Source organism: Coturnix japonica, chromosome 3, assembly GCF_054131305.1.
Source record: "Coturnix japonica strain WE chromosome 3, WE-NBRP24, whole genome shotgun sequence".
Classification (NCBI taxonomy): Eukaryota; Metazoa; Chordata; class Aves; order Galliformes; family Phasianidae; genus Coturnix; species Coturnix japonica.
Genome location: NC_140665.1, coordinates 56679406 through 56823584, shown reverse-complemented (window position 1 = coordinate 56823584; position 144179 = coordinate 56679406). Strand labels below are relative to the sequence as shown.

Genomic DNA, 144179 nt, shown 5'->3' with positions numbered 1-144179 from the left:
ACAGTCACAAGCAATGAGTTATATTTGTCTATTTATTGTCATAAGTTTCCTCTCCATGACAAGATACTCAGTAAGTTACATCAGAACACTGTAATTTGAAGGCGAGGTGCCACCATCACTATCAATTTCTCTTTGCTTAGCTAGGTGGTGAAAAGTGGTGGTTGTAAACAGGGAGAGAAAATGAGGCTTGTCCATGTGGTGGCAGGACTGCTTTTCAGTGCTATACAGCTTATGGGAAATTCTCTGCGGAGCCCCTATTGACCTGAAGCTGAAGAAGGCACTGAGGCAGGAGAAGCTCCCTTTACTCAGCATTAGGTGCTCAGAAAGTACCTGAGGGTACATGAGCTTGAAAGCCACCACATGGAGGTGGACTGAGCAGCACTTATCCCACTGAATGTGGCCCTCACTCCACTTGTCAGTGCAATTGAAACAGGAGGGGAAGTGAGGGGGCAGTAACAACATCTGGGATGGGCTGAACACTCAAGCCAGGGCCCAGGTTAAGAATACATCTAAGGTGGTATGGCTGTTTTATTTACTAGAGGTGATAGAAAATATTTATTCATATGCTGTGCTTTTCCAGCATGATGCAATGGTTTTTTCCCCATCCCATTTTTGTGGGCCTTTTTATATACAGATTCGGAGCTTGTAGATGAAGAAGCAGTTAGTTGCAAAAGAGGGTGCACAGGCAGGTACCTGTTTTTCCTATTATCCAGGTTCCTCTGACTTAGAGACTGATTTTAGGAAACTGATTATTATTTATGAAGTATTTGAAAGTCTGAACCTGACATTTTATTTTATTTTTTCTTAAAAAGGGGGAAGCAATTGTAAGAGCTGTGGTTTGTAAATCAGAATTTGAGTGATGAGATTTTAATCTGACCTCAGTTCTACTTGTTTCTGTTGTACGAAGTTAAACAGCCTGGTTTGTACTGCGTATCAAAATGTAGTGGTTGCTTTCTAATTTGGCTATGTACCCATATCTGCAAAAATGTTACATACGTCTGAAGTATCATAAAGCAGTTACCTACATATATTTTGGTTTACAAAAATCCAGCCTTAGGAACTATCTGGAAATAATGGTATTACATACTCTGATGGCAAACGATTAACTACATTTAAACAAAGAAAAACAAAATACCCAGAAAATACATAGTTTTGGGCAGTTGTCAAATTCTTAAAGAAATTCATTTTTGTTGTGGAGAGCATTTTCAGGAACAGAGATTTGGCGCTGGAGTAACAGTGAAGTAAACTGAAAGTAAATTTTGAATTTGCCTTCTGTGAAATTTGCTTCATAAAAATATTAACAAGCCAATCATACAGAGGAAGAAAGCACGTTGTGAGAGAATTGTACCTTTCAGCTTCAATTAAGGTGAAATGAATGGTAAAATCATTCTTTGGTATGATCAACATATTATATAAACTAAGAACCTTCAGATTATGAACAGAATAAAAGAGGGCTATCAGATGACACAAGCAAGGAAATCCAGACTGTTTGGAAATGAAGTTTGTGTGAAGAATGAAGAATCTGGCCATTTCTCTGGAAGGCTGAACATGCAGAAGGCAGCAGGCAGAACCAATCCATGCATGTGAACTAGTCTAACCAGACTGAAATACACCTCATTGGACTTGCATGCGCTTATTAAAGTCAGTCCTTCCCAGATCAGCTGTGATGCATGACCTTAAACAGAATGCATGCCACATGTGGTTGTACTTCCATATGAGACTCTTGAGCCTGAGAACCTCAAGAATGCAAAGCCAGAAAATTTTTACACCACTGTTTTTTTTGTTTTTGTTTTTTTTTTCCCCGTAATGAAAACACATAAACAAGATGCTATCTCTTTCTTTAGGGACTTCTGTGGAACTGATCATTGTAACTTGATGCGCACCAATCCACTTTTTTGCAGGTGAGCTCACATTAGTCTTTTAGGATTTCCTTCTGGGTAACTAAACCAAGCAAGGCTTTTATATTAGGCTGTCAAGTTGCAGAAACCTGTATACCCATCATCAGTTAATTTTTTCATCATTAATTCTCTTGACGAGCATGAGATGTGCTGAAGCTGCTTTTCAGTTTTTTGTTTGGTTTAGCTTGTGCTTTACACAACTGGGAGCACTGCAGCTACTTTTTCTAGTTAAATATTGATACTGAATCATCAAACATGCTTTGCAGTAAAGAAACAAATGATTTCCATATGAATACAAAATCCCTAAACAAATTCATCAAATATGTTGTTTCAACCATTTTTCCTCCAGCACTGAGAGAGTACTGGCACAGAATTAGTATACAGCATCTGGTTAGCTGAAAATACATCAATATCTCAGAAGTTTTAAAACTTTTTATTTGAAAAGCAAGTCTTTCCCACAAATTACAAAACAATCCATCTACAGTGTTTGACTGTGATTCTGATTCCCTTGGCTTCTAATATATTTGACTGAGCTTAGGTAAATTTGCACACAGAAAGTAGAAAACATTATCAGTGTTTTCAAAAATAGATATTTTTGGACTTTATTCTTTGGAAATTATAATTGCTCTATTAAATATTGGTCAGGGCTAGAGAAAATAGTATACTTCTTCACAAATAACGTACTATTTTATTTTTACTTTATAAGCGTTACTATTCTAAAAAGGAGTCTTTGGCTCGTTTGCTGAAGAAATTCAGCAAATAAAAAGAAATTGGCTTTGGTGAAATTCCCACAGACTTCAGTTGGCCTTTATTTCACCCTAGGAAGTTAAGACTGAATCCCCAAAGGGAATCTGGCTCTAGGTCCAAAATTTAGATCCTCAGAATCTCTGCTCAGCTGGTGACTAAACTCTCCAGGCACCTACATTTCAGTTGTTAAAATTCTCCATCTGACTATAAAATTCTCCAGCTGGATATTACCTACGCCATGAGAGCACTAAGCTATTTGGTACTTACTTTAGTCCTGCTCCTCAAAAGAACTGCACATGAGCATCATCCATACTGTCTTACCCAATGTGCTCAGTCTGGTAGCAGCTACAGGGAACAGCTGAAATTTGATAGACTGGACTACACACATGAGGTTACCCTTCCCTCATATGCAGCTCCAGTTCCCTGTTGCCATCTCTCTTACATTCTAGCACAAGCTTAGGTGTCGTAAGAGCATGATTTTGTGTGGGCTGAGTGGAGAGAGGATGGAGAAACAGAGTAAGAGTAATTCTACGTGTGGCACTGGAAGGACAGCCTTAACTCTGCTGTATGTGCTTTATTCAGGGAGGTTTTTTGTAAGATAATGTATACTGTCCTTGGAGAAGGGACAGAAAGCTTGGTTTGATTCTCTGATGAGTGCTTGCTAGGCTCCAGAATTACACTAACACCAACTCTGTATCTCTTGCCAAATTTATATTTAATTATTCCCTCTAAAGTAAAACAGCTTCCTGTCTCCAAGAACCCAGAAGCTTGGCAATTAATAATTCAAGCATTTTTGCAAACAAAGTGTGGGTTCAAAGTGCTTAAGGGTTGGAAGAGGAGTAAACTTTTGCCTCCCCATCTAACTCTGGCGGTGATGCTGGGGAGAGCAGCTCCCTCCATGCTCTGGGGTGCCTGGAGGGCCCACTGTGCTGCTGCTGGGCTCCAGGCACTTCTCCATATCCCCTCACTGCCTGCAGTAGTGGGCACAACCTGAAGAACAGCAGCGATGTAGTAAGAAGTTGGGAATTATGAAGGGAATGGGGTTGCAGAGAAACAGAGCTGTGTGCTGGGAGGTGTGAGGGAAAATCCTGCTGGAAGAGACAGTCCGGATGCCAGCTAATGCTTACCAGACTTTCAATTCTTTCAGTTTCCAACCTTGTTGAGATCTTAAGGCACCTCAAAGACTACATTTGGAAACTACCCTGTAAGCTGGTACCTTTAAAGTGCAAACAAACAATGAATCCGTGGTCTAATTATCACCAGGAATTTTCCAGACTTTTCAGCTGTTGTGCAAAACATTTTTCCGCCCTAATAATAATTATAAACTTCTTAACTTGACTGATTTACTCAGGAACAATAAAGTTGAGCTGAAATTTATATGTTATTCAAAGGAAAGCTTCTCAGGAACTTGCTGTTCAAAGGGAAATTTGTAGTGCTGTTTTGTGCAGAGCTAAAATTAAAAAGAAAGAAGTCTGTGTTTTACATTAAACCAAACCTTTTTGATAAGAATGCTGGCCTGGAGCAATTTAAGCCATGAAAAATGAACTCCCTGAGCACTCCTGTCAGAGTCCAGTGATGGAAGGATCCCTGTAAATTCTTAATCTGCCTTTCTTCGTAGCAGGACAATGTAGTCCTATAGAAAGGAAGGTCAAGGAACTGAACTCCCACAGTAGGTATCCAAAAAAGCAATCAAGCTAAACTAGCAGGGAGTGGATTCCAGCTGAACTCTGTGGTGAGGAGCTTTTCTCTTCCACCACAGGTACCTTATAGAAGGGAAGATTCCTGGGACTAGTGGTTTAATTTCTCTGGCTACCATTCTAATCACATACGTTCCATAATTACTGTCTTTCTTTCTTTTCCCCAGACTGTCATTCTTCTGTCTCTTAGCTCTGTCCAACAGGCAGACAATGTGGACACAAAGGCTGTGCAAGCTGGCGAGGCACCTGATGGAACTTCGAAGCTCCGTGACACACCACCCTGTGCCCCACTCTCTCTTTCAGATCTTTAATTTGCATTCTTTCCCAGCAATAGCCAAATGCTCAAGGGCTGCTTTCCATTTTCACCTCATTAGATTATATGTCTGAACATAAAAACGACTGAGAGCTGTGAACCAAATCAAGCTCCTGCAATGTGTGCTGCAAACATGCCAATCATAGTGATGACACAAGGAGAGGATTTGGCAAAAGTCATGCATGGCATTAATGTTAATCATGTTTCTGCAGGTTAGACCAGTGTGAGCTTTATAGCAAACTCATTATTTTATTTACTGAGTAATGATGATTTCCCAGAAGACGGAGTAAATAACCCCACAGAGGTCTGCAGAGAGAAAGGGTCTCTGACCAGAGATGCAACACAGCACTGGTCAAAGGCAATGGCAAAGGAACAGAGGTTTGCTTTCATCTCAACAAAATGTGTGAGTCTGGCTATGTAGGGCAGAGGAAAAGGAAAAAAAAAAATAAAATTAAACCTGACCCTAAAAGCTGGTAAAGCTGTCTGTGAAGTCTTCAGGTAGGTTCAGAGAGCTGCAGCCTCATGGAAGCTCTTTGTAGACAGTGTAAGGGCTATGGCCGTGAGTCAGAATGCTGTCATCATTCTGTATCCTTGCCCTAAGACCTCTGGCACTGGGTGCACCCTGCATATCTGGGCTGTGCACCGTCTTGGGCAGTTTGCTCTGCACCAGCTGCAAAGGGTATATGGCCACTTCCAGGCAGACCAGAGCTCGTAGATAAATACATCAGAGAGAGCTACGTGTCTGGGATGAGGCATTTGTGAAGTCTGCAGGGACTACTTGTGAATGTGAAGAAATGTGTCTCAGAGATGGTTCTTCACAGGGTCCTCATGGTGAGGAGTCAGGTATGCCTGAGTTTTAAACTTAAAGAGGATATTTTAATAAGTTGAAATATGAATTACTTATACAGTGAGTCTTTCTGTGGCCTGCTGTCTCCATAAGATCAATTAGGAGCTGCACACAATAGTATAATTGCATTAAAAATGTGTCAGAGAGCTTTTTTCATCTTTCTTGTCCCCTTGTCCAATTGGACACTTGCTATAGATGATGTCTGAAAATATTAACACTGTCTCCTGTGTGGCACAGTATTTGAAGAAGTCATTTTTTTTATTTGAAGAAGTCAATTTGAAGAAGTCAAATGAGAGAAAGAAAGAAAGAAAAAAAAAAAGCTGTGGTAAAAAGAGACATGTTGTATATAGCATACCACAGGAGAAAGGAGGCAGCCTGGAATGCAGAAGCAAGTATTTGGGGAGAAACTCACTCTGCATCTTACCAGCCCTGTGCTCTGGGATTTCATAAAGTCTGTAGTCAGAGTAGCAGGAAAACCTTTCTCTTCATCTTCGAAAAATGTGCCTGCAGCTTTCCAGGGAACCATGATTAAGCAGCTGATTTGAAACTAATCTGCTGTGTGTGTTAACTGTGAAAATATACCTTCAAGCATTCGGCAGTTTTCTGCCTGTCTTATGGGAGATGTGGCCCTCAATTTGCACATTTTGGATTGCAATTTTCCTGTAGCTCTAGGATATGTGTATTTAAGGCTCTGATAAAAAGTAGCTTCTGTGCACTGGGTCAGAGTACCTTGCTGGAGAAAGTGTGAGAAGACAGGCAGGAGGTGGGGGGGGGAGGGGGGAGGGTGTTCAGAAGAAGCAGCCCCTGCAAGTTCTCTGCTGGTTTTTGCAAACCATTTCTGTATTATTTGCATCCATAGAAATATCCATCAGAACACTTCTATTTAAGAGCCTGAGCAGAATTTCAAGGCATGTGTTTATTGAAGTTGTGATCACAGGGAGTTTTTTATGCATTACATTCCTGAAAATAGGGCTGCTTCCAGCTCTTGCAGGCACAACAGCAGTTCAATGAAGCTGCTTGGAGACTGACACATGTTCAAGTTAGCTCTCCTTGTGGGTGAGCTAGGCCAGAGGCTGTGATTCACTGAACTCCCCACCAGTGTTAGAGAAAGGTTCATGTTTTTTTCTGCACTATGTAGAGCAACTGTTTGCAGAGTTCTCCCCCTTGGCTCCTTCCAGTGTGAATTTGGACAACATTGAAGTGGGCATAAGCTATGACCTTTGCATAAGAGTGTTGATAGCAGAACTTATGATTAGACTTTTAAATTTTACTGCTTTCATATCAGAATTTTCCATGGATGTTAGTTAAATTCCTTAGCTTGCAAGCCTAAAGAGCTTTCTCGTTAGGAAAAGTGCCTGCTTGCCTAGGGAGCATTCTCCAACTTTGTCTGTACCAGCTCTACTATAAATCTAAACTCATGCTTTTTCTTCTATATTCTTTGGCGAGGACCCACCCGTGTTCCTTGATTCTTAAAGCCAGCTTGATGGAAAGAGCTGAATATGTAAATGGCTCACTGGCTCAGAATCTAGGCCAGAAATTTCAAAGACAGCATTGTCGAAATCTTTTAACTATAAAATCATAAGTCAGCTACTAACAAAAAAACAAGACTATCTATCTTCTAGCATTTTAGCTTATCACTGAGCATTATCGTCTTTAAAGTGACTACTGAGACTGACCAGCTTTATTAATGACCTCATGGACGATAAATTTTACAGCTAAGTGTCTTACTGTCTGTGAGGTAACGTTGAAGAAACAGATAAGTGTGTCTGTCTGAGCGGCTGCAAGAACTGCACTTTTGTGTGCTTCCTCCTTAATTCTTTCATTTAAATAATGAGAGCTTTTATTTTTTTCTTTTTTTTTTTTCTTTATCTACACTATTAAATACAGTTCTCCACGGTGTGTAATAAACAGAGCATATAATATATTCAGTGTTCTGGTTGAACTGTAGATGGGTTTCCTCATAAATGTAAGAAGGCACTCAGCAAGTTTTAAACAAGGGGAGGAAATGTTGCTGAAAGGAATGAGCAGACTTGCAAGCCACGACATAAAAGTCGTCTGAATAAGTAAACACCATAAAGAAACTACAAAGAAATGGCTAGACCTGTGTTAGCAGAGGAAACTGGGGACCTCTGGAAGCAGTTTAGTGAAAAATCTTTCCAAAAGAGGTCTTTCCAGGCAGCATGATTATGGACGAATATGTTGTTGGACTGTGAGCAAAATTTCAAATGATCCTGGAACAGCAGATGCAAGAGTTTGGGGATAAACAATGTGGGGAGAAGGGGTCTTCTAGCAGTGAAACCAACCTAGTATCCTCCACATTTATTTTAGCATGCACGGTATCAGAGATATCAGAGATAGGGTCAAACAGCAGCAGGCCAGCATCTATTCATGCACTTCTTGTCTCTGTGTGGCACAGGAAACTTCACAGAAAGTGCATAGAATATCATAGCAGACAGTCATAAATAGCTTTTTCTTTTCTTATTTTTCTTTTTATTTTTGTATAGAAAGTTTCCCCTTAATCAGTTAATACTTATGTGCTAGATGGTATCTCTCCTGTTGTAAATGTTTTGTGGAGCAGCTTTGCCTATGCTCGCTGTCTATTTTAAATATCTCATCTGGATTTGATTCACATGAAGATTCTGGATTCAGTTGCATCTTATGGCTGTACTTGCTTTTATTGGTGCTAAATATTTTGTCTGATAATTTTGTTGGATATCCTTCTTTTCTTTTCTTTTCTTTTCTTTTCTTTTCTTTTCTTTTCTTTTCTTTTCTTTTCTTTTCTCTTCTCTTCTTTTCTTTTCTTTTCTTTTCTTTTCTTTTCTTTTCTTTTCTTTTCTTTTCTTTTCTTTTCTTTTCTTTTCTTTTCTTTTCTTTTCTTTTCTTCTCTTTTCTTTTCTTCTCTTTTCTTTTCTTTTTTTTCCCCAATTGAATGAGTAGTAGGAATATAGTTGGCCAGAGCTCTATTAATAAAATCAACTTCAAGTAGAGAATGTATTTTTGCTGGAATGAATATTGCTTTATGAAACTGTCAAATTCACTATAATTTTATTACAAAAGAAAATTGGAAAAAAACATTCCAGAAGCACAAAAAAATCCCTTCTTGCATTTCACTTTGAAATCATGTTTCATTTCAACATTATTTGATTTTGTATTATTATGTTTCTAGATTCTCATCTGAAATATGATGTGCCTGGATCAAACTGTATTTTCAGAATGTCCTTTTATAAGCAACTCAGAAATGTTCAGTTCATACTGTTACTCAGAACAACAATTTTACAGTACTAAACAAGGCAGCCTGAAATGAAGATCTTACCTTCAGCTACAAATCTGCTTAGATGTAAAGCAAAATGCCAGTATGTGTCATTCACATTGTTTTATTCTCTTCATCCTTGCTCTCGGTCTCTCCTTTTCTTTTTAATGCTTATTCTATGTATTTAATAATAGCTAGCAGCCTTCTCTGGATTTCTGTTTTTACTCTGCTATTCTGGTATTAATTGGCCAGAACCGAAGAAAGTTATTCTGGATCTTAATGTTATAGGCAGTTATTCATATCTTTGTACATTTCTGTCATAATTTCTATACTATCTTTCATTGGTATGATTACATAAGCAAATGTATTCTTATAGAGCTTCATTAAATAAGCTTTGTAGCATGCACACATAGCTCTATGATTTTACTGTCCCAGAGAGAGGCTAAGATATTTCCATTGGCTGCCTATTCATGGATAACATACTTTTTATCTTCTTTGGATATTACTTGACATTTATAATTTCTGACTTCTATGTATTTTTTGTTGTCAGGATGGAAAAAACCCTACATTAGAAAAATGAGTTGCGTAGTATAGCAACTGTGTGCGACTAATGAGGGCATCTAAAGGAAGATGACAGAATATAGGTACTGATTTTAAAACATCTCTTTAAAAAGAAGTAAAAATATAAAAGTTAAGAATTGATATTTGAAGATGCCTTAGCTCCACCTGGGAAATCCCTCCCAAGAGCTAGTGCATTCCCTCAGGACCCCAAACATGAGCTCACTCACTTCTATGCAGATATGCAGATGTGAAGATGTGCCCAGGCCACTGACTACAATGCTGATCAAAATTGTTTCTGGCCTCCCTGCCCTCCTTTGTCTGCTTTAATTAGTCTGTAATCTTTCGGGTAGGTTGTAGCACAGTGCTGGGTGCAATATGATTCCTGTCTCCAAGCAAGGATCTGGTGTGAAGCACTGCCACAGCAGTATTTTTCTTACAGGAAAGCCTATAAGCCATTTCATCTCTCTCCTTTACAAATCCTTAAAGTTGATGGCAGCAGCGTCCTGTGAATGAGCACAATCCTGCTTTTCTGCAGGGTTTCTCCCATGCAATGTTTGCACTCTCTCTCCTTGGGAGCAGAACAGGGACAAGAGCTAAAGGTGGGCATTTCTGGGCAAGCCTGCAGAGTTGCAGAAGTCTGCTTTCTTCTGTCAGCCAAGTTAGTTTGGTTTACTTAACCTGAGGTTGATTCAGCACTGCTGTAGATGTGTGTGTCTTTTTCAGGTCAAGTGATGTTTTTTGCACATATGGTCTGGAGATGGTGAAAATGCCATTAGGAAAGCACCGAGCCTGAACTAATAAGCTCTGTCTGGCAGTACAATGCAAACTGTATAGAAACAGAGTGGCCCAAACCCAGAGCTTTATGGGGAAGGGAGGATCAGGATCCTGAAGAGCTGCTGTTTTTCTGTTTTCTTTCAGAAAGGACTCCATGCCATGGTAAACATAGCCACAGGTTTGCCTCCTGGTTCAGAGTGCTGAGGATGTGAGCTCACATCTGCTGCTGTGGGCACATTCTACATTGCTCCTGTACCAGGTTTGACTCCTCTCTACTTAGTATTGGACATGGGCAGAGCTCACCTGTGTCCCTTCACACCCGCTCTTATAGGCACACCAGGACTGAGGGGATGCAGGTTCTGTGAGCATTGGCCTGTAAGCAAGGTGTGAAATGCCTTTCTGGGTCCGGCAGCCATATGAATTCAGTGAATTGGGTTGTAATTAGGCATGTCCTGGCTTGTTTGCACTCTTAATACAACACAGAGTTCATAATTTGACACAGATATATCCCATTTTGTCAAAATGGTAGTTTGCCAAGATTTATTCTTTTAACAAGGAACATAGATTCTTTTAATGCCTGAAAGCTAATGAGGAAGTTTTTTCCAAGTGCAATGTGTTTACTAAGCAATGCCAATTTGTTTTTCTTTTTTCCTTTTCCTTTTCCTTTTCTTTTCTTTTCTTTTCTTTTCTTTTCTTTTCTTTTCTTTTCTTTTCTTTTCTTTTCTTTTCTTTTCTTTTCTTTTCTTTTCTTTTCTTTTCTTTTCTTTTCTTTTCTTTTCTTTTCTTTTCTTTTCTTTTCTTTTTTCCTTCCCTTCCCTTCCCTTCCCTTCCCTTCCCTTCCCTTCCCTTCCCTTCCCTTCCCTTCCCTTCCCTTCCCTTCCCTTCCCTTCCCTTCCCTTCCCTTCCCTTCCCTTCCCTTCCCTTCCCTTCCCTTCCCTTCCCTTCCCTTCCCTTCCCTTCCCTTCCCTTCCCTTCCCTTCCCTTCCCTTCCCTTTCCTTTCCCCCTCCCCTTCCCCTTTCCCTTCCCCTTTCCCTTCCTCTTTCTTTTTCTCCTCTCCTCTCCTCTCCTCTCCTCTCCTCTCCTCTCCTCTCCTCTCCTCTCCTCTCCTCTCCTCTCCTCTCCTCTCCTCTCCTCTCCTCTCCTCTCCTCTCCTCTCCTCTCCTCTCCTCTCCTCTCCTCTCCTCTCCTCTCCTCTCCTCTCCTCTCCTCTCCTCTCCTCTCCTCTCCTCTCCTCTCCTCTCCCTTCCCCTCTTTCTTTTCCTTTATTCTTTTCCTTTTCCCCTTCCCCTCCCCCTCCCCCTCGTTTTTGTTTCTGTTTGTTTTTTTATTATTATTATTTTTTACCCTCTGTTTTTTTTTTGTTTTTTTTTGTTTTTTTGTTGTTTTTTTTTCCTCCCCTTTTCTCCCCTCACTCTCTCTCTCTTGCCCCAGTCTCCCTTATGTTCTCTCCAGACAACACAACTATTGCAGAAAGGTCTGGGGACATACTTCTCTCCCACCCCCACACTTGATGTAAGCAATAAAATCTCCCACTTCCTGTACTCTCTGTGAACTTCTTCACAAATAAATGAAGCCATATTTGATAGGAACTCATAAATGTTCCTTATATTGCTCTTTGGAAAAGCTGGTAAATCAGCATACAGTAGAGACCTTCATAATTTCTCAATTTATGTTTCCAAAAATAGTCTTTCTTCCAATACTCCAGAATTGGACATTATAGTCTGAAACAATGCCCTATGTTAGAAATAGTGATTTTGCAACCTTTTGTTACTGCAAATTTCAATAGAGGGACAATTGGCACATGAATTTGTTCTAATATTTAAAGCCCTTAAATATGTTTATAATGTTAGCGTGGATTTCTATACTCTTTTGGAGATTCTCCCATTCTTTCTCAGAACCTCTCTTTTTAGGCCTGCCATTGTTCTTAGTCTTTCAGGCTGGCCTCTCTTGAGTCCTCAGTTCCTTCCAACCACCACTAGTCTAAGAATAACCTCCTCTTAAGCTTCTGCCATCCAAAATAGCCTTGTTGTGTCTCTGCTTCTCTGCCTCAGCTGTTGTTCCAAACATCAGCTGTATGTAGTTTACCTTTTTGGCTGTATTAGTATCAATTCCCCCAGACCTGTAATAAAGTTCTTTAATATACACCATACAGTCATACTTATTGCAAACCACCATCTTGCAAACCTAAACGAAGTTTTTTTTCTACAACTGAAATGCTGTTTGAAAATGCTTATTTTCGTCTTATTTTTTTTTAAACGTGATTTACTTATTTATTTTTAATTGTGTATTTGTTAGATACGTTGTGCTAAAACAAAAAAATTGGCAAGCCCTGGGCCTGCAACTGCCTTTCTTTCAGAGGGAGAAAGGGGGTTATCTGATTCCTTGCTTTTTCTCTCTGTCAGCAAGTCTCAAGGTTGCAGATAGAGCTGCAGCATATCTTGTGCAGGAGAAAAGGCAACAGTATTTCTGACTATTGTAGAGCCAGAAGCACAGCCTTCTGGTGCCATAGTGAAATTATCCAGCTATAGGATATGGGTAGTAGTAGGATGAGGAAGGATATGATAAAGAGCATGTATCTAGGCTTATATCCTTAATGCTTTAATGCTAAATGCTACTATACAAAACTCCTTCTTTGGGAATTATGTATGTATTTTGTTTAAATAAAAATTCTACGGAGATCTGAATAATAAATTACATGAAGGAACACAGTGTTGCACACACACAAAAAAAGTGGAAACTTCTTCAGAATACAAAGTTTTGACAGTTTTATGTAGTGACAATGGTGATAATCTATTTAGGTAAAAGACAACCCAGGACAGCATCAAGTGGTGTCACTTAATATACTAAAATTAGGAAAAATAACTTTTCTAACTAGGAACAAAATTTGATTTAGAAATACTTTATTGTTATTATTCTTATTCTTAATTTATTAAATAATAATAATAATAATAATAATAATAATAATAATAATAATAATAATAATAATAATAATTTTATTAGGGCACCTAGGAACCTAATATGATTGGGAATTGTTAAGTTCAATGTTTAGAGTAGATTTCGGGAAGGCATTCTTTACTGTGAGGGTAGGGAGACACTGGAACAGGTTGCCCAGTGAGGTTGTGGGTGCCTTCTCACTGGATGCATTCAAGGCCAGGGTGGATGGGGCTTGAGCAACCTGGTCATGTGGGAAATATCCCTGTACATAGCAGGGGGATTGGAACTAGATGATCTTAAAGGTTCCTTCCAACCCAGGCCATTCTATGATTCTATGATTTTATGATTTGTGGAAACGTGCAATTTCCAAATTTCTGTCCCATCAATATTGAAATGAATTGCAACAGAACTGAAGTCGGGGGAACTTCAATAACTTAGATGATGCATCTAAGGATGTTTCGTGGTGGTCTGATTAAAAGAAGCTCAAAAAACAACCAAAGGCTAAATGAACTACTTATGAATCATAGAAATTTCACAGCCTGGTATTCATCATTTTACAAGAAAATGAAAACTGTTTGCATCGTTTCTGCTTCTTAAGGCTGAAATGTTGTATTTGAAAGAGAGAAATTTATGTGAGGTGATGAAAGACAAAAACTGCTGTGCAAGGAATGTCCTTTAGGATGAATCTGAGGTGATGAACAAATTTTGGAGGTGACTTTGGAGGAATGTATGTGTTCCAGTCTGCATCACTGTTTTGGAAAGACTTTCCCATTGACTTTAACAGCAGGATCCTTTGTGATGCTGATGTTGACCCTTATCACACTGCCCTTTCTCCTGTGGTTTGGAGCAGGTCCAGGTGGCACCATGGTGGTTAAGTCTATACTCTCTTTCTGCATGTGAACAGGAGCATTTCCGTAGTCACTTGTTTGTGTTGAGATAGTACAGAAAAATGACAATGTGAATTATTTGAAAAGAATACTTATTTTAAAAAAAGAAAAATATAGCAATGTTTACAAGGTATAATTCAGGCTTTTGTATTTTTCACTGACAAATGCAGTTTCATCTGCAGGGTGCTGGGCCAGGGAGGGCCATGGTCCCATGGGTAGAGCAGGCTTGCTGGGCCACAGTTCAGTACCCTCCTCATCTAGTGCCCATTGGCCTTGCCAAGCCAGAGCTATTTCTTCATCCTCATGTTGTGTGTCTACTTTAAGGGCTAAAATAATTCTGAGTTTCTGAGACCCATCCCTGGCATTTTATTTTTTCATCATAAATGCTATATAGCATTTTTCAAGCTCTTAGTGTGACTGTCTGTTGTACATATTGAATCTGTTTCTGGAGCACCATGTCCAAGCAGATTCAGGCTGAGATCTTTAATCTCCTGAAAGGAGAGCAAACCTCCCACCCGCCCCAAATTCCTATCTGAGTTAGATGAAAGATAAGCTCAGTATTACTCGACAAGGTGGGACCCTCTTTCCTTACCCTGCAAAGCAATGAGCCATGGTACAATTTAGATTTCAAAGCACTACCACCACTATGCAGAGGAGGTGCAGGCCAGGGCTTTCCACAGGTTTGTGGTTGCATGGAGTGTATGTGTGGTGGGGATGCCTTTATATTACCAAATACTTTTCTGTCTAGAAAGCATTCAAGCAAAACCTTATATATTTTTTTTTCAGACAAATTTTTCCAAAAGAAATTATGTGTGGGCATTTACCCAGAATATCATTAACACAGAAAGGGAAGCTGAGTTTACTGTGCCCACATGTTATGGTGGTGTTTACCGGAATTCTGATCTTTAAATTTCTTGATAAACATAGTCTATTTTGCGTGTGTTTAAGTAACCCTGTCTGGGATTTTTAATAATAATGGAAGACTAAGACTATAAAAAATGGGGGAAAAAAATCTTTTTTAAACTCATTAGATCCATTTATAGATTTTTAATATTCTGTATACTCAATTTTCTATTTCAATATACAAAAAATTTAAGCCTTGGAATTTAACTGGAAACATAGAGCTACACAATGTTTTGTTTATGGCCTGTGTTCTATTAACATAGTTGTTTTCATTATAGGGTGATGCTGGAGAAGTGATGAATTTTGTTGACAAAGATATCAAATATGTACTTTCAAAGTAAAGATTTGTGTCTTATTAATAATGGGGGAAAACTGGGACAAATTTGAGTTGTGTAGTGCAACTGAACCACTTAAGTCATCAGATTTATGTCAAGGTTGAGTTGGGCTGAATCTGCCCTCACTGAGCGGAAAGCTCTAAACTTTTGGCAGCTAATTAGGAGCAGCACACAAAGATTTAAATGCTGCTCTTAAGTAGGATTAGGCAGTGAGTACAGAGTTCAGCCTGTGTACTAGACAAACACTGACTGTGAGGCTCCTCTTACAAGGCTTACCAGTTGACCAAGCCTTGGAGATCTGCCCGATGGGAGGATTTCCTCAGTAACCCCACACACCCTCCCCATCTCACAAGGTCATGGATCACCATAGTGGCTGCGTGCTGGGCGTCATCCCAGATGTGCTTTGAGAATGCAGAGTGCTCAAGCACAGGCAGGGCAACCTGAATCTCTATCCCCTTTGCAAGACGGAGATGAAGCAGGATGTCTGCCAAAGGTTGTGTTGTTGTCAGAAGACTTTCACTTCAGAGGACTTTTTCTGCAGAGGTCCAAGGGTTTTGCACAATCATTTAGTCCTGTATCTAGATGTCCATGGATGTTTCACCACTTCCACGTGGGGAAGCTCTAAATTATGAGCAACACATGAAGAATGTCTTCATGGTGCCTTTCAATGCTTTATTTCCAAAGGAAGAAAATGTGAGTACATGGGTTAGAAATGTGCTACTAGTTCATGACTTGCACGATCAGGTGCAGGCTGGTAAGAACAGAGGACTGCACCTACACATAGCTTGCTCCTAACATGTTACACCATCATATAATATTATTCATAATCCACCATAAATACGTGGCATATTCTGTCTCACTACTCCTAAAGGAAGGTAGCTCCATGAATTCACCTTTCTGAGAGCTGGAAAGCTACACCTAATTTACAGCCTGAATTTCTTAATGGTTGGCTTATATCTGTTTGTTCTTGTGCCAGCTCATTGTCTTTAAGCTTAAAAAGCTCTTTTCTTTTTCTGATGTTTATCCTCCAGCTGTATTTGCAAAGAGTGATCATATCCCTTCTCAGACTTCAATCTGCTTGACTAAACAAGCTGTTCTCTTTTGATTTTCTCTTGTAAAATAAACTCTTCAATACTTGGATCATCCTAGCAGCCATTTTTGCATCTGTTCTGATAAGAATCCATTTCAGTGTGGGTGACCCAAGAGGCAAACAGTACTTGAGATATCACAGGGTTCTTGTATTGGGTATCATTAATACCTTGCTGGATTCATTCTTAAATCACACAGCCTTTTTCTTAAGTGCACCCTGTGGTTCATAGTCACCTTTTGGCTGACTGGTGTATCTAGATCTTCTACTGCAGAAGTAGCCATTTCCATGTTCGGAGGTGTAATTTTTTTTGTCTAACATGTTAGACAAACCCTGAAATAATGGTATTCATTTAGAAATGAAGCAATGTCGAACCTGTGTGAGATGTAGGTAAAAAGCTACAGGTAAAGCTTCTGGTACACCACTGAACCCCTCCCACCTACTGAATTATTTCTTGGCTGCACTTGCCTGCATCAGGCAAGGTAAGCCAGCAGCAGACTCACTTCCCATTACTTTGTGCTTTCTCATCACTGTAATCCAAAGTTCAAGGATATCTGTCTTGTGCAGTTTATAAGTGTTATGTATTGTTTAGGATTTATTTTATAGGATTTGTGTGTGTGTGTGTGAGTGTGTGTGTGTGCGTGTGTTTAAACTGAGTACATTTCAGGTCAGCCAGTGGTCTCCCTAACAACTTCAATCTGTATCTCAGTGGTAATATTGCTAGTATAAAATTGTTTGTTTTTGTTCAGAATTTCAATATCTTCCATGTGATGATGGATTTAAAAGCAAAATATTACTGTTCAATTAGAGAAAATGTGATTAATATTTTTTCAGGGTGTTACATCTGTTATAGAGTTGACTCACAAATATCCATGGTATAAACAATTCTGAAATGACTTTTTTTAATTTATGGATCTTTATGGGCTTGTGATAATTTCTTTATAATCCATTAGAAATCCAAATTAATGTTTTGTACCATATGTACCATAGAGGAATTTTAGTTGGAATTTACTTCCCATCCAGTATCACAATACATATGTTATACAACATAGAAAAAAAATGTGCAGTATTTCTTTTTCCCCTCACTGTGGCCCCACACTTTCTCTGCCTTTTTCCTCCTTCCAAAAAGTAACTCTATATAGCAAATATTTAAAAAGTACTTGCTGCTTGATAAAGAAAGGCAAGATAAATGAAAATTCCAGAATTTGATCAATTATAGACCTGCTAACATATTTGTATATTAGAAAGGAGTCTTAGTATCTGTCATTACAGTGATGACCCAGGTGGGAGGGAGGAGTGTGTGTGTATCTGTCTCTGTGTACATGTGCGTGTATATATATGTGGTTGGAATGGAAGACCTTGCCATTTCCCTGCTGGCTCCTTATTTAGCTGCGGTCATCACAGACAGGATGAAGTTTCTGCTGCAAAAAATATAATTCAGATCTTATTACCAACCGTAATAATACTTGGTGGTATTAAAAACTCCTAAAATCTGGTCTGGAAAGAGTAAAAATAAACAACAGAGCATATAATAAGGGTGCTAGCTGCCCATGCCAGGAGGAAATTACTTGGCAAAGAAAATATATGAAATCCTTTAAAAGATGTTTTGTGTACCAGTTTCAGAGTGACACTGGACTGACTTCCAACTGACTAATGGCAGCTTCATGCAGAGTAACATCAGTGCCCATTCCTTAGTTATTACCAATAATATATCACTTAGAAAATAAACAGAAAGATAAATGACAGGACAGATGTCTAATGAGGCAGAGGTTAAGGAGTGTTAAACTGCACTGGACACCATCCGACATGCCGGTATTAAATTATGCTGAATGCCCTGGGCTCCCTCCCCATAAAAGGTCAATGCTCTGGGTATGTTCCCTGGATGATTTATGAAATCAAAGAATGGCCCACATGCCTATCTCTATGGGAGGTGAGCAGCTTGCAACACTGTCAACCACAGCTCCATAATGAACCAAACTTAAACATCACTCAAATCAATCAATCTTAGTCACTTGCTCCATTGCAAGACCTCTTCTGCCTTGTTCTCACCAGCCAGCCATGACACAGTGTATTGTTCATCATATATGTCCCTGTAGCTATTTTAGAAACCTGTTTTGTTCTCTGCAGAAGTTAGAAACCTCCTGAAAATGGCTGTTTGTTTTGGACTGGGTCCAACTTGCACAGATTCTTTTATCTGTTTCCTTGTTTTAGATGGTTAGGTAGCTGGCATTTGTCATTTTTCCAAATCACATGCCTTGTATTTGTAGGTCAGATACAAATGTAGCATTTATAAACCAACAAAACCAAACAAATTTCTTTGAATTTAATTGAATTAAATCTAGTATTTAACTCCACCAGAATAAGATAGTTATATCCTTCTTGTATGGAAAGTTAGATTCCCTAGATGTAAAATCTTTCTGAATTGAGTCTCACACTTTGCCATCGCAGGAATCTATTTGTATTTCCTGCAGTGACATCTCTATTGACTGGCAATTAGATATTAGCTATTTATAGTTAATGTGAACAATACTGTCTTCTGCAATTCCTTCCTCCATCTAGTGCCCACTCTTTGGAGTACGATGTATATGTATTTTTGTTTGTTTACTTATTGAGTGGGGGGACTTGTAGTTAGCTAGAGTGTATCTTCTGTATTTTTCAGGCTCTGTAGCACCATACTTCTTTTCCCATTCCTGTTTCCTAAGATACACTACAAGACCAGCCAACATGTATTAATTAGAGGAACCTTCTCGAGGAAGAGAAACAGGTGTTTGTAAGGTCATCATGGCTTTACTTTTCCACCTGCAGAGCAGTTGTGCAAGATGTCAGCAGTTTCACCTTCTCCCTGTATCCCAGTACCACCAGGGGGTAAGGAAGGATCCCAGTGAAGGAACAGGGTATCAGAAACTAGTTTTTATCACCATTCAAAAAAATTCATTTGAGAATCTGAAGGTCTGATGTGGCACAGTCTTTTAAAGGTGCTGCTATCACTGAATCACAGAATCACAGAATTGTAGGGGCTAGAAGGGAAATCTAAAGATCATCAACTCCAGCCCCGCTGCAAAACAGGTGCCCTACAGCAGTCTGTGCAGATAGGTGTCCAGGCAGGTCTTGAATATCTCCAGAGAAAGAGAATCCACAACCTCCCTGAGCAGCCTGTTCCAGTGCTCTATCACCCTTACCTTGAAGAAGCTCCTTTGCATACTGGTATGGAACTTCTTATGCTCCAGTTTATAGCTGTTTCCCCTTGTCCTGTCCCCACAGACTGCTGGAAAGAGGTTGGCCATGTCTCCTTGACTCTCACACTTAAGATACTTAAGAACATTGATAAGATCCCCTCTGAATCTTCTTTTCTCAACAGAACAGACCCAGTTTCCTCCCCTTTCCTCACAGGGGAGATGCTCCAGGCCCTTTATTATCTTTGTGGCTCTCCACTGAACTCTATCCAGGAGATCCTTGTCTTTTTCTTTTTCTTTTCTTTTTTTTTTTTTTTTTTTAACCAGGAAACACTATCTTGAATAGTCTGATGAATATTGAGCATAAGTATGGTGGCTGAGGTTGAGTGGCTTTCCCTTTCAAAGAAATCCTAGGTACCACCTGGTTGCAGATGCTTAGGATGGTTCAGCAGAAGGACAGCAGAAAGATGAGCATTCTGCCTTTTTCCTGGCTTTTCCTGCAGGCTTTTTGCATAACTTGTCAGTAAAAATTGTGCAAATTCAGTAAAGGAGGAGTCAGAAATGGGGGCTTGATGCTCTGTGTGTGTTTTCTGCTGTCCAGAGGGACTTTCTCATAAACAGGGTGCGGGCTCCTGACAGCCACTGGAAGTACTTCCCAGAACGTAGTGGGGACATTCCAGATGGACAAAATGATTTATTACCAGAATAACTCAGAGGGGTGTGACTTAATAACTGCTATAATTGAAAAATGGGAACCAAAGGCATAGAATTTTCTAGAACTGCTTGGACTCAAGTTGTGATAACATTTCATTGCCAGTAATGCTGTATCTTTTGTTATTTTCAACCTTATTGGTCACAGGATCACAGGACATCCGTGGGAAGGTAGAGGGGAATAAAGGATGTCTTATATGTGATCACGTCTAAATGTGGAAAGTATCAGAGGACCAGTAATTCAGTGGAAGGATAGGAGATGGACTGAAAAAATTCCAGAAGACTGAATTTTATTCTCTGTTAAGTAAGTCATTACTCATAGGAAAAACTCTTGAAAAATACACAAGTGAACTGGTAAAAAGATCTTTTAATCTACTCAGTTAGTTAAATGACACTAGAAGCTAACCTGACCTGAATTGAGATAGAGTATTTGTAAAAGGTTAAGAAAGAGACCAAATCAATAAAGGCTTCCTCTAGGATAAAAGGGACCTTAGTTTTCCTATTTATCAGTCAACTGAATTTTAATGTGAACACTGAAATCTACTTCAAAAATAAGAACAAGTTGATACTTTCTTCAAAATGGACATCTAGTTGTGTTTAGTTGTATACAAGCAGAAAGGTATTTGCTTGGGTTGGTCATCTGTGACTAAGAACATTATCCTTTTAGATGCCTTACTATAGAAACTGGCATTAGTCAGCTATGCTAACTAAACATCTATAAGCAGACAGTGAGCAATCCCCCTCTGCTTTTTCTGTTTTCTCCCTTTTGCTCACCTCATTTGCTTACTTGTGAGGCAGTTTACTCTGTGGAATCACCACAACACACTTTGGCCCATCTCCAGGCAATAAGACATCCCATTACTCTTGTTTCTCTGATTTTATTCCCACTAAAAAAAAACAACAACAAACTCCTGCAGATAGAGCATCGTGTAAAGTCAGAAGACATGAAATAGGATTTATATTCTAATGGCCACCAAGAGGGAATCTCGCTAGTGTCAGAGGTCAAATACTTATGTCAAGAACACTTTATTCAGTAGCAATAAAAAATTCATCCATGCACCAATAAAAAAGCCCTCTGGGCCTTCATACAGCTGCGGGTATTATATGTGTTCCTCTATATGAGAACAATAAGTATTTTCCTGTGTTTTGTTCCACATGGGCTTTATGATTCTCTAACCTTTTTGTGTTTCCAATGAAAAAAAGATTAGATGAAGCCAGTTGAGCAATAGCAATTCTAGCTGCAATCTCATTGCTTTAAGTCTTTTCCAAAAAAAAGTGATTTAGAGGCAGTCAACAGATTTGAGTGTCTTCCAGTTTGGGGATACAGGTCATAAACATTGACACATCATAATGGTATGGTGAACTATTATAATGGCGCCCGGTAGCATGGCTGTAGCTAAAGAGCTGTCAGCAATTTAAAGCTTTATGAAGAAATTTTGAACATGAAGTATAGTGGGTGAATGTTGGCTTTATGCCTGTGTCATCAAAGAACAACAAAAAAAAAAGAAACACTTTTTAAGAATTCATTTTCTCTGGATGTATTTTTTCTCTCCTTTGTTTGTTGCCAAAAGGGGAGCTATTATTTTAGTGAAAATACTTTCCTGTCTTTTTCTTTCTTTTTGAGAAGGAGAGCCAATATCCTATAGCACTGGAGCTCAGGACAGGAGGATAGAAAAGCATCAAATTGTAGGGCAAATGGATAGGCAAAACTTTAGTAATGTAATCAGTAATGCTCTTAGTACTTGTAAATAAGAAAAAGGATGTCCTGTATTAAGAAGGTCAAAAGGAAAAGATGCTGGGATAACTTACAGTGTAAAAGATAATTGTTAATGGTCCCCCATGAAAGGAGAAGCAGAAATTGTTTGCCTGTGGTGGTCTTTCTCTTTTATAAGTATAAATGATATTGGCTGTCACTAGTAATGAAGCACTCAGCAGCCTTTTCAGATGTTCTTGCATGGAGAAGTTATTTGAAGAAAAAGATGCACATTGTGCAGTTGTGCTGATGCCTCACAAAGGTATTGCATCTCCCTTCATCAAGGCAAATAAACTGCTATAACCTGGGGTTGTACCTCCCTTCTTATTAGAGGCAGTAAGATAGTCACATCTCTTTGTTTTTCCTCTTTCCAAAGTCGATCATTTTCTTCTCATAGAAGCAGTTGGAAAAAAATCTTGTTGATGGTAATATTAGAGTTTTGGGGTGGGTTTTTTTTGGTGTGTTTTTGTTGTTGTTGTTGTTTTCCCCAATGAGAAAGATTGACGTCTTGCTTAATTCTTAACTAGTTTTGTACTCAAAACTATAAATCCTTCAGTCCTGGTTTCCTGACGCACTCAAGTGGAAACAGAAAAATATCCTTATTTTAACTTTTATTGCAGATCAGATTTTGTAGACTTTTCTCTGCCAACACAAATGACTACAGGTTGGGAAGCAAGACTGCGAAATGGTTGAAAGCTGGTGATATTCACTTAAGGAGCAGTACAGTGCTGCTCTGAAAAGCTTTTCTGATGGCAGATTTCAAATCACATATTTGTAAGCCTGTTCAGAAAAAGAGAAAAGAGAAAAGAAATAGAAAAAAAGAAGAAAAAAAGAAGGAAGGGTGCAAGTGAGAATTTTCACAGCTCAAATTAGCACTTTCTGGCCAGATCTACATATCTGTGATTATTGAAAATTGTTTGGGAGAAAAGCTGAATTATGAGCTGTTTCTTCAGATTCAGGGTGGGATTGTGTCTATCTGTTATTCCACAAAGTTAAAATAGTCTGCTTCCCTTTCTGTTGCCCTCAACTATCACTCTGTAGAGTAAAGAAACAGCAATATAAGCAATGTGAAACAAAATAATGGGGAAGGACATGATGACAGTCTATTGGGCACATTCTGTGCTCAGCAATAGCTCATGTCTCACTCTGATTTCATGATGAGACCAGTTTCAAGATGATCCAGCTGTAAATGATTACCTGATCATGCAGGCTAGAGAGTCAAAGGTGCTTGTCCATGGTGTTAAACAAATAAATCACTTGGCTTGTTGAAATATGTGGAAATAAGTGGAATTTTTTTTCCTATTTTTTTTTTTTTCTGAAGAAGCAGATGATTAAAACTTCCCACCTGACAGGCAGCTGCTTGGGCCATTTACCAGAACAGTAAGTAGTTATAGTAGCAGGGACACAATATCGCAATGGATTTTTTAGTTACTATTTTTTTTTTTTTTTTTCTTTCTGGTTGCTCTGGGAGGAAAGGAAAACAATCTAGAATAATTAAATTTAATAACAGTTTTATTGGTGTTGTTGTTTTGTTCTCAGTTTCTCTGCTGAACCAATGGATAAGTTATCTTCACAGAACCTGCATGCTACTAGGCAAGGGGACTTGCACTTCATTTCTGATGTAACATGTTTTCATGTGTTTTTCTGTAAATGTCCAGGGAAGCTGCTGAGGCTTCACTTACTTAAGACTTTAAATATTATTTTGGGAGTCTACTGTGTGCTTAAAATCAAACCACTGTCTCACTGCATTACTGAATTGGGGCTGTAGTCTCTAGAAGAAGGGTATCTGTGTATCTATAAAATGAGGTAAATGTCAGTAAATTACACACACTCTGCAGTTCAGATTCAGACCCTAAAAACAGTTGATATCTGGGAGAAGCACTGACAGGATGGAATGCTATTAAAAACATCCTTTTGTGATGACTTTAGGCAGCAGATTCTTTGCTTCATTACCTGTTTTTACAGCGCATAGATTTTATTTGTCCAAGTCCCATAATAAGGAACAAGATGCTTGCATCATTAAATCTGACAGCCCTTTGCATAATTTGCCAAGGATTTGGAGTGGTTGTGTGAATCAAGAACAAATGTTTTTACACCCTGGAGTGAGAAAAGGCTCAGGGCATTGAATGGAAAGATATTGAATGTTTTTCTTTGGCACTATGTGTTTCCAAATGAGTTGCTCTGCCAATTATTGCATATTAGACCTATAAAAAAGAAATTAAATATTTAAAAGGTGTTAACTTTAATGGCATTGTGCTTCTCTTGCAATTGCATTCTGAATAGACAGAGCTGGAAATGGTAAATTTAAGGGCTCATTTTAGCTGAATGTTATTTCTGTGAAACTGATGAGCTAAATGGAAAGTACAAGAATATATCTTGAGATGGCAGGAGCCAAGCTGTCAATTTTTCCCACCCTCCTCCTTGAAAAATGTCTGCAATAAAATTTCTGGGGATGCTCTTAGGATATTCCTTCTCTGGATTGTAAACTCCATTTGCTCTCGATTCACACATCCATTTCAAACTTGGAACAAATGCTCCATCTCCTCTCCAAACCACCACAAATGTGACAAGTTATTCCACGAATAGCTGAAAAAGTAAAGCTTATTTTGCTCTGTGTGTGCATCTGCCTCCATTTGTACCACAGCAATCTTTATTCTCCTTTGAGCTCTCAGTCTTTTCCACTTGCAATGCCTCACGTTCTTCCACTCACCTGTACTGCATTAGTTATTATTCTTAGATCTTTCCTACAGTCCCCATCACTTCCACCCTGCAAAACTTCCACTCATCCTTCTCCCACATCATTCAATCTGGCTTCCTTTACATCTTATGTGTTTCCAAACTGACTGAATGAACTTACACAGAAGCCGCTCCCAGCTGGACACAAATGTTAATATTTTTCATTGGTGCAGTTACTGACTTAAGTGCACTTTGTGGATTAAGGATTTCTGTCCCCTCACAGTGTCTGTTTGAAATGAACTATCACATTCCAGTTTATTTGGGTGGTATGTTTGACCACATAAGCCTCTTTCTCAAATTTGCTAGGATAATAGGAAATTAAAGTGTTTCAATGTCCTTTCTGCTTCACAGTGACCTTTGACTCCAGAGTAGATTTGGTTTGAATTACTTTTTCCAACCATACGCTTTTGTATTCAGAGGTTATATACCTTGGCCAGAGAGAGGCAGGGAGAACAGATGCAGACCAAATGCTGTGCCAAATTCTTTCAAAGGTGTTAAACAATAGATCATTGGGTATTCTCGCTTCTTGAGTCTGTCTCATTTGCCCACCAGTCCTCCAAAGACTTTTGGCAATAGCACATCTCCTTATACCCAGTTTTCTCAAATCAGTGGTGATTTTTAAAGCTTTCTGTTTGAGACTAAATAGTATTGGCAGTAGGACTTTGTTCAGGTCCTGTTTAAAAATATCTATGCAAACAACTACTTACCTTGTAAGATAAAGACTAGTGTGTTGAAGCTTGCCAGTATTTCCATGTAAAGACTTCAATAATGCAATCATATTACCGCACTAGTTTGGGAGGCAAACAGCTGCATCACAGCCTAGTTCCCTGAATTATTTGTCCCTTCAGCTAGAGAAACCTTACCTGCAGATTGCAAAGGCTCAACAGTACTTTTGATAATAATTGATTACATCTTATAATTATTCTCAACATTGATCTCTCAGCTTCTGGGACACCAATTCCCATCATAGAATTACCTCAACATTGTTTCACTTCTTGTTATGACAATTTCCCTGGGGGAATTGGCAGCATGTTTAATTTTTATGTTCTGTAGTGCTGTAAGAAAATTGGGCCTGTTATAGTAGGATATAATCTGACAAGTATTAATTCTGTGGAAAAAAATAGCAAAATAAAACTGGAGAAAATTTAGTTACAGTCATGCCTGACTGCATATAAAAAGCTTACATTCTCTAAAAAGTTAAAACAAAAAGCAACCAAACAAAATCTATCCAGATTGGGAGCTAAAATAGATTTATTTATTTATCTAGAGAGAGAGAGAGAGAGAGAGAGAGAGAATATCTAAAGTATCCCTCACACTTCTTTCTTTCCTCTCTAGAACAATGAAAACATTATGAGTGGACATTTTCTACTTTTCTGAAGCCATACAGGGGTCCATGCGGTCAGTCAAATTTTCTTCCTTTTCTCTCTGAACAAAATCTGAGATCATTCTCTTTTTTTCGGTCCTTTTTTTCTTTCTTATGTAGGTGTGTTTGGATTGAGCAAGACTGTATTGGAATAATCATAATAATGTCTGGAGCCTATCAAGATTTTAGGCTAAGCCAAAGTGAATATATTTGAAGTCCATTACCTATAAAATTGTAAAGATCCAGTGATCCAATGACTGCTTCCACATGGTGAGATGTGAAATACAACTGAAATCAGGACTTCACTTTCCTGTTCTTCTGGTTTTCATTAAAAGTAACCTTACATTAGATGTTTTCAACAAAGCCATTTGGGCCCACAACTGAAAACAACTCCAAATAAAATCCTAGTTCAAATATTCATTCTAGTAAGCTCTTAAAGAGCAAAAAAATCAACCCCCAAATCTAAGACTCCCTCCTCCTCAGCTGAAGCATTTTGGGTAGAGATTAAATGAATCTATAGCAGGGATGAAATAATCAGTCCAATTCATTAAAATGGATTATCAAATATTTGCATTCATCCACAGTATAAATGAGTTCAAAACCAATGCATATGTTTAGGATCAGTAGATCTATCTGTGACTATTACAACCAGTGGTCAGGCTTCACCCTCTGGTTCAGTATGTCTGTAAGTTTTATTATTGAGTGTTATGGCTGTTTTAAAAAAGCTATCTTCACATCTCCCTCCATACATCCATTACTGATCAATGTTATATACAAGATAGCTGGACTGAAGAGATTTTTGTTCTGGCATGATACTATCACTCTTATTGATAAGGGGCAATACAATATAACTTGTACCAAAATAGGTTTTTGAGCTAGCTTTCTAATAATTTTCTTAAATCATATGTGGTTATAAATATTTAAACATCTGTCATCTCTTTGGATATTAAAATGATTATCATTTCTGGGTAGATGTGAATAGTGTTGTAGTGGATGTTTCTTTGAGTTTTTTAACTATCCTACAGTCTTCCTAAGATGAGTTTTGCTGTTATTTTCTGATTGGGAAATTTTCATAAGCTAAACTTGCTTCACCTGCTATAACCATTATACAGGAGTGCAGGCTGAAAGTATGGAGAGCAGAAGATTTGTTTTATAGAGAACTTAGCTCTAAATTCTAGTGCCAGAGTGTCAATAAGAAAGCTGAAAGATTCTTTTCATGTTTGTATTTTTTTTTAGATTGACTTTTAGAAATGTGTACATTAACATAAAAAGTTATTTGCAAAAGAAATATTAATATCTGCTTCCCTAAATAGCAAAAGCACCTTTTTGGGAAATTTTTAGAAGCTTTTCCTCCTTCAAGACAGTTTCAGTAAATAAGGTGTGTTGTTTTTTGTCTGTTTGTTTGTTTGTTTGTTTTTCAGATATAATATCATTTTCTGACATAAAATCTGTTCTATCAAAAAGCAACTATAAGCAGAATCATAAAGAAACCTAAATCCAAATTCATTGTCATTTCAGATTTTTCCATTCAACCTCAATTACCTGTGCCATTCCAACACTGAAATTCTACTAATCTGTTATTAATAACCGCTCAAAACTGATTGAGTCTCATGGCTAAAACCATGATCACCCATACTTTGCTACAAAAACATATTAAAAATGTTAATTCTATGATAGTTAGCAGTGCAGTCTGGTTTCTGAATCTGTTTTTTTTTTTGTTTTGTTTTTTTTTAAGTTCCCAGAAAATAAATCCCTCTCCACTTTGCTAGGAAGGTAGACCAGAATGTTTCCTGAATTATTTGTTCTAAGTGAAGCTTTTAGAGAGTTGACAGTTTTGATGTCAGTTTGAATCTCCTTTCCTGACCATGACTGTATTGTGCGGTATAACTGACACAACTGGATTAGCAAACTGTCTGCTTTTCCTGTTTCTATGCTTCTTAGTTTTGGCTAAAAGAAGTTATTTAGACAAAGTTTAAAGAGCTGACAAGAAGTCTTTCTTTCCAAATGAATGCTCAAGATGAATGGAAGTTACTATGTTATTGACAGTCTGAGCTGAATTGATCCTACACACTAAGCTATCTATGGTTCCCCTTTCACAATCTTTCAGAGAAGGAGACACTCATATATCAAAAATATATACTTATTAGGAATACAGGTTTGAATCTATCTGTAGTGTAGTATTGCTTTGACTTCCATAATGACCAGAGGTTCAGAAATCGGAGCACTTGCTTTAACTTTCCTCTAGAACAAGTGAGCTGGACAATAGATTGTCATTCAGACCTCTCTCCATTCTAAAATATGACATTATGAAAGAAGAAAAACAGATTTTATGTAGTACTTCCACTGTCCGCTTCATAACACTGTCATGCTTATTTGCTCCAGGAATACACTCTGATTTATACTTGTCTGCCCCAGCGAGGCCACATCTTGAATACTGTATTCATTTGTGGGTTCCTCAGTTCAAGAAAGACAGGGAACTACTGGAGAAGATGGAACTACATGCACAGTACTATAACCTAAAGTTTTAAAGCCTGCTCAGAGAGTTGATGCAATTTCCATTTTGTTTGGGAAAGTTTCTTTTTCAGTGTTCAAGAAACTAAGGGTGTATAAACATCCCTTATAAATCCTGTTGTATGTAGGATACTCAGAAGCAAATGTATAAGGCTATTTTCCTGTCATCTAGATACACCTACAGTTGTAAAATCTTGAATTAACTTGACATCTGTTCTACTTGGACTTACGATAAGGAGAATTGGTCCAAAGCTGCTGAAATTAGGAAAAATATCTCAGTTTAGTTTTGTTAGGTTTTTTTGTTTGTTTGTTTTGTTTACTTCAGCTATATTTCTTCTAGTTCATTCTTCTTTTAAACAAAAGGTGCATAGGGCTCCATTTGTAGAGGTAGGCCACTTTTGTGGACAAGGTATTTAATATCTATTAATGATAATCATGTTTTCAGTCATTGTCGTGAAGGATGCTCCTGCTTTAAATCCCCTGGCCTTATTTAGTAGTATTACTTCTAAGAATCACAGAGTCCTTAGAGTTGAAAGGGACACCTGAAGGTTATTTGGTCCGACTCCCCTGCAATGAACAGAGACACAAGGGATAGATTATGCTGCCCAGGCCTGATCCAGCCTGGCCTTGAAAGTCTCCATGGATGGCGCATCAGCCACATCAGTAGGCAACCTGTTCCATTGCCTCACCACCACCACTGAATAAGATTTTTTCCATATATCTAACCTAAATCTACCCTCTTTGAGCTTGAAAAAAACCCCAAAGGAATGTATTCACAGATACTGAAGAATACTGATGATGTAATTCATCTTTTGTGGTACCAATACCAAGGAACTCTCACTTTATTGCCAGATACTGAAATACAACTAAAACTCAGATAAGACATTAGTAGAGAGTGGGGAACTGTGGAAATGTGATAGTTGTTTTTTCATCAGCTCCACTGCTGCTGTGATCTTGTGGTAAACTCAAGATCAGCACATCATACCAATATTTTATAAGCTAATGAGTGCCTACATCTTAATAGCCGTATAAATTTATAACAATTCCAGCCATCTTTGCAAGGTTCAGTTATGAGAATCTGTCAGCATACAGTCCTCTCAGTTTTTAAAAGAAAATATCATACACAGTCATCTTTCAAAAGGGGACTGGAATTTCATTTTGAATAATGTTCCATGCATCAGGAAAGAAATACTGCTTACACAGTGCTTTCCCAAGCAGAAAGTCATCTGCAAAGTGGTGCAAAAAAAGGCAGTTAATCAAGTTTTCTATTGTGTGTTAACAGCATGTCATCAGGAATGTTTGTTTCCTGGTGGTAGTACAGATTCTTGGACTAGGGAGATATTTTCAAAGGACCGTCAATCTGATCATTTGCATCACAATGATATTTTGACACCCTAGTGGTCTAAATCATGGTACCTACTTCCTTAGGGGGACAGTTGCCCACTATGGCCAATTCAGTTAGCCAAGTCAGCTCCTCGCACAGTGGACAGGGAGAGAGACCCAATCATTGTGCCATTACTCTGTTTTCAAAGTAGAATATCTAGTTCCTCACAGCATCCTAGTAGTACCTGATAATATGTTATTCATAGGTCTCTTCAGAACTCATGTTTCCTAATTATTTCCATGGGAAATACAACAGATACAAAGAGCACAACAACACTATTTGATAGAACCAATTCTCAGCTACAAAACAGTATATTTCAGCATTGTCACCACCTTTAGCCAATTTGTGAGAATGAACTGATTGAGACATTCTTCATTTTGTGTTGTGACAGCTGCACATGATCACCCTCAATGTGGTTTTTCTTTCAGATTGCTGTCACCACTGCTTAAACACACTACCCACCACCTCAGTGCACTCACACACATTGTTTGTCTTCCATAAAAGTTCAGCAAGCATTGATGAATGTCAGTGGGTTCTATTTTTTCCTCATGGAGGAATTCATTTCCACACCTTGCTTCATATGCATTTCCATGCCAGACTGCTCCTCTGCTGCCATCTTTCATCTGGCAAAAAAATGCAATGGAATATTGAGCTGGAGTGGAGGATGAAAAAGGTTCTAAAGGAGAAAAATAAAGTATTTGTTCACATTGAAAAAATACTCTTAAAATGTTGGAATTTGAACAAACAGATGATGGGATCAAAACTTGAAAGAAGCAAACTTTGATCTAAGAGATGATTAAATATTTAGGAAAATCTTCAGAGTAATTTTGTTGAGCACTGCTCATGAGTGTGAATGAGCCAAATTATCCACATATTATCTCGATATATAATGAAGCAGATATGAGTACTTTGTACTTTTCTGGTTGCCTGGATATGAATAAATATTAACACAAGAAGAAATCCCTTTGGGACTGGAAGTAACAAGATTGGTAGGTCACACCTTCTTTTTCATTAGATGTCATTAATACCAAAATATGATTCTGAATTTGAAACTCTTCAGGTATTTACTGGAATTGTTGACAGACTGATAAACCTCACATGTAGAACCAGTTATGAGTACGTCATACCTCACACCTATGTGTTGTACCTCGATCTAAAGGTACAGTGCTCTAACAGGACAAGGGCATCCTTGTGCTAGACTGCATCTCCAGTGGAGAAAATGTATGCTGCATCTAGTCATTCTGTTGTCCATTCGTTTAGCGCTTGTGACCTAAACTTTTCTCCAGTTTTCCCTCTTGTTTCCAAAAAGAATTAATTCCCTCTCTTCCCCATTTCATTTGGCAAACCTTGGGGAGATAGAATTTCTCCCTTTACATTTCAGCCCAGGGAGTCTGGGCTTTCTGTGTTCAGAAATTCTGTGCTTTCCATGCTTTGGATTTGGAAACTCATTTCAGACTTCCTTAATAAAAGAACCATGAACTACTGCAGTGGGTAACTCTGCTTGGGTTATGTCAGGAGATTTCAGCAGTGGCAATCCTGTCAAAATATGTTCAAGAACCAATAGCACTTTTGAAAATGAAAGGCTTTTTTGAAAGAATCTCTTTTCTGCAGAAAATGTGGGACCTTTTACACTCTCTCTCACACACACAAAATATCACTGGGGAGATGTACATTGTTAAAGAATTACTGAATATGAGCACCTGCTGCCCCTCTCCTCAGTGATGCCTTGGTTCTTCTGTATATGTTACACTTTTAACATTCAAAGATTATGTCTATAACAGAGTTTTCCTCTAAAGGCATTGGCGTTTTTCAGTGCAGTTCCAGAAGACGCAAGGGCAAAGAGCAGAAGCGTGTACAGTGTAAAGCAGAATTTTCTTTTGAGTTCATTGCCTAGTGGTGGATATTTTTAATGTCACTTTTCTTTGTCCTCTTGTCACTTGAAACTGTTCTTTCCTGTAGTTTCCGGTACATGAGTACACAATCCTAGAAAGAAGTCTAAGGAAGCATAAAGAGCTACATGCTTCACTCAAGTGCGGACTTTTGCATGGATATCTGGCTATGGTCTTCCTATTCAGCCCTAGAAGGACCTGATTTGGCACCTTGTGTAGATTATGACAAATCTGCAATAGACCTCTGTGACTGAGAAAAGGTGCTTTGTTCCTATTTTGTCTGGGAGTCCTTCAGTCATTCATTGCTACAGAAAACCAAATTCACCAAGTTATTAGCTTAGAGTAATGCAGAAAAAGGCATTTCATTTGGAAATGATTTTTCTCATATTTTGAGCAACATGTAGTTTGATGTTATGAAATACGTAGAATCATAGAATCATTTCAGTTGGAAAAGACCACTGAAGGTCATCTACTAGTACAAATTTCCTGCAATGAATGTGACACCTACAGGCAGATCAGGCTACTCCGAGCCTCATCCAGCCTGACCTTGAAGATCTGCAAGGATGGGGCTTTCACCACCTTCCAGGGCAACCCTCTTCCAGTGCCTCACCACCTTTGTTTTAAAAAACTTTTTTTCTTACAACCAATATAAATCTCCCCTCTTTCAGTCTGAAACAATTTCCCATTGACCTATCACAACAGACCCTTCTAAAGAGTCTGTCCCCTTTCTTATAGCCCCCCTTTAAATACTGAAAGGCCACTATCAGATCACCCTGGAGCCTTTCCTTCCCCACGCTGAAAAGCCCCTGCTCTCAGCCTGTCCTAATAGGTCAAGTGTTCCATTCCTTGGATCATTTCTGTGGTGTGTGTATGAGAATCCTAAGTATATGAAATAAGGTATAGATGAATATACATGGCATAAATCAAGATCATATCATTTCTATACACACACACATATATATCTACTTGCATATATATTACACATTTGTAAATGTGTTTTATACGTGTATGATACTGACTACATGCTGTTCCGTTATTACTGTCCAAGTACAATCTGCAAACATGATCCTTATAGACCTAAAGTCTTTGCGAGCATAAAGCTGTTAGCTACAGTATATATAGCTAAGTTCTAATTTGGCAGTGGTGTTCTTTTCTACTTCAAAACTCCCTCCCACACATGCATATTTCCACTCTGTTTCTTTTTCTGTGCTTGTTTCACTTCAGTTCCTTCTCTAGCTATTTTGTAATATTACAGTGTTGAACACAGCAGCTGTTTCATGAATCTTAAAGAGAGCAATCTCACAAATAGAGGAACAAAGAAGGGAAGCAGACTCTATGTGGATTGCTTATTTTGAAGAAAACAAGAAGGAAACTAAATAAAAACACTCATGATGAGCATAGATGTAGAAACTCATCTGGCATTGTACCACTCACTTGTGTCAAGCAGTAGAAAGGCACCTGCCTAGAGGTGAATTCAAGTTCTTCTAAGTTCAAGACCTTTAATGTTAAGTTTTTCAAATGTGCATTTAGATCACAACACAGTATTTCTGACTGTGAGACATGTTCCAAGATGACTTTGGACAAGTATGCAAAAAAACCCAAGGTGTTGGATTCTATGGCCAGTGTACTTGTTATTTTTTTGCAACATTCCTTTTTGACCCTGTTTCTTCTCTTCTGTCCCTGCCTCTGGATTTATTTAATACTCCAGTTTTCTCTTTCTACTGTATATTTGAGTCACTTATGGATCTGATCCAAATGCTGTTGAAGTCTGCAGCACTGGCTTCAAGAGACTCCTAGGATCAGTTCCTTAATAGGCATTTAATAAAGGTGTTGAAGATATTGCTCTGGGGCTTGAAGTCTATTAAACATTCATAAAACAGGTATGATGATGTTTTGTCTGCTCTGCTAGGATTAATATACACTTTGCTTCCTAGTCTGCTTTTTTTTTTTTTTCATCAGAGGTTAATTCTGTAGGACATTGTAAGTCTGTAACAGCATTCCTTCTTAATTATTTTGCATTATCAATGATGTGCGAACAGTCATGAATCATGTGGGTTTTGGAGATTAATAGCTTCTTCCCCTTTTCCATCTTCTGTTTCAAAATGGGCAGTAGGAAAGCATGAGATTTTAAGGCCCCTGTCAGAAAGTGCTTAAAGAAAGAGAGGCAGCACTGCTGGTTTCTCAGGCATTCACATCAGTAAGTTCCACCTTGACAGGCTTAGGCAATGTGGCAATTGCTGAAAACGCTGCTCTCATGATTCAATTGATCTACCCCTAAGGGACCCACAGTGCCTATAGCAGTTAGTAAGGTCCAAATGGAAAACCCTACGAACAAAGAAAAAGCAAGAGGCAGCAGACATTTTCAGGACTGTATGTGAGCTGTGCTGTAAGCTTTCCTCCACCTGCAATTTCAACCAAGAGGGCTTGATGCTGAGTCTGCAATTGCACCAAGTGCTCCCTTTACATATTGTGTGGGATCTGATAAATTTTTGCAGGATTTTTTCCAGCTGTGCTCTCATCACATTGATTTAATGGCCCTTAAGAGAAACCATAAAAGTGCTTTCTGGTTAGTGGGCCCCAGCTGTTCCTCATAGTATTGCATAATACAGCAGGCTGAGTTAACTATAGATTAATGATTATGAAATGTCTTGCTTAACCATATAATTTTTCAAACATACAAGGGATTGGACAAAATGTGGTTCACTGAGGTAACAAGATGACAACTTTCAGGAGTGGAAAAGGCTTAAGAGGTGAGGTATATCTTAATCTAAACAAGATAAGATTTTTTCATAGACTAGTCATGGCTCTGGACAGTCATTTTGGTATATATGTGAGCCATATGTGTTTGTGCCTGCACATGGATGCATACTTGTGTGCTTCTCTTCACGTGTGTGTTTTCCCTTAAGGACTGAAGGGTGATGGCTCACTGCTGGAAGCATTTCTCTGTTTTCATTACCAAGCAACGGCGCAAGAAGCCAACAGTATCATTTGAGGATTATCATGCTCTCTTCTGAAGCCGAGAGTATTGCAAGGCTGTATAAAACTGAGGACTCCTACGTCATCTGAACTCCTGCTGCTGCTCTACAAACTCGACAGCAGTTGAGCAACAAGGTAAATGGTAAAGAAATAGGGCCTCATCCTACTTCCACTGACCTCAGTGGCTAAGCCTCTGGTGACTTGAGTGGGTAGACAAGGTTATGCTCTGTGTGGAGGAAACATGCCCTGTTGGCTGCTGCTGTTCAAAGAGGCTTATCTATGAAGTTTCTTAAAAGCTCAAGGTCCTTGGCAGTCCCTAATCATCATAAAGGGATAACACTGAGAAAAGGAAATTATAAAAGCAAGCAAGGATCCAGTGTTTTGCTTTTGGGTAGGTAAGTCAAAAACAATACATCCAGGAAAGATAAAATACCTTTCAGAGATTACTAAGGAAAAATCTGTAGGGTACTAAGGGTACAGAGACATAACGCTGGAAGCAGACCTGGTGAGACCCCAGATTGCTTCAATTGCTCTGCTTCATCTACTGTTCTAGCAATTTGGTGTCTGTAAAAGTTGCATTTGTTTTTCTCAAACTACATGCAGACTAGAATAATGTATAAACTCATATAAATTAGGTCAGGAAATACCAATAGAAATTCCAGTTTCTGGTTATAGAATCACAGAAACCCAAAGATGCTTCTGTTGCCCTAAAATGCAAGAAAGCCTAAATTTGACCTGTAACATAATGAAATCAGGTGCAGATTCATTTTTTCCCCTTTTCTCTAGAAGCGATGCAGTCTGCATGAGTTTTCATGAGGTACAGTCCAAACGCTGTTGTTTTCTTTTCATGTGATCCTAAATATTCGAGGATTCATAAACAATGTAAAATGAGAAACAGTCAACAATATTAAGCAACCTACATTAAAGAGGGATATTTAAAGCTGGCAGCATAGATTGGTGGTTCATTTTCTCCAAAGTTACTAAAATACCAATGACAAAACTACCCTTCAAGTACTTGCTTTTCAACAGACGAGTATCCAAAGTTGGGACATGACAGCATAGATTGTTACTCATCTCTTATGATAGTATGAGCTATCTAAGGAAACTAAACCATGAATTTTCTTCTTGGATGTGTCTGTGGCTGGAATTTTAATCTTAAGCTGAAGACAATTTCATTTTTCTGGAGATGCAACATAACATAAAAATATTTGCTTATTTTTATAGAGAGATTTTAATGCTAAGAACTAAGCTAAATCATGTTCAGAACTGGTGAGTGCTTTCTCCACAGGCCTGTTATTGTTTCTGCTGCATTGCTAGCTGAATACTACTGTGTAGATCCCAGAAGCAGTGTGCTCAGAAGATCATTAACATGCTCAGACAGTAGTATTACCTGTTAAGAACTAAATTGCTTAACTAGCAGATTACAAGAGCTGATTCTGTTGTCTGTAATTATAGATTTGTACATGTGTATTAAATGGACAAATGTACTGGTAGTCTGAGAAAGAATTTTTAAGTTTTTCTGCAGATTTTTCTACAGATTTTGCCCAGAGAGGTTGTGGATGCTCCCACCTTGGAGGTGTTCAAGGTCAGGCTGGATGGGGCTTTAAGCAATCTGGTCTGGTGCGAGTATCCCTGCCTATGGTAGAGGGTTTGGAACTAGATGATCATGAAGGTCACTTCCAACTCAAACCATTCTATGATATAGAAGAATTAAGTACTGTAAACTCAACTTGTTAGTGTCATCAAAATTTGTACTATGTACAACAGAATTTTGCATTGCTTAAAATAGAGGAATGGTGTGTGTTTCAAGAACTATAGTTTGTTAGCTGTTGAGTATAAATTTCATGTTGGGTTACTTGAGCATGAACTCATTTCAGATACATGCAGAGTAATCTCAGTTTTTTAGGATTGAACTGGCTGCAAATGGACATACATGGCTTAGACACTTTTGCTTATGTTTACCTACAAAGCAGCAGCTTCTTTTATGCACTTGTGGGAAAAACTAATTGTTTCCTTCCTCTGGAACAGGAAACCACAGTCTGTTGATTCTGGCAAGGTGCTGTGACTGGGCATATTCCATCCACAGCTTCTGCTGATGACAACAGGGAAGCGTTTACTTTGGACTTCTTCCTAATGTGATTAAGTTTCAGGAGGTGCAGTAATTAGCACAGAGCCATTTGAAGTAAATTCAGAGATTGAGTTTCAATCCCACCTGAATGCTCCAGAGGTGCATACAGCCCAGTGACACCCTGAGATAGACTTCTTTACCAGATGCAAATATAAATATTTAGGGAATCTATTTGTAGTCCACCTTTGTGCAGGTATTATGTGAACATAAAGACAGGTAGCATAAAGGAAAGGAAAGGAAGTTTAAAATGTAATCCATTCTGAATGATGGGATTGGAAGAAGTCGTTTCATTTGCATCTTCTCACTCAGAAGTCCAAACAGACAGTACCACATGCAGAAGCATTTTTCTTTCTTTAATCTTAAGCCAGTCTTCCAAAGTGTTTCCCTTGAGGGTTAGTATAAGGAGGCACTGCAGCTGAAAACAATTGCAGAATGGTTTAATCTTCCACAGTCACAGCAAACAGTGGTTATGTATGAGAATTCAGCAGAGACTGGTTTTCAGACTTTACCTGTTATATTCTACATGTGATTCTCAACTTCTTTTCTGTGCTCTCTTTGATCTTTTTCAGTCTAACCTTTCTACTGTATATCTGGAACAGTTATTAAAGTATCCTAATGATGGCATGAATTCGAGGAAAAGCTGCCCTGAGTGCACTCCTTTGTGGAATACTGACAATGAATGCTTAGAGCTCTGACCAAGTGAGTGAATGGTTCTTAGTTACTGTGAGCAGATTGTAAGGCAAATTCCTCTGTAAAAAAAACCTCACAGATCAGTCTTCTGAGCTGAAGAATATGAAACAAGAATGAATAATCAGAAGAAAGTTTGTCTCATATGATGTTTGCTATATGACTTTGCTTTGGTTTGATCTTTGTATTTGGTTAGTAGATCACGTGCAATGTGATGTATATGGTCAAGCTCCTGAGTTTTTATAACAAACAGAATAAAATAAACAGGGCCATTACATTTCTGTCTAGAGGAACCTGCAGGAGATATTGAAATCTGTTGTCTAGCTTGGGTAGAGCAGTAAAGCCACTAAGAAATTCAGTTTTAGGTTATATATATATAGTACAGTGAGTGGAATCACACAAGACAAGCAATATAACAGTAAATAATATTTCAGAAATGTTAATCAGACAATTTATGAACATCCCCACAGACAAAGAGCATCCTAAGAATGCTAATCAAGACTAATTCTACTGAGCTGTGTGACAAACTTGCCACCAAGTCAAGAGGAAATAACACTTTATAAAGATGAGTCATTCTCAGGAAAAATTTTACTGATAGTCTAGATCTTCATTACCTGATGATCAATTAGTTAAGTCTTATGATAGAAAGAAATATTTTCTATCAACGTGCCCAAGCTGTGTGTCAAAAGATGAAATACATGTGAGAATGAGACCAGTGCTATAAATGTTGATATCAGACTGAGATGAGTTCTAAGGTAATGATTTTGAATGTGAATTTTAATGGACATTTCAGCTCAATGTTTGTCCATATATTTACAACACTTTTGCTCTATTAAATTTCCACTTTCAGACAGATGAGAATGAATGAGGATCTTGAACACAGCTGTGCTATCTCCTATCAAAATTAAGCAGTCTAATACTAGGTAGATGCCAAAAGGTTATATATACGAAAGTGCCCAATTATTGTCCTAAAACTTTTAACTGGCTTCCAAAATCAAAAAAGTCACATTGGGTAGGGCCTTCTCAGCACAGAACTGAAATGCCAGCATCTGTTTTCTTTCAAAGACAGCCAACACTAGTGAAACTCATTGGGATTTGTAGATTTACCCTTGTGCCAGCCTTCAAAACAGCAGAGGCTTGGAAAATTAATTTCCACATTGAAGAGCAGCTGGATTCCATTTTTATCAACAAAACATATTACATTTTTAGCAAAGAAAACACCATTAAGTGAATGGTTGGACAAAAATCTTTTCAGTAATGGAGAGAATGATATAATCGTGAGAGAAGGCAACTTCATTACATTGTCAGTATTTAATGACTGCAAAATTTGATATACTGTCAAAGCTCCTCAGAAAGAATTAAAACCTGCTGAATAGGTGAATTTTTTAATTAAAAACTGATTTCCCTAGCATTTTAAGAAATACTTTTCCTATTTGACCAGCCACAATGTTTTCTTAGATCAAAACCACTAGACTTCAGAGTATTTAAACTGTTCCATCCTTCTCAGAGTTATGCTAACCAGTGAAAAGATGAAGCACAAATATAAGCAAGATGCACATGTAATGGCACACCTGATTTTCATGTGCTGTGGAGAAATTATATGCTGAATGGCTGGAATTAAAATGGTTAAAAATCCTGAGGAATTCTGACTACAAGAACAAATTTCACTTTTAATTGTTTAGTCTTTTTGAATATGCAACTCAGGAAAGCAAGAGTCTTGTATTACAGAATGTCCCAAGTCAAAATCATTATTTAAAATGTAATTTGTTTGGGACAATTGATTTTATACTGTTACATGCATACCATAATAAATAATATAATGGAAACCATATAAGATGTGTGGATTTCCAGAGCTGTTAAGAAAAATAATAATAAATTATTACAACTGCAACTTTATCCAAATTAATAATTTGGGTGAAGGTTGATCATATTTCATTAAAATCCTTAACCACAAAAGCTTTGTCTCATTCTAGGTACAAATGCTTGTAATAATCTTAGATTTTTTAAATGTAGCTTTGTACGTACCACTTACTTATCCTATAAAAACGATAGGCAACACGAACACAGTTTAGTATAAATTTTACCCTGATCTAGAAACACTGTGTGAATTCAGAAGCTTCATGAATGTGTGAGCTAAAGCAGTCAAATGAATTTGCTGAATATGCATTTTAATAACATTAACTAAATAACTTGTACTTAAATTTTGTCTAAATATACTTCAAATTATTTGTGTGTGTATGTGTGAAAAAAAAGCAGTATGAATAATCCAGAAAGCAAATATACAATTTGATTTTTGGGTCCTGCTGATAGCAGGCATGTTCATAATGAGGTTTTAGTGATGATTTTTATTAAAAATTTCACATTAAAATACTTTGCATAATGTAAAACAGATTGGCTTGGGTGATGCCCAATTTTCAAGCAATTTAGAGAGCTATTGTTAACAGAAATGATCATTTCGGTAAGTTAATGGCAATTGTATGCAAATTCTGGAGCATGCCACAGACTTACTATTTGTGGTAAAACTGTGGCAACTTTCTTAACAAGACTGACGGAAAATTGCCAGTAGCAGGAACTGCTGGCAACCTCAAAACTGCATCTGTGGTTATACTCTCAGATTACTGAGAAATTATAGCAGAATTTGTAACAAAACTTGAAAATATTACATTGAGAGAGAAAGTGAGAGGAGAAACTGAAGAAATGATAAACACAAAAGCAGTGCAGCCCTGTTTCAGTTTAGTAAAGACAAAATGGATACTTTCTCAAAAGCTTTCAAACTTGATAATTTTAAACAATTTTAAATAACTTATTTGTAATCACATGACAAGAATCTTGGCTTCTTTACAAAGGAGCTGGGATGAATTTTTGCACTTTGTGAGGATGCACTGAGCATTCAATGATCTTCAAAGGTCAGGAGGATTTTGCAGTCACTAGTCCTCCATTAAGGTATGTTCTGTGATGTATCCTTGTGAAACATCTGAGCAGACTGATGATAAACAAGAATCAGAACTTAAAAGGGTAAGAAGTAGATCTAAGGATCTTGGTCTTGTCCTACATGTTTGAATACTGACACTGCAGTCACTGCAAATTATGCTCAGAGTGCCTCTGAAGAATTTCCTTGTATTCTTGCAGGGAAGGATTGTAGCAGGAGTTCCTGTCAAACCTGGCCAATCCCCTGGATTTCAGTTTCCTTTGGCCTTTCTCTTGTGCATCTTGAATAAGATTTCATGGAAATGAAAGTAGAGTGAGAGCCGTGAATGTAAATCCAATATAGTGCTGAAGTAATTGGTTTACTGAGGAATGAACACCGAGTCGCTTGTAGAGAGAATGTGCATGAGAGAACCTAGAAAAACAAAAAATTAACAAAGTTTATATAAGATTACACACATTAGCTTTTTTTTTTTCCGTCAAAAAATAAGTACAATAAGTTCAACTTTTAATCTCAGCATTTCTTTGTAGTACTGTTATTTTTATGGGTAGCATTCATGAAAATCCTTAGATAAAAATAACAATTTTCTTTCTTCATTCAGTTCTTTGAAATGATATGTTTGATTCAATTTTATCTATGGCTGAAACTAATTCTGCTTGTAATTCTAAACAATAGAGGTGGTGCTTTTTTTTTTTTTTAATTGTTTGTATGTCTTCTGCGGGAAAAATTTACAACTTTACCCTATATGATTCTTAATTAATAGAGATTATCTATCAAATTTGAAATTCTTTAGTACAGCAACGCAATAATATTGAAAGCTCATTGTTTGATATATGAAATAACACTTTCAGTATGTGTAGGAGAATGAAGAGGTTAATCTAAGCCAATTCTAATGACAGGATTCTCTGCCTGGGAGCTGGCTGGAAGAGTTGTGTGTTGATAAGAAAACATCTCTGAGACCTCTTGCACTAAAAGACGTTAAGATTTGGCAGTTCCTATTACCAGTGATAATGGATATCTGATGGAGTCAAAAGATATATTACACACAATGGCCTAGCCAAATGCTGTCAAAAACTCCATGTAAAAATGCACATGAGCCAAGAACTGGGTGTAAATTAGAAATGGTTGAATTCGTAGCACCAGCCCTTCATTTACCTACCTTTGTAAAATCAGTCATTGACTCTGCCTTTATATGCTGTTTCTAAATATACTTAATTTCATGACAGCAAAGCTAGATGCCCAGTAAAATACAAAAGGCCTTATTAAACTGATCATTACTGGAGATGTGAATTAAAGTATGTGTTTCAAAGAAGTAATCTGTCTTTTGCATAAATATTTCAAAGGAATAAACCTTTCACCTCATTCTGTTGTTAGACACACAGGAATTACAAAATGAGAATCAAAGATATTCTCAGTGCTTAATTCAAGTTCAAATTCCAAACTGAATGTTCAGGTTCATCATTATCTTGTAGTTTTTACCTTCTAATATCTTTACATATGTCTTTTTTTTTTTTTTTTTTTTTTTTTCCTAGAGCCTGGAAACAATTCTAAAACAACATCACTGTCACTAAAACTTCTGTGGAAGTTATTGTTTAAGCTTGTTTCTCATTAAGACTTAGCATAGTTGTATTTCATTGGAAAATGTTGATGAACTAAGGACAGATATATATTTTTTGTGGAAGTGTACAGGATTCATTAAAATCTTCATTTGGTCTATACAAATTTATTCAGTCCATGACTTGATTTTTCAGGTCAATGGCCTCCAAGTATGTGTGTTAAACCAAGGTTGTGCACCTCCTAACCACCCAGATATTGAAAATTCCAGGGTAGTTTGAAATAAATAAGCTTTCATAGGGACAGAATTGACAAAACAGAATGACTTTCTTGTTCAAAGGCGAGTGAGTGCCCTCTCCAGGAAAACAGGATGTTCAAAAAGCTCTTTGTACTCAATTAGACCGCACAAACCACAGGCTATATGCCATCATTTTCTTCTCTAGTTGTTTTGCTTTGTTTGTTTTTATGAAATAATCTTTAATGTGCCTTTTGAATCAAATCCAGATAAGCAAAACATTTAATTTTGGAAATGTTGAAATGAACTGTTTTGAAATTTCTACATTTCTTTCTTATTAATCAGAAATGTCTTTTCCTTTAAATCTAGCTCTAATTAATAATAATAATAATAATAATAATAACAATAATAATAATAATAATAATGCAAAACAATACAACAAAATAACATCATCAACATAAAACAAACAAACAAAAGGTTTAGACCAAACAGAGTTATCTTTTTCATTATTAAACCAGTAGCGGTGCACATAGGAACCTTTGTCTTTAATACAGGTGGTCCATCTATACCATACAGCTACACCATACAGCATGGTTGCTGGAATACAAGTAAGTAATATGTAGTTCTGCCCAGGCAAAGAGGAGATATTCTGGCAGATATTCAGGCAAGATTAGTAGTTTTTTGCTTTGCAGTCTCTCTGAGATAGTCTTTGGGGCTTGTTCCATCCTTTTTCTTTTTAAAAGTAGATTCTCTATTTGTGAAAAATAATGTCTTAACAAGTATCTGACCTGGTTTGACAGTTCTGCAAGAAGAACACTACAGAAGAGGAAGATGTTTCCTCGACAGTTTCTACTCATTCCATGAACAAAGAAAGGATGTGAGTACTACAGAGGTATATGCATAAGTCCTCTAAATGAAAAACAATCAAACCTTTCCCACTGAAGGGTTGAGCTGCAACCCTGTCACAGACTCTCATGAGCAGAGGCAGGGCAGTAATTCTGAGCTCTTATCCATGTGCCTGCTGCCATTCTTGCAGCTCTGTTTCCTCCTGTAATCACAGTAGCTGCTCCCAGATGTCCTTATTTCATTGAGCTGAGCTCGTGGGAGAGACCTATCTTTTCTAGGGTGAAGGTGGAAATTGCATGGGTTTTCTATGCTGGAATGATGTCGTGCTGGCCCAGAGTAAGCCCCCAGGACAAGCACCAAGGATGTACAGGGTGTGTTGTAGCTTATTACCAGGTCAGATCAGTTTGACCATGCATTGCTCAAAGCTTCACTGTAGGCAGATCTTTTCTCTCTCTCTCTCTCTTTTTCTTTTCTTTTTTTTTTTTTTTTTTTTGTGGAAATGTGCTTTAAAATGCATTTGCTCTCAAGTTAAGGATTTCCCTGCCAAGTTTTACCCAGAAAACATTTTTGCAGCCAAGTTATAAACCCCTCCAAGTATGAGTATGCAATGTAGCAAAGGAAAGAGCCTAAAGCATAATGGCACCAGTTAGCTCCCTGAGAATGCCACCTTTGTGATCTGTTATCTTCCTTTGCCAGCTTCAGTTTGACATTTCATGAGAGCTGGGTTGGGCAATTCATTTTAAGCTTAGTTTTGGACTTAGTTATCAAAATAGGACAGCAAAGCTCTCAAACATGCTGTATGTTCTTGGAAAACACTGCAGAAAGACAAATATTTCACTTGGACTGAAAGGAGATATAAATCTCACATAGAATGCCTGTCAGCAAATTTCACTAATATGCTAATTGTCTGAGGAGCAGACTGATGGGATACCCTATCTTAAGACCTTAATGTGGAAAAGTACATTTCTGTTTTATACTGTGAATGTCATGCTAAGAAGATTCATACATCCTCTGAAATCACAGAGACAGTTTTAGCATTTATTTATTTATTTTTAAGGAGCTAAATTATTGCCTGTATCTGTTAGTTTGGCCAGAGGGTGTTCTTAAACTGAATTCTGACTGAGATTAACACAGGAATCATCAAGTCATTTTGAGCATATTGTTATTGATGAGAGCTTGCCAGCAGAGGCAGAATTTATCTAGAGATTATAGGGCCGGTGCTAGAACACAGATAATTCAGCAGTCCCATTTCCATGGATTATACAAATGCATCCCAAAGGACATAATTACTGGTGCTTAGTTAGTCCTTATTCTTGTAGCTGAAATATAGACTCCACCAAACGCCATTCCATAGGCAGCACGTGCAGGCTAGCTTGAGGTGATGCTTGGACTCCTTTCCTGGACACACCCAGCTGAGCTGCCTGTTTGCAGCCAGACAGCTGCTAATCTCCCAACACTGCAGAGATGGTTGCCTCCTCACCACTGGGAGCCTATCTGACAAATGGATGAGCTTATGTGACAGCCTTTCACATCCCATGGAAGGGCATGCCAAGGTCTGTGACATACAGACCTTGGTCTGGTTGCCGAGCCGCTCTCCATCATATTTCAGAAGTCGTGGCTGTCAGGTGAGGTCCCAGATGATTGGAGGAAGGCTCACGTCACTCCCGTTTACAAGAAGGGGAGTGGGGAGGACCCAGGGAACTACAGGCCGGTGAGTCTCACCTCCGTGCCTGGGAAGATTATGGAACAGATCCTCCTGGACAGCATGCTTGATCACATAATGAATGAGCATGTGATCTGAGACAGCCAGCACAGCTTCACCAGGGGAAGGTCATGCTTAACTAATCTTGTGGCCTTCTATGATGGAGTGACGGCGTTGGAGGACGAAGGGAAGGCGACCAATGTCATTTACCTGGACCTGAGCAAGGCCTTTGACATGGTCCCCCATCCCATCCTCATCTCCAAATTGGAGGGAAGTGGATTTGATGGGTGGACAACTAGATGGATAAGCAATTGGTTGAAAGGCCGCAGACAGAGGGTGGTGGTCAATGGCTCTATGTCCAGGTGGAGGCCGGTAACGAGCGGTGTCCCTCAAGGGTCTGTCTTGGGACTGGTGCTCTTTAACATCTTTATTAATGACATTGATGAGGGAATGGAGTGCACCCTCAGCAAGTTTGCTGACGACACCAAGCTGAGTGGTGCAGTCGATATGGCGGAGGGAATGGATGCCATTCAGAGGGACCTCGACAGGCTGGAAAGCTGGGCTTGGGTGAACCTAATGAGGTTCAACATGGCAAAGTGCAAGGTTTTGCATTTGGGTCAGAAGAACCCCAGGCACCTGTACAGGCTGGGAGGAGTGGTCCTTGAGAGCAGCTCGGCAGAGAAGGACCTGGGGGTCCTGATGGACATGAGCCAGCAGTGCGCTCTGGCAGCTCGGAAAGCAAATGGGATCCTGGGTTCCATCAGGAGAGGGGTGGACAGAAGGGATAGGGAGGTGATTGTCCCTCTCTACTCGGCTCTTGTGAGGCCCCATCTGGAGTACTGTGTCCAGGTGTGGAGCCCTCAGTACAAGAAAGACATGGAGATTTTGGAAAGGGTCCAGAGGAGGGCCACGAAGATGCTGGAGCACCTCCCCTATGAGGACAGGCTGAGGGAGTTGGGTATGTTCAGCCTAGAGAAGAGAAGGTTGCGGGGTGACCTCATTGCAGCCTTTCAATACCTGAAGGGAACTTACTCCCAGGAGGGGAGTAAACTCTTTGAAAGGGGTGATAGTAGCAGGACTAGGGGAAATGGTTTTAAGTTAAAAGAGGGAAGATTTAGGTTGGATGTTAGGGGGAAATTCTTCACTAGGAGAGTGGTTAGGCCCTGGAACAGGCTGCCCAGGGAGGTTGTGGATGCCCCGTCCTTGGAGGTGTTCAAGACCAGGTTGGACAGGGCCCTGGGCAACCTGATCTAGTAAAGGCATATGTTTGGTGGCCCTGTTAGGCAGGGGGGTTGGAACTACATGATCCTTGAGGTCCCTTCCAACCCGGGTCATTCTGTGATTCTGTGATATCTGGTTGACAGTATGTCCCCAAAGAGGACACAAGGAAGGACTTTACAGTGATAATTTTCCAAACTGAGATGCTTCAAGGTAACCATTCCTCTGGTGGCTTCAGCACCTCTGTGTTGACTTCATTTATGCTCAACTTTTCACTAGAAAACTACACACCAGGTAGAACCTTTCAGGCATCCCCTCTGCTATTTGAGAATTGCTACGCTGGCTGCAGACGTTTTGCATAGTTTGGCTTAACGGCTGGATGATTTATCTTAGTATTTACTTTAATAACAGGATAAAAATATTTATCTGCAGCACAATGGAATTGCAGAGTTACTTTCTTTTCTTTGTGGGCATTAAAATGAATTACAACAATGTGATCATGATGATTTTTCTTTCACAGCTGCAGGAAGTATAGTGTATTTTTACATGTCTGAAAAAGAAGGGCCTTATTCAGTCAGGCATATTTCTGTCCCTTATCTTAGTTAACCTGAGAAATATTCTTGAAGTCGGGAGGATTCCATTTGAGGATGTACAGCACGTATTTTCAACTGCTTTTACTTTTATCTTTTAAAATATCTTTCTATCTGACAGTGGCTGTAACTCAGTGAGGAAAAGATAAATAACATCTGAAAAGCATACACATTTTCTGAGTCACTGCCGTGATTATTTTAATGTTAGGTTAACAGAGAAACAGAAGGAGGCATTTTCTTTAGCTGTGAGGGTAAGCACTTTGGTTGAATCAGGTATGAAGAATTTCCATATAAGAAAGCAAATCCACTCTGAAAGAGATTCTGTGTGTGTGTATTGGATTTTATTTTATTTTTTAAGTGAAGAAAGTAATACAGGGCTGTAAACGAGACTTTCAGTCTTACTAGAATTTGTTTTAAAAAAACGTTTGTATGTTCTCATGGACTGCCATATGCGTTACACATTTTTCTTCCAAGTAGCCACCACAACTACCAGAGCAGACAGTAGATGTCAAATCATCTTTGCTGCTTTTCTTTCCAGAACAATAATAACGATGCGGAAGCAGCACATGGTTTTTCTAAACTTATATTAGACATATCTGATCTTCATGTTTGCAGTAATCTGACTTTGGCAGGCTTTTTAAAGACGGGTTAGGGAGTATTACATTAGACAGTGGTGCTAGGCAGCCAAACTTATGATATTTTGCAGTTCCAGAAAAGAAAGTTCAACACAGCCAAGATTTGAACAGAACAGATATTATATACTAAAGCGGGCTGGAAAATCTAAGAGAGAAACATCCAAATGTTGCCCAGCTGAGTGCATTGGCAACTTGCACAGAACTGAAGGTCTAAATCAGATATGCATAAAATAGGGAGATTGTAATCCTTTTAATATGGGAAGTATTCCACATGGGGGACTACTTCTCCCAGCATGCAACTGCAAAATATCACAGATCTCAGCCACCCTTAAGCAAGATGGATGAATAGCATGCCAAATTGCTTTGACACAAATAATGGTATACACAAAGTGAAGGCCACTGCTTCAGATGCTGCTGGAAAATAAATCTCCTGTCTGTGTCCAGAGGAGATGACAGAGATGTGAAATTATGCTGATGAATACTTTTGTCTAGTTGTACATAATTTATAAAGCTGTTTTGAACTCATCGCAGTCATCTGAGTTATGATGTTCTGAAGGAGAAATTTATTGCAAAGGTGCTGAGATTAGTCATCTGAGAAAGTCATTTTTATTTTTGGCAGGGTGATCATTGTAGAAAATCGTATATTCTAAAAACAGAAACAAATAAAGAAAATGGGCAACGGCTTTGCTTTAACATGGAAAATCGGCAACATTTCTTAATAACAAATTAGAAATTAAGGGATGATGCAACAAGTACAAAATGCTTATGGGTATCGCTCTACCAATTACATAGAAATCAATTAAAAATAGAAGAAAACTCTGAGATATTTTTCTTCCTTCAGCTGAGTTATGCTGTTTGAGCATGCATTTCACCTGCCAAGATAACTTCAGGGGCAGACATTGACTTAATGCAGGTACCAATGCTTTTTGCTGTGACAAGGTTCTCCAGTTGCCTGTCTTTGGTTGCATCTATTTAGGAAACAAGATCATAACTTTCTTTAATACTGAAAATAAGTTCCTTGATTGTTTTTTTAGCTGTTCTGCATAAAGATATACATGCATATTTCTAGATAAAAGTTGAAGTTGAGAGTACATACACAGTAGAGATGGTAGGCATAAAATCTTTTCATGAGGTTGCTACGGTATTCCTAAAACAAATTCTGTAAGACCAGAAAGTGTTATGAATATAAAATTGAAACAAAACCAAATATAGCAACATACTTATATTCACAATAAAATCTACCAACAAATCTTACCTATTACTGACATGTAAGATGGTATATTTAGGTAACTATCTAACACCTTATTGATTACCATCTGAGGTTAGATTAAAACAACTTCAGTACATACTATATTTCCATCCTGCTGTTATTTATGGAGGATAGAGTTTACATTGCTACATGTCCTCACATAAAATAGGTCCTGGAATGTTAATTTTACCCATTTCTGTGAGCTGCCTGAATTTCTAATGTGGTTTTTTTTTTCTTAGCTTATTCATGCAGTAGTCCTGAAGCTTAGAAAATTAAAAAAGAAAAGTTAGTAAATAAAAGCTTTAGCTGCACTCCAGAGTTTCTTTTTGCTGAAGAGCAGAAACGTGTTTAAAAACATGTGTTTGTCACCTTTTTGAACAAGAACTCTAAGGAAGGAGTTCTAGAAGTTCACCATGTCTAATTATTAAAGACAGCATTTCCCTTTCAACTCTGTTACCAGAGTTTACTCTTATTTACTCTTTCAAGGTGACTTTGTACAGAGCCTGGCTTCTGGCTGGTGTACTGCTGCCCCTTCTGTTGGCAGTCCTCTCCTATTCACAAGGGATTGTCATTGACTGCACCCCACACTGCCTCCTCCACCACATTTTCCGAAATGTATGCATGCAACTTCTTCCTGCCCTTCCAGAGCAGAGTTGCTTTCTTTTCTCATTGTTCCATTAACACAACTTAGATCAGGAACATTTTCTATCTGAAAAATTCCTCAGAAGGCCAAAGCTGCCTTGCTCTGAGAAGCACAGCGCACTTTCAGCCTCATGACAAAGGCTGCCTGCTGACTACAAGGCCACCTGCCCTTGGTTTCCCCTGTTTTGGAAGGCTTCAAGTGGCAAATGAGGATGGTGTGCTTTTCCACTGGAAAAAAAAAATGAACACTGAGCTACAGGCCAGTACACAGCTGGGCCTGGAAATGGAGTGCCCTCAGCCTGCCTCAGTTTCACTGGTGATTGCATATAGTAAGAAGCATCACTCTCAAGAGGAATAATACTTTGAATTATTAAAAATGGAAAACTGATTTCCAAGCTAAAATTTTAAGCTTTCTGATCAATAATTGAGCCCTTCTTTTCAAATCTAGGAACAGATATGACTGTGTGGTTATCAGGTGATCAAACTACATTGAGTGGCCATGTCAGTCAGAGGTGATTTACTCCAGACAACAGTCACAAGGTTACGTATTTAACATTATAGACGGACATTACTGCAGGGGTTCCTAAATGTAGTGTAGACTTGCAGCTAGCTTTGTGCTACAAATCACCCTCTCGAGAAGCCTGACTCTCCACATAGTAATGAGAATTACTCTTGGCATGGCTTACTTTCTGAGACTTACTCTGACTTCTGTATACTCTATGTCATCCAGAGCCTTTAAATCAGGACTGGATGCTTTTATAAAATACATACTATAGTTTGAGGAAGTTTTATTAGCTTAATGAAAATTAACCAGTCTGTTTCTTTAACGATGTCATCTGATAAGTAAGATTTTACAATCATGATAACCGCTTTAGACCTCACAGTTTCTGAAACATGATGTTGTCAACATAGCTAATAAAATGTATGTGCCTAGTATTGTTTTGCTGACTTTCCACACTTCTCAGGAAAGATGCCACCTACCTTCTTGGCATCTAAAATCAGACCTTTATAAGTCATCTGAAAATCCTGTAACTGTATGAAAGTCTCAACCCAGATGCCATCAAGACTTGGCTGTGTGTCCCTGCTAGCTTGCATGTTCCCTCTGTGCTGTAAGCTTGGTACATCTGAAGGAAGAGAAATTCCCATCTATGAGGGACTTCTCTGAACTGGATCTAGAGGTGCATCACAAGATGAGCCTAGCTTTCATTTGACTGCCTAGAGAGGTATGATGTATTTGGCATGCCTACTATACCTGGGATGGTGCTAAGTCCAACTTCAAAAACAGATATGGCTATTTTTATTAAAAAATAAAATAATAATTTTTAAAAAAGAATGAAAGAAAGTGATGGTGGTAGTTGTATCTCAGGATGCTGAATCATTGTAGCACCTAAGTTGGATTTATGCAGCTTAGTCATGGTTAAGCCCCTTACTGTAATTGCGCACTTAATTCTGGTTTAATCCACCGCAGTCTGGTTTCCCAGATAAGGGGTAAGTACCAGCCAGTTGTTGAAGTACTCAGAAACGGTAGAGTATGCAGCAGATGGTGGCTGTGGTTTATATATTGTTTTGAAAAAGGGTGCTTTCTTGAATGAGAACCATAATAAAACTACATGAAAGAAATTTCAGTGTAAGTAAGAAATATGTAGGTCATGAAAGAAAACATCAATGAAATATTTTACCATGGTTCAGTGAAAGGAATGATGCTGTGGGAATAGGCAAGCCTATTCCTCCTTCAGAAATACTGACTGACTGAAACAGACATTTTAGACTGTCTTTGTGCTTCAAAAACACAAGATGAAATCACAGCTGTATCAAATACAATGACTACATTTCCACTGACTTTAGTGGATCAAATATTAGCTCAAGGAAACTTGTCAAATTTCCAGCAACTTACCTGACTTAAGCTATAAGACAAACAAAAATTGTTTCTCTAAATATTGCTGCTTTTTTTTCCAATAAAGTATACCATATTTACAAGAAAGTTCTGAAGTGGGTTATTCTCTTCATAGCAAAGAAGGCAAATTTCCCTTTCCATAGAAACCCAACAGAAACATTGCAAATACAGCCTTTCCTACTTATGGAGATAACAGCAATGAAAGAGAGGTCAGTCATGGCTGTATAATTGTTTAAAATATAGCTTCAGGTCTCTTGACATCTGCATAGACTAAATGAGTTGTTGAAGGATTTGAACAGTTTTACAGAGTATATTAAGTTTCATGACTTGCACACAAAAAAAATATTCATTTGAGTACATGTTGGCATTATAGAGCCAACAATAACTTTGGGATTTATTAAAAGCAGGCCACTGTTTTAATGGGAAAATATTTTTATGCTATAAGCGGTAATGACTTTTTTACTACTCTTGTAAAAACTCAAAGAGAAAAGAAGATTCTTGGGATGGATGGACTTTGCTGTTCTTGAGTCGATTACTGGAGTGAAATTTTTGTTTTCAAATGCACAAAGCACCTGTTTCATTAACTAACAGCAAAACGAGAACCTTCCTTAGATTGTGGAAATCATCCTATAAAAACTAAAGATGAGCAGGTGTTAACTGATGCTGTCTGACATACTGCTTGTGAGTATCTTTAAATTGCTCATTTCTAATAGAACCATCAGCTACCTGGCAAGATTCCGGTAAGACAGCAAATTATTACCAGTGGTAGATTATATTTCATTCTGTCTGTCACACTGCATTAGGCTGCCACTGTAGTGTCTCTCTTGGAACTGCCCCTTTGTCTGGATTTCTCTTGATATAGAGCAAAGTTTCCAACCACACTGAGACGGGATTTTAGTTATATGGTTTTGTTCAGACAAACTTACTCTCCCAGTGTGCCTGTGAACAGGTTCCCTCCCATCCTGTTCAGCTGAGCCAGGTAATGGAGTCTTGTGCCCACTCCTGAACCAGTTACTGAAAATACCCGGGTTGTCACGAACTGCTCTGTGTAATGGAGTCCAGCCTTGTCTGCAGCTTTCAATTCCAAACCCATATTTCAAAACTTCTGAAAAGCGGAAGGGAAGGGAAGGGAAGGGAAGGGAAGGGAAGGGAAGGGAAGGGAAGGGAAGGGAAGGGAAGGGAAGGGAAGGGAAGGGAAGGGAAGGGAAGGGAAGGGAAGGGAAGGGAAGGGAAGGGAAGGGAAGGGAAATTTACACTGTAATGTATCAAGCTTTTGTTTAGCACTGTCTGCAACAATTACACTGCTTTGTACTCCATTTCCACTTTACTGGTAATGTGACTGGAGAAATGTCGTATTCCAAAATCAAAGAAAGTAATGATTCAACTTTTTATTTTTTTCAAATTTCTAGAAGGGGAGGACTCTGAATTAGGAGAATGCTGTAGCTGTACTGTGTAAACTTTTAATACAGCACTGTCTCTTACATATCGTTTGTGTATGGAGTATATGAATGGAAATCCTGTGCAACAGTTACTGGTCCTATAAATGTCCTCAGGGTATCACTCCTCCTCATGTGATGATTGCCATGTGTATCCTATCTTGTAGCTTTCTCAGATAAGTCTCCTTCTGCCTAATATAATTCCACCTTCTGTGTTGAAATGATCTGGTTTCTGACATTTTCTGTCATGTGTAAATCTCTGGCTCTTGCATGGAATGTCCTATATTTTTCCTTTTATTGGTATTTTTTTATGGTAGATGTTTAAATCACTTAAATCTACTAGTCTAGATCCATAGTGAAAGATTCAGAATGGACAGTAGTGACATAAATCCACCTACCACTCATAGTAAGCTTTCCTCCTGATTTCTGCTTCCATACTCTCAGTCTTCGTTGTCCTTTGACCTGACTGTAAGCATTTTTTTCCAGCATTCATTTCATGTTTCTGAACTACTAAAGAGACCTACTGCAATATGTGTCTGTAACCCCTTCTGCCTATCTACAGCTCACCAGGGTAAATTTTCCACCTCTCCATTAACCCTCATAATGGTGAATCTCTACAATCTCCTGCCTGTAGCAACCATGAAAAATCACTTTTTCTAGGGCAGGGTCACTGAGAAATTTAGTGTGATGCATGCTGCTCCTAAAGTTCCCAAAGGGACTTAAGTGTGTAAATTTAAATAATCATTTTCTGGGGAGAAAAATGTAGGTGTTTTAGGCTTTCTTGACAGATTTACCTATATACATCCAACTGCTTCACAAGGCTTTGGCACGTCAGTACTGGAGAGCAATATTGGTGGTAGATGCATGGCTGGACTAAGTGATCTTAGAGGTTTTTTCCGACCTTAATAATTCTATGGTTCTGTGATCAACAAATGTAGAGGAGTTAGATGTAAATTTGCATTGCAAAAGATACTCATCTCAGTAACGACTTATGTGTGTCTTTGTACACTGCAATAAATGTGCGATGTGCATTCCTCTGGGTAACTACTGCTAGGCACCTGATCTGAGCTTCTTTCATGGTGATTTGTCTGTGCTCCTGCATCTAAAAATACCACTGGTTCTTTCTAGTTGTAAAAATGGAAAAAACTTTTGATTTTTTTTTCAGGCATTAAAGCTGTTTCTTTAGTAGAAACCATTGTAAAAGACAAACCTGATGATGCAGCATTAAAAATGTTTCCGAAAGATCTTAACTCAGACATGTACAAAGAATTGGTTTGTGGCTGATCTGTCTGCCTGTGAGAATGAAGTTAGGAATATAAGGAAAAATGCCTACTTTTTTTTTTAGATGTTATTGTATATTTCAAAATATCCAAAGAATGAGGTATGTTTAGCACATCTGTTCTTTGCTATTGAACAGAGGGAGAGCAGAGGCCTACTGCCTGGGGGAAGATCTTATGCTGCTTTCTCACTCAGAATATATCTCACATCAGAATCTGTTTTTTTCAGCTATACGTGACTTTTTAAAAGTCATCTGAATGTTTAAAGATGCTCTACATGCACAAGGCCATTTTAGATTTCCAATATATATATATTTACCCCACACACTGTGAGTATATGCTTTTTAATCAGTGTCAGTTACTGTACTAGGATCACTGTGTATGCATATATCTGTTACCACTTCTTTCCTATTCCATAATAAAAATACACACTCACCTAATATTCCACCTGAATTAAAATGCATAGACCTCTGTAATAGATGTCTATGTACTTTATAATAAAATCTAGACTGCTTTGTGGGCATTTTTTTTATTTTTTATTTTTTTCCAGATTGCAAAGTCACAAATAGAAGTATTAAGTGTAATCGGTTGTACTTGTATCTCTGCTGTTCAGTGAATGGCTTCAGAAAATTGCTGAGATTTGTTGATGATCTGCATATCTTATGCTGAATAAAGTAGCTCCCGGACAGTCTGCAGTTCTCATCATCAAAAAAACCTCTCAAATTAAGATGAATTAGAAGAAATATTACCAGATTAGGATACAGAGACAGAAGGAGGATATATGGGCTGCTCCAAACGTAATGCCTCCTATATCATTATGTTGACTCACAACATCAGAGGGAGATGTTGGTAGTATGGTACTAGAGGCTGAACCTTCCCACCAATATTCAATTATTTGTTGTTGCAGTGTGACAGATGGCAGCAGAAGGGCACTCTGACAAAACAGTCTTTGACATGGAAATGCGTATAAAGGTAAGGTGTGGAACTGAAGTCTTCCACACAGAAAAAATGGCACCCATTAACGTTCATTGAATTTGCTGATCATTAATGGACAAAAAAAAATTGAGTGTGAGCGTAGTGTGGCAGTGGGTCATGTATTTCACCAGTGGTCACAATGACAGTGGGTCACCTCCACAAAGATTTATGTAAGCGCATCATGCAGGTTCATCATTGGTGAAAACACATGGCTAATGGTGGTTACTGTGTTGAAGAATACTGTTTTGTAGCTAAGAATTCACTCTATCAAATAGTGTTATTGTATTCTTTGTATATATTGTAGTTTCCAGGGAAGTAGTAGGAGGCATTGCATTCTGAGTGACCTACATACTTTTTCTCTAATTTACAGTAAGCAACTCTAGTAAAAGCAAACAGTTTTCAGTAGCTTCTTCCTTTGTACTTCTAAGCTGCTATCTCATGGAATGTATTGCCTTTGCTACAATCATATTTTATATTATAGAGCATACAGATAATCAGTCTGAGGAGAAAGAATTACCAAATAGCTATAGTAGAATTGTGTAAGACAAATACATTTGTAGTTGTTTTGATATCTCTACTGTGTTACCAGGTGCTACAGTGTTTGGGGTTCTTGAGTTTAACCTTAACCATAAAAATACAGGTTTTTTTCTCTAGTTAGAAATTAGTTAGTTAGAAAGCTAGTTTGCAGATAATTGCAGTACCTTTAGAATAACTATTGCTTTTTAAAATTTTATCTATGTTATTATGTTTTCTTATAACCTTTATCCTCAAAAAGACAGTAACTGATTATTAATTTTTGTTTAAGTAGATATGTGTTAACAAAAAGACATGAACACTGTCAAGATGGAGTTAAGGTAGACTGCAGATATGAGTATATATAAAGCAGGACTACGTGCTTCATGATCATGACATCTTTTCAATACTGTAAAGAAATGCTGCCAGAACCTCCAGGCTGATTCTCAGAGGAGAGGTATGGAGAAACTTCTGGCTCTCGATTGAGAACTTCAGCTCAGTGAAAGTTAAACCATTGAAGCCCTCAAAGAAACTACTGCCAAACCCACAAAAATTGGACTTTTTGCTGAACAGAGCCCACAGAAAGTAATCTTTCATTCTGAATTTAGAATGCTACAGATATTTCATTTCAGCTGAACTTAAAATTTTAGTTTTACACTTTGCATCTTTCAGCTGCTTTAAAAAAGGAACATAGAATCTGCCACCTTCTCTGTGAGCTTCATTCTTATTGTGAACTTTCTCCCACAGATGATAAATGCACAATAAGTTCACCCTGTGAAATTTGTATAGTTCATTGTAAGGTAACCTATTACTTTGCTTGTGCCTCCATAAAGGTCACAAGTACACAGCCAATTTAAAAAGAAGAACTTAGCCAACTGAAGTGTGGTAGAAGCCTATAGCTTACCAAACAGAATGATCTCCAGCAATTTGAATGATTCTTTTAGTTGAGATCTTCTGAAGATAAATACTCATCCATCCAGCTCCCTTCCTGTTTTGTAATGTCTCCCTGTCTTATTTAATAAATGCTTTCTTGCTGTTTCTTGGCATCTTCCAGAACAAGGAATGTAAACTGAAAAGACCATGGAGACTAGAGTTGGCCCACGATTCCATAATGAATAATATCGAGAGACACAGAGACGAGTCTGTCAGCCCATACCTCTTGCCATGGCCTCTACTAGGGAAAGTTGCTCAGTGCTATGTGGAGTAGGATCTTGTTATACTAGCACACATGAAAATTAGAACAAAAATGCATGTTCTCATATGTACTGCTGAGTACAGTACAAGAAAAAATGTCAAAAATAACAGTAAGAAAAGAAATGCAAAGAGAAAATAGTACTACACAGCAACAATTTCCTAAGGTTTACTGGCAAAATGTTATGATATTTTTGGTCAGGTAGAAATCACCATAAAAGGACAGTAGCTGCTGGTTAAACATTATTTATTTATTTATTTATAGTCTGTAGCCATTTATTATTGTTTAAATGAATGAAATAGGATTTGCGTTGTGACAGTTGTCCTCCAGAATGAGTACCTCAGCCTTTGACATATAAATTGTTTAAAGTTAAGATAATCCCTTTTTAAATAGTATATATCAAAATATATATGTAATTAATCTTTCCATGTAAAATGCACTTTCACATAGAAATCTCTTGAGATTTATTTTCTGTTCATTCATGGAAGAGCCGTTGCTGTAGGTACACATAAGATGGTGCACTGAAAACTCATTAATTCTACTTCTGGGTGGCCCTGGAAATCTCTTAAGTCTCTTCAGACTCTAATATTTTGGCTCCATGTAGATTTCCCCTTCAGAAATAGCTCACTGTTTTCTACATGCTCATACAACCTATTCTTGGACCTTTGAAATATTACAAAAGAGTATTGTATTCATAAAAATTCAGTTCTGAATAGCATTCATCTGCAGGTTACTGAGCCCTTTATTAAAAAGGAGAAGTTTAATGGGAAAAATGGCTCAAAGTAATGAGCAAAGAACAGCGTGGTTTCTAGCATTGTTGCTGGGGATTAGGTAGCCCTGAATTAGTTCAATTTGGTGTAGATTTTCACCTATTTCACCAGGAGGGCAATGCTACTCTTACTTATTGTGAAATTATTCAAGAGATATGAAAAGAAACTAATGCATTCTTTATTATTCATACCACAGTGCCCAAGCCTAGCTTTATGAAGCCATTCTGACTGTCTTCAGTAGAGCAGAGCAGACCCTTCAGAAATCCTTCAAAGTGCACCCAGAGCAATTGTGGCTTTAGAGGTAGGTAACTGTATTTCTTAGTCTTTCCTTCCCATATGTATCATAGGGGATTTGCTCTTATGAGTCAGAGAACTCTGGTGCTTCTCTTGTTCTGTCCAAAAGAAGTAGTTCTAAGGTTTCTTCATTACTCTCCATTATTACGTCGATTCTGTTTTGAATACCAAAGAAATAGTAGTAGCTATGCATATCATAGCAAAAAGCTGTAAAAAGTTGACTATCACAGACAAGCAACTTACTAACTTCAGTAGGGTTTATGTTCCCAGACACCTTTTGCATCTACATCAATTTGCAGTTTCACTAGGTTCAGAACATGGCACTGAAAACAGTTCGCATAAGAACTGCTTCATTGATATCAAAACTGAGATGATAATGTACCCTAGTGCACTTCAGTTCTTTGATATTTTAAGGGCTTTCCTGGTAATTTCTGTCTTTAAAATGTTCACCTTTTTACTCAACACTTCTAATCCTGAGCTTAATTTTAGGAAATCATTTCACACGTCGTTCATGTTTTATTGAAGTAATCCCAGTTTATTCTCTCACATTGTTTTTTTTGATGATGTGGAAAGGTGCCAACCTATTAACCAATTGCTGAGAAGTGTTGCGACTTTATGAACTGTATTTTACGTTTTGATTTCCTGACAAAACAATGTCCTAGGCCATCCATTCCAGACTTACTGTATCCCTATGAGATGGTAAAGGATACAGTTCTAGCTGAATGAATAACTTTGTTGTTCATCTTACCTCAGCTATTCATTTAACATCCAATTTCACCTTTACCATTTACATATGCTTGCATTTCAGATTTCCTTCTGAAAACTGTTCTCAGAAACCTAAACAAACAAACACACTCAAAAATTCCCAAATTGAAACAGAGCAGGATTTCTCCAGATGTGGCAATTTCCATCAAATTGAGGATTCGTGAAGCCATATAAGAATATTTACTGGGTAACATGAGGTTACCTCATGAGATCTTTTATAAGATAGAAGCACAGATAAGAGGATACATATCAAACAAATATCCAGACTTTCCCACAGAGTGCAAATCAAGGTTTTACAGACACCCAGAACACACTAGCATGTAGGATGTATAAGCCAAGAATTTTAAAACTTTACTTTAAAACTCATATCAGGAACGGATTAGAGTTTTCAAAAAGTTTTGTGTAGTTTCATATTTCATTACTCTCAAAACAAGTTTTTAATGTTGTGTGAATGTTCATAGAACCCTCTGGGTGCAATGCAATATGACATCACTAGCTAGAAGTGGAGTTTTCACTAGTCTGTTTCTGCTGGACTAAACAAAAATCTTGTAAAATTATTTGACATTTGATGTGGAAAAAGTAAGTGGTTCAGAACAGATTCCTACTTCTTACAGACTGAATCTGAAATAGTATGTAAGGAAGAAAATTAAAAAAAAAAATAAAAAAAATTAAAAAGTTTAAACTTAAAGAACTGGATTATTTTTTAGATAGTCTTGCTTTACATAAGTGGAGTCTAGAACAGTTCAGAATGCTCTTATATTTGAGTAAATCTGCAATGAAAAATGACTACTAGCTTTCATACAACACTGAATGTAACAATAGAAGTACTCTATATCTTGCATTCTATTAGAAATTACAGCTTCTGTCTAAAACCTTTCCTTGCTCATGCAGCTCAGCTTCCTCACACTGGCTGTACAAATGGTATAGTTCTGCTTGTGGATGAGAAATGGATTAAAGAGAAGATGTGGTTTAAGATGTCTGAGAAGAACATAACAGTCTATAATAAGAGTGTCTGTCACCAGATTATAGGGACTGTGGAAGATGTGACTTTCTTGAACAATGCAGTGTCCATGAGTTACAATTGCCCTCAATTTTCAGTTGAATTGGTCCTGTAAAGCATTTATTTTCCAAGTGATTTGGGATATCTTGTCATTGTTTATGTAGTTGAGTTTTACCCAAAAAATGACACAAATATTATTTGGCAATGCTGTTAAGCCATTTTTAAAAAGAGCATCCTTACATATACTTTTACTACAGTACTGTATCACATTTGCCATTTATGAATATTTTCATCATTATTATTGCTATAGCAGTGTGGTTCCCGTAGCGTCTTTTAAAGCTCTTCTTGGCTTTATTTTTTAATGTGTTGGGATCCCTAAGCCATCATTAGGGACATTCCACTAATTATGTGAACAGTCTTGCCTCCAGTTGTTGAGTCAAATGCCTTGCCACCACGACACAGACATTTTGAGAAATTGCATGGTTAGACAATAAGCTGACAAGTTAAATTATTGTGATCTGCAGTCTTGGATGTCATTTTTTTGAATGGCACAGCATTAGCATAGAATTGTAGCTCCTCATCTTGGTAATGTAGACACTGCTGAGAGAGAATTTACAGTAAGTTATTGGGTACCTTGTTATCTAAGCATAAGTGCAAAATTCAGGCCTTTCAGAGACTTTGTGTTGTGTCGTTTGATTTTTTTTAAGAAGACTCTAGCAAAAGTCTTTATAACCACCAGCCAGATGAATAACACTATAGGAGCATGGTGTGTTCATTTGTGTTCCTTAAAAAAAAACTGTTTATGAGCTTGCAGCACTTAAGCTCAATGAGGTTTTGGCGACAGATTCCACACTGTATGAATAGCAGTTCCAAACCACTCTTTGAAGTAGATGTGGTTAAATTACTTGTTGTGAATAAAGTATCAGAAGTAAGCCTTTTTTCTTCCTGTTCACAAAGCATTCTTGAATTTAGGATAGTTCTTAAGAAGCGCTCAGATTTTGTATTCACTGTTAAGTTCATATGTGCAACCTACTTCCTACAAGGGTCAATCATATCTGCTTTCCATTTCAATGTATTGCAGTAATAAGATTTTAGTGAGATATTTATCTGAATATTTATTGAAGGATCTTCAATCCAAAATGTATAGCTGAATTCATCAGCTCTTAACTGGAATGAGAAAAACACTGGTGCACATTGATTCTCCATTTCATGTCCATGCAAAAATCTAATGACTGAGTACCTGTTATAGGATTTCTACTAATAACCTATGTCAGAATATATTCTTAAATATTCTCTTAGTCATCCACATGATAAGTCTATGGCCTATTAGTATGGCACTGACATAATTTGCTACTATGTTTTATTTAGATCCTTCTACTTTGTCTTTCTCATAGTTCAGCAGCTCCTCAAGGTAATTAGTTACCAAAAATTCTAATGTTAGATGGAGAAAACTATGAGCTTAGCTGCAAGAAACTTGCTTTCCAAAAGTAGGCTGTGTGAACTGATTTTTTCTTTCAACTGTGGTCTTAGTACTTCTTTGCCCATAAGCACACAGTCTGCTGATCTGGAGGGCAATCTGACCATTTTTTGTCTATCCACTTATTTCTCAATGGACATCATAGAAGCAACTGAATCTTCTATGGCATATTGTGTCATATCACCACACTGACAAGAAATAAAAATGTCTTTCTTGAAGATGCTGGAAACCTCTACTTCTCATCTTGGATTGCTAATTTCTTCTGTTATAAATTATAGCCAGCTTGTGAACAGACACCGCTTTCCATTTTTCATCAGCACGTTCCATTGCCACACTCACTTTTTGCAGAATGGTCATAAATTCAAGTATTACTTAAAGTTGTCCCAAACACTTCCACTGAGGAGCTATGTTAATAATTTTAACTTTGATAATTCTTACTTTGTTCTTTTATTTTCTGAGTTCTAAGGTCTTGTTTTTGTTGAATAGGTTGTCTTATTCCTCAAATCTCTGCTGTAGGTGCTACTTTCTCAGTCTGGTTAAGAGCTTTTCCATTTGTATTTGCCCTTTTCTGATAATGTAGACTTGTAACGGGGAATAGATTCTCCACTTCTTCTTGAAGAAATACCAGATTTTATTCTAAGTCCTCAAAACCTTCTCATGGGGAAATTGAAATGCTGATAGGAAAACAGTCAGTGGGCCCTTCCTGATAACAGCTATTGGACAGAAGTTTTCCTGTTCTTTCTGGTATTTCCTTTTTATTCTTTGATCATTTCAGATGGTATCAGTTTTATTTCCTCCGCTCCGTGTCATCTTCCAGTTTCTTGTAATGTCCTGATCTAACCTTTTGACCTCCCTCAAATTAATGTTGCCTCTTCGTCCTGAAGCCAGTGGCTAGCACTGTTCTTTCTACTGAGATGGGATTGTTTAAAGCATAGTGCAGCTGAGAATAGTACAATTTTATTTTCTTTGAGTGGTTTGGAGAAAATGATTGCCAAATAGTTTCATCACAATCCATGATGTCAGTGAACAAGTAACAATTGAAATATTCAGTTGCTTGAATAAGAAGCATATTGTCAGGTAATCAAGAAAAGGGGAGTAAAACTCCACTGCATTCACTACCTTTTAAGTTGTTCTTGAAGTGGCCTCCTAGGCAACTTTGCTAGGGATGTCTTGCTTTCAGCCTTATAAGCAAATATCACAACACTTTCTTCATGAACCTAAGTCTGCAGGAGTTTTCCCAAAAGTATATTTTCTCCTTATTTCTCTTCTTCCCTCTCTTTTGCCCTTTCTGGCTTCTGGTACGAATTTCTAGTCTGTTCTAATTGTAGTTAGCCCTTTGTTGTTTCGTTTTGAGTTCTAGTAGGTGTAAATAGGTAGCATTGGCAAAAGCATTGTTGAAAAGCCCTTTTAAGTTTATTTCTGTGGGAAAGATGTCAGAGCAATACAGCCTTACAAACAAGCCATGCCTGTGATTCTGTGATAATGAACAAAACAAAACAAAATATTTCATTCTCCTGTGTAAAGACTGGAAATATTCATGTTAATAACTTATTACAAATGGGAGCCCTTGGGTGTTGGAGGACAGGAATGTACGTTCCCATGGACATGCCATCCCACTCCATACCAGGGGATTAGGCTGAATGTGTGGGGCCAAAGGTAGGCGAGCCAAGAATTATTGGAACTTGTACTGTGCTGGTCCTCAAAGTAGCTGTGGGCAAACGAACACAGATTTGCTTCAGCTATGGGAGCCAGAGATGGACTTTATCAAGGGACATAGAGGGAATATGGATAATTTATTGCATCCCAGGAAGCCGCTAAACACTCCTGAGCTGGGAGAAGACTGGAGGAAAGTATCCCCCCTTCAAGGACACAGTAGGCAAAGGGACAGGTGGGAATTTTATTTTGATTTATACTGTTATTCCCAGAGGACTGAAATTTTGGCCATTTAGAAAGTAACTTAGTTTCAGTATGTAATGAAATCAAAGTTCAGAGTTAAAGAAACCCCCTGGTATGCTTGTTTTGAGGAAAATGTGCAACCAGAACCAACTCAAAACTTTGGCTTACACATGGTCAAAAGTAGAATGGCCTTGCTCTTTCTACAGCAGTTTAACAAAAGGGTGCAATGCTGCTCAGCTTTTCATGAGACTGATGCTGTTCAGAATTTTTAGAGTTACCTTGTAGAAAATAAAGACCTTGCATGTCTCTTGTTTAGTCAGTTTATACTACTAAAACCTACAAATACCTTAAAGAACCTCCTTAGCTCACTGCAGGAGTAGCTACATCACCAGAAAAAGTGTGCTCTACTACTTAAGAATAAAGATTCCAGTCTTTCAAATCAATTTGTTCTAAGACTTCACAGTTGTTTGTGTTAGAAAATTTTCCCTAGTTTGTGACTGAAATCCCCTTGCTGTGAGTTTAGCTTGCAGCCCTTGTTTTGTCCTTAGAGGACACAGAGGATGGTGTATTACCTCTGACTTCAGAAGTATTCTACATGTGTTTGAATAATCATGTTTGCCCTAATAATTTTTCTCTGAGTATATAACTCCAATCCCTTTGGTATTTCTGTATGTTTAAAAATCTCTGATCACTCTTGCTGCTGTTCTCAGGGCTCAATCTAATCAATTCACAACCTTCTTGAATTAGGCTCCACAATCTGAATGTGTTTACTTCAATTGCAGCCTTGCCAGCAGTGCATGAAGCAGAACCACTGCCTGTGATTTACAGGCACTGCCCTTCTTTATACAGCCCAGTGCAGTTTCCTTTTGCCACAAAGGGGATGCGCTGTCAACTTGTGTTCACATAATGATCTATGATAGATCAGATACAGATTTATTTCATAGGTTTATACAGGGTAGATAGAATACAAGAATGTATAGGCTCTTGTTCTGCAACTAAGCTCAAACCTATTTTTTTTTCCAACCAATATTTACACAGTGGATTACCCCTATATAGGACACAAGCTTGGAAAACAAGTCAAACAAGAAGTATTGACTTCTTTTTTCCAGGCAGCACAGCTCTTGGCAACAGTCAGTGTATGGATGAACTATATTCCTGATGGGAGCTCGGCTGGCATAGAACAAGCTCTATTAAGTGTAAAATTGCATATTGACCCCTACTTGCTATTCTTTGTGTCTCTAGGATTTTAGTAATGATCTACTCTTAAGGATGAGTGGGAGTTATTTGTCCCTTGCTCCCTCATAAATGATATTGCAATAACAGATTGCCTGGAATTTTTCCTCATGTTGGAGAGCTAATTAGTTTCAAGTATTTTAGGGGAGCTCCAAGCTTGCTTAAGAACACATATGCAAATACATGGTGGGAGGAAGGGAATGATAACAGTCTGGAGCCATGTCTTTAGCAGAGTGATCGACAGACTCAGCAGACACATCTGGTAAGTAACTTGATGGCAGGCTCTACAGACGTGCTGTAAAATTGCAAATGTAGTCTGTAGAGGATAAGGGCTCCTTAGATCTGACATTATATTTGCCAGGCTCACGCTTTTCGAGCAGAGAGGCCCTTCACCTTCTACTGTAAACATAAAGAAATCAGAGGCTCTCTCACGCAGTGCCGTTGGCAGATCACCGTGAACTTGTTTCAGCCAGAGCACACTTCGACGTCATGGTCAGTGAAAGTGTCTGAGCTTCAAAGGTAAGTCCTGTGCTCAAAGAGAGACATTGCAATGACCCAGGACTCCCAGCAGATTCGGTTTCAGTTACTGGAAGATTCTCAGAAAATTCAAAGGCACTTCAGCTTACTTCAAACTTTAGCAAAGAGCAGTAGATCTCCTAGACAAAGCGCAAAGTGTAGCACTAGCAATCCAGGGAAAGTCTGCATCTTGATTTCACTAGAACAGATGTTATCTGCAAGCAATTAACATACTTGTCATCACCAGTGAAATAGATACAGAATTCTTCAAGGTTTTTTTTTGTTGTTTGTTTGTTTTTTGTTTTTTGTTTTTGTTTTTTGTTGGTTTTTTTTTAATCTATCCTAAAGAAAAGTGCTTATGCACAAAGGAAAATTTCCACATTAGTATTAAAATAGCATTCAGTGAGGCGAGCAGCATGTGTCACTTTTTCAGTTTCTACCAGTTCCTATTTTTTTCAAAGAGTGATGCTGTAACACTTAGATCAGAGCTAGAGAATACATTTCATCATAGACATGTATCTTTTAACAGCAGAATGTTTGATGGCTCTATTTTTCACGAAACTGTTGTTGTTTTGAGATATTCCTGTCTGTTATGTACAGAGCAATAGCCTGTATGTACTACACATTCACAAGTTTCACCTCAACATGGCTTCAATGAACTCCAAAGATTTTTGTTTATATGGGTAAGGGAGAGACTCAGGGAAATAGTCCTGTATCATCTGTTATTTAAATCCTGTGATTGTACTTTGCAGAAATTGTAACTCTAATAACTGGAAGACCTTGTTAAGTAGTTGTTTTAAAGATTGCATACTGACCTGCCTTCTGAAGAATCTTCTGATTTGTTTAGTTGAAAGATGAGATCTACTCCAGTTCTATGTACTTCCTCTTAGTTGCTTCTCTTCATAAGGTCTCTGTAACAACCTCTTCCTCCAGATGTGCTTTGCCTCCCAGTAATATAGACCTTCATTTGTGGAACACAGGAAAGAAAATTGAAACCCTAAAAGAATAATGGGATCATTCGCATTATACCACTGCTCATTCTCACTAAATTCATTTGCTACAGTCTTAGAGAAACAAAGTGATTCTGAGTTGGTGCTGGAGGAGGCGGAAAGATGTTTCAGTTATTAGGAATGAAGTACATGAATCCTACAGGATTCTTGTGTGATCTTGGTCAAGTCACTTGGTCCCAAGTTAGTTGCAGAAGCCTGCTAGTCACTTTTTCCATCTAGGCAAGCTCTTCAAATTGCCTACTACACATTTCTGATGTGACAGAATTAATGGGGCAAATCTTGACTTGGACTTCTGTGTGTGATACAAATAATAATTTATGAAAGGAGGTATGAAACCTGAATTCCTCCCCATCCCTTCTGAAACGTTACTTATTGTCTCAGCTTCTCAGTTTAATACACTTCTGAATTAAGCAGTGTCAACCTCATTTACAGAAAGTACTTGCTCTTAGAAGATCAGAAGTAGGCAGTAAACCATAGTAACAAAAGCAAAAGAAAGAGATTGAATTTGAAAACAAGCTGCTCTGATTCCATTTTATTTAATCTGTGCTACCCATATGCCCCCTAAGCTCTGTTCTGCAGCAGCATCTTTGTTGATTAGTAAAAGAAATTGAGTAGAAAGTGGCTGTCATGCCAGAAAGACTCAGCAGTGAATCTTCAGTGAATCACAGATATTTAAATTTAGCTAATATAGTGACATCTTGAAGTAGCCAGAGGTAAATAATTTTCTCTACGCAGAGGTTTTTAGCCCACAATTCCTTGAATATTTTTTGTGAGTAAATGATCCTATGGCATGTACTCTAATTAAAATCATATTGGGGCTGTTCCATATCACAGCACAATCTTTGGAGTTTGCTTCTTCACCTTCTTCTGCCTTTCCTGCCGAGACCTCCTTGTTTACATTCCAGCCATGCAGACTGTCAGTGCTTCCAAACCCATCTAAAATGAACCACATGGACAGCATGAGGAATGCCTGAAAGAATGAAGTTGTTGTACTTCAAGCTCTGTGATATATTACAGCCCAAAGATGGTCTGGCAAAAGAAGTCACGTGTATACCAGTCCTTTAGGTACTATGATGAAGGGTGGAAACAGGGAAGATTAAACATTGGCTTCTGAAGTTCAAATCACAAATCATGCTTTCCCTTTGAGTATGAGTGATGCTCTCGTCATGACAAGTGGGCTAGTTATAAAGCTTTAAGACTGACACGGGAGCTTTACATTAACATCCCCTTGTTTCAGAGAGCAGAGAAGGAACTCTAAATTTTATACAGTTATCTAGTTGCGAAGAAAAAGATGAATCAATGACTTCAGTAGAGGTCTGATCTATAAAAAAAACTCTGCTTTTCTTGTGGAGACAAGGCAAACAATTCAGACCATCTATTCTCTTACAGTACCTCCTTTCATCGCTTTCTGAAAATTGCCTTTATATTTTTGATTATGTTCCAGTACAGTAAAGCTCTGCTGGACCTTTATTATTTTCCATGTTCTCTTTTTGTGTTTCAAAATGGTTTTATCCCTCCAGCAAAGGGGAGGATGGGAACACCCAAAATAAGCTTTGGAAGCAAAAATAGCCATCTACTACTTTTTACTGTTTCTACCTTGTAGCTTTTGCTGATAGGAAAATATAATTAGATATGTTATTACTTTCTGGAACTACTTAGAAAACAGAAAAGGAGTTTCAGGACTTACATTCATTTGGGTTAATGCCACAGAAAAAACAAAGCAAGGAAGACAAAATTTGAATTTTAATCAGGCAGATATGGAGCCTTAGTGTCAGGTACATTGGGACGCCAAAAATGTGTAGAAAATTAGTAATTGCATTATGTCAAAGGCTTTTTTTGTGACTGGCTATGTTATTAATACTTGGAAGACTGCTGTCTATAAAGTCTTCTTCAGCATGGATAGGGTTTTGTGTGCTATGGAATCCAAGTTGCCAGGGGCAAAAGTTTCATTGTTATTGAACAGACAAGGTTTGGACTGTTCCTGGGACCCACTTTATACCAGTGACACTATGTACAAAGGAGAAAAATAATCTGTAGATATCATAACAATGGAGAAGTTGGTGGGGGAATAGACTTAATAATATCATTTGGAGAACACATCTAGTGAGGCAACAGTTCGAGATCATAATGAAGTTAAACTTGAGAAAAGATTGAGTCTGAATTGGCAAATATAGTCTGGAAACATCACTAGAAACTTTCCTGCTCAAAGGAAGGATTTTCTCCTCATAGCTGTGGTTGAAAATTTTCCTTTCAAGCTTTTACTTCTTGCTAATAGCCATATTCTATCCAAGATGACTGAGTTTGGTCTCATAGTTAGATGTCACTGAGGAATAACAAAAGAACTTAAAAATACTTATAGATGATTTGCATTGGGGGTGCACATGGCTTTCCTTCTCTTCAGTTTTGTAAAGAAGGAAAGCCAAGCTATAGGTTCAGAATCCTCCATGAAGACTAAAGATTATTGTATCTGTTCCATTAATATGCAAGTGACATTCTGTATTACTTCAGAGTCCATTTCAAGAGTCTTCCTTATATGTTCAGCATCAGAATGTGAATTCAGTCTAGTTACTTCTAAGTGTAAATGTACTGACTGAATTAAGTGGGGCCATTTTACCACAAATGAAAGCTATAATTCGCAGTTTTTTTTTTCAATGTGAGAAGCAGTTAACTACTGGTTATTGTGCTGAGTACTGTAATGTTCTTTGCATGTGCTCTTGATTGCTATAAAGATGTTTCCAGCAGATACCATCCTACTTTAGTTATGACTATAATGAGTCATGTCAGGTGATACTGTGATACCACAAAAATTATCTTCTGATGGAAGTTTATTCATTTAAACTCCAGACTACTTTACACAGTTAAATAGACAGCTTTTTTAGGCATAATGAAAATTCTGTAAAAAGAGGAGTTTTATTCCAGAAGGAAACAGAGAAAAGAGCTTGACTAACCAGTTGATCAGAGATCAACATTACAATGGTAAAGGGCATTACAGAACCACAGGATCACAGAATCATACGGGTTGGAAGGGACTTCTGGAGATCATCTAATCCAACCCCATGCTAAAGTAAGCTCCCTACAGTAGGTAATTATCTCTATAAATGCTAAGCAGAGAATACTCCAAATAAGGAATTGTATAATCCATGGGAACCGTGTTAATTAAATTCATTTTTAACTGTTGTGCTCAGGATTTATCATGGTAATTCCAAAAGGAGGCAGACATGTCAAAGGGAGCAACAGGATGACAAAAACTGCAGAAACTCTTGTTAGCACAAGAAGTCTAAGTTCAACTCATTTTTGTTTATTTATGCCTGATGGTAGTTTGCTCACAGCCCATTAATACTGGGGATAGGTAAGATTTTTATCATGAAAATGTGTATAACAAAATCAAGTGGATGAGTATTAACTGAAATCTGACAAAAACTCAACCTCTCACTGTCTGCTTCCTATAGCACATCTGCATGTGAGTTCATGGGGTTAAATGGTTCAAGACTCTTCCTGGGCTGTGTTAAGAAAATAGAAATGGCTACAGTGGTTTGGAAGTCTTTTGATGAAATAGTTTGATGAGAAATAATGATTTACTGAAGCTGAAATCTTTTGCAAAACATCCCAGGTTTGAGAAATAGTAATTGAAGCATGGACAGGATTCCAGCAGAACAGGAACAGTGGTTTCCCTGACTAAGTTTGTTCTGGTAAGTTCAGGGTTCTTGGGACCATTCTCTGGCATTAAAGACAACTGGCATAAAAAAATCTCTTATCTGTATTATTAAGATCTATTACTCTCCACTGCAGGGTAGCTACAGGCTGTTTACCTGTCAGGAACATTATATAGGGCATGCTAGTTTCCAGACCATACACAGATTTGGGGGAGGGGGAAAGGCAGTTGTCTCTGGCAAATTTTTTTTCTTGGGGTTGCACTGCTTTTCTATGAACAATCATGTTTCAGTGCCCAGGAACAATTCCTGGCACAGTTTGGTTGATTAGAGCAGATGGCGGTTGAAATATTTCTGGAGATTTAAGCCACCAGGGTCTGTGGTTTCATGATTCCTCAAACAGTGAACAGATCTATGAGCTAGTTGCACTCCATAACAAAAGACTGTCGAGTCCAGCAGCAGCACCTCAGTGATGCAGACATAAGATAACTTTGGTTGACATCTGCCTGTAGTCATTGTGATTTATTTCAGTTCCTGAGCATTCTGAACCAGTTTCCAAAATGAGGAAGGATAAAATTATAGCCTTAAAATCATTGACGTCAAAAGTTTCATAGGTCGCCAAAAATCACAATTGTTGTAAACTCTTGTAAAATCAAATTAGTGATTTTACTGATGATGTTCAGAGTAAAAGATGTTTCAAATGAGATTCAAAAGGATCTGATGACCTGGATTACTTCCATTTTAGAGTGTCCAACCATAGGCACTTCTGATCTTGTTTTTCCAATGTCTTGATCTCCCAGAAACAAACTGACTCAGAATTATCAGTTTTCTTTTAAACTCTGAGGCAGAAGACATTAGTTTTTATGCTTTGTGGGATCTATGTTTTTCTCGTTGGTTTGCGCTGCAGTGACTTTGTACAGCTACATTCAACTGCAATAAATTAAAGAATGTTAGGAACTCCTAATTGGACTGTGTCTTATATACAAGATAGGATTATAATATGAAAGTCTGAGTGGTTGGCAGCTGAACACAGAAGTCCCAATGGGATGCATCACCTGTAGCCTAAGAAAAGAGATCATGCTCGATATTTGCAGCTTATGTGCTATCCCACACAGAACCAGCAAGATCATTTTTTTAACAAACAGTTTTATGTGCTACATCCTCATCATTGATCATTCTGTCAGAGACTGAAAAAAAAGTTCTTTGAACTTAGTTAGACTGGTTTCTCATTGCTAAATAGCATTTGCATTGTTTAATCATTTCAGCTCTTACAGCTAATGTGATAGAATGCTTTTACATAAGTATTATTATTATTTTTTTTTTTTCTCTCAGTATGGAGGAAGGAAAATTGGGCATGGAAAAATTTAAGGAAATTAAATTTTTACTACCTCAAACTGGGCGTAGAAAGCCATGAGTGTTATGTCTGAAAAATTACTAATATTAAAAATTCTCTTCAAATTCCATTGGGAGGGGTGCAAAAACACTTATTAAAGTGGGTAATCTCTCTGTAAAACAAACTGGTATCCAGTAATAGCTCCCCTTTCCTTCAGAACTGTGTGGGCTGCCTTCTCTTTTATGCACACTCACATAATACCCCTGCGGCAGTTACAGTGGTTGCTTACGCAGAAGAATAATACTAGGAAAGTATTTATGCATTTGTACTGTATTGAGTGTGATAAATGCTTTTCCCTTTCTGAAAAACAAAAAACTTGCATTGTCTGCTTTTGTTTTTCATCTCCTCCCATCTATTCTGTTTCTCTTAGCTGGAAATGAGAATAACGGCTGACTCTGTGTGGATGCCAGTAGTCTATAGAGAGTTTGAAGGCCACTACAATATTGTTGAAGCTCCTTTTTAAAAATAGCTCTGTCCCAGTTCATGTGAAAAGCTTTCATAGGATCATTGCTGTTGTAGGGAAGGACTAGACTTACTTTCTATCTCTGAGGGTTTTGTGGCCACATGGCCCACTGGACATACAACATCTTAGGACATCCGACATCTTTTGTTTCCAACCACAGAATAGGACCAGAAACATTTGTCTCAAGTGAAAGTTTGATATGAAAGATACAGTGATCTTTACTCAATGTAGCAAAACCAATATATGATTTCACATTGTAATAAAAACAGCAACATTAGCTCACTTGCCTCGGAAGCATTTGAACATGGGTCTCACAGACATGCAAATTCAGTCACTCTGTTATTTAAATGTCCTACACATGGTCTGAAATGTTTCAGTAGAAATCTGAGATCTTTTCTGTGGATAATTCTGTTGCTGTATCCTACTCAGAGAAACTCAGAACAAAATTGATCTAGGCAACACAGCAACTTAATCACAAGTTGTTGAAAACACTAGCAATGCAACATGAAACTCATAAGCTACTTTGTATTTAGTCACAGAAATTAAATTGCCAGAAAACATGGAAATTTGCAGATTGTTGGAGTTATAGGAAGAGAGTTATAACTAAGTCCTGTGAAGTTTCACTAACACTGAGTGATTAGAGGCCTAGTAAAAGCAATTTAATTTTTCTAGAGCTAAAGAATTCATGCTATTTTTTTCTCCTTGACAGTACTATTAAAAGACCTAAATACAATGTTCCTCAGATTAGCACATTTTTACATTCAACAGTGGTTTTTTTTCTTTTTTGTTTGTTTGTTTTTCTTCCCCCTCCCCCCCTCCAACACACCTTCCCCTCCCAGCCTTTATCATGTCTCAGCACAGATTTTCATTAGCAGATTGATTTGGTATGATTACTAATGTAAGGCACTGTAACCTACACTGTAACCTAACTGCATCTGGCTAAGCCATTTACAAGGCAGTAACTACACAAATTGGAGGAAGGGCCTAGCCCATAAGGTAATCAAGTTATTTTAAAAGTAATATGCCCCTTTTCCTTTCTATTAAAACCAGAAATGGGAAGACAAGTTGCTTTATGCCAGCTTCACCAATGAATAATAACTTTTTCATTTTATATTAAAAACTGTTTTTTAAATTTTTAGTTTCATAATAAAGAACACAGAGAAATATTCTCTACTTTATGAGCTGCACCAAAGTCATGTTGGCAAGTGAAGAAATAATAAAGTGAAATTGCTTCATATGTTTTTTATTATATAATAAGCTGCTGATGCAAAGGTTCAAGCCTGCACCACTCAATAGGCAGTCTACCAATCACAAAACTCAGAACTAGAAAGTTGTCATCTTTCCCCCCCCCCCCCCACTGGAAGTGGCTGAAGTGTAAGTGTTTAAGATGAAAACATGAAAACATGCCTGTTTATGGGTCTATCTATATGCATATCTATACGCACACAGTCCCAATGTTCATGCCACTGACAAAGATACTAAGTAGTATAAGTCACAGTATGGACCCCTAATGAGCATCACTTATCAATGTCCACTTGTACACTGAGCCATAAACTGTAATTCTTTGAGTCCTACTATTCAGCCAGTTCCTAATACACTGAGAGGTCTATCTGACAAAACCATATCTCTCCAACTTAGAGACAATAATCTGTGGGGAAGAGTCAAATTCTTCACACAAGTACAGGCAGATGACATCAAAATAAGGCTTTTCTGAAATTCTGTTTAATTTGGTTAATAGAAGTTTAATTTTTTTCTTTTTTTGAGTGATTTATTTAATTGAAATATTATGGTTCTAACAGTATCTTTTGCCAAAGGTTTCTACTGAAACTAGTCTATCATAAGGTAATGAAAGGAGACCTTCATACAGATGAATATCTTGCTTAAATGAAATGGGCAAGAAAAAAAAGACTCTTTTCAGTGTCTTTTTCATAGTGACACTTTTCATAGAAGGCTATGCATAAAATACAACAGTACTATGTAGAACAGAGCAGCACAGGCCAAGGTATGTAATTCATAGATAATTCATGGAAGAAGTGAACAGTGAGATGACAGTTTGCTGATGTTGGAGAGTTATTTCAGGTAGCTAGTAAAGCAGTCTGTGAAAAGATACAGGAGTCACATGATACAGACAAGTGGAGAAATAAATGGCAACAAAAAATCTGAAGTAGATAAGTATGAAATGATGAAAAAGTAATAGTCATAATTTTATTTATAGAGTGATAACTTTTGAGGTGACTATTTCCATTCAAGAATATTTTTGTTTCTTTCAAGCATTTTTCTCTCTATTCCCATTCCTGAAAAATGCTTGAGAGAAACAAAAATGCTAGTTCAGTTCTTATTTTTGGAGAGCAAGCAAGAACCATTATTCATTTAGTGTACAAATATAAATTGGTGTACCCCTCCTCTCAATCCCCCACCCCTCCCCCCTTCTCAAAACAGCGTGTGGAGCCCTGCTCCTACTCATTAAAGGGTGGTATTAATATAATAATATACTCATTAATATGGGTGGTATTACATACACTCAAAAGACTGTGATGGAAAAAGCTAGCAAGAATGATCAGATACACTGTGAAGTCTCTGCTGATAATTCTTTAAATTATTATTCTGTAAAGGATCGGTGTGTTTAAATATGAACCCTCTTTCTTGAATACATTTAGAATTGAGACATTCCTTTCATTGCACGTGAAATAATTTAAAGCTAATGAACATTCTGCCTTATTCACATGACATTAGATAGTCTGCCATAATACAGAGTTTTAATCATCAAAGTTCCTTCCAGAGTGCTTAGTTATGTCAATGCCCAGCTACAGATACAAACACTGCATCATAAAATCCAAACCAGACAATCACCGAATAGATATTCAGATACTTATCTCACTGATTGAGTGAGATTATCAAAGATTTTCCCTCTGTAAAGGGAAATAGTTAATAAGTATTTCTATTTGAAATGAAGTACCTTCACTTACTCTTTTTCTACAGACACTGTGTAACAATACATTTTTGCTTTCAGTGAAATACATGTCTACCCATATATTAACTTTCTGGAGTGATTTAGTCTCTTTGTATACCAAACTGAAAGTGTATACCCTCAGCATATTATATCACAGTTTGTTAGATGTAATGTATCATAAAATTTAGTAGCACTGACTCATATTCATGCCTTCAGTATGTGTTTCATTTTCCTTGGATGTAGAGATTTTTTAAGAGAAAAAAGAATCAACAGAACTTGAATGATAAGTTCAAAAATTCATATTTTGTTATATTTCCTTGTGATTTTTGATTGTATTAGAAAAAAAATCATTATTAGTCTCAGCTTCTTCTGTGTCAAAGGAAAAATGGACACATTTCTTGCTTGGAACCTCAGACAAGGACTAACATAAAAATATAAAATTAGAGAACTACCAGTTTATGTCATCGGATGTCAGTGTTTTAATAATGGTTGAAGCAATACTCATGTGGATTTTATATAAATCACTGAAATTTCCCTGGGCAGTTTGCACCCCTCTCTCCCTGAATAGGATGTCTATGTTTCAAGACATTGTGACTTTTTTTCTTAAGAAATCAGGTTTTTCCACCCGTGATGGGGGTGACTGAGGTATTGCACAGCAGCTGTTGAGCATCATATAAGCTTCCTCTTCTAGATTCAAAACCACAAAAGCCCAAATGTTAAAGAGATTTTGAGACCAGATTTGAAGGTTTCTTTTGGTTTTTCACTCTTCAATTCCTGTGTCTGATTGGGACTGGAAATTGAAGTGTTGAAAGACTGTATTTATGCATTATTTATTGAGCACTGACACTGAGCTCAGAGTTAAATAATCCAGTGAAATACCACAAAGAAGACTACCTTTACAGTATTTCAAGCTCGACCAGAAAGAGAAATTACTGGAAGTTTCACAAGAATACCCTGTTTTTGCAAGACTACCAGGCTAGTTTAGTAAATTAAATATCATCAGGCAGTCTGAAAATGTAATGAATGTTCAAATATTGGATTCTTAGCCAAATCAAAGTGAATCTCTGAATCGTAAGGTTTGATTTCTCTTCCCTCCTTTGGTGTGGGTAATATTCAGGTTAAGCCTGCCTTATTCAACATGGAGTTTCCATTTGATGCCTAGGTTATGTGCAGACTGCCCTTTGTGCAGACTTTTTATGGTTTCCTGATGGACTTCCAGACACCACTTTTAAATTACTTGCTGTGAAATTTAGCATCTTACAGATGTATACAAACCTGACTGATATCCATGTGAATGTAAACTGTTTCTTCAACAGATACCAGAAAGAATAACTACACTTTTCAGTTACATGAAAAAAAAAAAAAAAAGATAAGTATCATATGTCAGCAAGAATTATGACTGACACCTCCATCATCAGTGGCTTTTAAACCTGTGAGGTTTTTCTTCGTTTGCTTGGTTTTTTTCTTGTTGATTTTGCTTTAAGCTTTCTCCCACTTAATTTAAGTGTTGGTAGAGAATTATCACGGTATTTCAACTAAATTCAGTTTCATGCCCAAAGTTGTCTGAGTAGCTGCATTCACTTTTTTGTTTGTTTGTTTCATTATAAAAGAAATACTGTAAATATAAAGTGCATAAATAAATTCAAAAGTAATATTAAAACAAATAAAGACTTGTGCCTGTGAAATGTTATATGTTCCTCACATTTCCAGCCCTTGTGAAGTTCTGCTCTTGGATGGCTGTTTCACTACTGAATTTTTTCATGTTACTTCTCCTGTGGATCAGCTTTTCTGTGGTCCTTCAAAGCTGTCATCCATGTCACCCCTGTCATCCTTTCAGGAACTGCATACCTCGACATGTAACAAAAGCATGGTTAACTGCCTTAAAGATGGCATTATCTACATCTCTATTGGTACAGCTGGCTCACAAAGAGAGTAGCATATATGGCAGGATGTTATCCTGCTGTTAGCTTTGCCTCAATTTGCTTTATGACTTGGAAAAGATCTGTTGGTTTTGTGTGGCACAATTTCTTCATCAGTGAAGACTGTGTAAGTTTCCTAGCTCATGATATTTTGAAACCTATGTCTGTAAAGGGATCTAGGAAAGCTACATATTAATATTCTGTTTTATTATATGAACAGTTAAAAAATGTCACTAGTTAATCTGGTGTGGCAGCAACAAGTATTTAAACCTACTGAGAAAGAATCAGACTGATTTGAGAAAATTATATCCGGATTATATCCGGGTTTCTGACTTCAGAGACCAACTTCAGGGAAGGAGAAGAAAAAGTTTTAGAATCTAAATACTGTCTGTTTTATGATACTTGTGAAAATAAAGTCAAAGATTTAAAAATGTTTGAGCTGTAAATCTACTGATATGCCTCTAGCTTTAATGAAAGGGAAGCATGGGCCTAGCTGCATATATTCATCACATACTGCGCAGTAAAAATTTGCTTTTGCGTAAAATCAATATTTAGTGATCAAATTTCCCTCATTTCCCACTAGTAATGGCTGGAGTCATATGGTTCAGTTGTAAATCCACCAGCTGGAAGTAATGAGATGAGCTGTCCGTAGCAATATGAAAGTTACACATGCCTATTCAGAGTCATCCCATCTGTGAAGATCTGTGGAGGATAGTGGGGAATTCTGTACAGACACACAGTAAACTAGACTTCAGTGATACTGTAAGGAGCTATGGGGGCCTAATCTTTACATCTGACTATTAAATTAGGAAGGGCAAAGGCTACACAATACCAATGGTATTAGTCATGTCTGGCAGGGCATCCAATACCAGATGTCACTTTTCTGATCTTCATGCTAAGCCCTTACTGTTTTTGGCACGTCAGAAATTGCATCTGAATACAATTTAAGTTATAACAATGCAATCAGCATGTCTAACCATTTTTGCCTTTCTCCCTGCTATTTTGGGAGCTGGATGACTCTTTGTTCTTTAACCGAAAAGCGTTTCTTGTCCCTATTCTCTAGCCTCTTGAGGTAATATAAGGGGATGTTGGAGAGTAGTGGTGAGGAACAGTTGTTTTACAGGTGCTATCTGCTAGCATAGAAAATCTGATAGATAGAAAATCTATTAACAATAGAATAGCAACATTTGTTGGTAGAAGCTGTCTCACTTAAATGAGTGACTCACTGTTCGAAGGTTAACACCGTGCTGCATCATGTAATAGGAAATGTTTGTTTATTTATCAGGTGCACAAAAATGTACAGTCTTCACGATCAGAAAAAGGAGGAGCATAACCTGCTCTTCCAGTTTGTTATAAGATAAAGCCATCTCCCTTTATGCAGATACATATATATATATATATATATATATATATAAATGAAATTCTTTGAAAGGCACACAAATGCCTCAGGGCTATGGCCAAAAGTAAATAACTTGTCATATTATACCTTGCAAATGATAATATAAACCACAGGAAACTCAGAGAGGAGATGCACATACATTCCAAAGCTGGGAAGTTATTGAATGTTTTGGCTTAAGGAGCAGATAGTTTTGATTGGGGATATTTCCCTTGCTTCTATCAGTTAGATGAATGATTCTGCATGAGTGATATCCATTGCACTGTGTTTATCCTTTCCCACTTTTGTTCACCAATCATTATCATGTCTGCTCTTTTCCCAAAATGTTCTGTGTATAAATATGTTAAGTCTGACAAGGAATGCGTGGTAACACAGCTTCAATGCCCCCTGTGTTTGTGAATCTGGTTATTTTTGTGTCTCTCTGTAAACTCATATCCAGGCTCTTCTGTAGGAGCAGTTTTCACTCAGGTTCGATGCAGAATACTTTCCACTAGGGGAGCTGGTAGCCTGGGTTTCAGCAGTGGTACCAGGAGCTGCATTTTGCTTTTTCTTGATATTTTTCCTGTTGCATTTAGACTTGTTGCACTGTATTCCTTCCTTCCTTCCTTCCTTCCTTCCTTCCTTCCTTCCTTCCTTCCTTCCTTCCTTCCTTCCTTCCTTCCTTCCTTCCTTCCTTCCTTCCTTCCTTCCTTCCTTCCTTCCTTCCTTCCTTCCTTCCTTCCTTCCTTCCTTCCTTCCTTCCTTCCTTCCTTCCTTCCTTCCTTCCTTCCTTCCTTCCTTCCTTCCTTCCTTCCTTCCTTCCTTCCTTCCTTCCTTCCTTCCTTCCTTCCTTCCTTCCTTCCTTCCTTCCTTCCTTCCTTCCTTCCTTCCTTCCTTCCTTCCTTCCTTCCTTCCTTCCTTCCTTCCTTCCCTCCTTCCTTCCTTCCTTCCTTCCCTCCTTCCCTCCTTCCCTCCTTCCCTCCTTCCTTCCTTCCCTCCTTCCCTCCTTCCCTCCTTCCCTCCTTCCCTCCTTCCCTCCTTCCCTCCTTCCCTCCTTCCCTCCTTCCCTCCTTCCCTCCTTCCTTCCCTCCTTCCCTCCTTCCCTCCTTCCCTCCTTCCCTCCTTCCCTCCTTCCCTCCTTCCTTCCTTCCCTCCTTCCCTCCTTCCTTCCTTCCTTCCTTCCTTCCTTCCTTCCTTCCTTCCTTCCTTCCTTCCTTCCTTCCTTCCTTCCTTCCTTCCTTCCTTCCTTCCTTCCTTCCTTCCTTCCTTCCTTCCTTCCTTCCTTCCTTCCTTCCTTCCTTCCTTCCTTCCGTCCTTCCGTCCTTCCTTCCGTCCTTTCCTTCCATCCTTTCCTTCCATCCTTTCCTCCATCCTTCTCCCTTCTCTTCTTCCTTCCTTTCCTCCTTCATTCCAAGGTTTCAACTAATCATTGCAAGGGAGATCATTTTTGAAACTTTTTGCACTTTTGAAAGGCACTTCAACCTCTCCAGCCTCTTAATTATCCCCTGTATGCGCTATCCCCTCTAAGCTAGGGAGGTTTCAGTGGAACAGTGCTCCAAGCTTCTGCTGCCATTACACAGCCTGAATCTTAGTGTAGTTTTGTTGTTGCTTTTCACTGGAACAGTTAGCACAACACGATCTTGAAATTAGCTGGAATGCATGGCATTTTCTGCCACACAAGTTGATAATAATAATTATAATGAAATATTTACTTGAGTATTCCCCATTGCTCTTTTTTGTTTTTAACTTGTCTACTTAGCACTGCAAGTTTGTGGAGTTGGAGCTGGCATAGGGTGATTATCATATATAAAGAGTCTAGACAATTGAGAGTCTGGCCTGTTATCCTTATCCTCTATTCATATAACACACTAAAGTTTCTATCTCTGCCCTGTCATACAATTCAAAGGCTGCAAACCTGCTTGTAAAATAAGCATCATGCTGAAAATTTACCTAAGTTCTTTTCTCAAGTGTCTGCAGTAATCACATCTGAAAGGAAGCGAGTTCTTCAATGAAACAAAATGGTGTACTTTTTAAAGGGAACAGTGGATGCTGATAAATTGACTTGCAGTACAGTCAGACAAGGAAAACAATCATATGACTGGATTGGGTCTGAACTAGAAAGCCCAGGGATGCCTGTATCTGGCATTTTGACTCAGAGCCCTCCTGAATGTAGTAAAACAGCAAGCCATAACCATCTGAAAGTATTGCAAAAATATCCTGAAGTGAACAAATTTCAAACATGACAGTCTACCTGTTTTTAAGATTAAAGAAATAAATTAATTCTCACAGTCCTGAGAATTAGAAGCCAGGATAGATTTCTTCTGGTGTGCTCTGCAATTTTCAGCCCCTTTCCCTAAAGCGGTAGGATTATGTAACCCAATAAATTGGTCTCATTACAGAGCCACTGACAGACAGACATATAGGTTGCTGCCAACAGGCATGTGTGCTGAAGTGAGCATGGTGAAGCAGTGGTGGAATTTAGTAGTGGGTGCAGCACTCAAACCATCTGACTGGAGGAGGTCATGCCCATTGCATAAAGAAGGGGTAGATAAGAATGTCAATAACATGGAGGTTGACATCCATCAATCAACTTTTTCATTAGAGCCAGAATGAGCAATATGGGTTCTTGGAAGGAAGAGAGAACTAGTGATCCCTCAACTCACAGGTGGTAATTCTAACCTTTCACATTTTCAGAAGCAGGAAGGGTGAATATATTTTTTAATAAATTACTCATAATCACATACAGAGATCTACATGATATCCTACTTTCACACATATATTTCTCCTTCAGAATAATAATCTGGTTAAAATAAAATATTTCATTATTATTTTAAAAAGCAGAAAAAAATGTATCTTACCAGGAAGCATTTTTTTTTAAGTCTGTAATCGAGTAAATAATTTTCTGTAATAAAATGTAGAGAACTATTTTTCTACATTTCTATTTCATTCTAGAGAATGGAAGAGTGGTAGAAAAAGAAATATGCCAGAAGGTAACGTAGCTAAACAAAGACTCGTGACATTTTTACTCATCCTGACTATGAATTAGATCATTAATTAAATTACAGGCTTCAGACTCCGAACTATGAAAGACTCCAGTCCACTTATTCAGAAACACGTCAGAACATATAGGGGAGGATTCTGCATTTCCCTCTGAAACTACGCTTACCTTGTATTCTACCCTTCAGAGGCAGAATATAGCCCACATTTTTAAAGGTGAAGAACAGCACAAAAACATTTTGGAAATGTCTTTAGGCTCTCCAAAGAAGAACAAGAAAACACAACTTAGAGAGCAGAAAGTTTGCAGTTATTTGTGTCACACTACACAGGGAAGAACAGGCATGAGATCAGGACCCTTCATGCTGTAAGGTAGCCTGCCTATAGACTTGCAAGTTTTCTTACATACCTACAGGAATGTGAGTGAGATCTCTTATCTTGGCAGGCCAATAAATGTCTATTTCTTCATCATACAGCAACTGCTTCCAGAGGGTGGATGAAAGCACAGATACTGAAGTATCATCTGAAACTTTATCCCAGAGCCTGTATCATTGAATCATAGAATCATAGAGAAGCCTAGGTTGAAAAGGGCCATAATGATAATCTAGTTTCAATCCCATCATAGGTAGGGTTGCCAACCACTAGACCAGATGGCTCAAAGCCATATCCAGCCTGGCCTTCAATGCCTCCAGGGACAGGGCATGCTCAAGCTCCTTGGGCAACCTGTTCCAGTGTGTCACCACCCTCTGAGTGAAAAACTTCCTTCTAATATCTAACCTAAACCTCCCCTGCCTCAGTTTAAAACCATTCCACCTTGTCCTATCTATTCACAGTGGGTTTTAAGCCTCCGTTTGTTTCTCTTCCTTGATTATTCACTTAGCCTAGAGTAGCCTTCAGTACTTAGAGGGAAGAGTGATAAACACAAGGTCTGGTAAACTGGTTCATACTGGCTACAGCATTCTACACTAAACTTTGGAGTCAGATGATAAGAAGTCGCTGCATTGATTTTGTTCTGTAATTCTGCAGTCATTGCTCACACAAAACATTCACCCATTTCAGCCTTCTCCTTCACAAAAAGATGTTTTTTGGCTCTGCCTGCAAATTGACTCCCTAAGCCCCAAAGCAGCCAGAGAAGGCTGTAGCCTGTAGGATGAGGAGGATATTTTTCGGTCTCTGCTCACACAATAGCCACGTTTTGGAAATTGCAATGGATTCAGTAAGGAAAAACATTAATGATAAAAAGGCCACTTCAACTTGGAGAAAAGTTTCTTGTGTATCATTATTATCTCAGTGCTCGTTTCAGAGTTTGTACAATAGATTAGGTTCACCTTTCTACCTCCAAAAGCATCAACAATCAATCAGTTTAGAATTGAGAAAGAGCTAACAGAGTCTTTATTTTTGTAGATCATTAAAATTGACCTAAGGGATCAATTTTCTGCGCTTTTTCTCAGTATCCTTCTGATTCCAGCCATTAAGTATGAGATACGCACAGTTGCATGGGGAAAAAATGAACACAACTCTCCTCCTGCTTATTCATATAGGCTGTGTTAAAGCTGAACAGGGATAAATTAGAGGAATGCTTGCCTGACTTTCTCACGGCAGCTTTAACTCAAGCACACAGGAAACTAAATTCATTTCTTGGTGAAAGGTACCTCAAATGAAACCTGAAGTGTCTGTATTAAATTGCATTGTAGCCCTGCAAAGATCAGAAGGTCAAATTCAAATTTGGTACAAGCAGTGGTAATGAAGTTGCCCATACATGAGCTGTCCTCTATCTAAACTCAGGTACGCAGTTAATCAGAGGTATAATCTTATTTATATCAATGCTGTTGAACTATATTTTTCTCTAGTAGCTAAACCAAACTGAAGTACTGGAAAATAACCTGGCCATCCAAATGCAAATGCATATATAAGAAATATTATGTCACTTCTGTTGAAATGTACATTTGTGTGCCTTATAAAGGCAATAGTTTTATACTGACATTTTTCATTGGTAAAGGAGCAATGGGAGAAAATGTGTTAGCTAGTTTTCCAAATGGGTAAGAAGTATTTCTTAGCTGTGCATATTTCCATACAGTAGAGTCCATATGAGATTAGATCTGTCTGCACATGGCAGTTTGCAAAGTATATTTGTTTAAACAAACCTCAAATTAATAAATCACACTCTGCACACTGAATGCTCTAACATTACTGAACCCTGAAATGATCTGTAGGCTCAGCCATTTGGATGAATGTAGCAGTCATGACTCAGATCTGATGACATATTGCTGGGCTCTGATGTAATTTGTCATGCAAGAAGCTTCTGTAGCAGAATGCTGTGCTTAGGCTGGCACCGTGACTTGTAAACATTTTCAAGTCTCAATTATGTATTTCTGATGAAAGAAGCATGAAATACTACCTCTGTCAAAAAGCTATTTTTCCCTTTATTTGTTAAAAAGAAAAAGGTTCTGGCAAACATATTTGAAAACTATCTGGAATATTTCTATGTGAATTCCCGCATTTCTGAGTCGTCATCAAAATCAGTAAGTTTGGCTCGAACACACATATGTGGATGGGCACTGCACTGCCTTTCGGGAAGAGAAAGAAAAAAAGGGGAGAGAAGAGGAAGAGGTAAAAGAAGAGGGCAGGAAATAAAAAAAGAATACAACTGCAAACATTTCCTGCAGACATGTGTTTTCTAATCCGCTTAATCCACAGTAACCCTTCCTCCCCTCAGCAACATTTGCGAGCTCTAGTTCCTACTGAAAATTGATCCTATACATGTCTCAGCTGGGCATGTGAACCATGCCAAATCCTTATTGAATGTTTTAAGCCCGGAGAAGTATACCTTGCCATTAACCGCAGAAATTCAGACCACACTTTTACACTAAGCAATGTGGAAAATGTGTTGGAATGAACAGGAAAGCATACCTATATGGTACACCTTTTGCACAGTCACACATCTTTCACAGTATGGAATACACTGCTGTTTCAGGAACCACTTAATTCCTGAAGCAACATTTTAATGTTACACTTCAAGTATTACAATATATTGCAGTGCATTGAACATAGCAGTCATAACTCTTTTGTTAATACTGTTTTCCTAACCGCTGAATACCAGCTGTGTCTACCCTGAAAAATTCTCATTAGCTTGGTAGGAACATAAGTGAAAAAACACTGGGTGTCCAAGATCTAAAAAAACCCCAATCTTGGTAATAGCACAGTCCTTTAATTATGCTGGATCAATAGCCTCTCTCAGGCCGCTAATACCTAACAAAAGCTTCTAACATCCATGATATTGCAGGTGACAACATGAAGCAGTCATGCAGAGATTCTTACTGCCTTAATAACACCAGATATGTAGTTTCTCATGCTTCCAGACACTTGTCTGGTTTCCTGTTCTGCTTCTACCTATCATGACTTCATGTCAAAATCTTTAAAGCCAGTGAGCAAATCCAGTGGTCTCTAAATCCTAGTTAACATGTTTTAGGAGTGGTGTAAGTAGATCTAGATGTAAGCTGTAGTATGTGGTTTTTCTTCATCTCTTGTCCTTATTTATTTAAAGTACAGCTAGAGCTCATCTGTGTAACTTGTCAAGCATCCTACAAAATGAAATAGCAGTGACACACCAAGGGATAGGAAAACACTCTTATTCACAGGCGGAAAACAAACTAAAATTGATCTTGAAGGGAGATAAAACATCTGAAAAGATTGTGTTTGTTTTTTTGTTTTTTTGTTTGTTTGTTTGTTTTGTATTGGTTGTTGTTGTTTTTGATATAAGAGAATTTGCACTTTACATATAAGAATATAAAATTATTATTTTGAATTTGCTGCTTTTTGAAAGTAGTCATGTTTTCTGTGGAAACTGCTGCAGAACAGCAAATCTTACTGGCTCAGTTGGGCAGCTCTAAGCCATTCTCATAGACATTATATTACTGTCAATAACTGGCCTGCTACTCATCTCCTGGGAAGTGATAAGTTTGCCCATTTCTTCATTTATCAAGAGAACAAAACTTTTACCTAAATTCCTGTCATATACTCTTTAAAATTCAATCTCTTCTGTTAATTAGTTATTAGTTATTAGTAATCATATCTAATGCTTTTGGAGATGGAGTGGAACAAGATTGACCTGCTAGGTGAGAAAAGATCAAAGCAATTCTTTAACAAATTATTATGGTAATATGTGTTAGTCTTGTAGCTCATCTCCAGGGGAGCTTTCAACAGAAGCAGTGAGAACCTGGGAAAACCCACATGAAGGATAAGCATACACTTGGAGAAAGAAAGTATGCCAAGTTCACGGGGTAGTCTGGCAAGGAGACTGGAGGTGAGTGTCATGAGGGAAAATTAAAAGTCATACTGTGTAGTAAAGGTAAGAAGTGATCTGGGTGTGCTTTACAACCTTCAAGAGATGAGAGCACCACTGGATCTCCACATTCCTCTTAAACCCTGCAAAAACGTCTAATAACCCTTGGATTTTTTGAATCTTAGCCAAAAGGGCAGCCATTGCTGGAGACCTTATCAACATTAGAGACACAAATGTCAGAGATGGATAGTAGTCCTTTTCCTGCCCTCTCCATGACTGTTATCTCTACTTCACATGCTGGCACTTGATACAGTCTAGCTGTAAATGATCAAAGATGCTGGTTATGCCATTTCCCTTGGAAGGCCATCTGCTGCCAATTAAAGATGCTTTTCATGGAGGACAAATTTCTCTTGGAGCAATCAGCTACATGTGAGGGAGCACTATCTCCTGGGGAGATGCAGCATGTGCCCACCTGCTTCTGTAGTGCTACTCTATGAGTTGGAGAATGCAGAGAATATAGATGACTGCCCTGGAGATCCCTGAGAACACCTTTCCCTGGAGCAAGTACCAAAAAAAGGCCCAGATGTGGCTATCAAGACAGGGATTTTGTGGAGACGGAGTTTGCATTGTCTTAAACCCATGTTGTATAGATTCTTGACCAAGGACCACAGTGAAGCAGTCAATAAAAGCTACATGTAATCCCTCATTTACAACCCAGCTGCCTTCTGCAAGGAAGAACCAGTTTATTTTGCAGTACGGCCTCCATTTGTGGGCAAGGATCCGCTTCTCTTGGTGCTACTCTGTGTGTTATTGCAGGGTCTGTAGAAGTCCCTTGGGATCACTCCCTTAGTGATAAAGCTGTTTCTTATGGTTCCCAGGGGGGAGGGAGGGTGATGCTGTTTGCTGCTTTAGAAGGATGGTGCTAATGCTGATGACAGCAACAGATCCGTGAGGTCTATAGGGGCTGGCTGGCTGCCGAGCCCTCAATCTGCCTGGCCCTGCAGTCCTAGCAGCTGGCTGGCTGACAGTTCCACGGGTGGGCTGCCACTCCTTGCATTGGCAGGGCTCCTCTGCCAGGATGAGAGCTGCCTGCAGTGAACAGCTCGTTATTAGTGCTCTACTTTTTGCAGCAATTAAGTCAAGAACCATGGCACCTGTTCATCTCACCTCCCTCGTGGGAATTAACATGCCGTATGGGAAAGAGATTTGCGTCTGTTAAAGGCAAAAAGCAGTGAGGTTCTTCAGGGAGCAGGAAACTTGATGAATTTACAAGATTTTTGAGAACTGCTTTCACCCTGGGGGTGGTGAGAATGTCCTAGATAATCTGATTTTAAGTAGATGTTCGCTCTCTGTTAGTTTTCTCCACGGCTAAGGAATACTTATGCCTCAGTGAAAACCACTAAAGAGACCCTGACAACACCTCAAATCTGTTTGATAATGAGAATATAACTGTCTCAGTTCAGATGAACAATGTTTAATCTGTACTTCTTCTATGTACAAAAGCTTTGAAATAGACCTTGGTTTTGCCTGGGGATTTGTTATGTGTATCTACTTAAGCATTGAACCTGAAAAAAAGGAGTAATTGTTCATCTTGCAAAGGATTACCTCATTCTGTCTAAACAACCTGACAGGACAAAACAAACCAATCTTTTAAAGAGATGTATTTTTTTCTATGAAGATGTGGATATTCAGATGGCATGTAGATGCTGTTGGTTCCAATTAAAATCAGTATCTGTCCTGATTTGCGGCTGTTGTCTGTGTGACAGCAAGGGGGCTAAATAAGGGGACCCATCTGCTCAGCTTTCCCAAAGGGGCTCCAAACTAGTGAATGACCTGCAGTGTTTATTATTAAGTTTTCAAAGGGAAACTTGTTTTGATCTAATTGAAGGAATAATATGAGAGAGGTTATTTCTGGTCAGTTCCCTGCTGTTTTCACTCCAGAGAATATATTCCAGGTGTTAGCTAGGCAATGCTATGATACAGTATTGACTTTCCCTTGTGTTTAGGCATGCTAGTGCCAGTGGGCCAATAAACTGTAGTTATGAATGTAAAGCTGATCCTTTCAGAGAAACTTTTTGCTAACTATTTAGTAAGCCAGATGGTTAATGACTGCATTCATTTTCAAAAGCACCATTCCCCAGGAACAAAGTACTGTTATTTTTCAACACCTTAGTTCTTGTTTTTCATCTAATTTATTTCTCCTCTTTTCTGTCATACTCGTAGAAAAAGATTGATTGTGAGAGAATGTCATTTTCCATTAACTCTCACGGAAATGTAAGTTGCTAACTGTTTTCCCCTTTTCTGTGACAACAAATCTCATCAGACTAAACAATAGGGAAAATGTGGATCTACAAGTTACATGTTTTATGTGGTATGGGGTATAGGATAGACGATCTTTACTGTATGATGCTGCAAATTAGCATGTCTTGTCATCCTTTTACTATAAATACTGGACACTGTGTGCATCTTTAGACAAGAGAAAAGAAAAAGCCAAGCATATACAGGGTGATGACTCAGTCTAAGTCTGGGAAGATAAATGGCTACAGGCTCTGACTTCATTTCTTCAGGCATGGTCAACCAGGTAGGATAGTAATGTACTGAGGAAAGCAATCTCAGACAACAGATTGTTTTGTGTTAAATTAAGGGCTGTGAGGATCAAGAATTCTCCATTTAATTGCTGGACTGAACAATTGGAAGAAAGATACTGAGTTTAGGTGGAGCTGAATTAGAAATAAACTCTTAGAACTTTTCGAAAAACCTCCTTTGTAGTCAATATGAAATGTTTTTGTCAACCTTGTTTTCTTTTAAAATTCTACGCGAAGAATTTTAAAAAGTTAAAGATAAAATGGATATTTCAAAAATATCTTCTTTTGATTTTACAAAATTCCTTCAGTCTCCCCTTTTTAAAATGTCTTTATTTATTTGCTTATTTTTTGGTGTATCTTAGATGGATGTGATTTGATTTGACAATTGTGTTTGAGCACTGAATTAAATTCAATACACTGGTAACGCACTGTAAAAAAAAAATTCTCTGAATAAGAAATCTCATAGAAAGTAAATTGTCAGAGAAATTATATGAACAATAGAATAAGAGATTGTTTTTGTTGAAAATATTAAATGTTCCACCTTCAGATGTATAAATTCAGTCATCTGTAATGTATTCATGGATTTAGATACATTTGTCTGTATGTCTCTGCCTCTGTCTTCACAGCCAGGACACTCTCCACAAACAGAATGCCCTGCTTCATTCCCTTCTTTACTTGCTTGCCTTTGAACTCAGCTACCCTCTCTCCTCTCCAAATAAAAAGTGCAGAAAGCAGTAGGTTACACACAGCTAAAGAAAGAAAATGTTCTTAATTTCTGCTAGTGATGCTTCTTCTTATAAAAAGCAACTGGACCCACGTTCAAACATTCCATGTATAAGGTCATCCTGGGCAACAGCAATAACCCATGAGCTGTTGGGTAAAACAGAGATGTTGCCTCCTTCCTCTCCAGTGGGGTGGCAAATCTTGTTTTTTGTTCCCTTTGCTTTTAACTTCACTTCAAACTAATCTTCTCCCTCCTTTTTTTTTTTATTATTTTTTTTTTTTTAAAGTTTGGTTGCCAAGCTGAAAAAATTTGTTATTCCCACAAACCAAATTAAGCCACTAAATGTAATCCATTAAATTGTTCTAGTTCTTTCATACAGGGTGGGTAAAATATTCCCTGGCTTTCAAGCAGCTTGTTTTATTGCACCAGGCCAGTTGCACTGCACCAAAAAGTCTTTACTAATCAACAGAAAAATCTCTAATTCTCTGTTGTGTTGGTGTGAGGAGATGGGGAGAAGCTGTGATCCGAGGCCAGCCATTGTTTCAGAGCAGAATGCTTAGGTGATTGACAGTTGCAAATTAATGGGAACGATTTTGAGAAAGGGCTTGTCACATGAGGGCCTGACCATCCTGGATGTGCTGTCTGTGCTTTAACTTTTTAATTCCATCTGGAGTTTAGACAAAGAGGCCTGGATGAATCCTGCTCTCTGTCCATTTGGCTGTCATCATTTTGATTAACCTGACTCTTCATCAGGAGCAAAAAGTAGCTGGCTTCAGTCCACACAGACATCAGGAAAATAGCTGCCGTAATGACCCAATGATCTCCACAAAAGAGATCCTGGGGCTAATCTGCTTTTTCTCTTATGTCTAATTAAAAGCTTTTCTTCCTGTTTACATTAACAATTTTTACAATATTTTGATTAAATAGTTCTTTTTGGAGCTGTGGATAAGTCAGAACAAATTTTTTTTACAGAACAGGTGTTATGCAGAGAGGAAGAAAAGCAGAAAGGAAGAAGTTAGAGGCAAAATCTAGTGTGTAAAGGAAAGAATGGTTTCCACAAATTAACTACAAGTAGGAACTACACAGGATTAGGAACTTCTGCTTGCCACTTTATGACCCCAAAAAGATTGCTTCCTGCCCATTCCATAGCATCTAGAACATGACTTACTTTATTACAAATTACTTTCATTTAAAAATGTAAAAAAAATTGCAATATTTCTATATTTGGATAGCAGTCATTTTAAATACTTTTATGTGGTGTTTTTTGGTTTGTTTGTGGGTGGGGTTTTTTTGCTTATTTTTTTGTTTTTTAATGTTTTCCTGCAGTTCTAAGTACACAGCTCAGACTGAAGTGTTTTCTCTGAAACCTAATCCACCACAGACACGTCCTTGCTGGAAATGCTGGTGTATTCTTCTTGTTAACTAGCTAGAAATTGGGTGCTGTACACCACTCATGCTCCACACAAATTACCAGAAAAAAGTGTGGGTAGTCCCTTGTGTCATTCATGTCCCCTTACAATTCATTGCATGACCTCCAGGCGACTGTACTTAAAATGCATGGCTAGCTTGTGTTTCTTCTTTCCAAAGATTTGTCAAGAGTGCAACAATGCGTAGAGCATAAACTCTCCCAGCTACTGTTAGTAAGTGATTGCACCTATTCCATGCCTTGGAGCTGTCTGGTGAATATAAATCTGTAGTGAAGGAGAGGAAATTCGTCTTTGGCCCAGGACACTGAGGGAGTCCTCCTAATCTGTCATTCTACATGAAAAATGCTTTTGTCTTCTTATACCATCAGCCACACTGCCTAGCTGCCCTGTACTTTCATAGGCCCACCAAGCCCTGCTTCCCAGACTCAATGACTGTGACAAGAACCAAGGCCACCTAGGATCTGCTCCAGGCCTGCAGCCAGCTGTAATACAATGCTCACACACCGAAACATATCAGCCAGAAAAGAACTGGAAAAGGTAGAGGTCCTCCTAGCGGAATGCTGATCAGATGTCCCCACTCTGCTTGTTGCTTTCAGTCCAGGAGACAAAAGTTCTGCTGCTAGGGAAGCACTTTTTATGTGTCCTTCCTTATTTCTTTTCCTTTTCTCTCCCATTTTCATAATTTCTCACTCCCCCTTCAGCACCCATAGCTCTAGATTTAATGCTGAAGAGTCCTTTTCTGAGCCTAATTACACAGAAGCAAAATGAAATGCCTCTGGTCTGTTTTGGACAACTTGGACTCATTGTGTGGATCATGCAAGTCGAATTTGGCTTGGAGAAAGAAAGAAGAGTAAAGAGCATGATCACTTAAGGTCATGGTCATAAAAAGCCATAGCTCTTCTGCTACAGATTTGTCAAGTTTTTGGCTCTTTTGCACAAATTTCAGTGGAGCAAAAATACAACCTATTTTTAGTTAGTCGGGCAGTAAGTGATATGTCACAGTGGAAGGCTATGGGCAGTATTCAGCTGAGCTGAAGCACTGATGACTTTGGGATGGTGTCTCTATTGAGAGACAAGTGCTGCTTGTTCTGACAGACCAGCTATACAACTGAGAGGAAGAGGGGGTCATTGACATTTTATTCTTACTTATTTCTGAATAGAAAAGACACCAGCAGGGATGATATGTAGTGGCTTTCAACAGGCTGCTCTTGCAGATAAAGTGCTTATACCTGGCAGAGAGAGTTGAAGTTAGGTTTCCAGTTCTTTGCAATGAACAACATAATCCCCGCTTCTGTTTTTCCCTTTAAGTGGTATGTTTATTACTTTGTGAAAGATACAGTGGAATAAGTAGTAGAAGAACCTTTAAATAGCTGAAAATCTGAACATCGGTCTTGGATGACAATCCAAAAATCACTTTATTTATATTCCCCTGCATTACTCAGATTTGTTAATGACTGATACGCGTTTTAACAGTCAAACACATTCTGAGGGTTCTGGCTGTTGTATAGTCCAGGCTGATGACCACAGGGTCCTCATTAATGATAGGTGGACTGGCTGGGCTGCAGTTAGTGTCGGCTTGTTCAAAGGTGGTAATGCTTGGTAAGTATAACATCACCTCCAACCTGAGCCTTCATACAAGATTTGTTGTGAGCAGTGGGGCATGTAAAGGAGATGTTTGTTGATATTCTTAAGTACATCTGTGCTCCGTGACAGAAGGAGCACAGATTTCAGTAGTTCAAAGCCACAGTGAAAAGTGACTGCAAGGAATAAATATTTGGACCACAAAATGAAAATTACTATGAAGCAGAGATGTTCCACCTAGGCATGGAGCTGATCCAAGCCACAGTTCCAGACATTTCAGAAGTGCAAGGAAAGTTCAGCATTAGTTCTCTCTTCCGTGGGTAGCTTTTGTGCCTCAATAACGTGGTATACCAGAACTTTGGAATCAAACATCCATTCAGACTTAAAAGTATTCAGGTCTGGGTACTGAGAGACTCCCACCCAGTCCCCTCACTGCATGCTCTTTCACTGCCAGCAAAATGCCTGCCTCGAAATCCCACTGATGAACACTTCTGATGTTTGCAAGCCTTCATTTCCATCTCCTAGCTTTAACACATCGGTACAGACATAATCTTGACATGTACTTTGGTGAAGTTAACTAAGCAATGCCACTTAATAAAAGACCCATAAAGGTACAATCTTGTGCTCGAAGGAGATTTTATTTATGGAGACACAGAGAGCGGTGTGTGTGTGTGAGTATGTACTCTGTAAAAAGTCCATTAGCCAAGGTGTAAGTGAAATGAATCTGACCTCTGTGTCATTAACATGCTGTCTGCAAAGGTGCCACTTCAGAGCATTCCTGACCTCACCCCAAACCCTCAGTGACAGCTGAAAGTGAGAACAGGGTTAGAGGATGATTTTTTTTAAAGTGAATCAAGCAGTGTTTTGTCTGTGGAGTATAGGAAGAAAAAAAAAAAAAAAAAACAGGAAAAAAAAAGTAACTCAGGCTCATGATAAATCTTGGTCTTTTTCCAAGTCTTACTGAAAGCTCTGGCCAAAAAGTAAGAAACAGTATCTGAAATGTTAGTGAAGGAAGGCGGCTGTGCCAGCACTTGTCCAGCAACATCTGAGAGAAGAGAGAATTTTATATGTGATTGCCTTAGACTTGTTGCCATTATCAATTAAGCTTAGAAACTTCTTTTGATATGCTCAGCCATCCTGTGTGCTTGCCAAAAAGGCAAAGCTTCTCCACAGCTGAGGCCCTGAAGATCACCAAATTATTCAGAGGAGGAGAAGTGAAAAAATGTAGCCAGCGAGGTGATACTGAACGTGCTGCACTTCTCCTAAAGAAAAGCCACCTTGGCTGGGGGCCCAGAGCTGGCACTTGGCGCACATCGCGTGCCGCTTATCACTTGTCAATCTTCACGCCTCCTGCACGTGCAACAGTGCCTAGTAATGAGCCAACTCTGCTGCACCCTCATCTGTGGCAGAGGGCATGCTACTCCTGGTACTGAAGATGTGCAAAACAGTTCTGTTATGAGTGACGTCTCATTTGCATGCCAAGAGGTTTGACATACTGGATAACTATATCATGGAAGAAGCAACACCAGCTTCAAACATGGCTTTTGCTCTGTGGCTTTGTTCATGTGAGCATTCCTGTGCTTTGAGGTCTGTAGACAACTCACATATAGCTCCGCTGTGTACTTAGGGTGAGAGTTGAGCCACACATCCATAGGCATCTCTTTGCTTCATATTCTGCTTGTAACCTCAGTTCTCCATCTCTTCCTATGATTCAGTACTCTGTGCGGTCTTTTAGCAAAGGTGCTTGTGAGGAGCCCAGAGCACACTCTGCTGCCACTTTCAGTCCAAAACCTGGTGAAGAAGGCTGGTTCCTTTACTCATAGGTAACATTTGTTCATACTGTTGGGAATAAAAATACGATCTGCTGAGGGGTGAACTCCTTAGAATCTCTCCCAGTCCAGCTAACTTTATTTCACAGCAGTGAAGATGGGCCACTGCGGACTTACTTAAATTAAATAGAAATAAAAGTTAATACAGCTTCCAAAATATTCACAAATATTATCCCATGGGGTTTAACCCACATCCTAGATTAATTGAGACCTCCATGTTTGTCTCTTAAGTGTCACTTAAGTTAGGTAATAGAACAGCACAGCAAAGATGAACACTTTTGTAAGAGTTTAAATTTGTGACTGAGCTCTTGAGTTGCTAGGTTCTGGATCTGCCTCGCTCAGACCAATAAATGAGGAAAACCGTATTTGAGGAGAAGAGAAACATAGTTCTCCAGATTTCCTGTATCTGGACCCACAAGGCAGATGACAGCTGCAGCAGGAGTGTAGCAGGAGGGCAGGATGGCCCTAGTGGTAACCCCACTGCTCCTCAAACATAGTGTGGATGTGTTCCACTGACAGTGGCAAATAAATGGGTTTCAGAACTCTACCCCAAAGCATGCTGAGATGTTTTCTGGCAGGTCGCTAGGGGAGAGTTAAGAGAGTACATGGTGTGGTGGGAGGCCTTATCTTCTCTGGCACAGGGACACTTCCTTTACTATGACCCTCAATGTGAAAAATAGCAGTAAGTAAATTCTTCTGTGTGGGATACTTTTAGACCCATTCATTGGAAGCAATCTGGGGATAAAAGTGGTAGGCAATCTCTACAGGTCCTTTTTAAGTGGATTCACTGCTTATGCCACTGAAACAAGCAGGAATTTTGGTCCAGAAACTCCACAGCTCAGGTGTTCAGGATGCTGTGCCTCTGGCATTGATGCATACCAGTTCATCTGAGCAGGTGTGCACTGCAGACAGCACCAGCAGCAGCTCGGGGTAGCTATTTCCTTACCCCAGAACACTGTGACCCTCTCTCCTTTATTCTGGGTGCCCCATGGAAGGTCTCAGCAGGGGTAAGGCTCTTCTAGCTAGCACTGTTGTAGCCTTCTTCCAGAAGATTCAGCAAGTGTAACCAAACAATACTGCAAACCAAAGAGAGGAGATTTTGTCTCAGTCCCACACCCAGCTAGGGATATCATACCAGCCCTCAGAGTCCCTTTTTCTCCCTGTGCTCTCATGTTTCTTGCCACTAATTATATCCCTTTTGAGGTCTTCTGGTACAATTAGAAAAAAGGAAAAAAGGGGAAAAAAAGTAGGGAAGATGGCAGGGACACTCCCTGATTTAATTGATCTTTGAACTTTATTAATGAAAGTCTGATCATGCATCCATTAAAACATCTGCTCCATTCATATCCTACCAGCATTTTCAGGGGATGGGCCAGGAGAGTATTTTCAGGTCAACCACAGAGGGAGGCTGAGCTGTGTAATGCAGAAACCCTACCCCAGACACATAGGTCCTAATGTAAAAAATATGTGATGTTATCAGCGGGCAGCCTCCTCTCTGCTTTCTCGAGACAGCTAGGCAGCAAGAGAGGAGATAAAATCCTTGCAGATAAATGTCAGTGGTGTCTTACAGATAAATGCATTCAGCAATACAAAAGACAATGCTTTCGAATGTAAATTTTCACATAGAGGACTCATCAACAGGATTTCACGCTTAAGCACTTACGTATTAGATCCCTAGAGAGTCTTTATTGTGAAGTGCAAGAAACTAAAACCATAATAATAATAAAAATAATCTTATATTTTTTCCTTCAGGTATACAGAATGCTGTTCTCCACACTTCCATAAGCATAGAATTCCTAGCACAAGAAAGACATGGAGCTGTTGGAGCAGATCCAGAGGCAGGATGCAAAGACAATCAGAGGGCTGGAGCACCTCCCCTGTGAAGAGAGGCTGAGGGAGCTAATCTTGTACCTCTTTGTATTTCTTGTAGTTTCCATTGCTTATGGTATTACTTTTGCCACAAACCTCGTAGAATGAAATTTCCAGATATGATGAGTATGATTATTTCCTCTAACTCAGGTCATAGATGCCGGAATCAGGGGCAAAATCTCTCTGTTTCAGCTTACCTGCTGTTAGGGCTGGCAATTATGTTTTTGCTAAAAATTTTGTGGTGGAAGTTAAAGAAAAATGTCAGGCTCCTCTTGATGACACTATGTGCGATGCCAGCACAATGGAAGTATGTGACTTGCTTATTCATACTGTACCTTGGCTTTCTGCTAATTAAACACTTTTCTAAATTCATGGTCATTGACCTCTCACAGCCATATTGAAATTTCAGTGTAATAGCCAGCAGCTACTTATTTTTCAATCACACAAATCTCTAAACATACAAAAGATGAGGATCAGAAACAACTTGGAACAGAAGCTGAAGTGAAATAGCAAGAAACTCAGGCTTAAATATCTGAAGAAATGGATGTGTGCTTTTTTAACTAGAAGGAAATGTTCTAGTTCAGAATTTTCCCTAAACCGCTAATGCTTAGAATAACATTCTTATGGGTTGTTGTTTTTTTTTGTTTTTTTTTTTGTCTCTACTGTATGTTACACTTGTGAGAAGTCTAAGCTGTCTTTACCATACTTTTTCTTTCTCCAAACAGAGAAAGAGTTATAGTATATAGAAAAGGTGTATGCTGCAGGTACCGAGACTTGTTTCATTTATTTTAATCATCTCTACTTGCTTGTTTCCTTGAAGCTTTTCACTGGGAGAAAGTTGCACAGTCAACATGTTCCTACATAAGCCCACGCTTTCTCCTTTTCCTCTTTATTTTTTATTTTTATTTTTATTAATTTTATTTAAACAGATTTTTCTGCCTGGAAGCTTCCTCATGGACCTGGGAGGCAGATTACACTTTTCTCCATGGGATGCATCCAGCTGGCTGCAGGAGATCTGGATCCTATCGTTATTTCTGCTACTAACCTACTTTGGGCAAGCTGCTTCCTTTCTCTGTGCCTTTGTGCCCGTGGTCACCAACTGAGATTAGAAACGGTTCAAGGAAAAGCATGTCTGTAAAAATTACAATGAGTTTGTGCAATACTTTTAGCACAGTGGGGTTCCTCAGTCAGTGATGGCCTTAAACTATTGCTAAAGGACAAACAAGAGTATGATCCCTACAGCTGCTTTTGATCCACATCACTCAATGACTCTTCCATCCCATCCCATATCATCCTTTAATCTCTTTATCTTCTCATTTTTGTTGTTTCCTTTTGTCTGCACCAGCTTATGGAGGTTTTAATATGCTTTCCTTCCCCATAGCTCTGAATCTGTGAGCCAGCACTGACATATTCTCACACTAAAATCTTCCCCTAAAAACTGCTGTGTCACTGTAATGGGAGCCCTGATAAGTACCTGCTTATACCAAAACTGTAGAAGTGAAGAAGGTTAATGCTTGGCATTTTTTGTATTTTTCTTATTTTTTTCCATTTTTATAGTGAGATTTTTCCAAGGGCCTGACACTGCAGCTTTGCTTCATGCAAGGTTGCTTTCTGTTTACAGCAAGAAACACTGTTAAGCAACTGAGACCTTAATGATGACACTCACCGCTCTAAGTTGCATGGCAAACAAGCTGACCAAGAAACAGGTGGGGTATAATCTGTCTCATTACTTGTAACAGATAGCAGAGCAGATCTGCTGGCATGTTGAATAGCATTTGAAGCCCTACAAAAGGATGCTTGGTGCTGTCTTCTTCCGGCTGAGAGTAAAGCCAGGTCACAGCCAGAACGTACAAGAGGCCACAAAGAAGCAAAGATTTTAGCTATGCATTCAGGTCCGTAAGTTGTTGCCTGTCTTTAACTCTGTATCTTAGTGATGGTTGTACCTAAAAAAGCATGTCACTAACCTTTGGTGTTTTGGTGGTCATTTAAAGCTGGTCCTGTCTTCAGGCAGTTTCCTATTTTTGGAGATTATAGGACTGAAATTCCTGGTATAACTAGGTAAACAAGTTCTTAAAGGCCAAAAGAAAAAAAGGTAAAGCAAAAGGAATCAAAGGTCTTCATTCAAAACACTTTTTTTTTTTTTTTTTTTTTTAACTTTTATGTGGACTTTGGATCAGGAACCATCAGGAACCAGTGTCTATTTTTCATGTCTATACTAATGCTTCTGAACACGCAGTTTATGCAGTCAATCGTTTGCCATATCACGAGCTGTTCTACAAATAACTCAGGGCCTCCTGACAGACAGCATGAGTAAAAATTAGCACAAGATTATTGGAGGCACCAAATCACGCCATGGACTTGTTGTTTGGATAATAAAGTTCAGAGGTACAGAGGATAATCTCATCAGAGAGACGGGGTGACCAACTCTCAGTTATCATCCCTCTGTACACTTCCTTTTTAGCTAATTAAACCTTAATTCTTCACAGGAAGCAGCTTCTACACATTCTGCAATAGCTTGGCTTCATATTATTTAACATATCTCTCTTGTTTTTATCTGGAGAAACAGGAAAAGTAAAGTTCCAACATGTAGACCTAAAGCATTGCTTTATCTTTCCGTTAGTGTATTATTAGCTCTCATCTGACATAGTACGTGTTCCAGTCTTTGAGAATAAAGATATATACTTTAAACAACTACTCCAGGATACAAATGTGAATGAGCTTTGAAGCTGGGGAGTTTCACTATACATGCTATTTCCTCTCTTTAGTGTGATAGGGAAAGCACTCTGACTCTGGATTTTACTTTCACATCATTATTCACTGCTTTCTTTGTTTGAACAACATTATTTCAATGTTCCCAACTTCAGGCACTCATAAACCATCACGTTCCTTAAAATACCAATAAACTCAGCGTCTTTTTGTCTTCTGGTGGCCCTGTCTATAGGATTTATATTTTCAACTTTTCTTCACAACCACAAAAGGTAGAAACTATATCTTCTAGGGGAATGGAACATGACAGTTTCCTGTAATAGTATGACTTCGGAAGCCTTGGGTTTCAGAAAAAAGCTAGCTCTCTCCTAATAAAATCACAAGTGTTGGCAACTTTGTTCCTGACTTTGACCACTTAATTTTGTAGCAGGGTCTCACAGCACAATATCAAAGCATAGCTGACTTTGCTTTTCAGAAAGAAAATTTTGTTCCACAGTCAGCATTAAAATTTATGGAAGAATCAGTCCCTGCTGCTCACTGATCTCCCATGCACTCCAGTTCAAAAATGCGTTAGCAAACATTGTGTTGAAATGAAGAATCCATTTATAACAATTTATAAGTTCTGTTGGAAAGTGTGAGCTGGCTCTGTATGTGAATTTCATACAGGAACACCTTTCTGAGATATGTTTGTTTTGTTTTGCTTTGCTGTGTGTTTTTTGTTTGGTTGTTTTTTTGTCTGTTACTCAATCTAATCTGTATCTGGGGTAAGGTTCCTCTCACTAGTGAAAGACTAAAAATTCTAGCAAGATTTATACACTTTGCCTTCATAATTAATTTGCCTCAAAAAAGAGAGTAATTCATTCAAGTGAAAAATTGCACTGAAGAGCGAATCATCTGTCAGTGGTACACTTGATAGTTGTCCATGACACCTCCAGGTGCTGATTTAAGAGGTTTGATGACAAATTAGGGATGTTTATGGAGAGCATTTCTTTACTAAGAATAAAGAGTGCCAGAGCCAGAGCACCCTGAGACACCCTAATTTCCTGGTGTTCTACAAAGATGGGTCTTCAGTGAAAGAATGAACAACAGAGGAAAGGATCCACAACTTCTCTAAGCAACCTGTTCCAGTGCTTCACTACTCTTTTTGTAATAAAAACTTCTTCCTTACATCCACTCTGAATCTCCCCTCCTTTACTTTGAAACCACTTCCCTTTGTCCTGCCACAACAGACCCTGAAAAAGAATCTGCCCCTTCTTTCTTATTGCCTCCCTGTAGATACTGAAATGTTGCTCTCAGTCCTCCCTAGAGCCTTCTCTTCTCCAGGCTGAAAAGCCCCAGTACCCTCAGCCTTTCCTCATAGGGAAAGTGTTCCATCTCTTGGATAATTTTTGTGGCCCTTCTCCAGACACACTCCAATAGTCTGTGTCTCTCCTGTACTGAGGATTCCACATACAGACACAGTACATCAGGTGAGGCCTCACCAGTGCAGAGTAAAGGGGTGGGATCATCTCCCTCTCCCTGCTGGCCACCCTTCTCTTGATGCAGTAATAGCTACTGCTGTGATTGCCCCCAGCAGCATATTTTTGATGAAAAACACTGCATAGTAAATCAAGAAAATTTATGCGTGAAAGCTGTAAAAATGATACTGTCATGCTAATCATCATCAAGGTTGTGAATTTCATAAAGTCAACATCATTGTTGATTCCAGGAGATCCTTAAAGTATGGATTCTGATTATTAGGACACCATTTACTTGGTGGCTAAGTCAGGGTAAAATGCTAAAAAGGTTTTATGATTTGAAAAATAAAGTCAAGTCGCATACAGAATCAAAAGGAAAATTTGTGCCAGTAATTGAAGATTAAAAATGGTCACAGATTTAGCAATTTTTGCTGGATTTGACCACTCCTTTAAATGAGTTAAACGTGCGCCTTCAAGGTGAAAACCAGCTTATATTTTCTATGTTTCAATACATAACAGCGTTCAAAAAGAAACTTAAATTATGGCAAACTCAAGCTATTACAAATAATTTTAGGCATTTTGATGCATTGACTAAACAGAGTTTTGTGAACAGAAAAAATACGCAGCTGTGCTTTCCATTTTGATAAAGCAATTTTGAAATAGGTTTCAAGATTGAAACAAACAAATAAATAAATAAATAATCATCAGTTCTTTGGCATGTTTGTAGCTTCGATTTCAGTTGACATAAATACATTGCCCGCAAGTATTCAAATGGAATATATAGAGTTGTAATCAGACATTCAACTCAAAAATGTGATCATATCTCCTTAATACACTTTCATAAGACCAATCTTACCAGAGAAGAGCATTCCTCACTGTACAACCACACTGTATTCATATTATCTTTTCTTGGCAATAAATACATTTATGAAAATCTGTTTTGAAGGATGAAGAGTAAAATATCCTAAAAAATCTCTCATGAACGCCTCGAGAACTCACCAAGAATTTCATCTACTTCTATTGACCCAAACTGCTGCATTAGTTTCACCAAAACAGGGTCAAATTTCACACTAGTTTTATGGTGCTTTTTTTTGGGGGGGGCGGGAGGGGGGTGTGTTGGTTTTTTGTTTGTTTGTTTGTTTAACATTTTAGTAAAAATATATATAAAGAAATAAATTTTGTTAGTCATATACAACAAATGCATTACATATTTTTGTGAGACCATTACATATTTTAAGTGAGACCTTAGGCAATTTCTCTTCACTCAGTGCAACTCAGGCAATTCAAAATGTTGGATACCCATGATCTAAAGAAACTGCTAACTTTTAAGTTCACAGAATAGTCACATAATCCTTTAGGTGATATTCATTTTTCCTTTTCTATCTTACAGTTAAATGTTCATTGTGGTTCTTGACATTTTTTCTTTTTTTAAACAAACTGCTTGTGAAAATTGTCTGTTTCCCTTTTATATCACAAATATAAAAAAAGAACACAGCTTTCTGTACCTGCTGCTTATTAGATCTGTCTTTTGCCAATAGCATGAAATCAAATCTTAAGACATTAACTACAACCAGGAGATGGCTTAGGTGAACATAGATTTAATACTCAGTTCAGTTAATATCTGTTTTGAAGTCAAATGGAGATCATCCCAAATTTCATTAAGATTGTAGGAAACTTGTAACATGTGGTTTAACAAAATTTTAGAAGTGACTCTGTTTGAACTCTGGATTTAGTTGTTCTTCCCTGCTGACTGGGATACATTTCCCTGTTATGTGAGGAGTCCATCGGTACACTCAGTAAGACTAAGGAACTTCTGAAAGAGTTTACAGCACATAAAGGCACTACAGCTAAGTTCTCTGTCTTTTAGAATCAGAGAATCACCAAGACTGGAAAAGACCTTTAAGGCACACAGCAGGGGGCTTGAAACCATATGATCTTTGAGGCCCTTTTCCACTCAGGCCATTCTATGATTCTATGATCATCCAGTCTATTTCTGATACAAGCCAGTATGCCACTGGTATTCTTGGCTACCTGGGCACACTTCTGGTTCATGTTCAGCTGAGCACTGACCAACATTCCCAGTTCTGTTTCTTCCACACAGTATTCCAGCCACTTTGCCCAAAGCCTGTAGTGTTGCCTGGAGTTGCTGTGGTCACAGTGCACAGCTTTACTCTCCAAATTTCTTTTGACACATTTTCCTGTTTCTACAGTTTGCCTGTAATTACATGTAATTACATTATTATGTAATAATGTCTACTTCATCAGGTGTTTCATATCCCTGAGAAGATTTTCCACTTGCACTGAACATATTGAGTGAAGCTGGCGATGAGCTCTTACACAGCCATACATTTGCACGCTACATCATACAACCAAATCTATCAAAGGAAATTTGTGAGCGAAATTTTTCTTTCTTTTTTTTTTGAATAGATGAGTTTGATTTTAATCCCGTGTTTATCATGGCATATTCATGAGGTGTGGACTAATAACAGCTCCCAAGTCTTGTATGCCTGTGAGTTTATGACTCTCAAAATAATACAGAGAAAGTAGCGCTAGACTGATTGCTGTTTTAATAGTGTACTTCCCCTGACCTTAAATGCTGTATTTCATACCCCAAAACTTTACCAAATGAAAAAGGCCAAAGTACTAGAAATATTGAATGCCATTTCCAGTGCATTTAAAGAATGTAAATAGGAGAACAAGAATAAACCAGAAGATTGAGCCTCTTTTTTTCTCATGGACTACTGAAAGTTTATTCAGCTGTTTCTGATGTTGTTATACTAATTTTTCCTTCAGCCATCTGTGCTTTTTTTTTTTTTTTTTTCCTCTTTCTTCTTTTCTTTTTTTTCCCCTTCCAAGGATATAGACTTCTCCTGCATGCTATGCTTTTGTGAAATTCTTATTTTAACTTCATGTTGATTTCATGCAAAGGGAATGTAGGCTTTACATGAAATGAGCATATCAACATATTCCTCTGCAGCATATTGCTGTTAAAAGGCTTTGCTTTTGTAACACTGTTTTCTTTACCCCTTCGGAGCTGAAAATATTACTCCTCCACAAGCACCATTTAAGACCCAAATGTCAATGAACCAGGCAGCAAAGTGACAGTTACTTAAACAGCACATGATTCGAGACAGTTTTAGGAAATTCCTAACACTTTGCATCCCATTTCTTTCATGGATACAAAGGGACAGATTGTGCTTGATCTTGGGGGATTCACAAGAGGCGCAGTGGGAGGAGGGGGAGGCCAGCAGGCACATGGTGCTTTCCCTTTTGCTTTCCCTTCTCACTCAATACATGCTATTCCCTTATTGGGAGGATGGGTATGGTCTATTTTGTTTTCAGCTGTGAGCACAAAGACTATCTGGATTGAAGTGGCTAGAGTTTATACTGGTTTTGCCACTGAGTGCCCTACTGGATCCTAAGCACAGAATTGGTTGAAAGATAGGGAAAAATTAACTTATGAACCCATTCTGTCATAATTTGTTCTGGTACATCCTGGGCTTCTCTGCAGTTAGATCGATGTGTATTATCTTAATAAAAAATGTGGGCTGCTGAACTCAGCCTGTGGATCTCCACAGCCTGGCCAAAACCTTTTTAACAGGGATAAAGTGGCTTGGTGACCTGGTGGCTAGGAAAGTCAAGAGGATGGGAAAGGTCCACATTTAGGCTTATCTGCCTGATATAAAGGCAGAGCATTTGATAACTTCCATGTTTGACAAAGGTTTTTGGTTTGCTATTTTATTCTTTTTTTTGGGGGGGGGAGGGGGTGGGGGGGAGGAGGGGGAGGGTTAAATCCAAAGCATATGCTTTACCTCTCTAACAGTTTTCAGCTATCAGAATGTTTTCCGTTCAATCAGAATGTGTTCCGTTTCAATCCGATTCTAACAAAGGCAACCAACGAAACAAAAACCACTGAAATTTTTGGAAGATAGAATGTTTTCTACCATTTTATGTGCAGTGCTAAAGGATGAATTTGGCTATGATGGTTAAAAACACATACATGTGCAGAAAAAGCATGGAAACTGGACCACCAATATCAAGGATATGGAAGGTAGGAAGAAACAATTCTCTTCCTCAGTTGGCTTGTGTGTCTTTTGCTATTCCAGCTTTGATTCAGCAATCAGATTGATTTCTCTTTTCATACCGAGGCTGCTGCCAATAGAAATAATTGCTCTTCAGTTATATTCAGACAGGTGGAACACAATGGTGGGCTGCAAAACTTCATGCAGTAAGCCAGGCACAAGTTTGCTTATTACACTGCAAAAGCTTCTCCTGTGAACTCTGTGTAAGAGCTACACTTGAACTTTATATAAAGCTGCTACTGATACAAAGTCTGTATCACATTAATTTTATTTATTTATTTATTTATTTTGCATTTACTTTTTAAGTAGCTGCTTTATATTTTCTTGTTTCTTGTTCTAGAGCTTGTTCTTTTTTCTGTCTAGCAGCTTTTTCCATTCAGTTAAAGACTATCCACCTGGTTTTATGCAGAGTAAGCAATGTCAGAAAAATGATACTGTAAAGCTAGTTCAACAGAGCAGTACATATGTAATGAGTGCATCACTCACAGGAAAAATTGAACTTCACTGGTTGGCATATTATAAGGACTTTTCCCTCCACTGTGCACACCTGTGAGAATATGAAGGATGCTGGCTTTGTCTTCTCATGTATAAATTAAAAGTGTGTCCCTGAGCTATACCAGCTTAAGGCAAGAGCTTGGTATCACTATGGCTGTAACATCTGCCAGAGGGATGTCAGTGAGCCACCTTCATGGTGATCCATCACCTTGAAGAAACTGTGTACTTTTTCCTATATTTAGCCATACTAAGAGATCTGTGAAAATGCAAAGCAAAGCTTGAAGATGTTTTTCCTTTGAGAGAGAGTGGCAGAGACTTATTTAAGATTTTTTTTACAAGGAATGGATATTCTGGCAGTTTGGCCTAAGCAAGAGTGTAAAGTGCAAGAGCTGTGATGACTTAGGTTTTAAAAGGAATCTCAGTCCTCAGACAATAAGCACTTGTGTTCTCCAGTGCTCAGACAAACACAGGTAGCAGTTGTACAAGGGCTGCTCTGGAAGTAACACCTCTCATTTTATTATGTTGGCCCGCAAAGTCAGAGGTGTATATTGGTGTTATGGTAGTAGAGGTTGAACCTTCCTGCCAATATTCTGTTACATTTTGTTGATGAGACAGATGGCAGCAGAGGGGCAGTCTGACAAAATGACATTCGATGTGGAAGTGCATTTGAAGCAAAAGTGTGTAACTGAATTCTTCTGTGTGGAAAAAAATGGCATCCGTTGGTATTCATCAAAGCTTGCTGAGCATGTATGGAAACCAACCAGTGGATGTGAGCACAGCAAGGTGGTGGGTGGTGCATTTCATCAGCAACGACAGCAGTGTGAAAGGTAAGCCATGTTCCAGATGGCCATACACAGCTGTCACACCATGAAATGAAGAGTGTCTTAATTGACTTATCTGAACAAATTGGCAAATGGCGGTGACTATGTTAAAAACCGGTGTTTAATAGCTGAGAATTCACTCTATCATATAGTATTATTGTGTTCTTTATATCTGTTGTATTTTCCACAGAAATGAATATGAGGAATTACCTTCAGAGCAACCTATGTAGATTGGTTACTATCCAAAATGCTTTCTTTTTCCATGGGAACACTAAGCTTATACCATGAACTAGCCCTGTCTCTTCTGACCAGCCATTAGCCAGTCCAAGATATACGCAGAAAACTCTTTGATGATTTAATGTATAGGAAAGGACTTTAAAGTCCTAAAATTTTCTATGAATTCACTCTGCTTTGAAGGTCCAGTAATGAAAGGGGAATATGCTTTGATTTAAAGAGCAGCTTTATAACACCCAGCTTTGTATTTAGGTACAATTAGGACCACAGCGTGCTGCCCATCCAGTTTTCCCTGTAATTATTATCTTAAACAGAGGAGTCTCTGGTCTTTTGTTCAAGCATTGCTGCTTGATATGATTTCAAGGGTGCTACAGGTGTGCATGTCCCTTAGCAGTACTGATAACTATGTACAGCTCTGTTACATCTCCCTTTTTCTTAAACAGTCTTTCTTCTTTCCTATGTATTTAGTATTAGGCAATTTGTCAGTTCAGTTTTGTTATGGAAAATGAAGTCAAAGATTAGGTTGGATGTTAGGAAACACTTCTTTACAGAAATGGTAGTTAAGCACTGGAATAGGCTCCCCAGGGAGGTGGTTGAGTTGCTGTCCCTGGATGTGTTTAAGAGCAGTTTGGATGTGGTGCTCAGGGATATGATTTAGCAGAAGGTTGTTAGAGTTGGGGTACTACGGTTAGGATCTGGTTGGACTTGATGATCTTCGAGGTATTTTCCAACCTGAGTAATTCTATGATTTTCAAACCTAGACACATACACAAGAGAGACTACAGTTAAATTAGCCTGCATGTTTCTGATAATCCACTGAAGTGCCTAACGAAGTATCTGAATTAACTGCCTTTTTTTTTTTCCCCACACAAACTTGATAACATTGGCCTAATTGCTTATCTAAAACAAATAGCTCTAAGTTACTGACCCCTCCCCTTTGCTGAGACATAGCGCTCTTATCAATCTCCCTGAAGTAACACTCCAGTCATCACACTTTTAGCTGAGAGGTTAATAACAAATGAGTGTTCTGGAGGGGAAAAAAAAAAAAAAAAAAAAGCAATTGTTAACACTTCGATCTGGCCTTTCTTACAACTGTAAGTACAACGCTTGACAACTCTTAAGTGACTGAAAGCCTAGGTAAGTTTTAATCTACAGCATTCTTAATTGGGACAGTTGTTTCTAGTGTATACAGTGAAGAATAATAGGGAATTGAAGGTTTGAGCACAGATATTTCAGGTGACTGGTATGCTGGTGTAGCTGAGTGGTGAGACCTGGAAGACTGCACTAAAGCTCTGAGACAGGTCATCAGGAAGGGAGGAAGGAAAGGAGGAGCTGAAGGAAAGAAGAGAACAGACATGATGGTGTAAGAGTTGTTACATGAAAGGTGAACTAAATTTCATTGACGGTAAGGAAAAGAGAGGCTGTTACCTTCTGGTATACCACAGAGTTTTGTGCAGCCGCTTTGTATGTATTTGGCAACAAGCAACATTTATCAAGTCACTCAGACCTATTCAAATGTCAAAACAGCAGTTTAAATTAAAGCACTCATTTCATTTTTACTTCCCTTCACAGAAATAGAGCCTTCTTGGGTACATTAGTGTGACGTGGCACAGAGCTGTGTAAAGATTCTTGTATAAGGAGCTTCCAGACAAACATGCATGTCTATAGCCAAAAGAAGAGATGCAAACTTGGATGTGGAAGACGTGTTTCTATGTCCTTGGGCAATGTCATCTTGCCACTCTTTATCCATACTATTAGGATGGATAAAGCCCTCTGCATATATGTGCTTTGTGCAGTGTATGTGGACATCTGCATTCCTATTGCAGCCTTGAATTAGGTGCCTCTTATTTCCTCTAGCCTATTCCCAGAAGCAATACAGCCTGGCTGGTCCATGTTCCACAGATACTGCATGTTGTGGGATCCAGCTTTCTGTTAAGAACTATGTGCTGAGTTGTCTATATTTGGACAGCACTGGGCTACACACAGATTTTGATGAAGGCTGAGTAAGTCTATTGGCATTGGTGGAATATTTCATAGTTAAACAGCAAGATTGGGTCATGGGCAATCTCTTAGCTGTTCTTAGAACAACGAAAAATGGTCAGTGAGTGAGCTTGCAATAAAGCTCATATGACCCAAGTAGCCTTTTTAGTATTCATCTCATATGCTAATGAAAACTGTTATCATACTTCCCCCAGTGTTTATTATTCCACTCCATAATTTCCATACTATACATTGTTTGTACCTTCAAGTGGTGATATTCTGGGCTAGCTAGCTAGCAACCATCACACAGCACTGAACATGGTTGCTCTTCTGCAGAACTTAGCTCCAGCACCCAATCTTGGGCTCTTTTCTACATCACTGGATTCCTGCAGTCTCTTGAGTCTGCTTGTACTTGTGTCAGAACCCTAGGCACATATATGGTTCTGCAGTCTGGAATTCTGTTCATTTAAAATGAGTAAACAAATTGATCATCAGATTCTGGTATCGGTTGTGGGCCAATTTCCCTCCATAAAAACAAGCTCTGTCTAATATTTACAGGGTGCCACAGCTGGATATATTGGGGATTTTTTGAACTGTACCCAGGAGTGCAAGACATTCCAGGGTTTACATGTCCAACAGCTTTTGAAGAAGGAGGTGCTCAGTAAAGGCTTTCTTGGACCAAAGGGTTTTTAGTTCGTTGTGAATAATATTAGCACCAACTGGAAGGAGAATGAGAATTGTATTCCTGTTACAAGAAAGCACCAATCAGAGGCTTGACTCCATTTTTTGTTGTTGTTGAGACTAGGTCTCTCAGAAGTGTCCTTGGCTTCACTGTGGACATGATGCCCATCAGGAGGCTTCTGACCTGAGCCTAGAGAAGCAGGAGGGATTCTCTGTCTGGAGGAAGACATTTAACTTGCTCTGAGAATCTAATTTCTGGCTTTCAGCTACTGACTGTTGGATTATTCACCGTGGTTTTCGAAAGCAGACTGCTGTTCCCCCAGGAATGAAGCAGGGACTACTCATTTAACACAGGACTTGAGATTCAACTGAAAACCTGGATCCCAGAGGAACAAAGCCAGTCCTCTATTCAGCAGGTCACTCAGCCACTTCCCACATGCTATACTGTTACAACATGAGGCTGTGGCTGGAGTCTTCAATTTCAACAAAAAACAAGACCCAACCCTGCCATGTGGTAGAGGAATGTCAATCTATTTTGATGTTAAGAACCAAAATGTCGCGGATGAAAGAGCATGTCAAGATTTACAGTCTTGTTTTTAATTCATCTGCAGGCACTGATTACTAGCAACACTAAATCAAGCTCCATTGCCTGTCTGGACAGAGAACACCTGGGGAAGGAAATCTTGATCTGCACAGTGGCTGGGACAGAAAGGTGGCCACAGCTCACCTGCAGTAAGGCCTCATCCCTGCAGATGGCTGCACTAGAGCTGCTGGTGTGAGCAAAGGGGAGTTGGTGACCCAGTTATCAGCAGGCTCTGATCCCACAGTGACACAGATACAGTAATGACCTGATAGCATGATCACTGACCTTTGTTTTAAAAACACAAATACTTTATAAATACAAAGCTGCAGACAGCCTGCAAAAGCTGTCTGCAACCCAGAACAATGCTATTGCACAATAACAATCCCATTTTGTTTAAAGCAAACAAACAAAAAAATTCTAACCCAGTTACTCAACAGCTCAGAGGAACGCCAAATAGTACTGAAAAAAGCCATCCTCTCCCAGAGTGAAAGGGCCTACCTACATATTGTTTGTTCCTGTGGTCATTCTGCGGGTCCATTTCTAACATCCTGTGCATCTGTGCACGATGTGGTAACTGCTCCATGGATCCACAGCACTGAAGGAGCAGTCTAAGTAAGAGGAGAGTGAGCCTCTGTTTGGTATCTGTGTTTCACTGTACTAAACTGGGGCCATCCTGGTTCTTACACCGCGAATTGCTTTCAAACTCCTAGACTGTTAGGTTGCAGTCATCCTTGCTTTGGTACACTTCTCAGACAGATACTTTCTCAGCCTTGGCCATCCCAGACCGCTCCCCTGATATGCTGTAGAACCACGTTCTTTACATGAGCAACACAAGGGAAATGAAAGAAATTCAAGGACAGTGGTAGTGCTGAGTTATCAAAGTGTTGGATGCCAAATATACTCAAGTATAAGAACATCTTCTTAATCTGTATGCAGAGTTATTATTTTTACTACCTAGAGGTAACAGATATTGAAAAGCAGCATGGGAAGGATGGGGAACCAGTTCAGTCTCATGGCCCAGTTTGACCACTTGTGGCAAGCAGTATAAGGTAGGTCGTTCCCCATTTAACCCAAATTTTCTCAGACTGGAAAAACAGAATCTGGTGCTCAGCTCCACATTTTATTTTCATAAAATGGAGGAAATTTATATTCCAGATTTTTTCAACACATCTTGGGAGCTTTCTCATCTTAGGAGATTTCTCACCTTACCTAGATTTCTTCCGAATTTTGGAGTTGCCACAGTAATGCTTTGCAGACAGTCTTTGTATCACTCAAAGAACCAAAATGAAAGGGCTAACAAAGACATGAAGGAAATATTTCTTCATTTACATAACCAAATATTTCTAAATTAGAAGATATTCTACCAGAAGATTTTCCTACCAGCGCCCATCATGGCACTGAGTTTGCAGGAGTTATATAACTACAAATATAAATAAATCATCCAGAAAGTTATCTATTTAACTGTCTGTCAAGCTTAAATACATTAGCCAATCTCACTCTCTAGGAAAGATATGAGTTTTATTTTCTTTTTGGGCAAATACTATGTTTTATACCTTTTTATCAGTAATTATTTTTTCTTCACCTCTTCTGGTGACAGTTCATTCCCAGCAGGAGCTCTAACCTGAGGATGTTTTCTAAAAATGGAAAGAAATACTACAAATCTTTGGTAATGTTAAAAATAATTAATTAAATAAATGAATAAATAAAAATTCTTGGTACCAATTTGAACTATGTTGATATATACAATTTGTAAGAATTTCATAGTTTAAATACCACAGAGAAATGTCATTTTTGTGGTATTTCTATTGGAAGAAACTAAAAAACAAATAATGTGGCAATATTACTAGCTGAAATAGTGCAATGAGGCACTTTTAGCTGGGATAGTAGAAATAACATGACTTAACTCTTTAGTCTAAAAGGCCTTTCTGGCATTCCTTCTATTAAAAAGCAGAAGGTGGGAACATTTTCAATGGGAGATATGGGAATTTCTTCAGTCAGCCTTCAAGGGCATAATCATCCACGAGTTCACATGGGTTAAAATACATTTCTCTGCCAGTCAGTTCATTAACCTCAGTGTAGGCCACATCTTCCTCTCTCCAAGGACTGGGTTACATTTAAATGAGGTCTCTGTACGCTTAAGTATTTCCCATCAAATGCTCTCGTAGCAGATTTGAAAACACTCAAAAAGCCACTTTCAACATCACAAAAACACTTAGCAAAACACTCAAGAAACTAACATCAGCAATGTCAAGATATGTATAAGATTGAAATATTTAGGCTCATTTAAAAATGTTTTCAGTGGCATATATAACCCAAAGCAGTCTTCCACAGAACTGCATGTGAAATGGTGTTGTGCAGAACTATCTCATGTCCAGGTGAGTATTAGACATAAGAGTGCATACAAATGCACTTCTGAAAACCTGATCCTTAGTGTTGAGCATGTCACATCTTGCTCATTCTATTGAATGAGTTCGTCTTACATCTTGTATGGAAGATGCAAAGACGATGCATCGTTAGAATATAGAATGGCTTGGGTTGGAAGGGATCTTAAAGATCACCTAGTTCCAACCCTCAGTTGTGGGTAGGGTCCCAGCCATGAAAACATGCAGAAAATTAGGTTGCCTCAGCCAACATGATCCTTGAATGTCTCTGGAGAGGTGATATCCACAGTTTCTCCAGGCAACTTGTTGCAGTGCCTCACCACCCCAAGTGAAAAATTTTCTCCTAAAATCTAATCTAGATCTCCCATCTTTTAGTTTAAAATTGTTCTCCCTTGTCCTGTAGAAAACTGGTCTCTGGAAAACAAGGGCAAATTTACCAAATGGAAGAACTCAAAACAGTATCAGTATTAGTGCTCAGGTAGAAATAGAGTTTAGCTATTATTTATTTAAACTGCTTCTAAAGGGAGCAGGTATATTCTCTGGCCATATCTATGGTGTGATAGGGTCCCTACAGTCTGGTGGTGGAGGCCATCACATCATAGAGGGTCATGTCTCTGCCCCCATGCAGGTGAAGAAAGGAATATGTCTTTCCAGTATCATGGGTGAATGCCCTGATCAGTAAGACTTAGTCAATGAGGAGATTGCTCTTCTTTTTCCATGTGCAGGCACTTACATATTCTAATTGCTTGTTTCCAAATTCCTTTTTTTTTTTTTTTTTTACTTTTTTAATTTTTCCTTTAAGAATGCCTGGAAAAGACATCTGAAGTCAGATGTCATCAGTTTGCTTAGAAATTAAATTTGTTTTCTTGGAAATGCAAAAAAAAAAAAAAACTTTTTGTTTGACCAGAGATTCTTCTTCCCCCTTTAACTGCCAGAGAGAAACAAAAACTACTTGTCCACTCTCCGTAGGTGTGATGTGGGAAAAAAAGAGGTACCACTTTGTCCTCTCCATTCCCCCAGGAAGAAATATGGTTTCCTCCATACAGGAGATACAAACAACCATAAAAATTCATCTGTGTGCTTTGTGGTACACATGAGATAGATCTGCTGACAGCACTGATCAGAGCAGGTACCCTACCCATGATGAAAGACAACTAAGGGATTAAAAATGTTAACACCAGAGCTCTTAGAGTGGATAAACTATGGAATTTTTTCATTTGTTCCAGCACCGAGTACACATGAACTGTTCCTTTCAGAGCTGAGAGCAAGAACTGGCAAGTAGCAGAATTGCTTCTTGCAAAAATAGGGGAAATCTTGAAATTCTCTGAAATCTGGAAAGCCAAGAAAAAGTTTCTGAGCACACCCACTACATCTAATGTTACTTACAAAATCTGACTCTATTCAGTTTGTGTTCTGATTCTTAACTTTCTCTTGAAGAATTTTTCTTACTCTGATTCAGTTAAAGCCTATGATAAATTCCAACATCAAGAACCGGTATATAGATGCTAAGCTGATTGCGTTGGGTCATTTGGGTCTGAACAATGTCACTATTGGAGATCTGCTGAGTGACTACACTGAGGCAAACATAAACAATGCTCAAGACTATTCTAGCACACTGAACAGGAAAAGCTGACACATAAGCCACACAGCCAAGGGCTTTCCTAGGATATGATTAATGAAAGTCCTGCATCACTCAAAGTCAGTAAGAATGATGAACCTTTCCTATAGTGATTAAAAACAAAAACAACACAACAACAACAAAAACCACTAACCTTACAGGGCAGATTTTGTGAAGATCAACAGTGTCATTATTTCCCAGTCAGCCTGCACATGCCAGTAGCTCCTAAACCAGTAAGTAGGTTTTTAATAGAAATATTTCATGACATGCAGCATTTCAGCCCTAAAGTTAGTATTCTTTCCCAGTGCCTGATGGTTTGTGTACCACTTTGAAATGGCATTTTTCTGACTTGGGAAAGCAGAGAAAATGGGGGAAGTCTCTTAGCTGAGGCCTGTGCAGTGATCACTCTTTGTTCGGGTGTAGGCAATTTTTCAAGTAGTGTCCAAAACCTGTCTGTAAAGCACAAACATGAGGACATTTAGATTGAATGCCAGAACTTAACCTATGATACCACTTAGCTTGACCTATACAAAGTGCCAAGGTGCTTATCCTTTAAAGCCTGGAGTGCATGGGAACAGGGAAATCTTTTGGCTTTATTCAACTGCAGCATGCTTGTATATCTGTAAGAAAGCCAAACTTTAAGTGTTATTTAAATATATTTAAATTTTTCATACCTTAATTTGAACTTCAAACCACAACAGGGTGACCTGATCATAAGGAATCAATGCAGTTCCTATCTATCTATCTGTCCCCCTTTTTCTTTCTAAATTTGTCTGTGAAAAGGCCAGTTTTCTGGAAATTAGTAGCCTTAACTTGTCCACAAAAATTTCCTCTTTCTCAAAGGATTTATCAGAAAAAAGATATAAACAGAATAGATAAATAGACACAAGTTTTCCCTTCTCTTGCTATTATGAGATCTTCTCGTAACTCAGATACCAGGGTAAAAGGTCTCAGGGGCATAGAGACTCTCTTTAAGGGAATGTTTATTCTTCATACAATTGAGTTAGTTACCAAACTGCTGAGCTAGTGGAAGACTCGCTCTATGCCTCTATTGATTTCCTTCTGAAGCATTGTTGCTCAGAAAATAACAAGACAGTGTTATATTTTCAGAAAGCTTCTCAGCAAACACAGCCCCATCTTAACCAATAATGGTGAAATAATGAGTCCATTAATTATTATTTTTTTGTTTCAGCCCATCACTGCAAAGATGACAATCTAGTCATCTAAAGGACTTGATAAGCTTATATATGTGATATACTGGAACTATTTACAGTGACTGTCAGAAACAGGTAGGGAAGGGCTGAAGCTACTCCCAAACGACCCTTGAAATTACATGTTCTGGGTAAGACAGTGCTTGTAGATGAACAGTAAAGGGAAATAGTCCTTCACTTTGCCCCACTCCAGCCATGAAAACTGTTGACACATTTCATCAGAGAAGCTGTATAATCACTCAGCCAAGCAGGAGGGGACATGGCCACTGCTGGTGTCCAGGCCAGGGCTTCCCTTGGGAATTCAGCTGCTTTCTCTAGCATCCCAAAGGTGTTCAGCTGGTGGACACGAGCACTTCTAGTAGAGAGAGATGTAGCCCACCTATAATCACTGCAGCACCAGCATCTTTCTCTGCAGGAAAGTCCTGGCAATGATGCCAGTTTCTCTGATACAAAGTTTGGGTCATGAGACCTTATATCTGAAACTTGAAAGCTGGTTAGTAGGCACTGACAGTGAAGGCTGTAACTTATGATGCTGATTCTACCACCATTTCTCAACTAGTGGCCTTCTATGTATTGAACTATAGATCATAGATCTTTTTTTTTTTCCCCCATTTTTTATTATTTCATATGAATTCTCATCCCATAATGAATACCTGTGGCCTGAGATGATTGGTAGTATTTAACAAACAAACATGTGTTGTCTTGCCATTTAAAAATAAGAGATCTTATACTGAAAAATATCAAACTATCAAAATTTTCCCCAAACTCTTCTGACCAGTTTAATAGTATTATTATTATTTTTTTAAGTTTAACGTGTTTCTTCCCTCAAGCACAGACACCAAAAGACTTTGTGTGTATTTTTTCCTGAATTCCTGTGCTTGTGATGTCTTCTTGACAGCTGTGCTAAGGGAAACTAGAAAGCAGTAAAATCACACTATTGGACACTCCCAGGGGGTTTACTTCTATTTTCATTTCATTTTGCTAATTCATGGCAGTTTTAACAACGCACTAAAATGAGACCTGTCAAAATAATGGACACCTGGACACAAAAGACCTGACTTCAATTGGTAATTTTACAGATGTTTTCAAGAGATAGTGCAGGCATTAATGTACCATGGTACTCTTGTACATTGTGTAACATGCTACAGCAATAAGTATCAAGGAATTTTATGCACAGTGAGAAGCCTACGTCATTTTCATAGGTAATTCTCTTCCAGCAGTGAGAACTTGAAGGGAGCAACCATACTCTGAGATTTTTCTTTAATATGGAGCTATTTTTAGACCATATATAATATTTTTCTCTTTTACTTATTTTGGAATAAGAAATGCCTTTAAAATGTTCCTTTCCATAACCTTCATATAGTCTCCTTTGCATGTATTGTTTGGTCAGATAGCACATACATAGCAAGGCAAGACTTTTGCTGAAGTGTTGACCCTAGAAAGAAGCAAGCTTGAGAAGTACTACCTTTCATTGGGACTGAACGCTGAGATGAAAATTCTGAATTGTTGTCTGTAATACATGGGATCAGAATAGAGAAGGCTCCAGGGAGAGCCCATTGTGGCCTTCCAGTACTTGAAGGGAGCATATAAACAGGAGGGGGAATAGCTGTTTATGTGTGTGGATAGTGATCGGACAAGGGGGAATGGTTTTAAACTGAGACAAGGGAGGTTTAGCTTAGATATTAGAAGGAAATTTTTCTCACAGAGGGTGGTAAAGCACTGGAACAGGATGCCCGAGGAGGTTGTGGATGATCCAGCCCTGAAGACATTCAATGCAAGGTTTGACATGGCTCTGGGCAGCCTGGTCTAATGGTTGGTAACCCTGCACACAGCAGGGGGATTGAAACTAGATGATTTTTGAGGTCCTTTTCAACCCAGGCCATTCTATGATTTTATGATATGATTCCATGATATGTTTTGATATCACACATTTAGTAAGTTTTACAAGCTTTTTAATTAGGACATATCTAAAACATCTAAGAAAGCAGGAATTACTAAAAAGACACTTTCCTAATCACTCTATGTCAACGGGAAGCAGAAATGTAATTAACATCTTCACAGATATCTTAGTAAATGGCTGCTGAACTCCTATTCTGGGGACACCAGCCCAAGTAGATATCTTCCCCAAGGTGCCATGGCTCCCAGACACTGCCTACCTCAGGCTGAGTTTCAGAGGTACTACAGAATCACAGAATTATCAAGGTTGGAAAAGACCTAGAAGATCATCTAGTCCAACCATTACCAATACTTCCTGGCTAAATCATATTCCTCAACAGGTATTGGCCAGGCCTGTGTGCCATGGTATGAAAGCTCCCTTCCCTTTCCTGATTCTGGGAGGTTTTTGGCATCTGAAAGCTTCCAGTTTTGTTACTGGAGAGCCTCAGTCCATTTACTCCTTCATGCATGTTCCTCACACTGTTTAGTGTCTTGCATCATGTCATTGTTGTGCGTATTTCAAATTAGGATTTTTTTTACACATTTTTCAGGGTTTCTTTCTTCCTCTTTTATGTATGGTTATAGAAACTGTTCTTAAAAATAATCCCAAAGTTTTCTTATTTAAAAGACTTGGATTTGAAAAGCCTCTTTAATATTTCCCAAGCCAAATGTTTCCTGATACCACATCACTCCAGAGGAAAAAGCAAACAGGTATGGATGTATTTTAAAAAAAAAAGCTAACACTGACTAATTTTCTGCCACATGTGGGGGCTGTGCCCCATGATGCTAATTAGAATTGACCTTGTGAGTAGGAAGGTAGGGATGTTTTTTCTTGCTGAGATTTATCTCCCTGTTTGTTCCCAGGGTTTTGTGGAGCTGTCTGTCTAGAATTTCTACATTATAAATGGCTCTTGTTTTGGTAAAGTTTGAATTATTTTCATTAGCTGGTCACCTGGGGCCTGACCAGAGTCAGGCTAAAAACTTCAGACAAGCACTACAGCTTTTGCAATCAGTCTCAGTCTCTCTCTCCTGTCATCCCCAAGGAAATGAAAGGCAGAAACGTTTACGCTTCAGGTTAATGTTTTAGAAGTGTTTGAGGCAGGAAGCAAATGGTCTTATTCATAAGTTCCTCGAGGATGTTTTGTTTCAGTCATGAGGGCTGAAGCTTTCCTGAATAAAGGCCAGCCAGCAAGAAGTGACCGGTGGCAGGGTTTGCCTTAGAGACCTGCTCTGAAACCCAGGCACACAGAGGACACTCACCATTCACATCCTTTCTTCCAGTCATCTCCTAGATTTGGAGCTAATTTTGGTGCTAAGACTCAGTTGAAACTAGTATAAATCTCATCCTAAAAGTACACACTAAGACATAACATTCTTACATTTGATTAAGAGTGACTGGAAATGTCTAGAGCCATATAAAAATCATCTTATGGATGTGAAAGAAAAGAGCTGGAAGAGGTCTGTTTCATTTACACTAAGGATGAGACATTACTTTGACTGAAAAAGTGAGGGCCCTCCTTATTTTTGAATATCCAAACATATTTATTAATAAATCTAAATTAAACAACCAGCTTGCTCACTAGTATTTCCTATGAGAAAATGAAGCATTCTTTCTTTCTTGGTCTGATGGTGAGATCCACACCGATGGTGACAGTTCTTAGTGTAAGTCAGGAGAGACCACCTGAGGACGGTAGAAAATCTGAAACAGTTCCCTAGCGGAAAAGTAGACATTGAATTTTTCAGGCCACTGAAATTAATTGTAATAATATTGTGCTGCAATTTTTAGAAACATAGACAAAATATATCATTCATTCCAGTGGCCCAGAACAGGTGCTTCATATATATATGTACATATATTTCTTTTAATAATCTACAAGGCAGTGTTTGCATTTTAGAAGAAAACATCAAAATGTCAATGAATATTGACTGCAATTACTTATTATTTATTTCCCTCTGTTACAACATTGTGGCTTCACTTTTGATAGCATTCACAGTTCAGTATATCCCTCCCTCTCTTTTTCTGTTATTGTGACTATGTGTTCTTCTTGTGGACTGTGATTCTGTAAGACATCTTAGTATATGTGTTGTTAAGTGAAGCGACAGTCAGTGAAGTAAGGTCAAAATAAATTTGTGCTCACTGCTATGCCTAATTTCAGTTATAATAAACCCTCATAATTTCTGTGTCAAATCTTCATTAAAGTTATAGTTGAATAAAAATTTCTACAGATAATTATATCCCAACAAAAACTGTGGTTCATGTCTGCTCTGTTTCTGCGTGTCCTTGTGTACCAAAGCCAAAAGCAAGTGAGCAAGGGTATATATTGCAGGAGGAGCCCATATGAGGGAGCCCTGCAGCTTTCTCAGAAACCATTTATGTAACTACTTCCTTTGGAAGAATTTTCTTTTTTCATGCTCACCCCTCACAATATTTTGTATGCTGACCTCTCATGTCTAAGTCTGGTTCTGCTTTGTATCGTTTGTCTCTTTGTCTATTGCTTTCTCTCTCTGTTCCTTTGCTTTGGTTGTTTGCCCTGCTCATTTTGCACTAAGGCCTCTATAGTATTATTTTGGTCTCTAAGGCTATGTACCAAGAAAGGGCAATATACAGAGCTGAACATTTGAAGTGCTATGAAAATGTTACCTCAGCAGAACAATCACACCTCAGTATCAGAAGACAAACTTTAGTTTAAAATATTCATTAGCACACAGAGTTTTTGCTCACAACTTCATGGTTTCTAAGGGAAGTTTGTCTATCCCCCAAACAATTGTTTTAGTTAATTTGAGACACACTCTCATTAAGCATCTCAGTGTATTGCTGTAGTGCTGTAAGTAGCTGGTGCACTTCCTCACAGCAGCATGTGAACAAAAAACCCAATGTTTTCTCAGACTGCATGACTCTAAGCCATCTCCAACCAAGGAATGTTCTTAAATGTTGCGGCCATGGCTGGAAGTCTTTACTACTGTAATATGTGTAATCTACAAAACAAAGCTCTTCTTTCTTTCTTGTGAAATCTCTTGTTGCATTGGAAATACATGACAACTTTCCAGAATATTTGCAGGTCCTGGGTCAGTTTTGTGAAAGGAAACAGAAAGCCCAATTGCTCTTTAAATTTAATGATAAGCAAAATAAAAAAGTATATTTACTGTCTAATTCTTTTTATTTTCAAGAATGCTTAAAAATTATATCAGATGGGCCCATGCTGAAGGAGGATGCTCTTTTGTGAGTGTGAAACTCTTCAGCAGGCATGACAAGACCTGGAGGTTGGTAAGGCAAAGCTGCCATCTCCTTTAACTTCACAGGTGCACCACAACTCAGAGAATCACAGAATTGTAGAGGGTGGAAGGCTTCTCTGAAGATCATCTAGTCCAGCCCTTGGAAAATGCACATTCCCTAGAGTAGGTTGCACAGGAAAGTATCCAGGTAGATCTTGAATATCTCCAGAGGAGGCTCCACAGCCCCTCAGGACAGCCCGTTTCTGTTCTCTGTCACCCTCAAAGTAAATAAGTTATTTCTCCTGTTCAGATGGAACTTCCTTTGTTACAGTTTGTGCCTATTTCCCCTTGTTCAGTTGCTGGACACCACTGAAAAGAGCCTGGCCTCTTCCACATGACTCCCACCCATTAGATATTTATAAGAAGTGATAAGATCCCCTCTCAGTCTTTTCCAGGGTCAACAATTGCAGTCCCCTCAGCCTTTTACTCTGATTCTTTTGGTAGAATGGCAACACAGGGACTAGTCAAGGATGGTGAGCATAGGCCTTAACACCAACTTCTCTCTACTTAAATTAGTGAAATGAAGACTTGAATGACAAATGGCATGCATCCTTCTCTTCCTTCTGATGAACAAATACATTGTCTTCAATACGTGGAGTCCACCCAGTTTGCTCTAGCACATGACTCCACTATCCTGCCCACATGCTCCTTGCTCCGACCTCCCAGACTGCATGGCAGTGTATAGTGGCTGAGCCTCCTCAGCCAGCTGGCTGGGGTGAAACAACAAGCTGGAATTGACAAAACATTTTTTTCTGACATATTTAGAATATTTCACAAGGGAGAAGTCTCTTGAGATTCAACATCTGATTCTTAAGACTACCCTGGGAGATTAAAATAAAGGATAAAGCAACATTAAATCATGTATATTCCCATTAAAAACAAACACAATTGGTCAGATTCTATCCTCGATTGCAGCCACACTGAAGTCTCTGTGGTTGCATGAGTGTAAACGAGGACAGAGTTTGACTTGGTGACTTGAAACAAAAACAATGTAAATGATAGACAAGCACAAACTTGAAAACTGTGGAGCTGCAGCATGTTTTCATCTGAGGAACCTAGAGAGAAAAAGATCTGACACTTGGGGGATTTAATTCCTCAAAGATGAAGCGAGATGATAAGAAAAAATTATTTACAAAATGTTTGTTTTGTCTGACAGAGTAAGGTGGATTTTTGTCACCTGATAGCTACGCATACTGTATGGCAAATGATTAAATAAACAGATTGCTGCTCAAACAAGTTGCTTTCAATTTGAGAAGACAAAGCCACTAGAATAATCTCTACCCACTAAGAGAAATGTGCTTGGTCACACTGTGACCACACAGAAGGCCCTGTTCATCAGCAGAGTCTGCATGCAAGATGACGACTTCATGGCAGAAGCATCTTCCATACTTGTTCAGTGCAGACAGCACTGGGAAGGCTGACAGCATCCAGACCTCTGCTGACCAGAGGAGGCCTGTGTTGATAGAACAAGAAATTTCATGCATGCTTTTATCTCTCCATCCAATCAACTTTCTTTCCCAAATCCCTGAAAAAAGTCGGAGTTTAACAATCTCACCTTCTGCACCCACAAGAGCTGTTTTATAACTCTTCAGTAGTAGTCCAGACCCAGATAGGCAGGCAGATCACTGATTATGGCAAAGATGTAGAAATCACAGGAAAAAAAAGAAGAAAGTTTCCGTGTTCTTAAATCTGATCTGTGACCCCAGCAGGCCAGTCCTGAAGCTCCTGTGTAATCTCGTGCCTGTTTACATCCATACCCGTCAGCTAGCATGGCACTGCACCCACTCATCAGATACTCCATCATTTTCACCAGAGCTGATGATAGATCTGAAATGGCAGCCTGCATGACTTTATAAAAGGCTGTGATTTAGTGTGTGTCCGCTCATGTAGTGTCTTCAGAGTTCTGTGTAGTATCATTCTATCTGCTTAATCTCACTGTCCAAGGGTTAGGATTTTTTGTTTTGTTTTGTACTTTCTAAGCGCCTGCTCTGTCATCTGTGCACCACATTGCACTCCATATTCATCAAAGATATTTAACTCTCGACAGGGTGAGTACTCTTGGACACTAAGATTTCTATCAAAGCTCCATCCTTTCTTAAAGGAAGACCCTGCATTTGCATGATGCATGAAAAATACATGTTTTCCTCAGAGCCTGCCTGTTCAGCAAATACAGCTTTCCTTTTTAGATTGCTTCTTTGTTTCATCCTTACTAACAGCCTTCAGAACAGGGACAATCAGACCAAGTGTACAGAAAATGAGGAAAAAAAAAACTCAGCTGTTAACAAAAGCCCTCTAAAAATTCTCTGCATATGAGAAGAGAATTCAGCAGTTGTGCAGCCAGGGAAAGGTCTTTGGTCTTTCTTTGAATATTTTCTTTGGTTTCGGTATGACTCTGTGTGCAGTTTTAGCCTTTGACATATTTTCATCATCATCAAAACAGAAAGGAACTGTACTTTTGCTCTGGATCATTTTACCTGTGCCATTAGACAGTTGATGGCACATTAGATGTGGGCCCCACTATGCACTGAATGTGGGAGGTAATCCCAGCTGCAAAGTACTTACCACTAAATAGAAGAGAAAAAGGATGAGAAAGATAAAAAATGAAAGCAGAAGGGTCATGGAGCAAGGCACTGAATATGTTTCCCTGCTTTCTTTTTCAGTTCCTTATATGCTGTGGTTAAACATTACTATTTCAAGAAGAGAAAAGCTGATCTGAAATCCCATTGATGTCAGTTACTGGAGGGAGCTATCTAGAAGGAAAGCACCCTATACTCTCCCTTCCATTTTTTTCATATGCTTCTGCCTGTGACAAGCAGTGGAAACTTCAAGCCCAGTGATATTGTCCCTTTCTTCATCAGCCAACAGAGAGATGTGTACACTGCAGAAGAGACATGTTTCACCAGAGCTGCAGCCAAAACTACCGTGATTTTGAGAGAACCATCAGCAAAGGTCAGAGCATCACTTTGCCAACCCAGAATGCATCTATCAACATAAAGTCAAAGTCTGTCCCCAGGACTGCTATATAAATAACAAAGGAACTTTAAGCTGTGTGATTCACACTCTGTATACATACTAGAAATTGAAGAAATTCACAATAATTAACAATATTTGCATCGTTCCAGCAGGAGGGATGGGAAAGTGGCTCCAAGAGGACTTGCAATAAATGTCCTTAGAGGTGCCTTCTGCAATGCTAGGCTCTCCATGGAAGAGCCCTCATAATAGTAGAGTCAGTGCTTTTAAGTCAGCCCTGCACTGAGCAGATTAGTTAAGAGAAAAGAAAATGACAGTGAAATTGAAAGAACCATGTTAAAAATATGGATTAAATTGACAAAGCCCAAAATTTCTAAGCAAATATTTCTTTTCTGTTAAAAAAATAAATAAAAAAAAAAAATATTATCTATTCTGAAACAGCTGTTGTTCAGACACAGCTGTAGTTCCCATCCTTACACTGTGGAGAAACCACAGTTCCCTTATCCCTTATGTCTCCTCCTCTTCTTGGCTGGGGAACGTGGTTGTCACTGGCTCAAGATTTGTTGAAAAAGAAGTATATATGAATTCAGTCTTTCTTGTATCTTGCTTACCTTGTAGCGACAGATGTAGACATACATATAACAAGAACAGTGGAATAAGACCAGAGTACCCTGACTATTGATAAGGATGGATAAGAAGCAAAAAAATTGAATTTGTGTTTAAATCAAAAGAAATCTAGAAGTATGTGAGGACAAGCAGGCCTAATGATGTCCCTTTAAAGTGCAGGAGAAGAGGAATAGCTAAACTTAGTTTATATTTTTATAATCAGCTTCTTTTGTGATCTTGAAAACTCATGTACTTCTCACTACATGTGCTTCCATCAAACTTCAAAGTAGGGAAAACTCAGTTCAAAATTGTATTATATCTCTTAGTTGGCTGCTTGCTATATCTATTGCAGAAGGACTAGACAAAAGAATAGTTTAACTTGTCTTTTGGTAGTAGTAGAAATATTAGTGGCACAGACCAAGCTGTTAATTTGTTACAGCATTTCAGGCCTCAGGTAACTATTTCACAGCTCTCTGCAGGGTAGAACTGAAAGTATATTGTTTTCTGACAAAAGGTAATCAGAATTAGTGACTATCCAGATGTGAGCATTTCATGTGATGCTGTGTGTTTGTGTGTGTATGCATATATCTATTTTTTCTGTATCTTATCTTAAATGATATAATATAGATAGCTCAATGCATTTTCCTTTGAAGAACTATAAACTGAGATTTATTGAATAGCTTATGATCCCAGAATCACAGAATCACAGAATTATCAAGGTTAGAATTATCAAGGTATCCCAGAACCATCATTTCTGTTTAACAGTGTAATGTATCTTCTGTAGACATGAAAATCTGGAAAATCACACTAATGCTAGGTTTAATTAGAGTAATGATCAAATTTGGAGTATAGGCTTGAAAAATGCATATCCAGATTGTCAAAATTTCTTCAACAAATTTTCCTGTTGCATGCCCGTGCTCACTAACTTTCTGTCTTCAGAGGCCTATGAAATTTGGACTAGAACTAGTCTGATGGTTAAAACTTACTGTAAGAGTGTCAAGTTGTTGGTATGACATGAAAACTGTTGAAGTTTACTGTCCTACAGACTTCTTTCTAGGCATTAGCTGAGACATGTATAGGAATTATTTTCTTTCTTGGGACATCTTCTCAAAACTTGCAGTAATGAATTTTTTTCTTAAACACCTTTACTTTTCTCTGACTCTGTAGAAATTTTCAATATTAGGAGCAAGAGATGAAAAGAGATAGTAAATAGTATAGCCATAAGAAGTTCCCTTCCCCAAGAAAACAGGTTTGAATTGTTTGCTAACAGTTGCTAAGACAAACAATGTAGTTTATTGTCATTTCTTGTCTGAGAACCAAAAAGCCAATTAATATTTAAGCAATCACTTTCCATCTGCCTTGTCCTGATTTGTCCATCTGGCAGCAGTGACCTCCATCACAACTTACCAAGAGGATGAGCATCTCTCAGCAGACACTCCAAGACTGAAGGAAGCCTATTTCACTAGCGTGGATAGCACCGTTGTAGCTTTTGTTTTCAGTGCTTATTGCTCTCTTGGACAGAGCATCATAAACGAATATGCTTCCTCTCACTAGTGAGTGGAGAGCAGCTGCTGATAAGGGGATCATACAGTGGGAAGGGAATGAGTTTTTAAGTAATCTGGGCAATGACAGGCCTGAGGGTTCTGCAGCTTGTAAGCATCGTGGACACTCGCTGACCTTGCTTTCTTTGCCTCATTTCACCTGATAAATGAGCGTGGTGCACTGGGAGTTTGGGTCTACCCGCCCACAGCAGTGCAAATCACTTCAGTGAAGGGATAATTGAGTACGTGAGAGGCTCTGCTCAGAGAACTTTCACATGGTGCAGTTGCAAACGGTAACCACTTCCTCAGCCTCTATGGACTCTGAAAGGTGAGTCAAATGAAAATCAATGCAGTCACTGAAAGTGTAACTAGAGATGAAAGGAAAAAACCCCACAGCTCATAACAAGTGAGCAGACCCACAGCTCTGGCATGCTGACCAAGTGTGTGGTCACTCCAAGTTAGCATGACGTGAGTGCAAGTGGACATGGAACCCATTTCTTTATCCAGAAAATCACAGGCAGAAATACATGTTTCACTGAACCTCCTTCCTGCACACCATGCAGATGGCCAGCACATGTGTGGTATGTCAGGGTGCATCAGGCTTGCTGGGCACATGCAGATAGCTCCATACAGCCAGCAAAGGCAGGTCTGAATAAGTATTCAGGCTTCATCAGGAGGCATGAAGCAGTGGAGGGGGAGAAGGAGGCTACAAATCTTTAAATTAATGCATTCCAGAAATTACTTGAAATTGTATTAAGAGTGCAGATATGTTCTCAGTGGGACAAACTGTTGTGAACCCACCTGCTGCCCAAGCAGGCAAGGTGATGGTGGTGCACACAATGCTTGGAGCATAAAGCTAAGGGAGAGCCAAGGTTAAAGCCTATGAGTTACTTGGGCAAAGGCTCTCAGGTTCATTTTTTTCAGTATAATAACAGACAAGTCAGTGTGAAATCAAAACAAATGTTAAAACTTGGAAGCCGCATAAAGTGGAATTGTCATCATCTTGTCAGCTTTTGTTTTAAGCACCTTGAGTCTTAGTGAAATCAATAAGAAATGAAGTTGTTGAGCTATTACAGGATGCAGCCTATAGTTATGCAGAGCACATAGCACAGCTGCTGATTGTGGCCATTCTTTGTGACAGTCATTCATTATATTCAAATATAACTTAAACATGCTAGAAACTTTGGAAAGACTAATCCTTGGAGAAATGAGTTCCAGACCAAATTTTTACATTACTGATAATCCTTTAGAGTAAAATACTGTTTGGTTCAAACCATAAGAATATACATAAGAATATGGCTCTCACTTTCTAAAGAAAGAGATGAAATTTAAGTTTTAAGAAAACTAATGCAAGTAATCAAATGCTAAAACAACAAGAAGTTTGTTCTGTTATAGCTAAAGAGGGAAGAGCAATGTGTCCAGATAGTATTTAATAAGAATTTGATTCTGTATACACACTTGACTGTGCAAGTAAGTAACTTTTAATCATTTGGTAGATCCAAAGAAATCAGTAGCTTTATTCAATAAGAATTGATTTGCATGCATAACATTATGTATTTGAAGAAGATGAAGCATGTTTTTATGTTTTTGCTAACCTGTAGTCCTAAAGCATAGCTGTGGCTTGAAAATCTCTCAAAATCACTTGGTATTTCTGAATATGTTGCTTTTTTTTTTTTTTTCTGGAACACTCTTTAGTCACAAAGTCATAGATAAAAGTGTAGCTCATGACTGGCAAATGACAGATCTTAAACTGCCAAAACTGTCAATGGTTCCAGAAGATGTTCATCTTAAAAATGCCTGATAACTTTTGCGCCAATTATTCTGTACAGTCAAATGATTCAATCACTGGTTTATTAGCATTGCCTGGAAATAAATGGTTTCCAGTGGCTAAAAAAAGTTGATACACCCTAGTTGATTGATGAAAGTAAGTGAAACATGAAATTTGAATAATAGAGCTGTCATTCATACAATATAGAATGTCTTGGGTTGGAAAGGACCTCAAAGCCCACACAGTTCTAATCCTCTGCTGTGGGCAAGGCTGCCACCCACCAGCATAGGCTGCCCAGTGCCCCACCCAACCCTGCCTTGAATGTCTCCAGAGATTGGGCATCCACATCTTCTCTGAGTAGCCTGTTCCAGAGCCTTACCACTCTCCGAAGAAAAAATTTCCACCTAATATTTAATTTAATCTCAACTATTTTCTTTTAAAGCCATCCCCCATTGTCCTATCACTATCGGCCAATGTGAAAAGTCAGTCTCCCTCCTGTTATAGGCTCCCTTCTGCAGCTTTCTGTGATGACGCAGTGTAGGAGCAGGATGGGCAGTGGGAAGACTGTCTGTACAAACTCTGCCTTCAATCCAGTGTCAGACTATGTTCCTCTCCACTTGGCTGCTAGACAGCCTCCGTCTCTACTCCAGCTTCTGTTGGTGCATTGCACAAGACCATTACATATTTTGGGTCTGCTGCCTGAGTTTCTTTGCCCATCCTTCCATGAAGCATGTCTGAGAAACTCATGTGAGGGCCTTTGCCTTGGGTAAGCTAATTGATAAAAGTTTATTCTTCCAGCTTTTTCAGTTTTCACATAATCACAGAATAGTTGAGGTTGGAAGGGATCTCTGGAGGCCATATAGTCCAACCCACTGCTCAAGCAGAGACACCTACAGCAGGCTGCCCAGGATCTGCCTGCTTGACTATTTGGATGTCAAGGGTGCTCAGCTGTGGGTTTCAATGCAGACCAACTAACTGGGACTGCAAACAGGCTGATTTCTTGCTAACTGTTTAATTTGAAATCTTATCTCAACAAGTCACATTCTCTAAAATCCTGAGATCATTTTTAGAAGATAATCCTGTTCTTATACAGGCCTGTTAAAATACTTTCAAGTACATTTAAAATAGATTCTACCAAATGCTATTTCCAGTCTCTCATATTAAGATCATACTTTCTCCATGCAGTTATTTCTGACCATTCATTTATTTTTCTTTATGCACAGCAAATACAGAAGAAAGACATTAAAAAGAAGGGGGAGTTGGTATTTTTTTCCCTGTAGATTAAGATGCTAGGTTGGTAGAATTCTGTTCAGTAATCCATATGGAGGACACGTGTTCATCTTCATCTGGGTAGGAATATTCAGTGGAAACTTGTTTGTATAAAAATTTAATACATACACTTAAAAGCAATCTTTGCTAGTGCTCCGACTTGCTGTTATCAGTATGCTCCAGGCATCACAGAACGCATGAATATTAAGGAGCAATTGCTAACATTTTGATGTTTTGCCAGCACTGTGTGTCATAACGTCTTCCTACTGGGATGCAGCATGATGACACTGCGTCAAAACAGAATATTGTCACCCTGTACTAAAATGTTGCAGTATGACGACGGTGGCGGTCAGAGAGCAAATGCACAAAATAAATAGATAGAATATAAGCAGTACTTGAAGAAGAGATATCTTTTAACAGATTCTGAGACCCAGCAAAAAAACGTCTGGGGTTTTTAGCACTGCATACTAGGAATCTAAAATATCCATCATTCTTTGTAGACTAGCTTAAAAGTCACCGATTTTAACAGGATCCCCACTTTTCCATAATGCTTTTTGCTTGTGTAGCCCCACTGACTCCCTGCAAAACTGATTTTAAAATTGTCCTTAGCACTTTTTAAAATAAAAATAAAAAATAATAAATAAATCTGTTTGCAAGGGAAACCAATGTCATAAAGATATTTTCTTTTTACGAATTTCTTATAGTCCTCTCAATTAATTGAAACAAATTCAGGCTTCAGTGTCCCACATTTTTGTAAAACATCACTGAGGAAGGGCAGGATATCAAAATCTACAAAACTCTTCACTGAAAATCTTGGGACACTTCAGTTTCTTAAAGCAACTGTTTGGAATAAGGAATTACGAACTTAAAGCTGCTGTTGAAAGCCAAATTGAAATATTATAAGAATGTTTGAGATTTTTTTCCACTTCTTTAAAATATTTGTTTGTCCTGTTATGTTCCAGTAAAAATACCTGTGAAGTTCTCACCAATGTAAATGAAGGGATTAGAGTCCATTCTTTTCTCGAGAACCCGGTATTTTCTACTTTTAGCTTTCAAAGAATTACTGATCATTCTAGATAATACAGAGACTAAGAATTCACCGAACAAACACAGCACACCATCTCAAAGACCTTAACTAGGACCAAGCTGATTTGAGTTTTATATGCCTATAATTCTACTGGTTCTACTGAAACTTCTATGAGTATGTATCGGATAAATGGAACTAGAACAAATCCTTCAGCATTTGGCACTGCTCTTCCAGCTCCTAGTGAGGACAGCAGGAACTGCAGCTGCTGTGGCCCTTCTAGGACTGGGCCCCCTTTTCTTCACACAAAGAATTTTGCTGAAAAAACAACATCAAAGGAGTTTTGAGATTTAGTAATCGACATATGACGTACCATTTCAACATCGTTTTTGTGCATTTATCTCTGAGGCAGCCTAGATGTTCAGCCAGTGATGCAGCTGGCCCTCTTCCAACCTAAACAGCATGACCTATTCAGCTTTCCCATTATCACAGGCTCTCATAGACGTAAAGGTAATGTGCAATCAGGTACATAAGACCATATTACATATTGGCAAATTTTTCCCTTGGAAAATGAAAATGTTATAGTCATAGGCCATTATAATTATTTTCAATGCGGTTAAATTTAAGGATGAAATTAATCCCCTGTGTAGTTCTATTGATTTGAACAGTTATAAAAGAATAAATGTGGTCTGAGGGAATTAGATCCATAAATATAGTAAGTTAAAGACTTGCTGCTTCTGCATGTTGAGCACTGATTCTAAATTCTGCTCTCAGTTACAGTTTTACTTTGGAGCTACTCTACCAGTGCTAGAAGAGCTACTCTTAATAAAATATCTATGTGAATAAGACCAAAAATCTAGTTCTATAATCAGAGTCATTTTTGTAATAGAGGAAAATACGATGTCCCAAATCCCACACAACTGTCATTCAGTATTTCTCAAACTAGTACTCTGGTAAGCCTCTGGAAAGAAATGACACGGCGTGCCATTACTCAGAACAGGTGATGTCTAAGAGGTCTTGGACTTACCTTCACATGGGCAAAGACTTCTTTACTGATGCCTCGTTCAGGAATCATCAAGAAAATTTTCTAGCCTTGACTTCATGGGTTGTTAGCATGTCCTTCCACCTATCTTTCTCCTCCACCTCTCCTCCATTTCTTTTCCTCCATACACATTCCTCCATTTTTAAGAATGGTAAGAAGGACAATCCAGGGGAACTGCCAATGTGATATGAGTCAACCAGCACATCTTCACCAAGGGCAGGTCCTGTCTGACCAATGAAGTGGCTTTCTATAGTGCCATAACTGCATCAGTGGACAAGGAAAGTGCCACTGAAGTCATCTATCTGAACTTCAGTAAGGCCTTTAGTATGGTCCTCCACAACATCCTTCTCTCTAATTCAGATGTATATGGGCCCTTTGACAGAGAAGGAGCTGGCTGCAAGATTGTATCCAGAGAGTGGTGTCAATTACTAAATATTCAGATGGAGAACAGTGACAAGTGGCGTCCCTCGGGGGTCAGTACTGAGGCCAAAGCTGTTTAATATATTAAGCAATGACAATGACAGTGGGATTGAGTGCACCCTCAGCAAGTTTGCAGATTAAGCCAAGTACTGTGTGTGGTTAACACATGTGAAGGTCGGGATGCCATCTAAAGAGACCTATACAGGTTCAAGCAGTGGGCTCAGGAGAACCTCATGAGATTCAACAAGTGCAAGGTTTTGCATCTGTGTTGCAGCAACCTCCATAATTAATACAAGATGGGAGATGAAAGGATTGAGCACAGCTCTGGCTGATTAGGGAGCGCTGGTAGTGTGTGCTTGCAGCCCAGAAGGGCAACTGTATCCTGGGCTGTATTAAAAGAAGCATGATCAGCAGATCAAGGGAGGTGATCCTACTTCATGCTGGTGAGACCTCACCTGGAGTACTGTGTCTAGATGTAGAGTTCTCAGTACAGGAGAGACATAGACCTGCTGGAGCATATCTGGAGGAGAGACACAAAAATGATCCAAAGGGATGGAACGCCTTTCCTATGAGAACAGGTTCTTCAGCAGTGTCTGTTGTGACAGGACAAGGGGAAAATGTTTTCAAACTAAAACAGGAGATTTAGACTGGATATAAAGAAGAAGTTTTTTACAGTAAGATTATTGAAGCACTGGAACATGTTGCCCAGAGAGGTGGTGGATGCCCCATCCCTGGAGACACTCAAGGTCAGGATGATGGCACTCTGAGCAACCTGATCTAGCTGTAGGTGTCCCTGTTCATTGCAGGGGAGTTGGACTAGATGACTTTTAAGGGTCCCTTCCAATTCAAACAATTCTATGCTTGTATGATTCCAGTATCTCTGAAAACTAACCTGAAAATAATCAAGTAGTGATAAAGAATTAAACAGGAGGGTTACAGGTAATGTTGAAAAAAGAGAAACCAAAAACAACAACAAAAAATAAGAGAAAGAGGTACTAATGATCAAAGAACTAGACGAGAAAAAGCTAAGTAACAGTATTCCCAGTGATCTGATGGCTAGGATGAAGGGTACCACATATATAAAGCAACGTAGATACTCGTAGAATGCTTTGAGTTGGAAGGGTCCTTAAAGACCATTTCGTTCCAAATCCCCCACTATGCCAGACTGCCCAAAGCCCTATCCAGCTTGGTCTCGAGCACATTCAGGGATGGGGAATAAACAACTTCTCTGGGCAATAATCATCTATTTCCTTTTCTCATAACTCAAATCAAGTTATTAATGAGCTGATTGCTATCTCATACATTTGGAAGAGCCTCACTTTAGCTGATTTAGGGAAGAGAGTTTTTCAGTGGATTATTTTATGTGTTGTAAGCTTTCACATCAACCAGTGTTGAATTTCCTGTCCCCTGTGTACTCAGTCATTGTAGGGGATGACATAAATTAACTGCATGCCCATAGCTGCTCCATCTCATGGTGAAAGTTTATAAAATAAACAATGCGGGTTATTTTTTTTTTCTTTGCACATTATTTCTCTGTAGAGGAAGCTGAGCAACAAAACAGGCAGCTTCTCACTTTCAGCTAAGATTTGCAGATCTCTTTTTAAGCATCTGTAAAGCTGTGGAAACAGTTCATCTACTTGTGTGTAAGTGGCTTGACAGGAGGCCTGGATCAGGCAATGCACTCCAGGCTATTCATAGAGATCTCTGCCTTTTGTGCTCATGACCCAAACAGGAGATGAGAATGGCATTATATGAAACAGATGATGAAAGAGATGAAACAGACTTGGATATGCCCTTGTGTGAGTACTTGCCTTGCCACCTGGCAACATAATCCCAAAAGGAAGACAAGACAGTTCTGTGAAGCAGTATCATTGGGTTTATCAGTGCCCAGACCTGCAACAACAACCAAAATCAAATGTCTGGCACCCAAAATTAAATTGCCACACTCTCATTATGATCTTTGCATAGCTGGGTGTAATCATTAACACAGGGGTGTTCCCATTTTAATGTCTTCCTTGGCAATACAGGGTATTCTGGTACTCTTTATGCCTGACTTTACATCTCATCTACAATGTATTTCAAAGGATACCATTTAAAAAGGAATCTTCTTACTCTTAAGAACAAAGAATATATTGAAACACATCACCTGCAGAAGCACTGAACATCTCTTCTAATTAAGAAGTAGCAGGATGATGGATTTATGAACATTTACTAAGAAAGTCATTTTGGATGGGATTCATCTTTTTTAAAATGAGAAAGTGTGGTACTGCAGCTGCATTATTTATCTAGATTATTAACTTCTCCATCAGAGTGGAGATATATATGCCTGCAGTGTGTACACACCATTCATGCTTCTCTACACGTTTGTGGGTATGTCTGCAGACACACATACACCAACACATAGATAGCTGATCTGTCTGCTGTGACCCTAACAAAGTCTAGTTTTGTTCTAAAGCTTGAGCAAGTTTCACCCCATGGGTGGACAGCAGCAGACTTCAGTTTCTTGTCTGGTTTCTAGTTGTTACTCATCATCACTTTCCAGGAACACGTTATTATCATCACTTAAGTAATAGTTTTACGGAAGAACTACCTGAATGAATGTTCCATAGATTTTTCTATGACTTGTGGTTTCTCAAATCATTTTTTCCTCTGCCTAAGCACAAAGCAGCACGAGGATCTCCAGAAATGGCAGATTCCATCCAGAGAGCATTTCTGCTAAAGAGCTTGGCACTAGTGAGGAAACATTTACTGCTGTAGCTGTAGTGAACAACAGGTTATATAACAGCTGAACATTTACATTCCTGCTTCAGCTTCTTCCCCAGAGTTTGGAGAATACTTTACAAACTGTGAGAGGAGAGGAGGCATTTTTCACTCAAATCCATTTTAACAACTTAGAACATTTTAATCCCAGTCACTGACCCTGCCAGAATGCTGATCTGCATTAGCAAAACATATATGCAGAGATGAATTCTGCAGCGTGAAATCATCCGTAAAACTAAACTTTCCACCACAAACACAAACACACAAATTCATGCAGACAAATGCACACTCACATTTTTGTTTCCTATACATACTTGCATAATTTTTTATATAACAACACAGACAAGATTTCGGGGAATAGAAAATCAGCTACTCTGGATAAATCATCAAAGTGTAACTCACAGAACGTGGAATGAGATGTACCTCCTACCAAAATGACTGGAGCTTTGAGGGCTGAAATGTTTTCGTGCTGGTTTGGGAGACAGAAAGAAAGCAGTGGCAGAAGGTGCTCATTTGAATAATGCCCTAAATCAGTCCCATATGTTGACCCTGTGACCAATCCTTGCCAGAAAAAAAAAATAAAAAAAAAAATCAAAACAAATCAGTGTTGTTTTTCAAATGGCTTCCAAGTAAGTCAGCATTCACCTAGACCAGGGTACACACACTCAGAGCACTTTGCACCTGCATAAATAAGACACTGTCCTTTATTGATAGTGAGAAAAAAATAAAATCTGTTTTGATTCATGCATAGGAAAAAAAAAAAAGAAAAACAAAAAACAACAAAAAAAAACCTGTGTTTCAAATGAATAGAATTTGACCAAAGTATTATAAATGGTTGTACCTATACTTCTATTTTCCTACCTTTAACAAATATAGCATTATTTATGTCTGCAGTTATTCCATGTGTGCTTTGGAGGGAACTGAGAAAAATTTGCATTTAGCCACCACCTTTGCTGAATACTCTTCTCCCACCTAAGGTGAACTAAAATATATTGGAGTTCTTTGCGCAGTGACTGAACAGGAACTGAACAAACCTCAAAACTGGCAACTTTTGCATAGATATTTCTGTGTTCAGTTGGTGCCAGTTCAAGGCTCCTCAACAAGCACAGCAAGAACAGAGTTTCCCTTTGACAGGGACAAAAACACAAGAAACTTCTGTCAGAGAAAGCTAAGTGAGGTAGGGAAGAAAGCCCAATATGGTGAGTAGTCAGGGAGGACTCCTCAAGACCTGAGCTAACTGCTTCTGCTCCATGAGGGGACCACAGACAATGGCAGCTGAGAATGTGGTTGCCAGGAGAGGCTGCCACCCCACAATGCTGCTGGTCACAACAGCTGCTAGTGTACTTTTACAGTTTCAGAACAGGTTGGCTAAGCTTGTTTATCATTCTAAGAACCCTATCTATATTGAGAATATAAAGATTTTGCATCACAGAATCACAGAATGACCCGGGTTGGACGGGACCTCAAGGATCATGAAGTTCCAACCCCCTGACTGGCAGGGCCACCAAACTTCCACATTTACTAGATCAGGTTGCCCAGGGCCCCATCCAACCTGGTCTTGAACACCTCCAAGGACGGGGCATCCACAAACTCCCTTGGCAGCCTGTTCCAGGATCTCACCACTCTCTTAGTAGAGAAGAAGTGCTCAAGAAGTCACCATCAGAAGTGCTTGAGAAAACACCTTCAAATTTAGCTACGCTCCAGATTTCGGAATGTAAATACTGTATTTCAGGACATAAAAGCAAATTACCTCAGAACTTTTGTTTTCATAACTTCTCTGAACATTCAGTGTAGAGTATCTGTGTCTGGTTGTAATTTTTGTACTGAAAATAATAGTTTTTGTGCAATCTTGGTGTTTCTGTAAACTTCACAATTTCTCCCCCAGGTTTATACCAGTTTCCTGATGGCCATTCACTTAGTTACATATTTGCAAAATCAGTAATGCATTCACGATCCACATCCACAGCATTCTCTGGGCAGTTTCACTTTATCTAGTGAGACTTTGCACACTTCAAATTTAGTTTGAAAAATACTCTTGTTAACATTTTGAAATAACACTAATTGTAACAAGGGTTCTTTTATTTCTCTTGGGATTTCCCAGGCAGTGTTTCATACACAGAAATGTGTGTTTCATATACAGAAAGTCCAACAACCCCATGCTGTGTCTCAACACTTACACCTGCGCTCTGCAGTGATTCTGTCATGGGCGGGATGAGCAGAGCTGTCCAGATGGTAGGAAGTCTGACACATCCAGTCTACACTGAACCTCCTGCAAGTGTATCTTTATGCATGAAGCCCACCTGCTTGGGTCTTTCCTATTTTCAGCAGCCCTTTCTGGTCTCCAATATTATTATCAGGGACAAAAAATTTGGTCCAATGTTGTCGTAATTTCTGTACAAAATTTGGAGTATATGAGGATGTGCACATAGCACAACAACACTGATCTTTCTTTGGTTTTAAAGGAATCTTCTTCTTTCAGGGATCTAGTTAATAGAGCCGCTGGAGTGCTAACTTCTGCTTTGACTAACTGGTGTGATAAACTAGCTTCTAAGAAGGTGGGTCTTGAGTATTCAGTCTATCTCTCTGTTTGTATTTGTGCGTGTCACTCTTCCTGCCAGCTACTGGTTAACTTCAACTAAATTTCACATAATGGCATAAGATTCCAACAAAATTACATTTCTACAGAGTTTGTGGAGTCGGTGGCTTGGTAATGGAGATAAGCCCAGTTTAAAATCAAAACAAAAAGCCACAGCTTGAGTGGTAATTAGCTGTCAGCTGGGACACTACATTGGCTGGTCAGTCACCACTGGAGGTGATACAACTCATACTTCAACTTCTCTAACCAAAATCCAGCAGATAGGGAGGCATGGGAGAATAGGTGGCTTGGAAGAAAGCTATATATTGTACAAGTTTGAATTCATAGGTAATCTCAGGTGGTTTTTTGTTTGTTTGTTTGTTTGTTTGTTTTTGTGAAAGCATACAGAAAGACATACTGTTTAAATCCATATAGTCTCATTAACTGTCCATCACAACACAACTTGCACAGTAACACTTTCAGGATTCTATACATGCATACGCTACAATGTATGTGATGTATACATATACACATTATGCTGTACGGTGTATCATATATTATATGAACCATACTTTAATTTGGTAATTTACTATATAATTATATTGTGCTATATGCTACTGTAATTCTACATCATATAAATGCTGTATATTTTGAAATGTAAATATAGTATGGAGAGTCATATTACCAATCTCCATTCTTCCATTGTTATTGTGTTTTTTTTAAACACAGTACAGACAACAGCCAAAAGAAAATTAAAGAAAACATGAGGAAGAGAAGAAGAACAGATATAGAATGGATGTGTTTAAAATGTTGTGCACATCTAGGCAAGAGGATGATTCTAACTGTTCCTTCAGGTGCTTTTGCTATTCTGTACAGTTTTCCTCTGATGAAGGGCAATGATGCCCTTCAGGGAGAGCAGAAGCAAACCAACACTTCAGGAGAAATCTAGCCATTGGGTGGTGTTCATCCTCGTATGGAGGGCCAGCATAGCTGTATTAAGCTATCCATAGGACATACACCTGGCATTGTTCAGAGCGCAGTAGAAAGTGAAGAGAGGTACAACCATATCAAAAATTTTGCTTCTGGGCATGGTGGAATAAGTTAACATTTGTTTCTGAGACTTAAAGATTTCCCCTCTGCTGAAAATGCCTGCTCTGTAGAATGAGATGCTTCCCTGTAGCTGGTCAAGTCTGGCTGGATATCAGCTGCTGACTGTGAAGGCAGCATGCAGAGGTTTCCTCAATCTAGGGCTGCTGCCTGCGGCATGTCTGTCCAGGAAAGAAGCCAGGAAGCATTTGAGTGAAAGTACTGAGCTTGGTACTTGCTGGGTGGTCCTATATGTTTGAGATTTTTCCTACACCTTATTTTGACTGTAACCCGCTTTTTAATTTTATCCTTCAGTACAATAATTTTCTTTTCAAGGTTAGGAATTTTTCATCTGAATTCTTGTGTCTTTTGTTATTTTCCATCTTCTCCTCTGTGCTTCAACCCTTCAAGAAGTGAAAAACAAAGGAACTACTGATGGGACATTACTGATGTCAGGATAAGTTTTTTGAGGTTGCTTTTGGAATTCATAATCTTCAATGCTGACCAAGTCCACCAAATTCCATAGGCATCTTGAGGAGTAAAAAGCAGGTAGATGAGGTATTTCTTTGTCCCTTATTCCTACATGGATAGCATGCCAGTTTTGGTTGAATAACTGGTCCAACAGTTGCATTGTTGAGCTATCATGGTATGTGAAATATATATTTATATATATTTAATGAGTATTCAGTAGGGCAAAGCATTTCAATGCTTTATTAGCTGAATAAATAATAACCCTTTAAAATAGGAGCAGGCATTTAGCTGGAGGAGGTAGCAGGTCTCAATCAGCAACTTTTCTGTGTAATGCAGTACATACCTTCAGCAGGCATTTTCCAGCAGCACATTCTGACTCTCACTGAATTCTTATCTCCTACAATTCTCACTCCATTTTGTTGCTTCAGTGTCTCTGGGTTGTTCTCAACTGCAATCTGTTTTGTGGTTTTTTTTTTCTATTTTCTTTTTAATATATAAAAGTTTGCACATAACCATTTCACCCCAGTTATAAACCACTTAATACAAATCTGCTTACTTGGAAATGTTTTTTGGCTTGAGTTGTGGCAAGAGGAGTTGAAGTTCACAGCAAATGCTTCTGGCTTGTTAACCTAACACACTGTGGCACCCCCCTAATTCTTAAGATTTCAGTAAGGTAAATTTGAAGATGAACACGTTGTGAGGCTCTTCTAGTAAAACAAACAATTCTTATGGCTCCTTTTTTTCTCTTTTTAAACTAGAACAAGTTTTGGGTTTTCTTTTCCATCCTTTTAAGATATACTACAGTTGCACCCACCAAATGCTTCTGCTGTTTCCAACAGAAGATGGGGTTAACAGCATCTGGAGTATTATTCATTTCTAAGTAATCTGAAAGCTTGTTTCCATATTTTCTTGAGTCAGGCAGCCTGAAAAAAGCAAACTGTCACAGTCCAGCCAGGCTATTTTGCAACATTCAGTTGAAAGTGAGTTGCACTACCATCAGATAAGGCACCACTGCTGATTCATTTGTACTACACAAAGCTAGATTCTGCAAAATATAAAAAGTGACATAAACCTTGCATGAAATAACAGCACTAATTCTGTTCAGGAGACAACAGAGAATTCTGACCACAACCAGACTGGCTTCAGTGGTTCAAACAACTTACTGAACATGATGAGATGCTTATTCAGCTGCAAGTCCTCATCAGGAGCCAGAGCAGCGTGTGTAAGCCCAAGGCATGTGACCTTAGTCTAGAAAAGATCCAAGGATGAACTTGCAGCAATGGTGAAGCTTGGAGTGAAAAACTGCTTTGACTTCCCTAAAGTAGAACATTTATCTCTAAGTCCCTAAAAGAAAAATCAAAAATGTCATTAAGAAGGAGAATGGAAATACCTTTGTAAGGTACCTTTGTAAGACAGCTTTTCTCACAGACAGCTACATCACCAGCCTCATGAGGCTCTCCTGTTTTCATGTAGTTTCTTCTGAGCAAGAAACAAAAAGATACCCATATCAGCAGGAAGTAGAAATCAGGAGTGAACTCTCAGTGTCCAAACAACAACAACAACAATACAAGAGATGTATGACAGGCCAGCACAAAGAGGAGGACAACAGTAGCCATTAAAGGTAGCAGGGGACATTGGGATAGAAACTGGGACATTAGTCCCAATTTACAGCTCTAGGTACAAACAGTTTTTGTTATTTAAAAAAGAAACATGTCAGTGTAATCACTTCCCCAGGTTTGTAAGCAACCCAAAAGGACAGATGAGGTCAAAATTTTCTTCTCTTGATTCCAGAGGCAGCACTCAATTTTCTGGGCAGCACCTATGATGCCATATCTTATGCTCTGATATGATAATTGTCTTCTTTATATATCATTATCTATGAAGGGAAATTCAAGTTTACAGAATATGATAATCATCCACATTCATTCATAGTACTGTTTAATAATTACTGAATGATTAAATTATTAAACACTTCAGTCAAGTGTTTTACAGAAGCAGGGACAAAGTGCACTTAAAGATATGTACAGTATAATATACACTTGATCTTCAGAGATAAGTGCTGCAGGTTTTAAAAAGCAAGCAGACAAGTTAACGTTTCTTCAGCTGACACTGCAACGCTCTGCTTCTGATAACAAATCCACACAGGCATAATTTAAGTAGCTTATTACTGAAGCAGATTCTCTGTGGTGAAATCCCTTTGGCCACAGAGTACTGCTAATGTTTGCAATTATGATTTCTACTCCAGGAAGCAAGACTGAAAAACTTGTTCAAAACAGTCCTGAAAATAGTGAAAATCTTTCATTTTGAGTCCTTAGGATGAGGAGTTTTCTTGCTAAAAAACACACTGGTAGAGTTCACCGAAGAGATTCAGTATTTGTTAGTTCTGTATTTATTATTCTTATTTAATATTTGAAGTACTCACACGTAGGACAAGAGAGGCTCGTGTATTTCTTTATACAATAAAACTGTTATTGCCAAGCTTCTTTGGAAAAAAGCAGTCATGTGGACTCTCCTGCCTTTTCTATGCCATATAATCTTCTCTATACATTTTCTGGAAGACAAAGCAAGAGACAGGAAGAGGTATAACAGGTGCTAGTAAATGAAGCATACAAATTCCCAGGACGCTACCTCTCCCTTTTTAATTATGTTGAGAAAAAAGTGCAGTGCCTATGAAAGAAGACAGGTTGATGATAGAGGAGAACAATACCATTACATTTCCAAGAGACTAAGTTTGGTACAAGAGGCAGGTGTACTCAAATTCATGAATTTTGCTTCATTATTTGTTCCTTTTTCTTTCATTTGGGCCTTTCAGCAAAGTTATGATCCATGGCAAAGAGTAAGGTTTGTACCAATAAAAGCCTTCTGTTTAAAATGAAATGAGAATATATGTCCCTAGCTGTTCCAATTGAATACATCACTATTAGAAAAGCAGTCTTTCATTCCCAATGTTATTGAGAAAGGTAATATTTTTTAATAGATCAATATAAATTAAATATAAATGTAGATTAAGTTAGATATAGATATAGTCACAGTATTCCCAAGATGTCTTTCATGATTAACTCTAATTAGAAAACAGAAGAAAAACATTACTGAAGTCTAAGATACCAGGAAACAAGTCAGATGTGCTTATAATGCATAGTGTTCTTTGCACAAAAATGATCCCCACTGCTCATAAAAATGATATATGATACAGTCACAGACAATTCTGTAGTCCTTTTGCAGGGTTTTCTTACCTAAACTGAAAATAACATTTCTATTTTGAAACCTATGTGCAGTTCTGATTACCCTCATTTTCCAAATGAAAGAGTGAAAGCAGAAAATTATGCTAGAAATGACAATACTGAGCAAAACTAGGCAATGACTTCTATGAACTGAAACAGACTAAGAGCTTCCATATTGGAAAAGAGAAATCCAGAAGACAGAATATAATGTTATTAATGGTATGGAGAAGAATGATGATTATTCATTATTTTTCACTGTTCAAAGGACTAGCGGGTATCAAGTTACATAAATTTATGGGACCAAAAAAAAAAAAAGTCTGTTGAAGATTATTAAGCACAAAGATATAGCCTTGGATTTACAAGGTCTTTAAAATGCAAACTGCTGAAAACTGAAAAATATACTGGGAAACAATCACTGCAAGTTTGTTCTGGTTTTCTTTAATCTCCGTGTCTAGCTACTGTCAAAGATGGGATAGTGGCCTTCATGGACTTTTGGTTGGACCCAGTACAGCCTTTTCAGTTCTTATAAATTGTTAGGCAATTAAAACAGCGGGGAACCAGACTCATGATGCAAGACCTCACTTCCTCTCTCTGCAATTCATGGCTGAATAAATAGGCAATCAGTGATCAGGAGTTGAGAGGCAAATTAACTTTTGTATTTCACCACTGGAAGGAAGATACTACAATATTATATCCACTTCTGGTAACTGTGCTTTTAAGATGATGTCAAGAACTTGGAGAGAAAACCAAAGAAGACCCACCAGAGACAGGGATTAGACTTTACCGGGAATAATTCTTCTGTTTACATATCAAAGAGAGAAACAAGATTTTACCCCACACTTCTGAGAAGAAAAAAAAATAGTCACTCAAGAGCTCTTTAAACTACCGTGAAAAAGAAAGAAGAGCTGAAAATTATATCCACACCAAATTAGACTGGAAATGACGAAGAATAGGAGGAAAGCTAGTGGTTTTTGTTATGTTTTGTTTTGTTGTCTTGCCTTTTTTTTCCCCACAGACTTGAGAATGTTAAACTGTTAGAGAAAAAGGAAACAATAAAAAATACACCAATAAAATACACCAACAATAAAAATACACCACAAAAGAAGTGGTGTATTTTCCATCTCTTGATACCTTCAGATAAAGACTCTATTTTTCCAGTTAAGCATGTTGTTGGATTTTACTCAGGGATAACAGCTTAAAAACAGCACAACAGTTATGAAATTTTGAAAGACTATTTATTTCTTCTAATGGTTCTCCTCACTATAGTTAAATTGCTGACTGTAAAAACCCTTTCTCCTGTGGGTGCTCCCTTCAGTGGGCCCCTCCAGTCAGGTGCATCTCATGTTTCTTCAATAACCCTGAGCTGCAAGTACTTTTATAATCCAGGTTCTGTCTGATGGATCTGTGTACTTCATAGATGTGTTTCCACCTAAGTGCAGAAACATGTACATGTTTTTATTGTATAGAGTTGTCCTATTTTAGACCATTTCTCTAGTTCCTTTACATACTGTTGAGTCTTATTCCTGGCTCCAGCATATCCATGAACCTTCTAAAAATCATTTTATCTACAAATGTAGTAACTTTGCTTTACCCACCATTGACTATACTTACAACATCACTGAATACAGCCTGGTAAGGTCACAGTCCATGCAACTCCTCTTCATACATTCTTTCTGTGGGAGAGTGAAATCTAAATCCCTAAACCACTTACTCTAATGGTTATGGCTTTCATAGCTTACTTGCTTGTTGTAACAGTCCAGTATATATATTACCTTCCTGTGGAGGTACATTAGATTATTCATAGGATCATAGAATAGTTTGGATCTGAAGGGACCTTTAAAGGTCATCACTTCAATCCCTATGTCACTGGTAAGGAAATCTTTCCTTAAATCATGTTGCCCAAAGACCCTGAACACTTCCAGGAGTCTTGAATACTTCCAGCAATGGAGCATCCACAAATTATTTGGACAAACTGTTCCAGAGTCTTGTCACCCTAATAGTGGTTCTGCTCCTCAAGAGTCTGCGCTGTTTGTTACATAATTTAAAATTTCTCCTGAAGACATATATTCATTATTTCCAGAATATCAAAATTAAAAATTAATATTGCATTTTCTAGCTTTCCAGTACTTCACCTGTCCTCCAATGGTTCATCAAACTTGGTTTTAGTGATTAGGCAAGAGAATAATGAATTTTGAATGGAAAACAAAAAAACAAAGAAACAAACAAACAAAAAAAAACACCCCACATTTGTAGGCCTAGGCCCTATTTTGACTGAAAGTAATGCACGTATGTGCTCTATCAATAACTTCCTGAGAAGTTTCTCCAGCTCAGCAACAGCTTTTATTTTACTCCCATGTGGAGGAAATGTTTTACTACTATGAACTGCAGATAATTTTATTATTCTCTCTTTTTATATGGGATAATACAACCATGCACTAAAATTGTTATAAGCCTAGAGAAAATGCAGGATACCTTTTCACAGTGGGCTTATTCTGGTCTCAAAGAAGTAAAATTGCTGCTGATAGGCTCTTGGCGATACCACACAAACAATCTGTGATGAAGTCAACAATCATACACAGAAAGAAGAACAAAGCTCACTCAACTGGTAAAGGGGCTCTCTAGCTACACTGCACTTCCCTTCCAGAAGCAGCCTAGGTCCAAAACATGCTCTCCTTTCAGGGCCTAGTCCTTATATAAGCCCAAGGTGTCTCCACCCTGGGTCCACCCCTTCTGGTCACAGGGACAGCACAGGTGCAACCAATTTGCTGCACTCTCTGAGCCAGCCATACCACTTCAACTAGGTGCTCAGTTGCCAGTGAAAGTTGTGATGTAACACTCTCCCTACAGGCCCTGTATCAGTGAAAATAGAAAATGAATATTTATGTATATACATGAGGTATGAAGGAAAAAAACTACATCTAACAGAAGAGACGACTTTTTAACATGAATATAAGTGAATGAAATAGGGACTAGAAACAGCTATCTCATGAATGAATTGCAGTTCCTTCTTCTTCACAGCAAATGTTTTTAATATGCATTCAATGAACATGTTCCTGCACAGCTGTGATTTATTCACACAGTCCCAGTAAGTGTGGGAGTTAAATGGCTGGGACATCCAACATGTCACTGTGGAAAGTTGACTTGTATTTTTAAAGAACTGGGGGAAAAAAAGAGTGGCATTAGTTTTGAAACTGAGACATAAGGCTGGATAATCCTGGGAATAGGGTGAAAGATCACAGATGCAAGAGTAGACATCAAGTATACATTTTGTTGGAACCATTTCAGACAGTTGGTAAAAAGCTGGAAATTGCAACCAAAGTTGCCAATAGGAAAACACAGACAAAACAGAATAGAGCAAGTTACAAGGCAATAGCTCTTATGATGATAAAAAAAGAAAAAGTTGTTTAACTAATCTCTAATTTAACTAATTTCTCACAACTGCAGACTACTGAGTATGTAGAACAACTCTGCAGAATGTATTTTCAAGTAACAGGGAATCCTTGCTGAGTAAGTGATTATAGCAGTTAATACTCCTTAACTCCTTGGGAAGAATGAATCATGTTTAGCTAGTCTTCTGCCATTGTCAGAAAATTTAATTATCTTTTCTGTGTCATTTAAAAACAAGAATAAAAAGAGCTCTTTAATTTTGCATAATCCTTAATTTAACTGTTTTGAGCATGAGTCAAAAATATTTAGCCAGCGTTTATGGATTAAGTGCCAGGGCACTCGCCACTAGGCAGAGCCATGCTAATGAAGACCTTCCTCTCTAACAGAGAGAAGCGTTATCCATGCACCTACAGTTTTTCCAGAACAATTTCCCTCTCCCAAATGATTTTTATTCCAAAACTTGTTCCTAAATTCACTGGCCCCATTTTCGAGGTGGTGGATATGATAGAAAAGAATGTACCCTGTGTGCTTGCTGCCTACTGTGATGAAGGATGGCAAGTCTCAAAATGGGCCAGAGTTCAGCTGGCATAAACCAGGAGCAGAAATTTTGAAATTAGTGGATGTTTGTTGATTTATAGCTACTTAGTTCAAAACTGAGACAAAAGCCTTGCTTCCAGTTAGCTGAGTTTTGGAGATGTCATTTGGAACCAATTCTGCAACTCAGGTTTCTATGCATGAACTTGATAGCACAAGGGAAAAATTAGATAAAACAGTTAAATGCTCTTTTAGCTCTTCACTGTCCAACTCATTTGTAATTCTAAATAACTTTTATTTAGAATAAATAATGGTCTTTCACAACTGTGATGGTTCGCTTTCACTTTACAGAGGTTACAGGTGATGCAGATAATATAATAACAAACACATTCTAAAATACTAAAGAAATTTTGGGAGAGAGAAAGAAAAGAGTTGAAGCATGCACACTGAGACACACATTCAAATCTAGATGAACATAAACTAAATCATGGGAGGCAATAACCATAAGAAAGAACAAGGACCCTGGAAATCCAACAGACTTAGTGGATGCAACAATGCTGTGGGCAGAATTCTCTGGAACAGTGTTTGGAAAATAGAAGCTTGGGATCCCTACAGTCATTATTGCTACATACGTAACAGCTCTAGGACATGGTTTCAAATTTGATGCCTTTGTATCTTTAAAGGTGGAATTTAAAATTGCATTTTCTTCCATGAAGATGTTCAGTCTGGGAATGGCTGTCAAAATGTTCATCCCTTGACAAACTAACCTAGATGGGAGGCACTAGAGTGGCTTACGCTTCATTATATCCTATGACTTGTTTACTTGCATTTCTAACTTTAAAATTATTTCAAAATCAGTGTTAGTAGTTTCATGAAACTACTAGGAACAACATTCCCACCTGCAAGAGTCATGCAAAAACAGATGTTTTCACAGCAGTTTAGACCTGGGTTTCTAATCGAGGCTACCTATCCAATTACTGTGGTCTCTTTAGCAAAAACTATCACACTGTAAGAAGACACCAACATGCTTTCTATTGAGGTCTATTAAGATATTCATAAAATGAACAGTTTGTAAGTTCACCTATGAATAAGCGGAGCATCAGGCTAATGAGATTATGGCCACAGTGGTATGTAACTTCTTCCCTGTGAGATGAGGCAGATCCTGATATTCCACTAGACAGAGATAGCTATGGGAACCACAAAAGGTCTCCTGGTCACCCTCAAACCCTTGGTAACACTGAGCCTGTGTTGTTCCTGACAGACATTTGTCTAACATGCACCTATAGGTCACTGCTGGTGAACTCTTCACCTCTTCCACAGGCAAGTTAATCCAAGGCTAGTCCCACTGCTTTGCTGGAAAGTTATGGGATTTTTTAATAGCTATGAAATCTATCATACTGTGAACAATCACTTTTAAATGTTGAATGGTCTCTAGAAGACTTTTGGCCACAGTGATGTCCTGTCCCATTTGGCAAGCAAGAAACCAGAGTAATGGATGAGAAATCCAGCTTGCAGTGATTAATAGTTTGTCCCTAGGAAAATGGATTTGGTCTGTCAAAACAGGTTACAAAAACAAAACTTGCAATGCTCTGGATTTTGAGACTCAAAAAATGTAGG

General features: G+C 38.5%; 3 long non-coding RNA genes across 17 annotated transcripts; 2 read left to right on the top strand and 1 right to left on the bottom strand.

The window, feature by feature from the left end:
* Positions 1-23132: 23132 nt before the first annotated feature.
* LOC107311762 (uncharacterized) lies at positions 23133-122810 on the top strand. Of its 15 annotated transcripts, XR_004306659.2 has the most exons (9): positions 23146-23251; positions 34661-34865; positions 37428-37557; positions 43061-43137; positions 54657-54721; positions 57396-57500; positions 64226-64383; positions 69001-69079; positions 94315-99528. It is a non-coding gene; the product is annotated as an uncharacterized LOC107311762 (long non-coding RNA). The 15 variants fall into 15 exon arrangements; XR_014944056.1 differs by lacking the exons at positions 64226-64383; positions 69001-69079 and adding an exon at positions 25943-26005 and having other exon boundaries at positions 23133-23251; XR_014944055.1 differs by lacking the exons at positions 64226-64383; positions 69001-69079 and adding an exon at positions 84304-84437.
* On the bottom strand, positions 38123-131765 carry LOC146761417 (uncharacterized). Its single transcript, XR_014944067.1, has 3 exons — positions 131691-131765; positions 65196-65341; positions 38123-40885 (listed from the first exon to the last, which is right to left on the bottom strand). It is a non-coding gene; the product is annotated as an uncharacterized LOC146761417 (long non-coding RNA).
* Positions 102407-109198, top strand: LOC146761418 (uncharacterized). The gene is made up of 2 exons (XR_014944068.1): positions 102407-102645; positions 107012-109198. It is a non-coding gene; the product is annotated as an uncharacterized LOC146761418 (long non-coding RNA).
* Positions 131766-144179: the final 12414 nt, after the last annotated feature.